The sequence below is a fragment of the Tamandua tetradactyla genome, chromosome X (genome assembly GCF_023851605.1).
Source record: "Tamandua tetradactyla isolate mTamTet1 chromosome X, mTamTet1.pri, whole genome shotgun sequence".
In the NCBI taxonomy this organism is placed as follows: Eukaryota; Metazoa; Chordata; class Mammalia; order Pilosa; family Myrmecophagidae; genus Tamandua; species Tamandua tetradactyla.
In genome coordinates this window covers 1,892,640-2,023,981 of record NC_135353.1, presented here as the reverse complement: position 1 = coordinate 2,023,981, position 131,342 = coordinate 1,892,640, and the positions used below count along the sequence as shown (strand labels likewise).

The 131,342-nt window shown below is 41.8% G+C and overlaps 2 protein-coding genes across 5 annotated transcripts; one reads left to right on the top strand and one right to left on the bottom strand.

The window, feature by feature from the left end:
• Positions 1 to 28,117: 28,117 nt before the first annotated feature.
• Positions 28,118 to 31,084, bottom strand: LOC143671649 (melanoma-associated antigen 10-like). The gene is given in 5 exon segments (XM_077146883.1): positions 28,118 to 29,834; positions 29,836 to 30,008; positions 30,085 to 30,162; positions 30,852 to 30,926; positions 31,067 to 31,084. Coding segments are annotated over 2 exon segments (1,128 nt in total). The 5' UTR covers positions 29,938 to 30,008; positions 30,085 to 30,162; positions 30,852 to 30,926; positions 31,067 to 31,084; the 3' UTR covers positions 28,118 to 28,808.
• A 13,821-nt stretch (positions 31,085 to 44,905) lies between these two features.
• TMEM185A (transmembrane protein 185A) lies at positions 44,906 to 129,010 on the top strand. Of its 4 annotated transcripts, XR_013169544.1 has the most exons (9): positions 44,906 to 45,057; positions 87,001 to 87,177; positions 89,368 to 89,575; positions 94,215 to 94,298; positions 121,669 to 121,845; positions 122,314 to 122,437; positions 123,541 to 124,121; positions 126,728 to 126,887; positions 127,302 to 127,412. XR_013169544.1 is itself a non-coding variant. In XM_077146454.1 (7 exons), the coding sequence occupies exons 1-7, from the start codon at positions 45,020 to 45,022 to the stop codon at positions 123,783 to 123,785; spliced, it is 1,053 nt and encodes a 350-aa protein (XP_077002569.1). In that variant the 5' UTR covers positions 44,906 to 45,019; the 3' UTR covers positions 123,786 to 125,178. The 4 variants fall into 4 exon arrangements, 2 of the variants coding, with proteins under 2 accessions (XP_077002569.1, XP_077002568.1); XR_013169543.1 differs by lacking the exons at positions 126,728 to 126,887; positions 127,302 to 127,412 and adding an exon at positions 128,234 to 128,343; XM_077146454.1 differs by lacking the exons at positions 126,728 to 126,887; positions 127,302 to 127,412 and having other exon boundaries at positions 123,541 to 125,178.
• The last annotated feature ends 2,332 nt before the right edge of the window (positions 129,011 to 131,342 follow it).

Sequence of the window (131,342 nt, the reverse complement as noted above, 5' to 3'; positions counted from 1 at the left end):
GGGCTGGAGAGTGAATATATGCCTGAGATAGAACATTGAAGGTGTTTTTCTGGCCTTTCCAGCAGAAAGCATCCTGTTTCTGGTGGTCTTTAGTAACAAGTATCAAGAAAAAGATTTGCTAGATCAATAGATGCATGCCAGGTACCAAATGATGTGTTGGTTTTCTCAAGCAATGATGCCACATCTGGAATAGCAGGTGCAGTTGGAGTCACCACCTGATTAAGTTTACAATAACTCACTATCATCCTCCAAGACCCATCTGTTTTCCACACAGGCCAAATAGATTTGAATGGGGATGAGGTGGGATCACCACCCCTGTATCTTTCAAATCCTTAAGAGTGGAACTAATCTCTGCAGCCCCTCCAGGGATATGTTATTGCACTTGGTTTACTATTTTGCTAAATAGAAGCAGTTCTGGTGGCTTCCACTTGGCCTTTTCTATCATAATAGCCATTACTCCACAAGCCAAGGAACCAAGTGATGATTCTGCCAGTTTTTGAATATGTCTATTCCAATTGTGCATTCTGCAACTGGGGAAATAGCTACAGAATGGGCCTGAGGAACCATTGGACCCACTGTGCGATGGACTTGAATTAAAATTCCATTGATTAGCTGACCTCCATATGTAGACCCAGGGCCTGGGCTCCCGATCCATACAGAAAGTAAGTTGCTGCACATAGCTGCCCACATGACCAAGACAAAGATCAACCAATTTCCTCAGGGAGGAAAGAATATACAAATGGTATTGTAAACCACCTATCTTATAAATCATTAAAACTCCTCACTCCTGATGTACATGTTTAGGAGAAATCTCCAGAACCCTTTGTCATGAGACCCTACTGAAACTCTGTTCTCATACCCTATGGAATGTCTTTGTCCTAAACCCTCATAAGCACCCCCTTGCTCTCCCAAGTGTGTGGCATGCGACTTCCATTGTCTGGATGGCTGCCACTGAAAACTCTCCTGTTTGTAAGTCTAATAAAACTCATATCTGATTCTGTGCTAGCATGTCCTTTGGTCTGGCAGTTGCCCCAACTCAAGCCAGTCAAGATCTGGGTTGTAACATTCCATAACTCTTTGTTTCAGTTTGTAAAAGCTGCTGGAATCTGATATACCAGAAACAGAATGGCTTTTTAAAAGGGAATTTATTAAGTTGCAAGTTTACAGTTCTAAGGGCATGAAAATTTCCAAATTAAGACAAGGCTATAAAAAATGTCCAAACTAAGATATGCTGGTTTGAAAGCATTATGCACTCCAGAAAAGCCATGTTTTAATCCTGATCCAATCTTGTGGGAGCAGCCCATTTCTTTTAATCCTGATTCAGTACTGTAGGTTGGAAACTTTCAATTAGATTATCTCCGTGGAGATGTAACACACCCAATTGTGGGTGTGATCTTTTGATTAGATGGAGATGTGACTCCACCCATCCAGGTGGGTCTTAATTAGTTTACTGGAATCCTTTAAAATAGGAAACATTGGAGAGAGTCAAAAATGACAGAGCTGACAGACTTCAGAGCAGAGCTGATACAGATGCCAACACTTGGAGAACAGAGACACAGATGTTTGGAGATGCTTGGAGCCCAGCAGACATCATCATGAGATGTTAGGCGAGCCAGAACCTAGAGAGAACCAGGGGAAGCCGAAAGACTAAAGCTAGCCCTGGAGAGGCAAAGTGAGGAAGCCTAACAGGAAGAGAGGCTGGAAGTAACAGAGCCCAGGAGCAAGGGACCAACAGATGCCAACCACATGACTACTGAGATGACAGAGGTGTTGCTAACCCATCAGCCTTCCTTGAATTAAGTATCTTTTCCTGGATACCTTAGTTTGGACAATTTTATAGGCTTAGAACTGTAAACTTGTAACTTATTAAATTCCCCCTTTTTAAAAGCCATTCCAGTTCTGGTATATCACACTCCAGCAGCTTACTAGCTAACACACATAAGGCATAAAGAGATAGGTACCTTGGCTCAAGAAGGATGATGATGTCCGGGGTTTCTCTGTCAGCTGGAAAGACACATGACGATGACTCTAGCTTTCTCTTCAGGCTTCTTCAGTGGCTTCCCCAAGGGCATTTTCTTTTTCCATCTCCAGTGGTCTCTGGCTATGTAGGCTCTGTTGACTCTTATGGCTCTAAAGCTTTTTCCAAAATGGTTCCCTCTGAAATGTTCCAATAAGCAATCCCACCTTGAATTGGTGGAGACACATCTTCTTGGAAACCATTTAATCAAGTTACCACCCACAATTGGGTGGGACACATCTCCATGGAATAATAAAAAAGATCCCACCCAGCAATGTTGAATGAGGATTAAAGGACATGGCTTTTCTGGGGTACTAATAGCTTCAAAGCAGCACACCCCTATTCTGACTGGTGGATGACAGTGTTGTTTCAGGTCTCCTGGAATTATGTCACTTCAGAGCTAGTGTCTAATAGTCTCCAAAATGTCTGATCATTTCCTTTTCCCCAATGCCCAGTCACCCTGGTAAAAGTTCCCTTTGGGGAAGGCTGGAAGGAAGATTAATAGTGTACATTTTTGGCAGTGTTAACAGGGTCCTTCCCAAAGGGATCCGGCCTTCCACTCGTTCAAGGGACTCTGACTCTGTAAACTGTCTCAACTCTAAGAATCGATTGAGGGACCATGATTCTCTGTGTTTGTGATTCAAGTTAGACTTTGTTCACTTGACCTAGAACTCTTCTGCTTATACAGATCAAGTAAGAATGTAGTAGACTACTTATCTATGTTCTACTAGCCAATGCCATAGGTCTCTGCAAATCACAGTATTCTGATTACTGCTTTGAATCTGCTGTCCATTATGGTAGCCACGCCCAGCTTGTCCTTGGCTATGAAGTGCTGACACTTGACTTCTGCCAACCCAGAACTGGATCATCCTCATTGTGTTTAAGGATCCAAGTTTGGTCATAGCAGTTCCCATAGCAAAATCTGACCTGTAGAGAAGGGCAACTACAGAGCTCTTCATGGATAGTGGAGCTAGTCTCACAAATTTATTCCTCAAAGTTCTAATAAAAGGTGTGTCCTCCGGACATTCCTTGGGTGTGTGAGCAGGCCTTCCATAATAAATCCACTCTAACATTCCAACCTCTCTAAGCCTTTGGATCATTCATCTACATTATACCAGGGCAGTTCTGGCATTTTTACTTCAGGCAATATAGGTAACCTCTTGGTTCATGCTTCAGCCAACCACCCAAACTGTTAGAGCCTTTTCTAACCCTTGAGCTACAACATTGAACCAAGACTCTCTCCTTAGTGTGCCCATATCAATTAATTCAGCCTGATTCAACTTTATGTTCCTTCCACCATTTTCCCACATCCTTAATATCAATTTCCACACATATTCCCCTGATTTCTGTCTATAAAAATTGGAAGACTCATGCAGTTCTTTAGAGAGTTGTGTACCTCCACATAGGTCACACTTTGTACCTTACCTTTTTGTGCCTGTTGGGACTCCAGTTTAGTTATAGGTTTGGAATAAAAGAAGGGTGGTGAGGGTGGGTCATGACAGGAATTAGCAGTGTCTTGCAAGCCAGCTACATCAAGGTTGGCTGTTACAAGTTTATCAGGCACGGCAGTTAATTTCTTCAGGTGGAGGCTGGATGATTGATTCCTCAGGGCAGATTGGAGGTTGGGTGGCTTTTTCCCCAGGGCAGACCATTTCAGGTTTATCTGGCAAAGAAGACTAAGCAGAATCTAGGGTTTCAGTGATCCCACCATCATCATTATTGGTCCATATGTCCCCATTCCAATTTTCAGCATTCTGTTCCTTCCCAATCAATGCCCTTACTTTAACAGCAGATACCCTGCAGCATTGAGTTTTTGATTTACATTGTAAAGTGCACAATGATACTCTGGGTCTCATTTTCAGAAATCTGAAGTCTTTGGCTACAAGAAATTAATTTTAGTGTGTACATAGAAACTTTCATGTCTTCATGCTGCACTTGAGCTGGATATTTGAAGCCCTGAGCTCATTCTTTTCTTTGACGAGCATATGTAAAAACAACCAGCCAAAATCCTTATTTTTTTTAGTTCCACAAAACTCTGTTAAGGTGTCAAAAACACTGTCACCCTGAGCTTTACCTCTTTATAAACATTTGAGTAGCAGTATTTGTGCTGGTTTGAATCTGTTATTACCCCAGAAAAGACTATATTCTTATAGTCTATTCTTGTGGGGGCAGACCTTTTGTGAGTGGGAACTTTGGTTAGGCTATTTCAATTGAGATTTGACCCATCCCATTCAAGGTGGGTCTTAATCCTCTACCAGAGTCCTTTGTGAAAAGGGTAAAAGACAATAAAATCCCAGAAAGCTTAGAGAGAAATGCCCTGGGAGAAACAAGCAAGGACCCACAGGAGCTGAGAGAGAAAGCCAGTGAAACCAGAACCCAGGGTCGAAAGACCAGTGGACATCACCATGTGTCTTCCCATGTGTTTCAGTTTTCTAAAGCTGCCAGAATGCAATATACCAGAAACGGATTGGCTTTTTAAAAGGGTATTTATTAGGTTACAAATTTACAGTGCTAAGGCCATGATAATGTCAAATTAAGGCATCCACAGAAAGCTACCTTGACTCTGAAGAAAGGCCAATGGCATCCCATGGTTCTTCTGTCACATCATATAACTTGCATCTGCTCATCCTCTCCTCCCAGGTTGCATTGGCTTTCTCTCTGAGCTTCTCTGGGTCCTTCCTTGCTCCTCTGGGGACACATCTGGACACCGTATCATGCAGGTCCACTTAGCATATCTGGGACATTTCTCCTCTCTCTCTGGGCTCTGTGTCAGCTCTATACAAGATGTCTCTTGGCATTTCTTTTTTCTAAAAATCACTGGGCTCTCTTGGCTTTTAACTGTCTTTCTGTCCTCTCACAAAGAACACCGGTAGAGTATTAAGACCCACCTTGAATGGGCTGGATCACATCTCCATAGAAACAACCTAGTCAAAAGGTCCCATCCACAATAGGTCTACACCCACAAGATTGGATTGTAAGAACATAGCTTATCTGAGGTACTTGGAACAATTTCAAACCAGCACACCATGTGACAGAGGAACACCAGATGCTGGCAGCCTTTCCTCAGAGAAGGTATCATCCTGTTGATGCCTTAATTTGGTTATTTCATGGCCTTAGAACTGTAAATTTGTAAACCAATAAGTCCCCATTGACAAAGCCAACTCATTTATGGTATATTAGATTCTGACATGTTTGGCAAACTGAAACAGTATCCAATGGTGATATTTTGTGTATCTCTATTGATGATTCACACCATTGACTATCAGTGCCCTCTTGAACATTGGAAAAAGAGTCGTTAGTGCCTTTTTTTTTGGAGTAAGCAGGCAGAAAATTTAAGAACGCATGTGAGAAGACATGCAGACACTCTCACAAAGAAAAGAGGCAAGACGTCCCAACACTGGGGCAATCTGCTTTTATAGATTTTTTATTCTTTTTGTAATTTTTATTGACTATTATATTCCCATCCCCTTTTCCCTTATCTATGGATGCTTGATTATAGATGACTCATTCAGGTGGTGTGAGTTGACTCCACCCTTCTTCCCCCTATGAGATGCTTGGGTGTAGATGACTCATTCAGGTGGGGGTCATTTGGCCCCAGGTGCTGTTTATTGCTGTTCTTAGAGATATCTTTCTCCTCGAGGCCTGACTGTTCCTTGGAGTTTGCCCCTTTATTCATCAGCCAGCCACTGCCCTAATTCTAACCTTCTTCATTTCCCCCTCAGAGACTTCTAGCTCCCTTAATCTTAAGGGAATTTGGGCCGATGGTCTGTCTTGCTTCAAGCCATCAGTGGGTCACAGGTCCTACTTGTGGGAGCATAAAAGTCTCTGGCCATGCTGTTGAGGGTGGCTGGTTGAATGTGGAGAGCAGAAGCATAGCCTCTGGAGAGGAGAGGTTTGTTGCGAAAAGCTTCTAATCTGGAAGAAACAAACTGGGTGAGAAATTGTATACATGGTTTGAACAGAAGCAGGAGCAAGATGGAGCCCATGCTGTTATTTTAGTTTTTAGGAACACAGTTAGTTGGAGCTTGGCATACTTACGGCAGTTTGCAATATTTAGCTGAGATTTGCATAAGAGTACTTTTAGACTGACTTTTTTACTCTATTTGAAATTTTTTAACCACTGGAATTTTATTTCCCTTTTTGGTTAACTAATTCTACAATGCAAGCTCCAGGCTTATCTTTGGGAATCATGTCTTATGTTCCTAGGAAGACTTACACCCCTGGAAGTCATGTCCTACATAGAGGGAGAGGGCAATCAGTTTATTTGTAGAGTTTGGCTTAGAGAGAGGCCACATTTGAACAAAAACCTGGCTCTCTTAGGTATTAATTACAAATGTACTTAGCTTTGCTATTACATAGATAAGCTTTGTAATGGCAAGCCACAAGATCAAGGACTGGCTTATTAAATTGGGAGCCTCTATTGCTTAAGAGAATACCATGAATTCCCTAGGTGGGAAAGTTTAATCGTTTTACATTTTTATCTAGTCTTAATTAAGGAACTTCTTAAGTACTTTTCCTGATTAAGATTTTTTTTTAGGTTCCATGTCAAATAAAGCTGAATTAGGTTGTTTAAAGAAACTGAGTATAACTGACAAGTAAATTTGGTTGTTTTAATTATCTACTATTTTTCTAAGAATAGCTAAAACCATGACTAACAACATCTAACATCATACAGATCAATATTAGGATATAACATGGACAGTGAGAATACTAAGTTTTTAGGAATTTTATGCAATTTCTAAATATATGACAAATTTAGCTTAACAGAAGGATGGAAAGTCTCTTTGAATTGTTGTAATATTTAACGTGTTAAACTATTTTAGCACCTCACTTTTACAAGGTGAAAGAACAAATTCTTTGTAACAGTTTTCCTTTAAGAGTGAGAATGTCAATATCGCAGGGTGTTGAAAATAGATGGTCATTCATATTTTAAAACTTCAACTTCTGTGTGAGACTAAAGCAAGGAATGTTTATTTGCTACACAATTTCTCCCGCGCTCCCGCGCTCCTGCCACAGTCCTCCATGTAGAGTTGTAAACCTCCCTGACAACGTGGGACAGAAGAGCTAGGACTCAGCATCAAGGGATTAAGAAAACCTTCTTGACCAAAAGGGGGAAGAGTGAAATGAGACAAAGTGTCAATGGCTGAGAGATTTCAAACAGAGTTGAGAGGTTATCCTGGAGGTTATTCTTACACATTAAAAAGATATCACCTTTTTAGTTAAGTTGTAATGGAGACGCTGGAGGGAACTGCCTGAAAATGTAGAACTGTGTTCCAGTAGCCATGTCTCTTGAAGATGATTGTATAATGATATAGCTTTCACAATGTGGCTGTGTGATTGTGAAAACCTTGTGTCTGATGCTTCTTTTATCTATGGTATGGACAGATGAGTAAAAAACATGGTTAAGAAATAAATAATGGGGGAACAAAGGTTAAAATCTAAAAATTTTAAGAAACAGAGAAGACTTGTTTTTTGAAATAAAAGATGATAAGGTCAATGTAAACATCAAGGATATTATTTTGATATTATATAAAATCTTCATCTTTTATTCAGAGTACTCAGATGGTTAAGAAATACTTTCTGTAAGCTTTCATTAAGAGAAGTTTAACAGAGGGCAGCACTGACTATGACAGAATTTTTTTCTTTTTTGCATGGGCAGGCATCGGGAATTGAACCAGGTCGGGCATGGCAGATGGGAATTCTGCCTGCTGAGCAAGCCACCTTGGCCTGCCCCAGAACTCATTTTTATAAACTCTCTATAACTTCTTGTAGTCAGCAGTGACTCACTCCAAACAGAACTTTACTTTCTTAAATTTTCCACAACTTTCTTTTTCCATTTAGGGGTTTGTTTTGGGTTGTCAAAGCTGCCAGAATGCAATATACTAGAAATTGATTGGCCTTTACAAAGGGGATTTATTAAGGTACAAGTTACAATTCTAAGGCCATGAAAATGTCCAAATTAAGGCACCAACGAGAGGATACCTTCTCAGAAGAAAGACAGCATCCAAATTCCTCTGTCACATGGGAAGGCAGTTGGCACTGTCTGATGTCCTTCCCTTCCAGCTTCTGTTTTCAAATGGCTCTCAGCTTCTGGTATCCCCTGGGGCATTTTCCTTCTGCATCTCCAAACATCTATTTGTGAGCTTTCTCGAAAATATTTCCCTCTTAAAGGACTCCAGTAAGCTAATTAAGACCCACCTTGAATGGGTGGAGTCATATCTCCATAGAAACAATCTAATCAACAGGTTCTACCCAACAATAGGTCTGCCTCCACAAGATTAGATTAGAAGAACGTGGCTTTTCTGGGATACATAACAGTTTCAAACCAGCACAGCCTTGTAGTCAGCAATGACTACAAATAGAATTCACTTTCTTAAATCCTCTATAATTTTCCATATCCATCCAGGGCTTTTAGTCAGCAATGACTACAAACAAAATTTACTATTATATTAGGGATATGTTATTTGTTACACTTCTTTTCCCCTTTTGGTCAGGATGGCACTGTTGATCCCATGGTGCCAGGGCCAGGCTCATTCCTAGGAGTCATCTCCCATGCCACTGGGGAGACTTTCATCCCTGGATGTCATGCCCATCTAACAGGGAGGGCAATGGTTTCACTTGCAGAGTTGGGCTGAGAGAGAGAGAGAGAGGCCACATTTGAGCAATAAAAGAGGTCCTCTGGAAGTAATTCTTGGCATACTTATAGGTAGGCTAAGCTTCGTCAGTACATAATAAACTTAGTAGGAGCAAGCCTCAAGATGAAGGGTTTGGCCTGTTGATTTAAGTGTCCCTAATGTTTGGCACAGTATCTGGGGTTTCCCCGGGGGTAAAGTTTAATAGTTCCATAATTTTTCTCCCATCCCTCAAGGGATTTTGCCAATATTTTTTGATTATCTGCTTAATATACTCTGGGATGTATCCAGGCATTAAGCTGTATAGGATTAAAGGCTCTCATTCTTATTCTGGGCTCCCTGTGTTTGGATTGTTTAAATGACCTATCCAGACAAGTTGAGTTAGATTATGTGCTATAGAAAGCCTAGGTTCTGGACATAATACGACTTTCTTCCTTTGGTCTCAAAGAGTAGGTGAAATACAAGCAATGTCTTCCTTACTCCTGTATTCTGAATTACCTTAATCCTGACCCAATTGGCTTCATTATTATCTCTAATACCAGGTTATATATATATAAAACAGCACTTACGAGTAATTTTTAAGGGTAATTAAAAGGATAAAAAGAGAGAAAAAAATCTGACAATAAAAACCAGAAGATAATGTAACTGAAGTTGGAAATACCTTTACAATAATAACTTTTAATGTTAATGGATTAAATTCACCAATAAAAAGACACAGAATGGCAGAATGGATTTAAAAATATGACCTATCTATATATTGTTTACTAGTGATTCATTTTATACCCAGAAATACAAATAGTTTAAAAGTGAAAGGGTGGGAAAAAAGACATTCTACACTCATAGTAGCAAAAAAAAAAAAAAAAAAAAGCTGAGGTAGCTATACTATCATACAACATAGAATTTAAATGTAAAAATTTTAGAAGAGATGAACAAGGGCACTATATATTATAAAAGGGGCAATTCACCAAGAAAAAATAGCAGTCATAAATATCTTTGCTTGTAATCAAAGTGTCCCAAAGTATATGAGGAAAACACTGGCAAAACTGAAGGGAGTAATAGAGAACTCTAACATAGTGGGAGGTTTCAACACACCACTCTCTCCAATAGATAGAACATCTAACCAGAGTATCAGTAAAGAAACAGAGAACCTAAATAATATGATAAATGAAGTAAAACTAACAGACATATACAGAATTTTTCACCCCAAAACATCAGTATATATATATATATATATATATATTCTTCTCAAGTGATCATGGAACATTCTCCTGGATAGACCATATGGTGGGACACAAAAGAGGTCTTAATAAATTTGAAAAGATTGAAATTATATGAAGCACTATCTCTGATCATAACAGAATGAAACTGGAAATCAATAACAAATGGAGAACTAGAAAGTACACAAATATATGGAGGCTAAACAACATGCTCTTAAACAATCAGTGGGTCAAAGAAGAAATTATAAGATAAATCAGGAAATACCTTGAGACAAATGGAAATGAGAAAGAACACAATGTATCAAACCTTATAGGGTGCACAATTTAATAAGCCCTGGATCTTGAGGCTTGCCCTTATGAAATTTATTTCTGTAATGGCAAAGCTAAGCCTACTTAGCTTTCTACGTGACTTTCTAAGAGTCACCACCAGAGAACCTCTTTTGTTTCTAAGATGTATCCTCCTTCTCTAAGCCAAACTCTGAAAATAAATTCAGTACCCTCCCCCTACCTTGGAAATTAGTCCCAGGGATGTTAGGGTCCCTAGCAATGTGGGACATGACTCCCAGGGACATGACTCCCATGATGACATTGTGGAATTGACAATGCCTTCTTAACCAAAAGGGGAAGAAAAATAAAATAAAGTTTAAGTGGCTAAGAGATTCCAAATAAGTCAAGAGATCATTCTGGAGGTTACTCTTATGCAAGTGTCAGCTAGATACTGCAAACTGCCACAGTATGCCAAGGCCCAACCAACAGTATTCCTGAAACCCCTAAAGAATACCTTGGGCTCAATCTACGACTTTAAACGTTTTACCTATAAAGTTTATTTTTTTCAGAAATTTAAAGCCTCCTGATGGCTCTTATGCGAGATAAGCCTGAAACCCAGAGGTACCAGTCTCTCCAAGAATATCAACCAATTTCATTTATTTACCCCATAATGTTGACACCTCTTTTCAGCATGAAGAATTCAGAATAGTCATTGCCTCATTGCCCAGATATCCCTGAAGATTGAGAGAATGATCAAATGATAGGGAAGTGTTGTAACTAAGAAGTTAGGATCTAACAAATGATTATGACTACTGACTCACTATATAGATATTTAGTTTAGTTTTAGAATAGCCAGAAAGAAATACCTGAAATTGTTGAACTGTATTCCAGTAGCGTTTGTCTTTGATAATGATTGTATAGCTATACAGCTTTCATCTTGTGACCATGTGATCGTAAAAAACCTTGTGGCCAACACCCCCTTAATCCAGTGTATGAGTAGATGAGTAATACAATAAAGACATGCATGGAAATAATAATAATAATAATAAACAGGTTTGGAACATGGGGGAAAAATACCCCTATATAAACTATGGGCAACAGTTAATAGCACTACTTTAATACTCTCTCATGAACAGTAACAATTGCACCAACTACTAAAAAAGTAGAATAACAAAAAAAAATGCTGTCATCAATTGTAACACATTTCCCTCATCAATATAAGTGTTGGTAGTGTGAAGGTTTAGGGGTATCTTGTATTTATGCATGATTGTTCTGTAAACCCACAACTTCTCTAATAAATTTTTTTTTTCACAATCACATAGTCACATTGTGAAAGCCATATCATTATACATTCATCTTCAAGAAACATGGCTACTGGAAAATAGCTCAACAGTTTCAGGCACTTCTCTCTAGTCTCTCTAATAAACCTTAAACTAAAAAGGGGATATCTATAAAATGCATAAGAATAATCTCTCCATTCTGCTTGATATCTCTCAGCCACTGACGCTTTATTTTGTCTCATTTCTCTCTTCCCCCTTTCTGTCGAGAAGATTTTCTCAATCCTTTGATGCTAGGTCTCAGCTCATTCTAGGATTTCTGTCCCACGTTGCCAGGAACCACAGCCCTGGGAGTCATGTCCCATGTAGAGAGGGGGAGGGCAGTGGGTTTGTTTGTTGTGTTGGCTGAGAGAGAAAGGCCACATCTGAGCAACAAAAGAGGTTCTCTAGCGAGTGACTCTTAGGCCTAATTTTAAGTAGACTTGCTCTATCCTTTGTGGGAATAAGTTTCATGTGAACAAGCCCCAAGATTTAGGGCTTGGCCTATTGATTTGGTTGTCCCCACTACTTGCAAGAATATCAGGAATCCTCCAAATGGGGAAGTTGAATTTTCCCCCTTTCTCACCATTCCCCCAAGGAACTTTGCAAATACTTTTTTATTCACTGTTCAAATCACTCTGGGATTTATCGGGCCATCACTCTGGACAAACCTACAAAATCTTATGCCCTATTCAAGTTTCCATGTACTAATTAAACTGTCCATAAAAGTTATATCTAATAATTTTTTTAAATAAATAAAAACTTATGGGTTGCAGCTAAGGCAGTGCTGAGAGAGAAATTAACAGCATCAAATACCTACATTAAAAAGCAAAAAATAGCTAAAACCAACTACCTAACCAAACAACTGGAGAAACTGGAGAAAGAACAGAAAACTAATCCCAAAGCAAGCAGAAGGAAATAAATGACAAAGATTAGAGTGGAAATAAGTGAAATGGAGAGGTAAAAAAAAAAAACAATAGAATCGGTAAACCAAAGGTTGGTTCTTTGAGAAGAACAATAAAATCAACAAACCCTTAGCTAGACTGACAGTCAAAATGAGAAGATGTAAATACATAAAATTGGAAATGAGAGAGGGGTCATTACCATGGACCCCAAAGAAATAAAAAATATCATAAGAGGATACTATGAACAATTGTATGCTAACAAACTAAATAACATAGATGAAAAAGACAGTTTTCTAGAAACACACAGCCTACACTGACCTGAGAAGAAACAGAAGATCTCAAAAAACAATCACAAGATATTGAATCAGTCAACAAAAACCTCCCAAAAAAGAAAAGCCCAGGACCAGATGGCTTAAAAGGTAAATTTTACCAATCATTCCAAGAAGAATTAATGCCAATTCTGCTCAACCTCTTCCCAAAAATTGAAATAGAAGAAAGCCTGATAAATATACAAAAAGAAAACTACTGACCAATCTCCCTAATGTATATAGACATAAAAATCCTAAACAAAATACGTCCAAATTGAATGCAATGGACCATTAAAAAATTATACACCCTGACCTAGTGGGTTTTATCCCTGGTATGTAAATGTAGTTCAAAACAAGCAAATCAATTAATGTATTACACCACATTAACAAATAAAAAGGGGGAACCACATGATCATCTCGATTGCTACAGAAAATGTGTTTGACAAAATCCAGCATTCTTTCTTGATAAAAACACTTCCAAAGGTAAGAATCAAAGGAAACTTCCTCAATTATAAAGGGCATATATAAAAAAACCACAGCTAACATCATACTCAACAGTGAGAGACTAAAAGCTTTCCCTCTAAGACTGGGAACAAGACAAGGATGCCCACTGTCACCATTGTTATTCAACATTGTTCTATAAATTCTAGCTAAAGCAAGTAAGCAAGAAAAGGAAATTAAAATATCCAAATTGAAAAAGAAGTAAAACTTTCATTATTGGCAGATGGCACGATCTATATTTTAGAAAATCCTGAAAAACTTTTGACAATGCTACTTGAACTAATAAAGTAGTTCAGCAGAGTGGTAGGATACAAGATTAACATGCAAAAATCAGTATGCTTCTGTGCGCTAGTAATGAGTTATCTGAGGATTTAGTCAAGAAAAATAATTCCAGTCACAATAGCAACTAAAAGAATCAAATATCTAGGAATAAATTTAACCAAGGATGTAAAGGACCTGTACACAGGAAACTGCAAAACATTGCTAAAAGAAATCAATGGCCAAAAGGCACATGAAGAGATGCTCAATGTCCCTGGCCATTAGAGAAATGCAAATCAAAACCACAATGAGATATCATCTCACACCCACCAGAATGGTCATTATCAACAAAACAGAAAATGACAAGTGCTGGAGAGGATGCGGAGAAAGAGGCACACTTATCCACTGTTGGTGGGAATGTCAAAGGGTGCAACCACTGTGGAAGGCAGTTTGGCGGTTCCTCAAAAAGCTGAATATAGAATTGCCATACGACCCAGCAATACCATTGCTGGGTATCTACTCAAAGGACTTAAGGGCAAAGACACAAACGGACACTTGCACACCAATGTTTATAGCAGCATTATTTACAATTGCAAAGCGATGGAAACAGCCAAATGTCCATCAACAGACGAGTGGCTAAACAAACTGTGGTATATACATACGATGGAATATTATGCAGCTTTAAGACAGAATAAACTTATGAAGCATGTAATAACATGGATGGATCTAGAGAACATTATGCTGAGTGAGTCTAGCCAAAAACTAAAGGACAAATACTGTATGGTCCCACTGATGTGAACCGACATTCGAGAATAAACTTGGAATATGTCATTGGTAACAGAGTCCAGCAGGAGTTAGAAACAGGGTAAGATAATGGGTAATTGGAGCTGAAGGGATACAGACTGTGCAACAGGACTAGATACAAAAACTCAAAAATGGACAGCATAATAATACCTCATTGTAAAGTAATCATGTTAAAACACTGAATGAAGCTGCATCTGAGCTATAGGTTTTTTTTTTTTTTTGTCTGTCTGTTTGTTTGTCTTTTTTTTTTGTACTATTATTATTATTTTTATTTTTTTCTCTATATTAACATTCTATATATTTTTCTGTTGTTTTGCTAGTTCTTCTTCTAAATCGATGCAAATGTACTAAGAAATGATGATCATGCATCTATGTGACAATGTTAAGAATTACTTATTGCATATGTAGAATGGAATGATTTCTAAATGTTGGGTTAATTTTTTTTTCTTTAATTAATAAAAAAATAAAATAAAATAAAAGCAATCAAAGAAGACCTAAATAAATAGAAACATTCCATGTTCATGGGTTAGAAGGCTAATGTCATTAAGATGTCAATTCTGGACCACATAAATCCTGAAACCCAGAGGGGCCAGCCTCTCCAGAACTAATCAGCTAGTTCCACCTCCCTACCCCATATTATTGACAGCCCCTTCCAACATGAAAGTTGGAAGTTAGAATGGCCATAACCCAAACGGCCATAAAGAGTAGGAGAAAGACCAACGGTGATGGTGGAGTTATACAGAGAAGTTAGGATTTAACAAATTAGTATGATTGATGAATCATTAAATTGATATTTCTTTTAATCTCCAGTATCTTAGAGCAGCTAGAAGTAAAAATCTAGAATTGTAACCCATACAAACTCTGAAATCTGTTCTACAACTATCTGTTGTGCTGTGCTTTGAAATTTACTGCTTTTTTGTATATATGTTATTCTTTCACAAAAAAGAAAAAAAAGTCAATTGTGATGATACTCCTTGTAGCCTCCAATGTTCTGGAGCAGCTAGAAGGAAAAATCTGAGATGATGGTATGGTAGCATATGACAAACTCTGGAATCTATCCTGTAACTACTTGTTGAAGAGTGTGTTGAAAACTATTGCTTTTTTCTTTCTTTGCTTTGTATATATGTTATATTACATAATAAAAAAAGGTTTTTTTTAAAGAAAAGTCAATTCTCCCAAAATTGATCTACATTTCAATGTAATACCAATCAAAATTCCAACAACCTACTTTTCAGAAATAGAAAAGCTAGGTATCAAACTTACTTAGAAGAGAAAGGAGCCTCAAACAGCCAAAAAAAAAAATCTCGAAAAAAAAGATAGAAGTGGGAGGACTCATGCTTTCTTACTTTAAAGCATATTATAACGTGCCACTGGTCAAAACAGCATGGTACAGACATAAAGATAGACATATTAATCAATGAAATTGAACTGAGAGTTCAGAGATAGACTTCAGATCTATGGTGAATTGATTTTTTACAAGGTTCCCAAATCCGATCACCTGGGACAGAACAGTCTCTTCAATAAATGGTGTTGAGAGAACTCAACCCTTCATGTCTGCAGGGAGAAATCTACCATGGACCACACACCATCTGACACCAGAAGCTTGCAGCACAAAGCTCTCAACTGAAGTAGGCATGGGACATGAGTTCACAGTCTTAGGCTGAACTACTCTTGCAGCAGTTCTTGTCCATGATGCAATATTGCCTCTTGAGCTGAAGTTACCAATTCAGTTCTTTCAGTCATTTCTTCTCTCTCCCTTCTCTTACAACTTTTCTGACCCTTTGCTGTCTTGGTGATCATTTTGCAATTCTTTGAACATGACTGCAACTTGGCCTTCTATGGTGTGTCAAGAATATCTTGTTTTTACTCAGCATAAGCATGTTGCTGGAGCCTCAGATAAACCTCTATTTTGAGGCCATTGGTACTCAAAATGTTAGCACCACTTCTGCAGAGTGTCCCGCTGTGCCTTATTAATTGGAGACAAAATGGTTGGCAAGGAAAGCACTAGTACTTTAGGTTTTGAGCACATTTTGAATTGCTCATTCGGTTGAGGAAGAACTTTATCCCTTTTCCTAGACTTTCATTTAACTTCTGCAGTAGAAGTGCTTGGTTTCATTTAATGCTTCTCTCCAGGTTCCTCTTTTATTGGAACTAAAGTAATTATGACATGTTCCTCCTCTAATTCCTCCTCAAAGACAATTCTTTTCACTGCTATCATAATTTGAGCATGCCATTTCCAGGAACGCACAGGTGAAGGTAGTGTCAAGGATATCTACAATCTATTCCTTTTAACCTATGGGTGAACTTTGAAGACATCACGTTGAATGACACAACCAGATACAAAAAGACAAATATTGTATGCTTTCACTGATATGAAACAATTAGAGTAAACAATTCATGGAGTCATAATCTGCCATATAGGTCGCCAAGGGCCAAGTTGGGATTAGAGAATGAGGAGTTAATACTTAAGTTGTGCAGTTCCTATTTGGGTTCGTGGTAAAGTTTTGGTAATGGATGGTGGTGATGGTAGCATAACATCGTTAATGTAATTAGCAGGACTGAATTATATATGGGAATGTGGTTAAAAGGATAAATTATATAAATATATGTATATGTTACAAGAATAAACATTTTTTAAAACAGGGTTATACAACACAGTGAACCCGATTGTACATGATGGAGCATGATTAATGGTACAATTACAAAAATGTTCTTTCATGAATTGGAACAAATATACCACACTAATACAAGATATTAATAATAGGATGGTATATAGGAGCTCTATATTTTGTGTATTTTATGCAAGGCTCTTCTATAAACCTATACCTTCTCTTTTAAAAAAAGGGGGGGACAAGACAATATTGTATTAGAGCATAGATTAATAAAACAGTGGAACAGAATAGTGAGCCTAGTATAGACCAACTCAAATATAGTCAACTGATCTCTGACAAAGGAGCAAAACAATTTAATGGAGAAAAGATAATCTTTCAACAAATAGTTCTAGAACAACTGGACATCCACATGCAAAAATCTAGACACAGACCTTACACTTTTCACAAAATTAACTCAAAATGAATCAAAGACATAAATGGATAATTATAAAAATCTAGACACAGACCATACATCTTTCACAAAATTAATTCAAAATGAATCATAGACATAAATGGAAAATTATAAAAGTTCTAGAAAATAACATATTAGTAAATTTGGCTATGACCTTGGATTTGGCAATGACTTTTTAGAAACACCACCAAAAAATGGGTAAGTTGGACCTCATGAAAATAAAAGTGTTTGCTCTGTGAAAGACATTGTTAAGAAAATGAAAAGACAAAACCACATTCTGGCAGAAAATGTTTACATGTCCAATAAAGGACTTGTACCCAAAGTACACAAAGAACTGTTAATACTCAATAATAAGAAAATAAACAACCCAATTAAATGTTCAAAATCTGAACAGACAGCTCACCAAAGCAGATATGCATGTGGCAAATATTTTTCAGATGCTGAGTATATTTTAAAATATGTTCCTAGAGAACTGCACACCTATTAGAATGGCTAAAATCCAAAAAGTTGATAGTATCAAGTGCTGCAAAAGATGTGGAGCAACAGGAGCTCTTGTTCACTGCTGATGGGAATGCACAATGGTTCAGCCACTTTGGAAGACAGCCAGTGAGTTTCTTACAAAGCTAAACATAACCTTACTATGTGATCTTTCAATCACACTCCCTGGTGTTTACACAAATGAGTTGTAAACTTATGTCCACATAAATATCTGCACACAATGTTTATAGCAGCTTTATTCATAACTTCCAAAACTTGGAAGCAACCAAGATGTCCTTCAATAAGTGAATGGACAAATAAACTGTGACATCCATACAATGGAATGTTATTCAGCAATAAAAAAGAAAGCTGGGAGTTCCTGAAAGGTGGCAGAATGGGATAGGTTGGGTTCACCACTGCTCCAAGGAACAGTTAGAGAAGGGACCGGAGAGTGACTGATATGTTGATTCCAGGGTGCAAGTGACCTGGGAGAGTCTTCTGCATCACATAGGGAGGCCCTGGTTGCAAAAGCTGAGGAACTGAGAAGCAGAGAACCAGAGACCATCTGGCAAGTGCAAACAGCCTAACGCAGAAGCCCGGAGCCCTAAGGAGAGCATGGATGGGGAGACGGGGACCAGCAAGTAAGCCAAGCCATGTTCCTTGAATGTGCTACCCTCACCAGTGCAGAACCACGACCCACAGCCCATCCCACACCGTACACCCCATGCACCTGAACCCAGTCACCCGCCCCCACTCCCCGTGCTCCAAGCGCCCCCGCCCCACCAACCTCCCCGTGTGGGTACCAGCCACACACATCCACTCCAAGCTTGCGCACGCCTGCCCCATCCAACCCACCTCTCTTGCAAAAGTGCAGCCTCGCCCCCCCCTTCCTGAGCCCTACCACCCCCTCCCTGCCTCCTACAAATGGTTGCCAGCTCATAAAAACTGCCAGCGCTTACCTCCATACCCAGGCGGCACCCGTCCCCAACCCTACCCCGACCCAGGTGTCATCAGTTTACGATCCTCACAGATCTGTGCATGCACATGGCCACCAATCATGCCCCCAACACTGGGCAAGCACTAACCTACGCAGGTGGGATACAGCCGCCCCCAGACCACACAGACACAATGCCAACACGCTGCCCTGAGCTCTGCGCATGCGCACAAAGGGCCCCATGCCCTAGACGCATGCACACCAGGGCCCCACCCCCCAGAACCGTGCACCAGCACAGCCACATCCTCCCCCGCTGCTGAGCGCCCACATTCACAGGCACCAGCACAGCATCCCCAACCTGAGCCTATACCTGCGCTGCAAGACATCACCACACAGTTGTGCCCTGTCCCCAGCTCCACACCCTGCTCCACATTCATCCCGCAAATACAAGATTTAAGACTACTGAAGGGAATCAACTTCCAAAGTAAACCAATAAAGATATTTACCTGCCGTGAAGACAACAGAAAGTCAATAAACATCATGATGCAGACAGATATAGCCCAGCCTAACGACCAAATTAAAATACTAGAGGAGACACTGATGTTGTAACAACTAATCAAAGATGTTCATATAACTCTACTAAATAAAATAAATGGGATGGCTAATGACATAAAGGAGATCAAGAAGACACTAGAAGAGCATAAAGACAAATTTGAAAGAATAATTAGAAAAATAGCAGATATCACAGAGATTAAAGACGCTGTAGACCAAATAAAAAACATACCAGAGACACACACCAGCAGATCTGAAGAGGCAGAAGAAAGAATGAGTGAATAAGAATAAGGTGGTATCTCACTGTAGTCTTGATCTGCATTTCCCTTATAAATAATGAAAATGAGCATCTCTTCATGCGCTTTTGAGCCGTCTGTATTTGCTCTTCAGAAAAATGCCTATTCATATCTTAGCCCATTTTATAATTGGGTTGCTTGTTCTTTTGTTGTTGAGTTGTATGATTTCTTTATATATACAGGAAATCAAACCTTTGTCTGATATGTGATTTCCAAATATTTTCTCCCATTGAGTTGGCTGCCTCTTCACCTTTTTGACAAAGTCTTTTGAAAAAAGTGCAGAAGCATTTGATTTTGAGGAGTTCCCATTTACCTATTTTTTTCTTTTGTTGCTTGTGGTTTGGTGTAAAATTTAGGAAGCTACCTCCTATTATTAGGTCTTGAAGATGTTTCCCTACATTTTCTTCTAGAAGCTTTATGGTGCTAGTTCTTATGTTTACGTGTTTGAACCACTTTGAATTAATTTTTGTATAGGGTGTAAGGTAAGGGTCCTCTTTCATTCTTTTGGCTATTGATACCCAGTTCACCCATGCCCATTTATTGAAAAGACTATTTTGTCCAACTTCAGTGGATTGGGGGGGGGGGCTTGTGAAAAATCAGCTGACCATAGATTTGGTGGTCTATTTCTGCACTCTCGATTCAATTCCATTGGTCAATACTTCTATCTTTGTGCCGGTACCATGCTTTTTTGACCATTGTGTCTTCATAATAAGTTTTAAAGACAGGAGGTGTTAATACCCCACTTTGTTCTTTTTTATGCTGCTTTTAGCTATTCAGGGTCTCTTTCCCTTCCAGATGAATTTGGTAACTAGCTTTTCTAAGACTTCAAAGTAGGTTGTTGGAATTTTGATTGATACTGCATTGAATCTATAGATCAATTTGGATAGAATTGACATCTTAATTATATTTAACCTTCCGATTCATGAGCAGGGAATGTTTTTCTATCTATTTAGATCTTCTTTGACTTCTTTTAGCAATGTTATGTAGTTCTCTGTGTACAAGTCCTTTACATCCCTACTTAAGTTCATTCCTAAGTATTTCATTCTTTTAGTTGCTATTTTGAATGGATTTTTTTCCATAACTGACTCCTCAGTTAGGTCATTCCTTGTGTATAGAAATGTTACCAATTTTTGCCCATTAATTTTCTATCCTGCTACCTTGCTGAATTTGTTTATTAGCTCAAGTAATTTTGTTGTAGATTTCTCAGGATTTTCCAAGTGTAGTATGATGTCATCTACAAATAATGAAAGTTTTCTTTCTTCCTTTCCAATTTGGATGCCTTTTATTTCTTTTTCATGCCTGATTGCTCTAGCTAGGAATTCTAGTACAGTGTTGAATTATAGTGGTGACAGAGAGCATCCTTGTCTCCTTCCTGATCTTAGGGAGAAAGCTTTCCATCTCTTTCCATTGACTATGATGCTGGCTATCAGTTTTTCATATATGCTGTTTATCTTATTGAGGAAGTGACTTTTGACTCCTGTCATTTGAAGGGTTTTTATCAGAAAAGGATGTTGAATTCTGTTGAATGATTTTTCAGCATCAATTGAGATGATCATGTGATTTTTCCCTTTCGATCTGTTAATCTGCTGTATTACAATTCATTGATTTTCTTAAACTGAACCATCCTTCCACTCCTGGTATAACCCCAACTTGGTTGTGGTGTATATTTCTTTTAATGTGTTGTTGGATTCGATTTGCTAGTATTTTGTTCAGAATTTTTAAATTTGTGTTCATTAGGGAGATTGGCCTGTAGTTTTCTTTTCTTATAGAATCTTTACCCAGTTTTGGTATTAAAATGATATTAGCCTCACCCCAACCAGGACCATTCCAGACAATCCTAAAGAACACTTAGGGCAATATATAAGAGTCCACCAGGGTTCCATGGTGGAATCTACAGCCTAGATTCCTACAACCTCCAGATGGGTCCCTGGAGCAGATAAATCCTGGAACCTAGAGGGCCCAACCTCCCCAGAATATCAGATAGTTCCATCTTCCTACCCCATATTAGTGATAGACCTTTCCAACATTAAAAAATTAGAATGGAAAAAAAAAAAGTTAGAATGGCCATAGCCCAAACACCCCTCAAGAGAGGGATAGAAAGACCAAAGGTGATGGTGGAGTTATACAGAGAAGACAGGATTTAACAAATGAATATGATTGCTGAATCATTAAATTGATATCTCTGTTAATCTACAGTATTTTAGAGCAGCTAGAAGTAAAAACCTAAAATTCTGGAAGTGTAACCCATGCCAAACTCTGAAATATGTTCTCCAACTAATTGTGGTGCTGTGCTTTGAAATTTATTGCTTTTCTTATATATGTTATTTTTCACAAAAAAGAAAAGTCGATTGTAATGATAAAAAATATTTATGCCTTCTAATCTCCTATATTCTGGAGCAGCTAGAAGGAAATACCTGAGAGGATCATGTGGTAGCCCATGACAAACTCTGGGATATCTCCTGTAACTAGTTGTTGAAGAGTGCTTTGAATACTATTGCTTTTTTCTTTTTTTGTTTTGTATATATATATATTATAAAATTAAAAATTAATGATATTAGCCTCATAAAGTGAGTTAAGTAGTGTTCCTTTTTCCTCAGTTTTTTGGGAAAGTTTAAGCAGGATTGGTGTTAGTTCTTTTTAGAATGTTTGATAAAATTCCCCTGTGAATCTAGAATGAGCTGAGACCCAGCATCAAGGGATTGAGAAAACCTTCTCGACCAAAAACGGGAAGAGTGAAATGAGACAAAGTGTCAATGGCTGTGAGATTCCAAACAGAGTTGAGAGGTTATCCTGGAGGTTATTCTTATGCATTAAGTAGATATCACCTTGTTATCTAAGATGTAATGGAGAGGCTGGAGGGAAGTGCCTGAAAATGTAGAGCTGTGTTCCAGGAGCCATGTTTCTTGATGATGATTGTATAATGATATAGCTTTCAAAATGTGACTGTGTGATTGTGAAAACCTTGTGTCTGATGCTCCTTTTATCTACCTTTTCAACAGACGAGTAGAACATATGGAATAAAAATAAATAATAGGGGGAAAAATGTTAAAATAAATTCAGTTTGAAATGCTAGTGATCAATGAAAGGGAGGAGTAAGGGGTATGGTATGAAAATTTTTTTTTCTTTTTCTGTTTTTGTTTTATTTTTCTATTGTCTTTTTCTTTTTCTGAATTGATGCAAATGTTCTAAGAAATTATCGTGATGATGAATATGCAATTATGTGATGATATTGTGAATTACTGATTATATATGTAGAACAGAATGTGCATATATTAAGGATATTTGCATTTGTTTCTTGTAATTTCTTTTTAATTATAAAAAATTATAAATAAAAAAAGGAAAATGGAAAAAAAAAATTCCCCTGTGAAGCCATCTGGCCCTGGGCTTTTCTCTGTGGGAAGATTTTTGATGACTGACTGAATTTCTTTACTTGTGATTGGTTTGCAGAGATCTTCTATTTCTTCTTGAATCAGTGTAGCTTGTTCGTGTGTTTCCGGGAATTTGTCTATTTCATCTAAGTTGTCTAGTTTGCTTGCATATAGTTGTTCATAGTATCTTCTTATGATTTCTTTTATTTCTTCAGAATCTGTGGTAATGCATCTCTTCTTATTTCTGATTTTGTTTATTTATAGCCTCTCTCTATTTTTCTTTGTCAGTCTTGCTACTGGCCCATCGATTTTATTGATTTTCTCAAAGAACCAACTTTTGGTTTTATTGATTCTTTCTTTTGAACATTCATTTAACTCTGCTTGAATCTCTGTTATTTCTCTTCTATTTGCTTTGGCATTAATTTGCTGTTTTTTCTCAGGTTCCTCCAGGTGAGCAGTCAAATCCTTGATTTTTGCTCTTTCTTGTTTTTTAATATAGGCATTTAGGGCCATAAGTTTCCTCACAGCACAGCCTTTGTAACATCCCATAAATTATATATTGTATTCTTGTTTTCATTCATCTCCAGATAGCTACTGATTTCTCTAGCGATTTCTTTTTTGACCCACTTTTTGCTTAAGAGTGTGTTATTTAAAAAAAAAATAATAAAATAAAAAATAAAAAAAAAATAAAAAAAAAAAGAGTGTGTTATTTAATCTCCATATATTTGTGAAAATTCTCATTCTTTGCTGATTATTGATATCCGGCTTCATTCCATTGTGATCAGAGAACAACTTTGAATAATTTCAATGTTTTTAAATTTATAAAGACCCATTTCGTGCCCAGCATCTGATCTATCCTGGAGAATCTCCCATGAGCACTAGAGAAGAATATATACCCTGGTGTTTTGGGGTATAACAACCTTTATATGTCTGCTATATCTAATTTATTTATCAAGTTGTTTAACTTCTGTATTTCTTTGTTGATCTTCTGTCTGGTTGTCTGATCTATAGAGGAGAGTGTTATATTGAAATCTCCTACTATTATTCTTGAAACATCTCCTTCTCCCTTCAGTTTTGCCAATGTCTGTCTCATGTACTTTGGAGCTCCTTGATTGGGAGCATATACATTTATGATTGTTATTTCTTCGTGGTTGTTCTAGTTTGCTAGCTGCTGGAATGGAAATACCAGAAACGGAATGGCTTTTAACAAGGGGAATTTAATGAGTTGCTAGTTTACACTTCTAAGGCCGAGAAAATGTCCCAATTAAAACAAGTCTAAAGAAATTCCAATCAAAGGCATCTAGGGAAAGATACCTTGATTCAAGGAGGCCGATGAAGTTCAGGGTTTCTCTCTCAAGTGAGAAGGCACATGGCGAACACAGTCAGGGCTTCTCTCTAGCTGGAAGGGCACATGGTGAACACAGCATCATCTGCTAGATTCCTCTCATGGCTTCCTATTTCATGAAGCTCCCTGGGAGGCATCTTCCTTCTTCATCTTCAAAGGCCACTGACTGGTGGACTCTCTGCTTTGTAGTGTTGCTCTCTCTGAATCTCTCTGAATCTCTCATTCTCCAAAATGTTTCCTCTTTAATAGGACTTCAGAAACTAATCAAGACCCATTCAAATGGGTGGAGACATGTTGTCCCCTAATCCAGTTTAACAACCATTCTTAACTAAATCACATCAACCAGGGAGATGATCTCATTACAGTTTCAAATATACAGTATTGAATAGAGATTATTCTACCTTTAAGAAATGAGATTTATATTAAAACATGGCTTTTCTTAGGGGGCATACTTCCTTTCAAACCAGCACAGTGGTGAATGGTCTCTTTTATTAACATAGAGTGTCCTTCTTTGTCTCTTATGATGTCTTACATTTAATGTCTGTTTTGTCTGATATTAGTATAGCTACTCCTGCTATCTTTTGGTTACAACTTGCATGGAACATCTTTTTCCATCCTTTCACTTTCAATCTATTTGTATCCTTGTGTCTAAGATGAGTCTCTTGTAATCAGCATATGGCTGGTTTATGTTTCTTAATCCATTCTGCCAATCTGTATCTTTTAATTAGTAAGTTTAGTCCGTTAACATTCAAAGTTATTACTGAAAAGGCATTTCTTGAATCCATCATCTTAGCTTTTGAATTTTATTTGTCAGATCTATATATTCTTTTCCCTCTTTCTCTTTTAATCCTTTAAGTTAACCTTACTGGTACTCTTTAATTCTGTTCCCCCTCCAGATCTCCCTCTCCTTTTTTTTTTTTCCAACTGGCAGAACTCCCTTTAGTATTTCTTGTAGGGCCAGTCTGTTGTTCACAAATTCTTTCAGGATTTGTTTGTCTGTGAGAATTTTAATGTCTCCCTTAGTTTTGAAGGACAATTTGGCTGGGTACAGAATTCCTGACTGGAAGTCTTTCTCTTTCAGGATCTCAAATACATCATCCCACTGCCTTCTTGCCTCCATGGTGCCAGTTGAGTAGTCTGAATTCAGTCTTATCTGGTTACCCTTGTATGTAGTAGATTGGTTTTCTCCTGCTGCTTTCAGGATTTTCTGCTTCTCCTCAATATTTGACAAGTCGACTGATTAGTATGTGTCTTCGGGAAGGCCTATTTGGATTTATGCTATTTGTAGTTCATCGAGCTTCTTTGACTTGCATATTGATGTCTTTTATAAGGGTTGGGAACTTTCCCCCCATTATATCCTCAACTAATCTTCCTAGCCCTTTACTCTTCTCTTCTCCTTCTGGGACACAAATGATTCTTATATTTGCATGCTTTGTTTTGTCCATTATTACCCTGAGAACCAGTTCAAATTTTCTATCTTTTTTGCCATTTGCTGTTTTGATTGTTCAGAATCAGTTATCCTGTGCTCTAGTTCACTTATTCTTTCTTCTGCCTCTCCAAATCTGCTGTTGTGTGTCTCTACTGTCTCTAGTATGTTTTTTATTTGGTCTACACCATCTTTAATCTCTGTGATATCTGCTATTTTTCTATTTATTATTTCAAATTCCTCTTTATGCTCTTTCTAGTGTCTTCTTGATCTCCTTTATGTCCTTATCAATCCCATTTATTTTATTTAGTAGAGAGTTATGAACTTCTTTGATTAGTTGTTCTAATGTCTGTGTCTGCTTTGGTGTTCTCATTCAGTCATTAGGCTGGGCTATATCTGTCTGCATCATGATTAGTGATCATCTTCTGCTGTCTTCGGCATGTAAATATCTTGATTGGTTTACTTTGGAAGTTGATTTCCTTCAGTAGTCTAAAGCCTTGTATTTGCGGGATGGATGTGGAGCAGGGCGTGGTGCGCAGGGCAGGACACAACAGTGTGGTGATGCATTGCAGCACAGGTATAGGTGCAGGTTGGGGATGCTATGCTGGTGCCTACATAGGTGGGTACCCAGCAGTGTGGAGGATGTGGCTGTGTGGGTGCACGGGTCTGGGGGGCGGGGCCCTGGTGTGCAGTGCTCTAGGGCGCGGACTTTGTGCACATGTGCAGAGCTAGGGCGGCGGGCAGGGCCCTGGTGTGCAATGGTCTAGGGCACTGGGCCCTTTGTGCACATGAGCAGAGCTAGGGCAGTGGGTCGGCATTGTGCCTGCCTGGGCTGGAGGTGGATGTGGCCCGGCTGCAAACGCCAGTGCTTCCAGGAAGCTCAAGGGCGTGACTGGGAGCTGTGCGCATGCGTAGATGTGAAAGTACCCTGAACTGATGTACCCCTGAGCAGAGAGCTCCAGGGGCTACGTGGGTGGGCTGTGCCACTATATGGGCTGGGGGCAGGTGTAGCCTGGGTATGGCGGTAAGCGCCAGTAGCCTTTACATGCTGTTGATAGCCTGCAAGGAGGGGGTGGTAGGGCTCGGGAGCGGTGGGGCAAGACTGTGCTTGCGCATGAGAGGTGGGTTGGCTGGGGCAGGCATGCGCATGCTTGGGGTGGGGAGTGGGGCAGGTGCATGCGCTGTGGGAGGGTAGGCCAGGCAGGGGCACTTGGAGCGCGCCAGGTGGGTGGCAGGTGACGGGGTTCAGGTGGGTGGTAGGTGATGGGGTTCAAGTGCGTGGGGTGTGGAGGGGGTCGCAGGGCCACAAGGCTGCACTGCTGAGGATACCGTGTTCTAGGATCCTGGCTTCCCTTCCTTCCTAGTCCCGTCTCCCCGTCCGTACACTCCCGAGGGCTCCGCGCCTCCGCGTTAGGCTGTTTGCACCAGCCAGATGGTCTCCGGTTCTCTGCTTCTCAGTTCCTCAGCTTTTGCAACCAGGGCTGCCCTATAGACTGCAGAACTCTCCCAGGTCACTGATACCTGGGAATCAATAGCTCAGTTGCCCTACAGTCCCTTCTCTAGCTGTACCTTGGAGCAGGGGTGAACTCTATGTATCCTATTCTGCCACCTTCCTGAACCAAGCCTGGTCTCTATTTTAAATATTATTTTAACCATACACCTTACCAACCTCTCTGGGAACTGTTTTGTTTTCCAGGACATTTCAAAGCATATGCAACCCAACAGGACACCGAAGAGCAAACAGCCAAGAATGCTGCTTCCTATATAAAATTCAGTAACTTCTCCCTCTTAGAGGATCTATGATTTAATCTGTGGGTCAGGGCATCTTCCCCAACCAGATGTAACTCTGACCTCCTAGAGTGGAATCAAATACAACAGCCTTCCCTCTGTCACAGCTGCTTTTCCACCCAAACCACTATTTGCTTTAATCACACCCCACCAAAAACCCAGCACCTGCTATCTTGAGGAAAGGTGACCATATGCCACTCAATCTCATCCCACGTCCCTTTCATGTGGTGCGCCCACCCCCACCCCCACGCCCCTGGAAGAGAGAAGCCCAGTGGCTTCCAGGCATCATATCACAGCAGCCTCACGTGATCCCCGCAGATGATGCGCACAAACTCCTCGTTCCTGCATCCGGTGCAACTGCACTGGAGCCCAAGCACAAAACACCTTCCACCCCTGCCCCAGGTGGAGCACTCCCTTGGGTCAGCCCCGATCCAAAACCAAGAACCCAGAGCAGTTTTCCAGGTCAGGCTTTCTACGCCCTCTGGGACGCAGCATGTGAGGGTCTGGTCCTGCCACCACCCTCCCCAACTGCTCCCACAGGAGGCACTGCAATTCCCAATGCCCCAGAGAGCTTCCGCTCAGGGGGGTCCACTGGACTGCTTCCCTTTTACTTGCTCTGCGGGCCGTAGAGAACATGTCATCGTGGGACTCTGACGCTGCCGGAGCTACCCGTTCGCATCCATGGGGCGGGGTGGCTGCTGCCCCAGCAGCCCCACCAGGGTCCCCCACTACCGGCACACTGCCTCCCGGAGAGAAGACGGCCACAGGTGCTTGGGAACAAATAAGCCACTGAGCAGGACGAGCTTCGTTAGAAAGATTTAATGTCTACTGCATTCTAGAATAAGCCAAGCAAACCCAGGTGTGTCTTTTAATTCTACAGCTCAGAGGAAAAGGAGAAGGGAAGCCAAGAATGGACCATCTTTACATTTATTCCTCTATTTCCCTCTGTCCTCTAGCTGACTGCTGGCTGCCTTCACCTCTGCCAGGAAAGTCCTATTCCAGTGCCTGCCAGCTTGCTGCAGATCACAGAAGGTGGAAGGATTCCAGAGGTGTTTGCCAAACTATTGAAACTCTTACACTGGAGAAGCAGTGATAACATGGGATCAATGTCCTTTGTAAACTGAGGTTCTGAAGCTAATTGAACCTTCTGTTAAATGGAACATGTAAAGAAAGTGAAGCACAGAGCTCCAAGTAGCCCCTGAGACCTGGAACAGGGACCAGGAACAGGGAGACGTTACAACCTGATCCGCAGCCCCGGGTGGCCCTCCACGACTTCGATCGTCGCCTGCCTCTTCAACCCTGGAGTGACGACTTGTCCTCAGGCTTCACTAGACTCACAGAAAGCTCCTGGCTGAGGCCCTGGACCTCACCCTGGCCCTGGCAGCAGTGCCATCTCTGGCGGTGCCAATTACGGCCTGGGTCCTCTCCTCCTCCTCCACCTCCTCTCTCAAAGCCTCTTCATAGTGGGACGGGAAAGACTTGGGGTCACTCCCATTGACCTTGGCCCAGAACTCCAGGATCTTCATCTTGCTGGTTTCGGCATGGGCCCTGGGACCCCAGAGGAACTCATACTGCACAGGATCACTGCTGGGCACCCTGCGGTACTCCAGGTACTTTGCCCGCACCCAGTCTCTGGTGAGGAGCTTCCTGGGCTCCCCATAGATGAAGTGCTTCCTCCCCGCATACACCCCCATCATGTTCAGGGCTTCCCAGATGTGCTTTTCCGGGGCGCGGTTGCCCTCCATGAAGATCACACCTAAGATCGTGACCAGGAGCCCTGTCCTTGGCATGCTCTGACTGTCCCTGCGCATCCCGTCACAGGTGAGGCCCAGTGCAGTGACGAGTACATAGCACTGGACGCTGGGGTCCACTTCCTCCACATCAATGCCGAACACCAGCTGCAGGCACTTGGAGGCCTCCCTGAAAATGATGGGGAAGTGGTCCTTGTCCTTTCTGGGGACCACCTGCAGCATTTCAGCCCTGGTGACGGGCTCTTTGCTTCGGTACTTGCAAAGCAGGAAATCCACCAAAACTACCACCTTCTCATCTAGCAAGGCTTGGCACAAGGACTCGGTGTGTGGCAGGGTCTGTGAGCTGCATGGGCCCCCCTCTTCTGGGCAGCTGGAGCCCTCATCGGGTTGGCTCTGTGGAGGGGCCTCCAGGACAGCAGGGGAGGAGCAGGCCCTCTGAGAACCGCTAGAAGTCTTCGGTGTCACAGCAGCAGAAAGCACCTGAGGGGTATTTGGGGTCAGAGAACAGTAGGAGGAGGAGTGGAAAGGGGAGGAGGAGGAGGTAGCTGAGGAGAAGGATGGAGAGGAGGCGGCCAAGGGGGAGGATGGAGAGGAGGTGGCCGAGGAGCGTCACAGCTGAGGGAACCCGCATACCCACCGGGCCTGCTATCCTGCTTTGGGCCTGGAGCTCTTCCTCAGGCTTGCGGCACAGACACTTCTGTCTCCGAGGCATGGTGACTCTTGTCGGGAGTGGGCACAGCAGGCAGGGGCGTGACAGGAGGGTGGACGATGGGGTCCTAGAGGCTGGAGGGGGGAGAGAGAGGTGAGCGGCCACAGCTGAGAAACTCAACCTGGGAAGCTCTGACCAAGGCCGACTTACAGGTCTTCTCCTTAAGGTATGCCTGCCTGAAGCACTCGCAGGTCTCCTGTCCTCCTAGCTGGCTTGTCCCTGCAGAACCTAAGGGAGGAAGTGAAATGGCTGCTCAGTGTGCAGCTAGTCTGCACAGTCCGAGGCATCCAGGGATGGAGAAGGCAAGTGGGGTTGGGCACCATAGCGTTCCATCTGTTCTGCGTGAGGGGGCCCTTGTACAGGTGCAGGGTGTGATGCTCACCCTGAGCCCTGGCCCTGCCGGGGCTCCTCTGCTCGGCTGACCTGAGGACGCCCACCTGAGCCCAAGGCCCCCCTCTCCTGGGTCCCGCGCCCCCTAGATTGGGTACTGAGCGGGCCCCGCAGGGTCCCATCTGCCAGCACGTGCCTGGCCCCTACTGCAGCCCCTGTGCGGTGCCCGCTGCTCCTGCACCGATGGTGCCCTGGGGCTCACTCAGGGTCCCCCTTCCCTGGCAGGGCTGGGGTCAGCCACAGGCGTTCACAGCCCCGACACTGCGAGCAAGTGAGGCGGCCCCACGCCCAGCCACCCCTGCCTGGGCCTCCCGTGGGGGCTGTGCTCGCTGCGGGTGCCCCAGGCGGTCCTCTCCTCGAGGACCACCTGTAAGAGCAAACCTCCTGCCCTCAGGCTGCCACCACGACGGCAGGACGCACCACCGGCGTCCCTGCTGCCGGGGCTTCAGGGCTGATGCCGGCGCAGGGCGGAGCCGAGCCCGTGTCCTCTGGGTGAGGGGACGGCTCGGGGCCCCTCAGGATCCTACCCGGACACCGGCACGGCCTGGGACCCCGCCCCGGACTGACCCGTCCGACTCCTTCCAGACGCAGCTGTCCGCTGTCTGAGAGAAACCCCAGGCGGAAGTCAGGGCGACCCCTTCCGGTCCGCCTGCCCGGGCACCCAGGGCTGACCGCAGGGGACCTGGGTTCTGGAGTCCTCTGCACTGGGTGGGGACCACCAGACCTCCCTCAGGGTGCTCACCTTGACCCCTGGCCTGACGCTTCCTCTGGGTCCTGACTCTCCCCTCAGGTCAAGCCCGCATCCGGGAATTCCTGAGACTGGAGTGGGGGCGGGGCAGCCCTCAGCCTGGCGCCTCGCCCGGGGTCTCCCAGGGCTGACGGCAGGGCCAACCTCGATTCGGGGTCCTTCTCTTTTGTGAGGGGACACTCAGTCCTCCCTCTTTCCTCATGTTGACCCCTGTCCTGACCCTCCCTCTAAGACCTGAGTCTCCCTCAGGTCAAGCCCTTACCCCTGAGTTTCTGAGTCTGGACTAGGGGTGGGTCGGTCCTCAGCCTGACTCCCTGACCTAAGACTTCCAGAGCTGACAGGAGGGGGTATCCAGAATTGAGGTTCATCTTTTCGGGGGGGGGGGTTCTCTCTTAGTCCTCCCTCAGGGTCCTCTCCTTGACGCCAGACCTGACACTCTCTCTGAGTCCTGAGTCTCCCTCAGGTCAGGCCCTCATCAGTGAGGGGACGGCTCGGGGCCCCTCAGGATCCTACTCGGACACCGGCACGGCCTGAGACCCCGCCCCGGACTGACCCGTCCGACTCCTTCCAGACGCAGCTGTCCGCTGTCTGAGAGAAGCCCCAGGCGGAAGTCAGGGCGACCCCTTCCGGTCCGCCTGCCCGGGCACCCAGGGCTGACCGCAGGGGACCTGGGTTCTGGAGTCCTCTGCACTGGGTGGGGACCACCAGACCTCCCTCAGGGTGCTCACCTTGACCCCTGGCCTGACGCTTCCTCTGGGTCCTGACTCTCCCCTCAGGTCAAGCCCGCATCCGGGAATTCCTGAGACTGGAGTGGGGGCGGGGCAGCCCTCAGCCTGGCGCCTCGCCCGGGGTCTCCCAGGGCTGACGGCAGGGCCAACCTCGATTCGGGGTCCTTCTCTTTTGTGAGGGGACACTCAGTCCTCCCTCTTTCCTCATGTTGACCCCTGTCCTGACCCTCCCTCTAAGACCTGAGTCTCCCTCAGGTCAAGCCCTTACCCCTGATCCCTGAGACTGGAGTGGGGGCGGGGCAACCCTCAGCCTGACGCCCTGCCCTAAGACTTCCAGAGCTGACAGGAGGGGGTATCCAGAATTTGAGGTTCATCTTTTCGGGGGGGGGGTGTCTCTTAGTCCTCCCTCAGGGTCCTCTCCTTGACGCCAGACCTGACACTCTCTCTGAGTCCTGAGTCTCCCTCAGGTCAGGCCCTCATCAGTGAGGGGACCGCTCGGGGCACCTCAGGATCCTACCCGGACACCGGCACGGCCTTGGACTCTGCCCCGGACTGACCCGTCCGACTCCTTCCGGACGCAGCTGTCCGCTGTCTGAGAGAAGCCCCAGGCGGAAGTCAGGGCGACCCCTTCCGGTCCGCCTGCCCGGGCCCCCAGGGCTGGCCGCAGGGGACCTGGGTTTTGGAGTCCTCTGCACTGGGTGGGGACCACCAGACCTCCCTCAGGGTTCTCACCTTGACCCCTGGCCTGACGCTTCCTCTGGGTCCTGACTCTCCCCTCAGGTCAAGCCCGCATCCAGGAATTCCTGAGTCTGGACTGGAGGCAGGGCAGCCACTTCCGGTTCCCCTGTTCGGGGCCCCCAGGGCTGACCGCAGGGGACCTGGGTTCTGGAGTCCTCTGCACTGGGTGGGGACCACCAGACCTCCCTCAGGGTCCTCACCTTGACCCCTGGCCTGACGCTTCCTCTGGGTCCTGACTCTCCCCTCAGGTCAAGCCCGCATCCGGGAATTCCTGAGACTGGAGTGGGGGCGGGGCAGCCCTCAGCCTGACGCCCTGCCCGGGGTCTCCCAGGGCTGACAGCAGGGCCAACCTCGATTCGGGATCCCTCTCTTTTGTGAGGGGACAGTCAGTCCTCCCTCTTTCCTCATGTTGACCACTGTCCTGACCCTCCCTCTAAGACCTGAGTCTCCCTCAGGTCAAGCTGTCACCCCTGATCCCTGAGACTGGAGTGGGGGCGGGGCAGCCCTCAGCCTGACGCCCTGCCCTAAGACTTCCAGAGCTGACAGGAGGCGGTATCCAGAATTTGAGGTTCATCTTTTCGGGGGGGGTTGTCTCTTAGTCCTCCCTCAGGGTCCTCTCCTTGACGCCAGACCTGACCCTCTCTCTGAGACCTGAGTCTCCCTCAGGTCAGGCCCTCATCAGTGAGGGGACGGCTCGGGGCCCCTCAGGATCCTACCCGGACACCGGCACGGCCTGGGACCCCGCCTCGGACTGACCCGTCCGACTCCTTCCAGACGTAGCTGTCAGCTGTCTGAGAGAAGCCCCAGGCGGAAGTCAGGGTGGCCACTTCCGGTTTGCCTGCCCGGGCCCCCAGGACTGACCGCAGGGGACCTGGGTTCTGGAGTCCTCTGCACTGGGTGGGGACCACCAGACCTCCCTCAGGGTCCTCACCTTGACCCCTGGCCTGACGCTTCCTCTGGGTCCTGACTCTCCCCTCAGGTCAAGCCCGCATCCAGGAATTCCTGAGACTGGAGTGGGGGCGGGGCAGCCCTCAGCCTGGCGCCTCGCCCGGGGTCTCCCAGGGCTGACAGCAGGGCCAACCTCGATTCGGGGTCCCTCTCTTTTGTGAGGGGACACTCAGTCCTCCCTCTTTCCTCATGTTGGTCCCTGTCCTGACCCTCCCTCTGAAACCTGAGTCTCCATCAGGTCAAGCTCTCACCCCTGATCCCTGAGACTGGAGTGGGGGCGGGGCAGCCCTCAGCCTGACGCCCTGCCCGGGGTCTCCCAGGGCTGACAGCAGGTGATTTGGATTCTCGGGTCCCTGTGTTCTGGGTGTGGATCTTAAGTCCTCCTTCAGGGTCCTCACCATGTCCCCTGGCCTTACCCTCCCTCTGACACCTGAATCTACCCCTCATATCAAGCCCTCACCCCTGACCCCTGAGACTGGAGTGAGGGTGGGTCAGCTACTTCCGGTCTGCCTGCAGGGGTCTCCCAGGGCTGACAGCAGAGGATCTGGATTCTGGGGTTCCTCTGTTCTGAGTGGGGACCTTCAAATCCTCCCTCATGCAGGTCTTCGGCTTGGTTCTTGGCTCCTTTTTTCAGTGTTTCCTGGCAGGCTCCTCCTGCCCTGCCTGCTCTGAGCATTTGCCCCAGTGGAAACCTTGCAGAGAACATCTGTGGGTCCCCGCCTTGATGCTAGAAGGGAACCTCAACGCCTATAATAAGTGGGAGACCTACCCGTGGGGTGTCTGCACTAGGCCAATCTAGACTTTGTAAACCTTTTAATATGAAAGATGTATTTTCTATCTAGTCCCATGATTTCATTTTTAACTCTAATTCATCTAATAAATTTATTTTACATATCTACCGAATTATATGTACCATATTGAGAGAAAGTGTCATGAAGGAATCCTACCCTTGCTGGGTTTCATGCACTCTGATACCCCCTCTTCTATTTCTAGTTCATTGTTTATGTTCTATTAAAACCATTTTTAAATGGCCGTCCTGATCCACGAAAGTGTTTTCAGTTTGTTGTTTTGGTCATTTGGAAACTCTGCACTCAGATGTCTTGCTATAACCCCATGGGTACTGGCCTCTGTGGTCTGAGGAGCTGCCTCAGATTTCTGCAAGAAAGCACGGTCAGAAGTGTAAACACTTCTCTCCTCCCTGTCCTGTCATCTGTCTATTGCAGGCTGCTGACCCTCCCCTGCTTTGCTGCCATCACTCCTCCCCCTTCTCAAGTACAAGCACCAGTTTAACACAGTCTTCTGTTTACCCTGAAGCTCTCATAGTTTATGTTTTAGATTTTGTTGGGTTCGATATTGGTTTTATTCCACCTTCTCCCTTCTTTTTTTGGGGTTGATTTTGGTAATAAAAGCTGGCAGACCGAGAATGATTGTCATCTTGGAAGCTGCAGGTAAGGGACTAAAGCTGTCAATAATTTAAGAACAATTGACATCTTTATAATATTCTGTTCCCTCTCAGTGAATATGGCACATTGCTCTCTTTTTGGGACTTCTTTTACCTGAGTCTATCAGGAAGTATTTATGAATCCCTTTGTAAGCGTCTTGCATATTTTTGTTAGGCATCTTCTTAGGTAAATGTTGGATTTTGGTGGTTTGGGATGAGGTATTTTCTATTTCGTGTCCTAATTAGTTAGTGCCTTTGTGTGCCGATGTTCTTGATTTTGCTCTAGTTATTTTCAGTACAGTATATTCTGATGCCACATATTCATTTGAATACTCCATCTGCCTATTTCTTTGACTCCTTTACATGCATAATCATATCGTCATCAAATACTATCTCTTCCTTTTCAATATCTATAGCTCTTGTTTGTTTTGATATCCATAGCTCTGACTTTGGGCCACTGCAGTTTGGAATGATAGAGGTTATAGTATACATGTATGCCTTGTCCCCGACTTTAATAAGAGGAATGCTTTTAACATTTCATATATCAGTATGTTTGCTATAGGTTTTAGGAAATTAATTTCCCTTATGTGTTAATTTACCAGGGCTGCTAAAACAAACACCACAGTCTATTTGGCTTGAACAAAAGGAATTTATTTTCTCAGAATTTTGGAGGGTAGAAGTCCAAAGTCATGGTATCGGTAGCATCATGCTTTGTTTGAAGCCTGTAGGCTTGGGATGGTGGCTTGCCAGAAATCCATAACTAATTTTCTGCCTCTATAATATGGTCTTCTCTATCTGTTTCCAGCTCCTGGCTGTGCCTGAATTTTCTCAAATAAAGGACAGCAGTCAGATTAAGACATACCCTGATTGAATTTGGTGTCACTTTAGTTAATAAGGTCTTTGAAGATCCTATTTACAAATGAGTTCACATCCACAGGATCAGGAGTTACTTACATATGTTTGTAGGGGATATGATTCATCCATAATATCTTCTAACCTTAGTTTGCTAAAAAAAAATTGTTGAACTTGTAGAATTCTTTCAAAGACCTTTTCTGTACCCCATTTGTATGATTTAATTTTTTTCTCCTCTGATCTGTTAATGTAAGAATTACAATTGAAAGTATTTTTAATGTAAAATCCCATTTTCACATCTTAGGCATTGCCTGTTTTGTTCATTTAGTTCATTGCTGTGTTGTATATGCTACTAATTTATTTAGGGTAATTACTGTTATGTGAGGGGGCTTGGCTGAAGTGTTCTTCTCATGGGGAGTCCTCTTCTGTTTTTTTTTGTTTTAAATATTTTTATTGAGATATCTTCATGGACATACAGTCCATCCAAAGCATACAATCAGTGGCTCACAATATCATCACATAATTGTGTATTCATCACCATGATCATTTTTACAACACTTGCATCACTCTAGAAAAGAAATAAAAAGAAAAAAAATCCGTACATCCCATACCTCTTACCCCTCCCTCTCATTAACCACTAGTATTTTACTCTATTCAATTTTTTTTTTTACCCCTTATCCCCCACCATTATTTATTTTTTGTCATTTTTTACTCATCTGCCCATACCCTGGATAAAGGGAGAGCCAGCCATAAGGTTTTCAGGATCACATAGTCACACTGTAAAAGCTATATAGTTATACAATCATCTTCAAGAATCAAGGCTACTGGAATACAGTTCAATAGTTTCAGATACTTCCTTCTAGCCACTCCAATACACCATAAACTAAAAAGGGATATCTATATATTGCATAAGAATAATCTCCAGAATGACCTCGTTACTCTGTCTGAAATCTTTCAGCCACTGAAACTTTATTTTTTCTTCATTTCTCTTTCCCCTTTTGGTCAAGAGGGCTTTCTCATTCCCACAATGCCAGGGTCAGGCTCATCCCTGGAAGTCAGGTTCCACATTGCCAGGGAGATTTATATCCTTGGGAGTCATGTCCCATACTGGGGGGATACCTGTGGTGTTGGCTTAGAGAGAGAGGCCATATCTGAGCACAAAAGAGGTTCTCTGGGGGTGACTCTGAGGCATAATCATAAGTAGGTTTAGCTTCTCTTTGCAGAAATAGGTTTCATAAGTGCAAGCCTCAAGATTGATGGCCTGACCCATCAAATTGACAGTCACCAATGCTTAAGAAAATATCAGGTCTTCCCCAGGTGGGAACGTTTAATATTTCCACCTTTTTCCCTAGTCCCTCAAGGGGACTTTGCAAATACATTTTAACCTTCTGCCCAGATTATTCTGGATGTATCAGGGCATCACACCAACCTGTACAAACCAACAAGATCTCACTCTCTATTCCGGGTTCTATGAAGTTATGGTGTTTGAATAAGCTGACCATACAATTTAAATTAGATAGCATACTACTGAAAATATAAATTTTGCACAAAATAAACATCTCTTCCTTTGGTCTCACACAGAAGTTGAAGTTTTAAAATATGGACCATATCATTTTTTACGCAGTATTCTGATTTATCTTAGTCCTATCCAGATCAGCTTCATTCATGCCTCTAGTTGAAATCTGATCACTTTTTCAACTTTTAAACAGTTCCTGTATAGGGTAATGCTGATTTTCAAAGCTTCAGGGCTCTAACTCTGAGTCTCAGGTGTCACACAAATACCCGAAGCCCCAAGGAATGACCAGTTTATACACAAATAGCTCAGTATCTCAGAATTTAGTAATAACAGTTACAACTGCGAAATCAATGTGACTGCTGTAGGACCTTACAGTCTAGGACCCTTTACAGTTGACCCCAATCTGATAACCTATGCTCTCAACTTCAATTCTCCGAGTTTGTATATTATAGTTAATTCATATGAGTGAGACATGATAATATTTGTCTATTTGTATCTGACACTTCATCTGGTTTTTACATCAAGGAGAGCTAGCCTGGCAAAATGAGTTGAATAGTTCCACATCTTTTATATGCTTGTGCAAGCATCTACATAAGATGGTGATTAGTTTTTCCTATTTGGTAGAAGCAGCCTCCCAAACTGCCTTGTCGTGGAACATTGGAGGATGACTTGAACTTTGAATACAGTTTCAGTTTTTGGATGTACCACGGTTTATTTCCTCATTCGTGTCTGGTAGGAAGTCTTGCTTGGTGATTGTAAATTAAGCTGATATAAACATTCACATACAGTTTTCCTTATGTGTGTCTGGACATATGTTTTCAATTGTCTTAGTTTAAACCTAGGAGTATGATTACTGGGTCTCATGGTAAGGCTATGTTTAAGTTTATAAAAACTGCCAACTGTCTTTTAAAGTGGCTGTACCAAATTTTCCCTTCCCACCAGCAATGAATGAGAATTCCACATCCAATTTTTTAAGCCAACCCAGTTCTTTAAGCCAACCCAGTCTGTGGTATTTGTCACAGCAGCCCTGGCAAACTAAGGCTGTCTAACATACTTTTGGTGTTGTATCCAAAAACTGATCACCAAAACCAAGATCATGTAAATTTTCTATGTTTTTTCTAGAAGTTTGATAGTTTTGTATTTTTCATTTGTGTCTATTATCTATTTTGAATTAATTTTTGTCAAAGTTTTAAGGTTTAGTCTAGGTTCATTTCTTTGCATATAGACATCCAGTTATTCCGGCAGCATTTGTTAAAAGTACTATACTTTTTCCATCAAATTGTCCTTGTGCTATGGGCAGAAATCAATTGACTATATCTGTGTAGGTCTATTTCTAACCCCCATTATGTTCCATTGATCTATGTGTTTATTGTTCACTAATACCACACTTCTTTGATTACTGTAGTTTTATTGAAAACTTAGAAAGCCAGTAATGTGAGCCCTTCAACTTTGTTCATTTTCTTAAATATTTGTGTTGACTATTCTAAATATTTTGTTTTTCCATGTAAACTTAAGAACCAATTTGTTATATCTATAAAATAGCTGGCTAGGGTCTTAATTGGAATTGCAATGAATCTTTAGATCAAGTTGAGAAAAAGTGACAAGCGAACAGTATTGTATTTTTAAATCCATGAAAATGGAATAACTCTCCATGCCCCCACCCAGGCACGGAAGTCATGCATGTTTGACAGATCTTCTGCCTTTAAGGCCCTGGGCAGGGGCAGAGATCTTTACAAGAGGTGCCACGCCACTCGATGTTGATTGAAGGAATTCCTGGGATGTTATCTGCATCTTTTGGGCCCCTGAGCTGCACCCATCAATCCCCTAAAAGCTATGGTATGCTTGCAAGGCAGAGCCAATGGCCCCAGTGGACCTGTGGAATTGGAGGTTTCCTTCTCCTGGGGCCCAGTCCAGAGCCCCCAGAGCCCTTATTGCTGTGCACCCACTTGCCCACACACTCTCTCTCTCCTGGGAGACAACCTGGATATCAGCCTGCCCAGCTTGGGGCTTTGCCCATCTTGTCTCCCCACTGACAATCACTCAGCCTGAGACAGTACCTGGTGCTGATGTTCAAGTGCAGATATCTTTATTTGAAATTCCCTGTTAAGAATCCCCTCCTCATGCGTGTGTTTTGGGGAGGGATAGCAGCAGTGATTTTATTTTATCTTACAGAGATAAACACCCAGAGGAGGGGAGCATACCCTTTTGCCCTGAGCATGTATGAGTGTGTGTGTGTTTGGGGGTGCAGTCTGAGGGCATGGTCAGGTGTGGGCAGGGCAGGAGCAGGCACAGAGAGGGAAGTGGGTCTGCTGCCTCAGTGGGGGCCACTGTATCAGAGATGAAGGCTGGGCAGAGGCTGTGGAGTCTGAGACACAGCGATTGTCCCCAGTGCTTTCTTCTCTTCAGAGCAGAAAAGGAAATTCCTGATGGTGGATCAGCTAGAGAAATCTTGTAGCCATTCCTGAGTCAGATCCAGGAGCCGTGCCCTGCCTGGACCCTGCCATGGCTCTGGCCTCGCAGCCATTCCCAGCACAGCCGCAGAAGTGCTCTCTGCACTGGCTTAGGCCCTCCAGCCGGGCCCACAGCCCTAGGCAGCCCACCAGCCTAGCCTACAGGGCCACCACCATCCCCACCTGGCTTAGGAACCTTGTGGATTCAGGTCAGATTAAAGGGCCCTTTCAAGAGTCTCTCACCAGCCTTACTTTACACCTGGGGAAACTGAGGCTCAGTGAGGTACAGTAATTCCCCAAGCCACATTTCCAGGGCTCCAGGAGACAGTGGAGCCAGGACTTAGGCCTGCGGGTCTAGAACCAGGCCCAGAGAAAAGGATGAGAAGTTGGGGCCTCTGGAGGACAGAGTGGGCGGCAGGGGGTGGGGGGGTGGTATGGTGAGGGAATGAAACAGTTGCAGGTGACAGGTTCATCGAGGCAGAGCTTCTCCAAGGGGCTGATCCAAGTATCTGGGTGAGGTAGAAGAGGGGGCCGTGTGGTTTGACTTCCCAGCTAGAAGATTCTACTCTGCCCTCCTGAAGGAGACAGGCACTGACCCCTGTTGAGAACTGGAATAGAGGCCAATGCCCTTCTAGTCGGATGGGGAAAAGAGTATGCAGAAATACTGAAGCAGTTCAGGGACACATGGGGAGTCAAGGTCAGGGTTGACCTCAGGTTTCGGGCCCCAGGACCTCAGCTCCTCTCCCATCCCACTCCACGGCCTCCCTGGCCACACTCCACTGACCATCTGCCTGCCCTCCACCCCCACCGCAGACTTGGCCATTCCTGTACTGGGGCCTGGACACTTCTCAGGGTGGGGACTTGCTTCTCCCCTCGGCCCAGCTTAGGGCCTACTGGCACCAGGAACAGCCCCAGGCCGAGCCCCGCCGGCCCTTCTCCATCTGTTCCCAGTGGCTCTGGTGGGAACACGCATCCGGTCTTAATAATTACACCTGGGGGCTCTTTCTTTTTTCACCCATGATACAGCCTTTGGTGAGTTTCCTAGGAGCTGTAAACAGTAATCATCGCTATGTGAGTAAGTGACAGATCACTCTAATTATGAGTGAATTATTGAAACAATTCCCTACATAATGCCCAACCTTTGACTGAACTGAGCACCTTGGCAGGGTGGGTAGGAGGGTTTCCTTTCTAAGGCTCACCCAGAGAGGTGGGCTAGGAATGTCACGTCAGCACGGCAGAGTGGGGCTGCAGTCTCCCAGGATAGGAAGTATGAGCAGCCAAAAACTGTGGCAGCTTTGGCGGGGGGGAGTGGGGTGCAGCCATCAGGTGCTTCCTTCAGGCCCCAGAACAACCCACCTGCCGTGCCGCCTTTCCTGGAGGTGTTTCCAGCCTGTGGCATCCTTAGCTGAAGCCTCCTCTGTGGGCACACACCATCCATACCCTAAGCCCACCCTGACCAGGGCAGGGCAGAGGGAACAGGAGGTGCTACATCCCCAGCAGTAGGCTGGGCCTGACATTCTCCAATGCCCTGAGCCTGACCCCTGAGAGGCAGGTGTGAGGCCTCTCAGCCACGGTCCTGCTCCCTGAGAAGCACCCCTGTCCCCCCAGCCAGGGATAAAGCCTTTTTCTGGACTCCAGTCTCCTGGGTAAGGGGCTGCCCTCCTGCCCGGCTCCGTCAGCCCTGTCTGTGGCTGACACTGCTGACTCCTTGTGACCAAGCGAGAGATCCCTGACTATCCTGGCCTCGCATCCCAGAGCTGGGATGCGACAAGAGGGGAGGGCTGGGCTGACAGCCGCATGCAGGGCCTGAAGCCAAGGGAGACCCCCAAAACGACCCCAGGGCAAGGCCAAGGGGTTCAGTCCAAAGGCGCCCCTTTGGCCACTGACACCGCGTCCATGTGGCAAGAATCCACCTGCTCCTCAGGCACTATGCTTTGGATGGTGTGCCTGATGGCCAGCCTACCCAGCATGGTTAGCTTGTCCTAAGGGCCCTTGTGGCGGTGCCACTCCAGCATTCATTCACAGGCTTACCCTGACACCTCCTGTCTACCAGGCCCCAGGGATGCAGGGAGATAGAGGGCAGCTTCATGGGGCTCCTGAGCTGAGTCCTCAAAGCACAGAGGCCTAAGAGACCACACATGTGGCTGCAAGCAGGCCTAGGCAGGGCACACATGGTGGTTGCTGGGGATGGAGAGAAAAAATATTTAGGAGGTCAGGGGATCCCGCGATGGAATGGAGACTGAGTAAATAATCTGACTGTATTACAAATGTATGATACAACCATGCTGAATTGTTGCTTCACATTGTCTTGTTCTGTGTGCTCATGTTTGGTTTACTTTAAACTCTAGCATGGACTTGGATGTATCATGTCCTGTTTCACGGGTCAGTCTGGGGAAAGCCATTTTGTGATGTGCTCTCAGATCCCTGCCTGAAAGGGAGGTGCTGCACCATCTCCACAGAGTTTCTCCAGGCTGTCTGGGAGGTGAAGGCCAGGGCTCGGTCCACTGGCCCCGGTCAAGTGGCTGCGCTTAGGCCAGCGCTGTTCAGCCTAGAGGAGATGTTGGGCCATGCCCTTCCCACCCATGGGGAATGGGAAGGTGAGGATGGCTGCAGACATTTTTCCCCTGAAAGGTCCATGTGCCTCTCCTTGCTGAGTTCTGCACCTTTAGTAGTTTTGTTCCTTCTTCCCAGAATCCCCTTTCCTCCTTCCTGGCCAGGAAACTTCTTATTTGCCCTTTGCGATTCAGCTCTGTGGTTCCCATATTCAGGAAGCATATCACACACAATGCGGTACTATGATTGTTCCTCTTTTTGTGTTCCAGGGCCTCCCACATCTCCCGGTACAAAACAGACGCTTTGGGAAACATATGTTGGATGAATGCAGTGGAGGGAGTGAAAGTTCCAGGCTGCCCCACTGAAAGGGCACATTAGGAGAAGGCAGGGGAGGAAGAAGGCAACTGACTGGGTGAAGGCAGGCAAGGAATGTGACAGCAAGCCAATGTGGAAGCACAAAAGGGGAAACACAAGGAGCAAGTAGAGACCCAGGGAGGAGAGCAGGACAGGAAAGAAGTGAGAGAGGGACCCCACAGGCAGCTGGTTGGTGTCCTCCAGCATGCACATGCCTTCCTGTCCATCCCACAGGCCTGGCCATACGCACCTAGTCTGGGCCTTCTCTCAGTGTCTGGGTCCCTCTCTGATCTGTCCCCACAGGCTTCTGTCCAGGGTGGGACACTGAGCGAGGGGTCTGAGGTGAGCAGTTGGATTGGCAGCAGGGTCTTTTGTACTTGCTGGTGAGAGGATGAGAGGGATACCTGCAAGTTCTGACTTTTATTTCCATGAGACCACTGGTAGAGTACAGGCTTGGGTCTGCAGTGAAGTCAAGGTAGGTACAATTCCCTCAGATGTGAGGCTTGCAGTAGTCCAAGTCTTCCTGTGTCCTCATGGAGAGGTTCATATGCCCTGCTTGAAAGTTTGGCTCGTTAGAGCAAAAGAATACATTGACAACTGGTTCATGTGTCAGTGTCCTCACCCCCACAGCCTGGTCATGTCTGGAGGAACTGCTAAAATTGAATTTGGGGGCCTGCAAGGTGGTGGTTCAGATCCTGGACTCTGGGACCTCACCAAAGAAGCACCTGCCCTCAAGACTCTAAGCAGCCTGTCTGGCTCCTGTCTCTGAAAACTCTAATAAGAGCAATGATGCCTGTTAGTCAAGTATCTAAGTTGACAAGCCATCTCACTCTTGATGCCTGTTGGGGTGAGATCACTGGTAACTGAGGTGGGGCTAACAAGTACCTCTTTCTAGCAGAGCATGGGCTGCAGGCTCAGGCAGCCCTGATTGCATCCTTGCTCCTCCACCCTCAGCAGTTATGTGGCTCAGGGCATGTTCTATGAGCTTCTCTGGACCTCAGCTGTCTCTTCTGTATTTGAACGTTCATTGGGAACCTCCTCGGGTCGGGACGCCAGACCCTACCTGGAGTGTGGGCAGGTGAGCTGGACCAGAGTCTGGGACAGGGTCCTGGAGTCTTTTGCAGCTGACAAGCATGCTTCATGTTACTCATTCTAAAAACCGGCTTAGATAATAATATCCATTCCCCACTGGGTGTTGGGCAGCCTAATTACCACTTGTGAAATGTTTTCAAGTCTGACTATCACAATTGTGATGCTCTCAAGTGGCTCCCAGGCAGGGCAGCATAAAAGTGGTTGAAAGTCTGCTATGGTAACAAAGTACAACTATTATCCATAATGATGCTAGACTAATGTTGAAGGTATTGCTGTGCTCATGAAAAACTCTTAAATGGGCTGGAAGTGAAGACATGCTGTCCAGTTCCAGGTCAATTAAATCCTTGGACAGGTGGGTATCAGCGAGACCACAGACATTCCTTGCGCACCCAGCCTCCACCAGACAGCGTGTGATGCCCGCTACCTCACTCACTCTTACCAGCAACCCCGGGAAGTAGGTTTCATCATTTCCACTTTACAGGGGCGAAAACCTGAGGCTCAAAACTATCGACCTCACCAAGGACGCTGAGCACCTAGTAGTTACTAGTGGAATGGTCTGAAGTGGGAGAGGAAGGTCAGCTGTTAGGTGACCACAAAAACTATCGGTACTAGGCTAGCAAAGGAAGGCAGCCTCGTGGCTTTCCCGTCTGGGCTCGTTCCGCGAAAAGGCCTGCAGCCCGCAGCGACCGAACACCAAGAGGGGAAAGCGGTTTGCAGGGACGACGACTTTGGTTCCGGGCAACCCGAGTTCGGGACGACCAAAGCCGGCCTGGGGCTAGGGAGAGAGGCTGAGCTACAGACTTCGGAGTCCCTGGCAGAACTGAGCTGCGAAGCCCGCGGTGCGATCGCCAGGTCTCCCCCGCGCGAGCCCACCGCGCCAGGCCGCATCCTCGCTGGAGGAAAGCTGCAGAAGGCAGCGCTGGCCGGTTGGCAGGTGCTGGCGAAGACCTCGCTCGGCCCTCGGGGGCGGCGCGCTCCCCACCCGGGGCCGCTCCCCGGAGCCGCTTCCCAGCGCCACGGCCGCTGAGCACAGGACTCTCCCGGCGCGGCGGGACCGAGGCGCCGCGGGGGCGGGGCTGGGCGCATGCGCGGCCGCCGTACGGAAGCCCAGAAGGAGGGGCGCGGAGAGGCGGCGGCTAAGGTTTCTCCGGGCGGCGGCGGCGGCGGCGGCGGGGACGCGGTTCCGCTGGCACCATGACCTCGCTGTAACGCGCAGGGTGCGCGGCGCGCGGGGAGAGGGAGGGCGCGGAGGACCGAGCGGTGAAGTTCTCCGCCATGAACCTGAGGGGCCTCTTCCAGGACTTCAACCCGAGGTGAGGCGCCGGCGGCGGTCCCGGGCTCCGGGGAGGTGCGGCAGGCGTGATGCTGCAGCCCGAGGCGGGCGCCGGCTCGGCCGACCCGGCGCTGGGGCAGCTGCGGCCCCGGATCCAGAGGCTTCGTGGTGGGACGAGCGGTTTTCCTGAAAACAAGTCGGCCTTCGCGCGGGCCTCTTCCTCTTCCAGCGCTGGATGACTTCAGCCCACCGCCCTGCCCCGCCCCGCCCAGCACAAGCCCCAGGCCGGCCGCTGCCCGAGGCGCCCAAGCCCTGAGCCCTCCCCTGAGGGAGGGAGCCGCGTTCCTCTTTGCTTCCCTCCCTCGCGGTTTTCACAACTTCCACCTCTTGGTCCAGCTTCTCCCCCTCCCGCTCTCCATTCTCTGCGCCAGGCCCAACTCGCTGGCCCCGACACCCCCGTCGCACCTCCCACCCCAGCTGTTTCCTCCAGTTCCTCTCGGCCCTTGAGGTTTTCCTTGGATTTACGCCCATTCCTCCTTGTTTGCTTCTTTGTTGAGCTGATACCCGAAACATTGCTGAATCTTTGGAGTTGGTGTCAGAATACGGTGATGGTGATGCCTTACATAATGTCTTTAGATATGAAGCTGATTGTTTTTCATCAGGCTTCTCTATAAGTTTATTTGCAGGAAGTACATATCGCTGTCCTTAGTTCCCAGATGGAGAATCCCGGCGGGCAGTGTGGAAAGAACACTGAATGAGGAATCAAGCCTCTGTCCTTGCACTTACCACGCTGTCCTGTAATTCTATTCCCTTTCCCTGGACTGTGAGCTCCTGAGATCATCTGCTGCTCATCTCACTAGCCCCATGCCCACCACCTTGTCTGGCACGTAGTAGGCACTTATAAAATGTTTGTTGAACTGAAGTTAGGTAAAAGACCTGGATTGGAGATCTGGCCATATGTAACTGGGTGATGCTCCTCCCATCTTTGGTCCTTCTGAAAAATAAGGGGATGAGCTTACTGATCTTTTAAGTCCGCTACTCTTTGAAGGAAGTATCTGTTTCCCTCATTTGCTACTGGGAAGCCATGCACTCAACATTTACTGAGCACCTTTTGTCTGTTAGATGCTTCACATGCTGGAAGGCCCCAGTACAGGGTGGCCAAAGTCACATTAATAGATAATACTGTGTAGTTCCTGTGCTGTGGGAGCCTGATGGAGACCACTAATTTGGCACATTGAAGTCACTGAAAGGAAGTCTTGAAGGAGTGTGTCTGTCTGTCTGTCTGTATTTGGGGATGCAGTTTCCTTAGGGATGGTGACATTTTAAGTTGTGGGCCATTATGACAACCTAGGTGCTTTTATTCCTCATGCACTAACTAGAGTTCATATTCTAGTCTGAGATGCAATGCCCTAGCATAGCGCAGTGATTATCAGTGTTGGCCTTGAAGGCAGACTGCATACAGGAGCCTATACAGAGTAGGTAACAGAGAACTAACAGTCATGACTTCCTCTGCTGCTCCTAGGGGTTAGGATGGGTCTGCAGGGTAGCAGGATCAAGATGCTGGAGTTAGACATGCCTTACATGCCTTCATTGTTTCGTAAGGTGATAAGAAAGATAAGTAATTGTTTTGTGTCCTTGGGCAACTCACTTATCTGTCTGTTCTATCTGTAGAATGAGTCTAATCTCTCACAGGATATTAAGACTGAATTAATGATTGATTGCAGTGTTTTACAAATAGAATTGTTTGCAAAGTGACAGATATTCAAAAGCAACAAGGTACTGCCTCAAGTGATCTAACAGGCTGACAGTTGTCAAAGCATATTAGTTCTGCACTGATAACACCTTTAACCATTTAGCTTCTTTATCCCAAATAAATTAGTGTATGAAAATTAGAAATAGTAGGTATTTAAACAGATTTATCGTAAACATCAACACCTTAATTCTACTTGGATTAAAACACATCTCTACCTGAAAAATGTAAAGGTCTTATTATACTGTGCCATTTTACTGATTCAGTGTTAAATCAGTTGAAGTGAGCAGTGCTACCTTACAGATATTTCAAGACAGTGGCCAGGTAATATTGGTGAGTCAGATTTTTAGCTGGTGGTGTGTCACGTCTTATGGGCACACCTAGTTTTTGCCATTGTTCCTTAGTCTTTTTCCATGCTGTGGAAAGCCTTCCATATAGCTTGAGAGCAAACTGACGGGTGTAGACAGGAGGATGCCTTGTGCTGGTGTCTCAAACTTTGGTGTTGCTTTCCTCCTTGCTTCTAATACTGAGCCAATTCAACATCTCCCTCCTACCCGCACCTGCTGTCCTCTTTTCCAGGGATGTTTCCCTCTCTTCTCCTTACCTCCTGGCCTAGTTAACTCCTGCTTATCTTTGACATCTTAGCTCACTTGTTACTTGCAGAGGGAAGCTTTCCAGACTTTCCCGACCAGGTCCACTGCCCCCTGTCTGTACAATCTGTGTTTATACTATAGTCCTCCTTTTTAGCACTTATTTGTACTCATTCACTCTTTGTTTCTATGCTTATTTGATTAATGCCTGTCTCCTCTCTTAAACTTTAAACTCCGTGAGGCCAGGGCCATGACTCTTGGCTCATTATTGTATCCTCCACACCTGGAATAGAACCTGGCTCAATAAATACTTGTTGAATGAATGAAGAAATGTATGACTCTCCAGAGCCTATAAGAAATCTAGAGCTACTTTGTTCAGTCACTGCTTTCCTAGTGGGCTACAGCCTGGTTATCTTTCCTCTCACCCACTTCCCCCCATAATCCAGCCATTCCATTGAAGAGATGGGAAAGACCATCATGGTAAGGCAGAATGTGGCTACCTTTACTTTGTGATTATGAATGTGTCATAGAAATAATCACTGTCATGATTTGGTGGTCCTAATGCATGGGCAGTGGCTCCAGATCTCCTTTCCAATCTTTTGGATCTTGGTGAGTCTGGACCTGCTGCTGTATAGGTAAGGCTCTGGAAACTGCAACGACAGGGAATGATTTACAAGTGTCAGCACTCCTAGGCACAGGGCTGCCAGCTGGTCCTCTGCCTATTTCCATCTGGCACAGAACTGGTTGATCATGAACTTTTCTTCATAATTGCTTTTTAGTTACACAGGTTAAGACTTGCTGAAACAGACCCATTGGATCCATCAACAGGTGATTTTCAGAATGCCTCAGGCTTCCTAACAACTAAAGGACCCTTATTCCCAGATTAGGCTTACCATTAGAACTATATAGAATTGGCAAACTCTAATTCTGAGCTGTTGCTGGGAGGTAGGGATCTGGGGGTGGGAGGCATTAACCCAGCACCCTTCCCACATCAGCAAAGCCTTGGGATTTTCTGCCAGTTGGAGTTGCTGGCTCAGAGAAGACCTTCCAGAAAGGCCTAGTATCCAGGCAGTGCTGGAAGGCTTTGAGTGCCCTGGCTTCAGTGAGCTCTTCCCTTTAGTGTGGTACATCCCTCAGGAGTCCTGACCAAAGGTGGAGAAACACTGCTCCAAGGGTTCCCATCCTGAGGGCATGGAGTTTTGAGGTAGTCAGTAGTTTTTATAAATTCCTATATGTTGTCTCTTCTGAAGCCACTTTGGAGTCTATGTAGGTAGTCTTGTTTCTGATTTGAAGTTAGAAACTTGAGTGTGATTGCTGGTAGTGGTTAGCTAAAGGCTGACATTTAACAATCATTATCAAAATACTTACATTTAAAGCATTCATTCATTGAACATTTCCTAAGTCACTACTGTGTGGCAAGAGATGTGCAAGTTGCTCCAAATGAAAAAATGAATGGGCTAAGAAACCAAAGGACAAATACTATATGGTCTCACTGACATGAACTAACATTAATGAATGAACTTGGAGAATTTCAGTTAAGAACAGAGGTCATCAAAAGATAGAAATAGGGTAGATATTGGGTAATTGGAACTGAAGGGATACAGATTGTGCAACGGAACTGATTGTAAAAATTCAGAAATGGATAGCACCATACTACCTAACTGTAATAAAATTATGTTAGAACACTGAAGCTGAATGTGAGAATGATAGAGGAAGGAAGGCTGGGGGCACAAATGAAATCAGAAGGAAAGATAGACGATAAAGACTGAGATGGTATAATCTAGGAATGCCTAGAGTGTATAATCATAGTGACTAAATGTACAAACTTAAAAATGTTTTGCATGAGGAAGAACAAAGGAATGTCAATAGCGCAGGGTGTTGAAAATAGATGAAAATTAATATTTTAAAACTAATTTATAGTGTGAGACTAAAGCAAAATATGTTTATTTGGTACAAAGTTTGTATTTGGACTAGTGCATTTCCTATTATAACTTATGTGGACAGCTTAATTGAACACCATCAGTACTTGAAACCTTGAGTAGGGCATGAGATTTTGTAGGTTTGTCCAGAGTGATGCCTCGATAAATCCCAGAAGGATTTGAACAGTGAATAAAAAAGTATTTGGAAAGTCCCCTCGGGGAAATGGTGAGAAAGGGGGAACATTCAACTTCTCCAAGTGAAGAATTCTTGATATTTTCACAAGCAGGGGGATAACCAAAGCAATAGCCTGAGCCCCCATCTTGGGGTTTGTTCATATGAACTTAATCCTACAAAGAATAGGCTAAGCCTACTTAAAATTAGGCCTAAGAGTCACCCCAGAGTACCTCTTTTGTTGCTCAGATGTGTCCTCTCTATCTCAGCCAACACGACAAGCAAACTCGCTGCCCTCCCTCTCTCTACGTGGGACATGACTCCCAGGAATGTGAACCTTCCAGGTAATGTAGGACAGAAATCATAGAATGAGCTGGGACTCAGCGCCAAGAGATTGAGAAAACCTTCTTGACCCAAAGGGGGAAGAGAGAAATAAGACAAAATAACGTGTCAATGGCTGAGACATTCCAAACAGAGTCGAGAGGTTATCCTGGAGGTTATGCTTAAGCACTAAATACATATCACTTTTTTACTTAAGGCGTAACAGAGAGGCTGGAGGGAACTGCCTGAAACTGTAGAGCTGTGTTCCAGCAGCCATGTTTCTTAAAGATGACTGTATAATGATATAGCTTTCACATTGTGACTGTGTGATTGTGAAAACCTTGTGTCTGATGCTTCTTTTATCTACCTTATGGACAGATAAGTAAAACATATGAATTAAAAATAAATGAGTAATAGGGGGAACAAATGTTAAAATAATTTAGGAGATTGAAGTGTTAGTGATCAGTGAAAGGAAGGGGAAAGGGGTATGGTATGTATGAATTTTTTTCTGTTTTCTTTTTATTTCTTTTTCTGAATTGATGCAAATGTTCTAAGAAATCATGATGAATATACTACTATGAAAAAAAAGAATGTTCATATTGTATGTTGATTGGTTTTATTAATAGAAATTTTTAAAAAATGAATGGGCTGGACAGTCCCATTTCCATTGCTTAATCCTAGTCATGGAAGAAGCAGAAATGTAAAGAGAAATTGCAGTTCAACACAGTAGGAGGGATTACAGAGACAGGAACCAAATGCTGAGGGCATACGGAGCAGGTCTGCTGTCTAGAGCAGTCAGGGAGGGCTCCACAGTGGAAGTGACTTTTGAGCTAAGTCTTGAAGGACAACTGTGGAATTCTGTCAGACCAGAAGGCAAGAAAGGTGTCTTAAAAGGGACAAAGTATGTAAAGGCACAGGGCCATGGAAACACCTGATAGGTTTAGACAGTGGTCAAAATGGACAAAATGTCAGTGTGGCAGGAGCACTGCAGACGACATATCATGTGAGTTTGGAATACTATACTTAGTGTAAGCAGCTCTTGTACATAATATTTGCAGATTATTGTTTATAAAAAAAGGTAGGTTTCTAATCCATCACTAGTGAGTGTATTGTTAATGCCCCCAATGAACTAGTCACGATCCCAGTGTCTTTTTATCCGTCATTCTGTCACCTCAAACTGCCTGTAATTGTTTTGATTATAATATGGTTGTTATTAATAATGGCTGTAACTTATGAGTGCCTACCATGTGCCAGGCACAATGTAAGTGTTTTGTATCTGTTATCTCTAATCTTTAAAGCAACCCTGTAAGTTAGATATTATCCTTTAATTTTAGAGGTGAGACACCTGAGTCTTAGAGATATTGTGACTTTCCTAAAGTCATACTGTTAGTAAGTGGCCAAGTGAGGATCCAAACCCAGGTGGTCTTCTTCCAAAGCTTGTGCTCTTTCCTGCATGCTATATCTACTCTAGTGATACCCCTCCTCCCCCATAAATGTCACAGTAGGTCCAATATCCTAAGGGACCTTCTGTTTATGAGTTGTAAGTGATTAAACAAAACAAACCTTATATCAGAGCTTACACATCTAAATGAGGATTATCATTCAGAGAAGTTACCGGGGGAAAAAGAGAATATAAACGTATTCTTTTTCTCAAACACCATGTTACTCATCCGGAATTCCCTTTGGAATTGGTTTACAAATCATATAAGGAAATCAGTCTCATTGTTTTATAATCATATATCATTTTTTGCACCAAAGTAATGCCATCTAGTTTAATCCCACAACTTATTCACTGAGCTTGTCTCTGACTGCCTTTTGGCCCTTTCCAAAAATCAGATCCACTCTCTGTGAAGGCTTGGCACCATTTAGGATGCTCAAAAGAACAGACTGCAGGCTCCCAAGGCAATTCCAAGAGAAAAGCTCCAAAGATGATTTGAGCAATGAAGCAATGAAGTGTATTGCCTTGCAAGGGGACTGTTTTAAGCGAGACATGCCTCATTTGAATGTGTAATTTCTGGTTTAAAAAAATCATTCCCATTACTTGATGATTACACATGTATTTTTTCTTGGCTGTGAGTTCTTTGTGGGCTACGATATTGACGTGTTCAATGACTATTTCCATTGAATGAGTGGCTGTTGAGTACAAAAAGACATTTACCCTTGGAATGTCTTTGTTTTAGAGGATAAACGGTGGATTGGAGGAGGAATTTTAGATAGTTTCCTAGGACCCTAGATGTTTAGCTTTCTGGTATTGAGCCTTGGAGATTCTAATTGCCATGCCTGATAACAGGATGGTGACTAGCACTTCAGGTAAAAACCTTGAATTGAACCCTGGAGATAATGTTCTTTATGACTGGTATTTTGTACTTTGTCAGCTATGACTCAATAGTGACGGAAAAAAAGATTGCTAAGTAAGATTGTTATAATCATGGACAGAATTTTTCTCTGTTATAATACCATTAGCAGCTAAAATGGGTGAACTTGATAATTTACAAAATCCTTTCACATATCCTTATCTTAGTTGAGAAATGAGAAATCAGATGCAGAAACAGACTTAGAGGAGGGTAGCTCACCCAAAATCACACAGCCAGTAAACAGAAGATGAGGAACTTGGAGGCACAGCTTTCCCCTGTACCGTGCTCTTTCTAGTCTTTGACAAGAGGGATTTGTTGTTTGGGGTGTTTTGTTTTGTTTTTAGTTTTTGTGCTTTCTTAGATCTACTGGTTAAATATGCATAGGCATTTCTCATCTTAATAAAACCAGTTTTATCTCCCCTAAAAGAGTTTGAATTTTGTTAATAAGGTTCTGGTCAGTGTTAGAGGTTCAGCCTCTTTAAAGTTTGTCATTGTCAGTTAGCAGGTTGTAAAGTAGAGATTGGCTCTGAAGTTGTAGACAGGAAGTCACTCACAGGGACATGCTGCCCATGGAAGGAGAGAACGTGTGTGCATTTTTCATGTGTATGTGTGTGTGCACATATGCCACTTAAGCCAGCAGTTTCCACTGGAGAAAACTGATCTAAAAAAAATCAAGTTGAGTTCTTTTGATTTGGGAAACAAATGGTACTAGAACTTTTATACTCAAAGTCATCCCTTTACTTTGTAGATCTCCCTCCCTCCCTCTCTGCCCCCTCTCACCCCCCTTCTATCTCTCTGTCTCTCCCTCTTCCCCTCAAGTGGAGACAGTATATTTAGGCTTGAGCAGAAAGCTCCATATAAATTTCAAAGAAGATGCTAGTTTTCTAGTTTGGCCCATGTGACTCTACTTAGTGGTAATACACTTAAATTACATATTCAGATGAGAGTGGAATCAGTCCATTTTTAAAAATTTATTTATTTATTTATTTTTTTACATGGGCAGCCAATGGGAATTGAACCCAGGTCCTCTAGCATGGCAGGCAAGCATTCTTGCCTGCTGAGCCACCGTGGCCCACCCAGAATCAGTCCATTTTGAAGGTATAATTGGAAAACTGAAATTTAGGAATTAGTGATTAATGCCAGAATATCCAGTGGAACCTCCATTGGCTGGTTTGTGCAGAATTAAACAGTCTGTATCTATGTCTACACATGGGCCCAAGTCTGAGGGTTTCAGGAGAAATAACTCAAAGTAGTTTAGGTACCCAGGGCTTTGACTGAATTTTTAAAAAAAATTTCCTCTCACTATGTTATTGCTGCCTTGTATTAGTTAGGGTTCTCTAAAGAAAAGGAATCAACAGGAAACACTCACAAATATAAAATTTATAAAAGTGTCTCATGGGACCACGGAAATGTAGAGTCCAAAATCCACAGGGCAGGCTGTCAAGCTGATGATTCCAGTGGAGGGTCTGGATGAACTCCACAGGAGAGGCTTGCCGGCCAAAGCAGGAAGAGAGCCTTTCTCTTCTGAATCCTCCTTAAAAGGCTTCCAGTGATTATATTAAGCATCGCTCATTGCAGAAGGCATTCCCCTTGGCTGATTACAGATGGAATCAGCTGTGGGTGCAGCTGACGTGATCATGATCTAATTCTATGAAATGTCCTCATTGCAACAGACAGGCCAGCACTTGCCCAACCAGACAAACAGGTACCACCACTTGGCCAAGTTGACACATGAAGCTGATCATGACAGTCCACCCCTTGTCAACTTGGCAGCTATATATAGCACCTTAAACTAATCTAATTTGTAAATAAAAAACATTAAAGCACACATTTTTTTCCTTTCACCTAACAATACTCAACTGTCCTGCATATAACAGGAAACATAGTAACTCTCTTCAGAATAGGGTACAAGGCCTTCGGTAATATTCATTCTTAAACTTGATATCTTACAACTTAAATAGTATAACAGGAATGAAACAGCATCACAGCCCTCGTTTCTGTAACTGATCATGTGGTCATAGTTCATATTTATCACCACCTTCTTCCACTACCCATTCCATGTTCCCTTTACCCTCAGCAAGCACTTCAGCTGGCCATGGTTCTTTGCCTGGTGGGGTGACCCAAACCTTCATTCCTGAAGTTTCAGACCCATTGGTAGATCTGCCTGGATTGGCTTGTGGTAGTTTCCCATTGATTTTGATCACAGGGCATGGTAGTACTAATAGACGCCCCAGGGGATCTCCTATATTCCAAGAAAACTCTTCTTTACCTCCATTATGTAGTTGCAGTCCTATTTCCTTCTGATAGTCAGGGTCAATTACCCCAGACAATAATGTAATCCCCTTCTTGGCTTGTTGATCCAGAGGCATGAGTAGCCCAAAGTGACCAGGTGGCAGTCTTAGATTCTAGTTCAATGGAATCGTTGTTGTTTCTCCTGGTGGAAGCACTCCCCCTTTTGGAACTAAGACCTCTAGTCCAGTAGAGCTTAGGGTTTCAGGGACAGGAAGCAAAAATTTTCCTAGTAGATTACTAGGGGTAGTAGTAAGTGGTGCCACTCCCGTTTCCACCCCTTGGTTCCTGGACCCATGGATTCTGGCTATGGGAGAAACAGTACCATACAGCGGACACTGATTCAGAGCATATACAGCTTCCTGGAGAACATTACCCCAGACTTTCAAGGTATTGCCACCTAGTTGGCACTGCAATTGAGTCTTCAAAAGGCCATTCCACCATTCTGTCAATCCAGCTGCTTCTGGATGATGGGGACCGTGGTAAGACCAGAGAATTCCATGAGCATGTGCCCATTCCCGCACTTCATTTGCTGTGAAGTGTGTTCCTTGATCAGAAGCAATACTATGTGGAATACCATGACGATGGATAAGGCATTCTGTAAGTCCACGGATGGTAGTTTTGGCAGAAGCATTGCATACAGGGAAAGCAAACACATATCCAGAGTATGTGTCTATTCCACTTAGAACAAATCGCTGCCCCATCCATGAAGGGAGTGGTCCAATGTAATCAACCTGCCACCATGTAGCTGGCTGGTCACCTCTGGGAATGGTGCCATATCTCGGGCTGAGTGTAGGTCTCTGCTGCTGGCAGATTGAGCACTCAGCAGTGTCTGTAGCCAAGACAGCCCTGGTGAGTGGAAATCCATGTTGCTGAACCCATGCATAACCTCCATCCCTATCACCATGACCACTTTGTTCATGAGCCCATTGGGCAATGACAGGAGTTGCTGGGGAAAAAGTCTAACTGTTATCCACAGAACGGGTCATCTTATCCACTTGATTATTAAAATCTTCCTCTGCTGAAGTAACTCTCTGGTACACATTCACATGGGACACAAATATCTTTATGTTTTTAGCCCACTCAGAAAGGTCTATCCACAGACTTCTTCCTCAGACCTCTTTGTCACCAGTTTTCCAATTATGGTCTTTCCAAGTCCCTGACCATCCAGCCAAACCTTTAGCAACAGCCCATGAGTCAGTATACAAATGCACCTCTAGCCAGTTTTCCTTCCAAGCAAAAGGAACAACCATGTGCACTGCTCGAAGTTCTGCCCACTAGAGGATTTCCTCTCACCACGGTCCTTCAAGGACACCCCAGAAAGGGGTTGTAGTGCTGCAGCTGTCCACTTTCGGTTGCTACCTGCATATCGTTCTGAGCCATCTGTAAACTGGGCCCGAGTTTTCTCTTCTTCGGTCAGTTCACTATAAGGAACTCCCCAAGAGGCAAGAGCTCTGGTCTTGGAAAGAGAAGGTAATGTGGCAGGAGTAGAGACCATGGGCATTTGGGCCACTTCTTCATGTGACTTACTTGTGCCTTCAGGACCTGCTCTGGTTCTGTCTAATATATACCACTTCCATTTTACAGTGGAGTGCTGCTGCGCACGCCCAACTTTATGGCTTGGTGGGTCAGACAACACCCAGCTCATGATAGACAACTCAGGTCTCATGGTAACTTGGTGGCCCATGGTTAAGCATTTAGTCTCTACTAAGGCCTAGAAGCAGGCCAAAAGCTATTTCTCAAGAGGAGAGTAGTTATCTGCGCAGATGGTAAGGCTTTGCTCCAAAATCCTAAGGGTCTGCATTGTGATTCTCTTATAGGGGCCTGCCAAAGGCTCCAAACAGCATCTCTATTTGCCACTGACACTTCCAGCACCATTGGATCTGCTGGATCATACGACCCAAGTAGCAGAACAGCTTGTACAGCAGCCTGGATCTGTTGCAGAGCCTCCTCTTGCTCGGGTCTCCACTCAAAATTAGCAGCTTTTCTGGTCACTCGATAAATGGGCCGGAGTAGCACCCAAATGAAGAATATTTGTCACCAAAATCCAAAGAGACCAACTAGGCGTTGTGCCTCTTTTTTGGTTGTTGGAGGGGCCAGATGCAGCAACTTATTCTTCACCTTGGAAGGGATATCTTGACATACCCCACACCACTGAACATCTAGAAATTTCACTGAGGTGGAAGGCACCTGTATTTTTGTTGGATTTGTCTCCCATCCTCTGACACGCAAATGTCTTAACAGTAAGTCAGAGTAGTTGCTACTTCTTGCTCACTAGGTTCCAGTCAACATGATATCATCAATATAATGGACCAGTGTGAGGTCTTGAGGGAGGGAGAAACAATCAAGGTCCCTGTGGACAAGATTATGATATAGGGCTGGAGAGTTGATATACCCCTGAGGTAGGACAGTGAAAGTATATTGCTGACCTTGCCAGCTGAAAGCAAACTGTTTCTGGTGGTCCTTACTAATAGCTATTGAGAAAAAAGCATTTGCCAGATCCATAGCTGCATACCAGGTACCAGGGGATGTACTGATTTGCTCAAGCAATGATACCACATCTGGAATAGCATCTGCAATTGGAGTTACCACCTGGTTCAGCTTACGATGATCCACTGACATCCCCCAAGACCCATCTGTTTTCTGCACAGGCCAGATAGGAGAGTTGAATGGGCATGTGGTGGGAATCACCACCCCTGCATCCTTCAAGTCCTTAAAAGTGGCAGTAATCTCTGCAATCCCTCCAGGAATCCGGTATTGCTTCTGATTTACTATTTTGCTAGGTAGGGGCAGTTCTAGTGGCTTCCACTTGGCCTTTCCCACCATAATAGCCCTCACTGCATGAGTTATTCTGCCAGTTGCTTAGTATGTCTATTCCAATTATACATTCTGAAACTGGGGAAATAACTACAGAATGGGTCTGGGGACCCATTGGACCCACTGTGAGATGGACCTGAGCCAAAACTCCATTAAGCCCCCACTGACTGGTGGACCAGAGTGACATTTTGGGTCTCCTGGAATTAAAGTCACTTCTGAACCAGTGTTTAATAATCCCCCAAATATCTGATCATTTCCTTTTCCGCAATGCACAGTTACCCTGGTAAAAGCCGTCGGTCTTGGGGTTGGCTTGGAGGAAGATTAACAGTATAAATTTGTGGCTGTGTAACAGGGTTCTCCCCCAAAGGGACCTGACCTCCCCTTTATTCAAGGGGCTCTGTGTATGTAAACTGTCTCCAGTCTGGAAATTGATTAAGGGCCCGGGACTCTGTGTTTTTGTAATTCAGATTAGACTTCTGTTCACTTGACCTAGAACTCTTTATACAGCTCAAACATGAATTTAGTAGACTGCCCATCTATTGTATTTCTAGGTACCCCATAATTTACTAGGTAATGCTATAAATCTCTGCGAGTCATATAATTTTGACTCCTGCTTTGAGTTTGCTGTCTATTATAATAGCCTCGTCTACCCTGTTTTTGGCAATTTTAAGTGCTGCCACCTGGCTTCTGCCAACTTAGGATCCCATCATCCCCATTGTGTTTAAGGATTCCAGCTCAGTGACAGCAGTTCCTATGGTAATATCTGACCTACAGGGAAGTAGAACTACACAGCTCTTTAGGGATGATGGTACTAGCCTCACAAATTTATTTCTCACTGTTCTGGTAAAAGGTGTATCCTCTGGACATTCCTGGGGTGTAAGAGCAGGCTTTGCATGTTAAATCCACTCTAACATTCTGTGTTAGTTAGATTCAGTTGTCACATTGGCCAGGCGAGCATACCTAGTCTTGTTGCTGCGGACATAAGCCAATGGTACGTGAACCTCATCTGTTGCTAATTACATCTGCAGTTGGCTAGGAGGTGTGTCTGCTGCAATGAGTAATGTTTGACTTAATTGGCTGGTGCTTAAATGAGAGATCGCAACATAGCACAGCTAAGCAGCTCGGCATTCCTCATCTCAGCACTCGCAGCTCAGCCCAGGCCTTTGGAGATGCAGAAAGAAGTCACCCCGGGGAAAGTTGTTGGAACCCAGGGGCCTGGAAAGAAGACCAGCAGAGACCATCCTGTGCCTTCCACGTAAGAAAGAACCTCAGTGGAAAGTTAGCTGCCTTTCATCTGACGAACCAACAAAATAAATCCCCTTTTATTAAAAGCCAATCTGTCTCTGGTGTGTTGCATTCCGGCAGCTAGCAAACTAGAACACATTCCAATCTCTCTACACCTCTGGATCCCCTCATCTACATTATACCAAGGCAGTTCTGGCATTTCAACCTCAGGTAATGTCGGCCACCTTTTGATCCATGTTTCAACCAACCATCCAAACAAACTGTTAATACCTTTTCTAACCCCTCGAGCTATAACATTGAATGCAGAATCTCTCCTTAGTGGGCCCATATCAATAAATTCAGCCTGATCCAGCCTTATATTCCTCCCACCATTATCCCACACCTTTAAAATCCATTGCCACACACATTCCCCTGATTTCTGTCTATATAAATTGGAAAATTCACACAGTTCTTTTGGAGTATAACATACCTCCTCATGTGTGATACTTTGTACCTCCCCTTTAGGGGCCTGTGGGACTTTAGTTATAGGTCTGGAAGAAATGAGGGGTGATGGGGGTGGGCCATGAAAAGAATTAGAAATATCTTCCAAGCTATTTGTTTCAGGGCATTCACTTGCAGTTTCATCTGGTGAAACAGGATTAATCACTCTAGGGCTAATACCTTCAGGAGGAGGTTGGGTGGCCAATTCCTCAAGGCAGGCTGGAGGTGGGGCGGCTATGTCCTCAGGGCAGACTATTACAGGGTTTTCTAGAAAAGACTCAGCATGGCCTAGGGTTTCAACCTCACCCCCAACATCATTATCAATCCATATGTCACCATCCCATTTTTCAGGGTCCCACTCCTTTCCAATCAGGGCCCTCACTTTAACGGCAGACACCACGCAACATTGAGATTTCAGTTTACGTTGTAAAGTTGCTACTCTAACAATAAGATTCTGAGTCTGATTTTCAGAGATCTCAAGTCTACGGCTACAGGAAATACGATTTTCCTTAAGGATACTTATAGAAACTTCTACATCGGTCAGATGGCGCTTAAGCGTCTCGTTTGAAGCCTTAAGCCCATCCCTTTCACTCCTTAATGTGTCCAGTGTATCTAACAACAACCAACCAACATCTCTATAATTCTTATTTCCACAAAACTCTGTAAAGGTGTCAAAAACATTATCCCCCGGAGTCTGGTTTCGTACAATTGAAGCATCAGGAGAATCGAATGGTGATATTTTGACTATCTCTTTTGCCAACTCACTCCATGGATTGAGAGTGTCATTCTGATTACGGGAATCAGAGTCCTTAGTGTCTCTGAGTCCAGTCAGAGTAGAAAACCATTTATAAAAACCCATTTTTTAGATTCCGTTTCCTAAGAACCACTCCTGGTACCAAGTTGTACCAGTTAGGGTTCTCTAGAGAAACAGAATCAACAGGAAACACTCGCAAATATAAAATTTATAAAAGTTTCCACATAATTGTGGGAACGCAGAGTCCAAAACCTGCAGGACAGGCTGTGAAGCCAGTGATTCCGATGGAGGGTCTGAATGAACTCCACAGGAGAGGTTCGCCGGCCGAAGCAGGAAGAGAGCCTGTCTCCTCTGAATCCTCCTTAAAAGGCTTCCAGTGATTAGATTAAGCATCACTCATTAAAGAAGACATGCCCCTTGGCTGATTACAAATGGAATCAGCTATGGATGCAGCTGATGTGATCATGATCTAATCCTATGAAATGTCCTCACCACAACAGACAGGCCAGCACTTACCCAACCAGACAAATAGGTACCACCACTTGGCCAAGTTGACACATGAACCTGACCATGACACTGCCTCCTATTTTCGTCTTGCTAATCATGTTTGGCACTTCCTAATTTGATATGCAGTTGTATCAGTATAGTTGAGATATTATTCCTTCTTCTCCTACTTAAAAAATATATAAACTATATCTTTTTAAATTTCTTATTGTGTTCATTTGTTGTTTTCCTTGATCAGGTTTTTAGCTTGTTAGTTTTTCAAAGAACCGGATTTTGGTATTATTTATCGGTTCCATTTTTGTGTCTATATTTCCGCTTTTGTTTTTATTACTTCCATATTTTGACTTCTTACTCTGTTTCTTTTCTTAATTTCTTACCTAGAAACTCTGCTCACTAGTTTTCCCTCTGCCTCTTTTTCTTTCTTTTAAACTTTTGGAGTGTATGCACCTTCCCTGAGCTTTGCTTTGGCAGCAGCCTAGGAATTTTAATGTTTCAATTGTATTCTAGTGTTTTAGTAGCATTGTAAGTATTCTGTAGTAGTGTTCTGTTTCACTTGATTTGGTCAGTATTTAAAGAAGAACACCAAAGTTGATTATTACCTGCTTAGTGCTAAGCCCTGCATAAGTGCTTTACAAAAGGTTATTTAATCCTCACCTCAGCATTATTCATTTTACCCAGGAGGAACCTGAGGCTTGTATAAAGGCACATAGACTGTCTCTTTGCTATACTGCTTAACAAATGAGTACTGAAAAAGATCCATGTGTCTAGGCAGTTTTTAGTCTTTTGTCAATTTATTATGATTGTGTAGACTTTCTGCCTCTAGTCTCTACCTATTGCATTCTACCTTATACCTGCTTATATACTCTCTTGTTCAGGAAACCCTCAGTGCCTCCCTAGTGCCTATTAATAAATTCCAAGGGCTTTACCTTGATATTCACATCCCCCTACCATCTTATCAGCCTACCTCACTTTTATTTCCTCCAATGCTCTTCCTCCTGCCTCCCCAGTATCCTATTCCCAAAATTTACACAAGATTTACTCCATGTGTTCCAGTCTCCTGGGATAAAACAGCCTGTCTTGCACTTTCAGAAATTTTATCCCCTTTGTTTGGAATTCCCTACCCCCAACCTGCTGCCCAGATCTTACCTGCCTTCTCAGTTCTCCCAAGAAAATTAATCTTCTAAGTCCCTAATTTGCCAAGACATACAGTTACTTGTTGATAGACTATCTGTTCTAGTTTGCTAGCTGCTGAAATGCAATATACCAGAAATGGGATGGCTTTTAAAAAGGGGAATTTAATAAGTTGCTAGTTTACAGTTCTCAGGCCGAGAAAATGTCCCAATTAAACAAGTCTATAGAAATGTCCAATGAATGGCATCCAGGGAAAGATACCTTGGTTCAAGAAGGCTGATGAAGTTCACGGTTTCTTTCTCAATAGGAAGGGCACATGGTGAACACAGAGTTTCTTTCTCATCTGGAAAGGCTCATGGTGAACCCGGTCAGGGTTCCTCTTTCATCTGGAAGGACACACGGTGAACACAACATCATCTGTTAGCTTCCTCTCCTGGCTTCCTGTTTCATGAAGCTCCCCGGGAGGTGTTTTCCTTCTTCATCTCCAAATGTTGCTGGCTGGTGGACTCTGCTTCGTGGTGCTGCAGCATTCTCTGCTCTCTCCAAATCTCTTTCATTCTCCAAAATGTTTCTTCTTTTATAGGACTCCAAAAACTTATCAAGACCCACCCAAATGGGTGGAGACATGTCCTCACCTAATCCAGTTTAACAACCCCTCTTGATTAAATCACATCTCCAGGGAGATGATCTGATTACAGTTTCAAACATACAGTATTGAATAGGGATTATTCTGCCTTTATGAAACGGATTTAAATTAAAACATGGCTTTTCTAGGGGATATACATCCTTCCAAACCAGCACACTATACCTTCCTATTAGTCTTTGAGCACCTTGAGGGCAGAGACTGTTTCTATATATCCCACATATTGTGATACTCAAACATTTTTACAGATTTTGAATTAGATTTGTATTTATTGTGTTATCAGTGCCCCATGATCTAGCACCACTCCCTCTCCAGGGAAAACTCACATTTCTATAAAGAAAGCCTATTTTTCTTGTCTTGCTATTTCATTCTCTCCATATATCTGTGGTATTTTAATCTACTTTAGTGTTCATTTCCATAGCAGTCCTCAGAAACTTTGTGTACTTAATATTTCATGATTTAATAGTAGTATGTAAAAGCCTACAATGAAAATATTTCTGTATATTCTTAACAGAAAAAGTGTCAGATTGTTTTCATATTCTGTTGCCATGGTGTTAGGTTTTCATTATTTAGATTTTCTTGTTAGTCATTTTAGCATTTTGATGCTTTTTTGCTTTGCAGTCTAATTTATTAACTGTCTCTGTCCTTGCCTGGGCATGATAAATATTTGTCATCTCCTTTCTTGTGGTTTGTTTGACTTTTGACAGTGGTTTCATGTGTTAGTCTTGAATGCAACAGATTTAGATTTTATTTTTTAATCCAGTCTGTGACCTTTCTTTTTATAGGGCAGTGGTAGGCAGAATAGTGATCCACCAAAAATGTCCATGTTGTAATCCTTGGAACCTGAGACTGTGTTTTGTTACATGGCAAAGGGGAATTAAAGTAGCACATGGAATTAAGATTTCTAATCCACTGACCTTAAAATAGAGCATCCAGGATTATCCAGGTGGCCCAGTGTCATCACCAGAGTCCTTATGTGTGTAAGAGGGCAACAGAGGGGGTTGATCACAGTGAAGCATTGTGTAGATAAACTTATTTTTTAAGCTACTAGGTTGTTGTAGTTTTATATGACAGGAGACTAATACAAGTGCATTTCAGCCCATTTTTGTTTTGCCAAAGCCAGTATTTGAATTGTGAATTATGACATTGTTATACTGTTATTTGTCCTCCTATAAGTTCCTTTCTGGTTTTTCATTCGTATTTCCTTTCTGATTTTCTTTTTTTTTGTATGATAGACACAAAACTCTTACTTTCCCTTTAAATTATGTCAAAAGATAACTATAAAATAATGATTTTTCCAAGATTTTAAACATTTTGAGACTATTTTCATTAATTCCTCTCTTCTTTTATTACATAAGAAAACTGTCTTTTACGGAGGTTAATGAAGTTAGCTTCCCCCAGTTTCATCCTTTTTTTAAGAGCCTGAAATGTTTTTAGAAAAATTTTTACCTCTACCTATTATCTGATTCACCTATGAAACCTCTTTGTCTTTACCCTTACATTTGTTAATGCTCTAATTCCACTTTTATCTTTTAAATATTCTGTTTTCAAACCCATTGTTTCTGGTAATGAAACTTGTAGCTGCAGGTTGTGGTTGACAAATTGGTTCTGGTTCTCCAGATTTTGCAATGTCCTTTCTTCTTTCAGAGAGAGCATCCTCTAGGCTGGGCCCTTACTTGTGATGGTAACTCCATTTCTGTTAGCTTGGGAAAGCCCCCTTTTCTTGTGAAGCCCTTTTCTGAAACAAAGTCTGAGAAATGAAGTCATCCTTAATTTGCTGTCATTCAAGGGTAGTTCTCTTTTTCTTTGTGTCAGCTTTTCTTTGTGTCTGTCTTTTCTTTCCATAATAATAACTAACATGTACTGAGGTCAGTATTGATCAAACTGTTGTTCTCAGACCCTTTCACAGGGTCTTCAAGGTCAAAACTCTTTCCATAATAATATTGAGGCACTGCTTGCCTTTTTCTCATTTGTACTAACGGAATAAAAGCAACGGTGGGTAATACTGCTGGCACCTGAGCACAAATCAGGGCAGTGACACCAAACTATTAGTAGTCATTGGATTCTTCATTGCATGCACTGAAGTTTAAACACAGTACCAGTGTCACAAATGTCCTTGGTGAAACAGAAAAAAATCATAAATGTTATTGAATCTTGATCCTTGAGTACAAATCTTTTAAAATATTTTGTGTCAAAATGAGAAGAATGCTTAAAGGCCTTCTGCTATACATTGAAATACAGTGGTTAATTCAAGGAAAAAACCTTGTGTAAGCTGATCTAGCTGTTTTTTTTCTTGGAACACCATTTTTACTTGGAAGGACAACTAATAGACAAGCAATGTTATTCGTATTAGGGTATTTGGCAGACATGAAAGACACGAACATCGAGGACAAAAACTGATGGTATTTTTTTGCAACTGATAAAATTTGGACTTTCAAGGGAAAATCAGAATTTTTGAAAACTTGTTATCTACCACCATAAGCCTGACAGCCTCTCAGTTCTTAAAGTATTACTGATGAGATGGATGGTGATATTAATTAATGTGATTTTGGAAGGATATTGCAGTGAAATATGTGAATATTTGAAAGATCTTCATATCTCAGTGAACCAGTATTTTCCAGTTGACCTATATGATATTACACAATCATGCAAGGATAAAATATTCATTCACAGTGTAAGAGAGACCAATGGATTTTATTGTAGCAGTGTACAAAAAGTTCATTGATAGATATTTAGATTCCACATTTCCATTAACCTTTAAGAAACTGCCACTTACTGAGTTTTGGTGTCCTGCAGAAGAAGAATATCCACAATTATCTGAAACAGCTATTAAAATACTTAGTTCTTTTCTAACTACATATCTCTGTGAGGGCGATTCTCTTCATATACTTGAACCGAAACAACGTATCACAACAAACTGAATGCAGAGCTAGGTATTAGAATGTGTCTTCTATGAAGCCAGACATTTTTAAGAATTTGTAAAACTGAAACAATGCCACTCTTCTCCCTAAATTTTGTTGGCTTTGGAAAATAGTTCTTTTTTTCTCATAAAATGATTTTCTGTTAACATATCATAAGAATAAAAATACATAAATATGGGGGGCTAAGGGGTAAAAAAAATTAGGTAGACTGAAATACTAGTGGTCAATAAGAGGGAGGGGTAAGGGCTATGGGATGTATGAATTTTTTCTTTTTCTTTTTCTGGAGTGATGCAGATGTTCTAAAAATTATCATGGTGATGAACACACAACTATGTGATAATATTGTGAGCCACTGATTGTACACTATGGATGGACCATATGTGTGTGAAAATTTCTCAGTAAAAATATTTAAAATATATAAATTAGTTTTTTAAAATAAATTGGTAAGTATTTTTAAATATCAGTTGTTTTATCTGATACAGTAAATATCAGTAGGTATACCCATAAAAATAAAAGCTTTTTGCAGTCCTCTGTAATTTTTAGGAGTATAAAGGAGTCCTGATTCTAAAAATTTTGAGAACCACTGATGTAGTGCTTTACACAAGACCCTTTCCATATTCATTAGCTTATATTCACGGCTGCTGTAAGAGGTAGATATTGTTACCATAATTCTGCAGATGAGAATAATGCCATGACACAAAGAGTGTTATGCATGTTCTAATTAGTACCTCTTCCAAAACTGATGATCATCCCACTATAGTTTGCTACCTCCTGTTGTGCCTTCTAGAAAGGTCTCTTGGTGTTACTTTCTGTGAAACGGAGCTCGAAGGATATTAAGGAATGATGAGAAAGAAAGAAAGAAAGAAAGACACAGACGGGCTCAGGGGGTCTGAAGTCTGTCTGATGTGAACTTAAGCTTCAGACCCCCTTAGCCTGTCTGTGTCTTCCTTCCTTCCTTCCTTCCTTCCTTCCTTCCTTCCTTCCTTCCTTCCTTCCTTCCTTCCTTCCTTCCTTCCTTCCTTCCTCCCTCCCTCCCTCCCTCCCTCCCTCCCTCCCTCCCTCCCTCCCTCCCTCCCTCCCTTCCTGTCATTCCTTCCTGTCATTCCTTAATATCCTTCAAGCTCCTTTTCATAGGAAGCAACATCTTGGAGGTTTGTCTTGAGTCGAATGTTATAGATACCATCTCCTTACAGTATTCCCCCTGCCCCCATTTTCCCAGTTGAAGTTTCTTGTATTGTTTTTCATAGTACAAAAGCAGTACATGCACTTTACAGAAAATTCAGAAATGTTAATGCAACTTTGCAGTCCTAGCTGAACCATACTTGGTCATAATGTAGTATCCTTTTTTATATCTTGCAGGAGAGGATGTGTGCGTCTACATTCATGAGGCATATTGGTTTGTTATTTTCTAATGTCTTGGTCAGGTGTTGGAATCAGGATAATCTTGGTCTCATAAGATAAATTGGGAAATGTTCCCTCCTTATCTTTTTCTGCCAGAGTTTGCAAACAATTGGTATTGTTTCTTCCTTAAATGATCAGTAGTATTTGCCAGGGCATGGCACTTTCTTTGCGAGAAAGATTTTAAATTTTAGTTTCTTTGATAGCTATGGTGATATATACGCTATCTATTTCTTCTTGTGTGAACTTTGATGTCTTTCAAGAAATTTATTGGCATAGGCTATTCGCAATATTTCTTTATTATCCTTTTAATGTTTGTAGGATCTGTAGTGATGTCTCTGCTTTCATCCCTGATATTGGTAATTTGTGTCTTCTCTTACTTCCTGGATCTCTCTGGCTATAGGTTTACCAATTTTCTTGATCTTTTCAAAGAACCAGCTTGTACTTTCATTGTTTTTTTTTTTATTATTGTCTTTCTACTTTCTATTTCATGAATTTTTCACTTTTTTTTTTATTTGCATGGGTAGGCACCAGGAATCGAACCCAGATCTCTGGCATGGCAGGCAAGAACTCTGCCACTGCACCACCATTGCCCACCCCATTTCATCAATTTTTGCACTTAACTTTACTATTTCCTTCCTTCCATTTACTTTTTAAATTTCCTTCTTTTTCTAGTTTCTTAATGTGGATCCTTAGATCATTGATTTGAGTTTTCTTTTTTTTAATTTTAAATTTTTTATTGTGAAAAATAACACAATTTTAGGTTTTTCCTTCTGGCTGCTCCAAGACACTGGAGACTAAAAGAAATATCAATATAGTGATTCAGCAGTCTTACTCATTTATTATATCCTATCTTCTCTGTTATAAACAAACGCTACCTTCTCCTTTGATCTTTCTCCCAATCTTTACGGTATTTGTGCTATGCCCATTTTAACTTTTTCATGTTGGAAAGAGCTATTGATAATATGGGATAAGGGATGGAACTAGTAAATGTTCTGGAAAGACTGGTCCATCTGCATTTCAGGACTTATCTGCTCCAGGGACCCATCTGGAGATTGTAGATTTCTGGCAAGTTACCCTAGTGCATGGAACCTTTGTAGAATCTTATATAATGCCCTAGGTTTTCTTTAGGATTGGCAGGAATGGTAAAGCATAATAAATAGCAATATCTACTTGAAGCTGACATAAGAATAGCCTCTTATGTATGTATCTCACAGCCACTGATAACCTTATTTGTTACAATTCTTTCCCCCCCTTTTGGTCAGAAAGGCATTATTGATCCCATGTTGCCAGGGAGACTTTCACTCCTGAATGTCATGTCCCATGTAGTAGTAGGGGAAGAGTAATGACTTTACTTGCAGTGTTGTGTTTAGAAAGAGAGAGGCTAAATATGAGGAACAAAAGAGGTCCTGTGGAACTAACTCTTAGTCATAGCTGTGGGTAGGCTTAGCTTTGCCACGTCATAAATAAGCTTCATAAGAGCAAACCTCAAGAATAAGGTCTTGGCCTATTGACTTGGGAGTCCCTAATGTTTGAGATGGTATTGGGATTTCTGGGGTAGTAAAGTTTAATAGTTCCATATTTTCCCTCCCATCCCTCAAGGGACTTTGCCACTACTTTTAATTATTTGCTCAACATACTCTGGGATGTATCTGGGCATTACATTAAGCTATACAGAATTACAAGCTCTTGTTCCCATTTGGGGCTCCCTGTGCTTGGGTTGCTTAAATGATCTATCCAGACAGTTGTGTTAGATTATGTACTGGAGAAAAATTAGGTTTTGGACAAACTAAACTTCTCATCTTTTGGTCTCATGCAGTAGGTAAAGTTCTGAAATATAGACAATGTCCTCCTTACCCCTGTATCGTGATTTACCTTAGTTCTAACCCAATTGGCTTTGTTCTTATCTCTAATTGAAGCCTAATCTCTTTTTCAGTTTCTTTAACAGTTGTTGGATGTGACAGTGCTGACATTCAGAAGTGCAGAAATCCTACACTGAACCTTAGGTGACCCACAGGTACCCAAAGTTCCAGATATATACCAGGTTATATATATATAGCATAGCCTTTCAAAATCTAGAAATAACAATGACAGCTCTGGACTAAATGTGACTGCTATAAGAGTTTACAATCTAGGACCTAGTTTTCTTTAAGTATTTTCCAAGTGAGACCATACATACTTGCTCTTTTATTTCTGGCTTATTTTGCATCATATAATGTCCCTGTTCTAGTTTGCTAGCTGCCAGAATGTAATATACCAGAAACAGAATGGTTTTTAAAAAGGGGGATTTAATAAGTTGCTAGTTTCCAGTTCTAATGCCGAGAAAATGTCCCAATTAAAACAAGTCTATAGAAATGTCCAATTTAAAGCATCCAGGCAAAAATACCTTGGTTCAAGAAGACCGATGAAGTTCAACATTTCTCTCTCAGCTGCAAGGGCACATGGCGAACATTTTTATACAGGCCCCGCAACACTTGTTGACTTTCTATACAGTAGCCCTGGATCATGCCCATCAGACATAAGGAATTTCTACAAATCCTTCTTGGATAATTCCATGTCCAATCCTGGCTTTCTGTGAAATGGCTGACTGGTTCCATATTTAGTCAAGTCCTCATGTGGGGCACTGTTCTCTGGGGTCTCCATTCCAGGGAGCCCAGAATTGTCCAGAACATCACCTTCTGGTTTCTTTGTACCCAAGAATTCAGTTCTCAGCTTATCTCTTTCCTGTCGTATTTCACTATTAGCTGTGAGGAGAAACTAGGCTGCACTTCCAACATTTAACTTGGAGATCTCTTCTGCTAAATATCCAAGTTCATGGCTTTTAAAATCTGTTTTCCAGCCAAAGCCACTAGTCAAATTTGCCAGATTATCTGCAATTTTAAAACAAGGCTCGCTTTCCTTCCAGTCTACAATAACACATGCCTCATCTCTGTCTAAAGCCTGATCAGAGGTATCTTTAGAGTCCACATTTCTACCAACAGTCTCTTCCAAGCATTTTAGGCCTTCTCTATCAAGTTCCTCACAACTCCTCCAAAATCTTCCCCTTATCCATTTAAAAAGCCATTCCAACATGTTTGGTATTTGTAAACTGCAGCAACACCCCACTCTCGTACCAAAATCTGTTCTAGTTTGCTAGCTGCTGGAATGCAATATACCAGAAACTGAATGGTTTTTAAAAAGGGGAATTTAATAAGTTGCTAGTTTACAGTTCTAAGGCTGAGAAAATGTCCCAATTATAACAAGTCTATAGAAATGTCCAATTTAAGGCATCCGGACAAAAATACCTTGGTTCAAGAAGACTGATAAAGTTCAACGTTTCTCTCTTAGCTGCAAGGGCACATGGTGAACATGGCGGCATCTCCTGGCTTTCTCATGGCTCTAGCAAAAGGGACTCTCCAAAATGTTTCCTCTTTTAAAGGATTCCAGTAAGCAACTCCACCTTCAGTGGGTGGAAGCACACCTCCATGGAAATCATCTAATCAAAAGTTACCACCCACAATTGGATGGGCTACATCTTTATGAAAACGATCAAAATGCTCCCACCCAGCAATATTGAATGAGGATTAAAAGGCATGGCTTTTCTGGGGTCCACCACAGATTCAAACCATCACAGTCCCATAGGTTCATTCACAAGGTTTCATGCTTCAGGACTTTGTTTCTTTCTGTAGCGGTATAACATTCGATCATATCTATATACCACAGTTTGCCATTCTACTTTTCAGTCAGGGTATCCTTAAACTACCTCCATCCATTGGGCATCATGTATAATGTCCATAGTCTACAGTCCATGTCTCACATTAGCCTCAGTGGTATAATCATCAACACTCTCAATTTTAGACAATTCTCAGTGCTCCCAAGAGAAAAATAACCAATATGGACACCCTCACCAAGTAGAAAATCCAAACCTCCCCTTAACTCTTTTCCTCCCCACCCCCGATTATGAACCTCTGGTATTGCTGTGGTACTGTTGATGTCTTCCTGTTAAACACACCCCATAGCATGCAATAATAGTTTTCTCCCATACCTGACATTATAAGCTCTTTATACAAGATTCATACATCTGAAGCAATTCATACAAGAACTTATTTATATATGTAGTGTTAGTCAGTAGGATGTGTGGGTCTATACAGCCCCTTTCAATCATTTTCATCTTCAGTATGGCAGTATTACTTATAACCCCACTAATGCACTGCCTTCACTTAGTCCATTCCCTTACATTTAAATTCAATCCCATTAGCTAAGCATTCCCCCACCTCTAGCTCCCGGGTATCTCTAGGTCCCCTGTATTCTGTATTATAAGCCTCTGATTTTACCTTTACCAATGTCATAATGGTGAAATCATACAATATCTATCCTTTGGTGTCTGGCTTATTTCACTCAGCATTATGTCCTCAAGGTTAACCCATCTTATCATATGCTTCAGGACATCATTTTGTCTTACTGCAGCATAATATTCCATCATTTTGTTAAGCTACTTGTCCGTTGATGGGCACTTGGATTGTTTCCATCTTTTGGTGATAGTGAATAATGGTGCTATGACCATCCATGTGCAGATGTCTGTTTGTGTCACTGCTTTCAGCTCTTCTGGGTATATACTGAGTAGTGCTATTGCTGAGTCATAGGGCAATTCAATATTTAATTTTCTAAGGAACCATAAAACTGTCCTCCAAGGTGGCTATACCATTATACATTCCCGCTAGCAGAACATAAGTGGCCCAGTTTCTCCACATCCTTACCAACATTTATGGTTTCATGTTTGTTTAATAGCAGCCATTCTTATAGGTGTGAAGTGGTATCTCATTGTAATCTTGATCTGCATTTCCCTTATAGCTGATGAAAATGAGCGTCTCTTCATGTGCTTTTTAGCCATCCATATTTGCTCTTTGCAAAAATGTCTATACATATTTTTAGTCCATTTTATAATTGGGTGGTTTGTTCTTTTGTGTTGAGTTGTATGAATTCTTTATGTATACAAGATAGCAAACCTTTATCTGACTGGTGATTTCCAGATATTTTTTCTCATTGAGTTGGCTGCCTCTTCACCTTTTTTAGCAGTCTTTTTTTTTGGCACAGTTATAGTGTTCAATTTTTTTCTTTATTTTTTAATTTTTTTTCACATACCTGTGCATTTATCATAAAAATCGACTTTTCTTTTTTGTGTGAAAAATAACATATATACATATATATAACATATAAACAAAAAAGCAATAAATTTAAAACCGCATTGCAGTTAGTTGTAGAACAGATATCAGAGTTTGGTATGGGTTACAATTCCACAATTTTAGGTTTTTACTTCTAGCTGCTCTAAGATGCTGGAGACTAAAATATCAATATAATGATTCAGCAATCATACTCATTTGTTAAATCCTTTCTTCTCTGTTACAACTCCAGCTTCTCTTTTGATATTTCTCCCACTCTTTAGGGATATTAGGGTTATGGCCATTCTAGCTTGTTCATGTTGGAAGGGGCTGTCGATAATATGGGATAGGGGGATGGAACTAATTGATGTACTGGAGAGGCTGGCCCCTCTGCATTTCAGGACTTATCTGGTCCATCTGGAGGTTGTAGATTTCTGGAAAGTTATCCTAGTGCACGACAGCTTTTTTAGAATCTTACATAATGCCTGTGGTAGTTAGATTCAGTTGTCAACTTGGCCAGGTGAAGGTACCTAGTTCTTTTGCTGTGGACATGAGCCAATGGTACATGAACCTTATCTGTTGCTCATTACATCTGCAGTCAGCTAAGAGGCGTGCCTGCTGTAATGAAGGATGTTTGACTTAAATGACTGGTGCTTAAATGAGAGAGGTCAATGTAGCACAGCCAAAGCAGCTCAGCATACCTCATCTCAGCATTCGCAGCTCAGCCCAGGCCCTTGGAGATGAAGAAAGAAATCAGCCCAGGGAAAGTTGTTGGAACCCAGAGGCCTGGAGAGAAGGCCAGCAGAGAGCACCCTGTGCCTTCCCACATAAGAAAGAACCTCTGTTGAAAGTTAGCTGCCTTTCCTCTGAAGAACTAATGAAATAAATCCCCTTTTATTAAAAGCCAGTCCATCTCTGGTGTGTTGCATTCTGGCAGCTAGCAAACTAGAACAATGCCCAACGTATTCTTTAGACTTGGCGGGAATGGTTTTGGTTGGAGTTTGGCAAGTTATAAGTAGCAGTATCTAACTAAAGCTTATGTAAGTGTGGCCTCCAGAGTAGCCTCTCGACTGTATTTGAAATCTCTCAGCCACTAATACTTTATTTGTAACACTTCTTTTTTCCCTTTTTGGTCAGGATAGCATTGTTGATCCCACGGTGTGAGGGCCAGGCTCCCACACCACCAGGGAGAATTTCATCCCTGGATGTCATATGACACATTGCAGGGAGGGCAATGGCTTCACTTGCAGAATTGGGCTCAGAGAGAGAGAGTCCACATCTGAGCCACAAAAGAGGTCCTCCAGAAGTAGCTCATAGGCATACCTATAGGTAGGCTAAACTTCTCTTCTACATGCATACGCTTCATAAGATCAAGCCTCAAGATCAAGGGCTTGGCCTATTGATTTGGGTGTCACTAATGATTGATGCAGTATCAGGAGTTTCCCCGGTGGTAAAGTTTAATAGTTCCATATTTTGTCTCCTATCCCTCAAGGGACTTTGTCAATACTTTTTGATTATCAGCTTAATATACTCTGGGATGTATCCAGGCATTACATTAAGCTATACAGGATTAAAAACTCTCATTCTTCTTCTGGGATCCCTGTGTTTGGACTGTTTAAATGATCTTTCCAGACAGATTGAATTAGATTATGTACTACAGAAAAGTTATGTTCTGGACAAGATAAACCTTTCTTCCTTTGGTCTCAAAGAATAGATCTAAAATACAGACAATGTATTTTAACCTTTATCCTTACCCTTGAATACTGAATTCCCTTAATCCCAACCTGATCAGCTTCATTCTTATCTCTAAATACCAGGTTATACATATATAAAGCAGCCTCTCAAAATCCAGAATTAAAAATTAGCACTCTGGTCTAAATGTGACTGCTATAAGAGCTTACAATCTAGGCCCCTGTTTTCTTCTAAGTATTTCCTAAATGAGATCATACAATATTTGATCTTTTGTTTCTGGCTTATTTTGCCTCACCAAATGTACCACAGGTTCATTCACAATGTTGCATGCCTCACAACATCCTTCCTTCTTGTAGCAGCACAGTATTTGATCATATGTATACAATATTGTTCCCCAATCTACTTCTCAGACAGTGCATCCTTCAGCCACCTGCATTCATTGGGCATCGCGTATAATGTCCCAAGTCAACAGTCCATCAACACTCTCAATTTTAGATAATTTATTGTTCCCAAGAGAAAAATAACCGATAAACATACCCTCGCCAAGTAGAAATTCTAAACCTCCCTTAAGTCTTGTTCCTGCCCCCATTATTTACCCCTGGTGTTGCTGTGGCACTGTTAATGTTTTCCTGTTAAACATTGTCCATAGCATGCAATAGCAGTTTTTCCCCATATCCTGAACTTATACATTCTTTATACAAGATTTATACCTTTGCAGTAATTCATGTGGGAATTTATTTATATTTGTAGTGTTAATCTGTGGAACACATGGGTCTATATAACCCTTTACAATCACTTTCACCTTCAATATGGTAATATTACTTATAGACCCACTAATGAACTACCTTCGCTTTTATCTGTTCTCTTATATTTAAGTTCAACTTCATTGGCTAACTGTTAACCCTTCTCTCGCTTCAGTGTATCTCTACGCCCCTATATTCTGTACTATGAGCCTCTAATTTTACCTTTACCATGGTCATAAAAGTGGAATCGTACAGTATCCTTTTATCTGGCTTATTTCCCTCAGTATTATGTCCTCAGGGCTCATCAACCTTGTCATATGCTTTAGGATGTCATTTCATCTTACTGCTGCATAATATTCCATCGTAAGTTTATAAGCACATTTTGTTAATCCACTCACCTGCTGATGGATTGTTTCCATTTTTTGGTGATTGTGAATGATGCTCCTGTGAAAATCAACGTGCAAATGTGTCACTGCTTTCAGCTCTTCTGGGTGCATATAGAGTAATAGTATTGCCCGGTCATAGGTAAATTACAATATTTAGTTTCTTATGGAAACAGGAAACTGTCTTCCATAGCAGCTGTACCATTATACATTCCCACCAACAGTACATTAGTATCCCAATTTCTCCACATCCTCTCCAACATTTATAGTTTCCCCTTTGTTTAATAGCAGCCATTATTATAGGTGTAAGGTGGTATTCTCATTGTAGTCTTGATCTGTATTTCCCTTATACCTGATGAAAATGAGCATCTGTTCATGTGCTTTTGAGCCACCCATCCTTGCTGTTTGCAAAATGTCTATTCATATCTTTAGCCCATATTATAATTGAGTTGTTTGTTCCTTTGTTGTTGAGTTGTATGATTTCTTTATGTATATAGTATAGCAAACCCTTATTCAATAGGTGATTTCCAAATATTTTCTCCCATTGAGTTGGCTGCCTCTTCAACTTTTTGACAGTCTTTTGAGGCACAAAAGCATTTGATTTTCAAGAGTGCCCATTCATCTTTTTTTTCCTTTTGTTGTTCAGCTTTGGGTGTCAAGTTTAGGAAGTTACCTCCTATTATTAGGAGTTTCTATATTTTCTTCTAGGAATTTTATGGTAATGGTTCTTATATTTAGATCTTTGATCCACTTTGAGTTAATATTTGTATAGGGTATAAGACAAGGGTCCATTTTCATTCTTTTGGCTACTGATATCAGTTCTCCCTTTCCTATTTATTGAAGAGACTGTTTTGTCCCAGTTCAGTAGGTTTGGAAGTCTTGTTGAAGATCAGTTCACCATAGATTTAGTGGTCTGTCTCCACACTCTCAATTCAATTCCATTGGTCAATACTTCTGTCTTTGTGCTAGTATCATGCTGTTTTGACCACTCTGGCTATATAATGAGCTTTAAAATCAGGAAGTGTTAACCTACTACTTCGTTCTTTTTTAGGATTTTTCTTTCTATTCTAGGTCTCTTTCCCTTCCAAATGAATTTGATAAGTAGCTTTTCCAAGTTTTCAAAGTAGGTTGTTGGAATGGTGATTGGCATTGCGTTGAATCTGTAGATAAATTTGGGTAGAATTGACATCTTACTTACATTTAACCTTCCTATCCATGAGCAGGGAATGTCTTTCCACCTGTTTAGATCTTCATTGATTTCTTTTAGCAATATTATGTGGTTTTCTGTGTACAAGTCCTTTACATCCCTAGTTAAGTTTAATCAAATACTTGATTCTTTTAGTTGCTGTTTTGAATGGAATTTTTCCTGTATTGTCTCCTCTGTTAGTTCATTGCTTGTATATAGAAACATTACTAATTTTTGCACATTAATCTTGTATCCTGCCAGTTGGCTGAATTTGTTTAGCTCAAGACGCTTTATCATAGATTTCTCAGGATTTTCCCAGTACAGTTTTTTGTCATCTGCACATAATGAAAGTTTTACTTCTTCTTCTCTGATTTGGATGCATTTTTTTTCCTACCTGATTTCTCTAGCTAAAGTTTCTAGTACAGTGCCAAATAATAGTAGTAAGAGAGGGCATCCTTGTTTCCTTCCCATTCTTAAGTGGAAGGCTTTCAGGCTCTCATCATTGAGTATGATCCTGGCTATGGGTTTTTTCCTATATGCCTTCTATCATATTCAGGAAGTTACCTTTAATTCCTACCTTTTGAAGTCTTTTTATCGGACAAGGATGTTGAATTTTATCAAATGCTTTTTCAGAATCAGTTGAGATGATCATATGATTTTTCCCTTTCAGTTTTTTAATGTGCTATATTATATTGATTGTTTTTTTTTGTTTGTAGAACCATACTTGCATTCCTGGTATCAACTCCACTTGGTTGTGGTGTATAATTCTTTTAATGTGTTGTTGTATTTGATTTGCTGGTATTTTGAGAATTTTTGCATCTATATTCATTAGGAGATTGGCCTGCAGTTTTCCTTTCTTATAGCATTTTTACCCAGTTTTGATATTAGAGTGATGTTAGCTTCATTGTGAATTTCCTCAGTTTTTTGAAAAAGTTTGAGCAGGATTGCTTTTAGTCCTTCTTGAATGTCTGATAAAATTCCCCCTTGAAGCCATCTGGCCCTGGGCTTTTCTTTGTAGGAAGATTTTTGATGATTGAGTGAATATCTTTACTTGTGATTGGTTTGTTGAGATCTTCTGTTTCTGCCTGAGTCATTGTAGCTTGTTTGTGTGTCTCCAGGAATTTGTCCATTCATCTAACTTACCTAGTTAGTTGGTGTATAATTGTTCATAGTATCCTCTTATAATTTCTTTTATTTCTTCAGGGTCTGTGGTAATGCACCCCTTCTCATTTCTGATTTTGTTTATTTGCATCCTCTCTCTTTTTTTCTTTGTCAGTCTAGCTAATGGCCCATCAATTTCATTGATTTTCTCAAAGAACCAACTTTTGGTTTTATTGATTCTTTCTGTTATTCTTTTATTCTCCCATTTGTTTATCTCTGTTTTAATCTTTATTATTTCTCTTCTTCTGTGTGCTTTGGGTTATTTTGCTGTTTTTTCTCAAATTCCTCCAGGTGTGCTGTTAAGTCCTCAATTTTTGCTCTTTCTTGTTTTTTAATATAGGCATTTAGAGCAATAAATTTCCCTCTCAGCACAACCTTGGCCACATCCCATAAGTTCTGATAAGTTGTATGCTTATTTTCATTCATCTCCAGGTAGCTACTGATTTCTCTAGCAATTTCTTCTTTGACCCACTGGTTATGTAAGAATGTGTTATTTAATCACCATATATTTGTGAATGTTCTCATTTTTTGGTGGTTATTGAGATCCAGCTTCATCCCATTGTGATCAGAGAAAGTGCTTTGAATAATTTCAATATTTTTAAATTTAGAAAGACCTGTTTTGTGCCCTAGCATATGTTCTGTCTTGGAAAATGTTCCATGAGCACTAGAGAAGAATGTATATCCTTGCGCTTTGGGGTGGAATGACCTATATATGTCTGTTAGATCTAATTTGCTTATCAAGTTATTTAACTTCTCTATTTCCTTGTTGATCTTCTGTCTGGTTGTTCTTTCTATAGAGGAGAGTGGTGTATTGAAGTCTCCTACTATTATTGTTGAAACATCTATAGCTCCCATTGGTTTTGCCAATGTCTCATGTACTTTGGAGCTTCTTGATTGAGAATATAAACATTTATGATTGTTATATCTTCTTGGTGAATTGACCCTTTAATTAGTTTATAGTGTCCTTCTTTGTCTCTTATGAGGTCTTTACATTTAAAGTCTTTTTTGTCCGATATCAGTATAGCTATTTCTGCTTTCTTTTTGTTACAACTTGTGTGGGAAATCTTTTTCCATCCTTTTACTTTCAATCTATTTGTATCCTTGTGTCTAAAATGAGTCTCTTGTAAGCAGAATATAGCAGGATTATGTTTCTTAATCCATTCTGCCAATCTGAGTCTTTTTTTTTTTTACGTGGGCAGGCACTGGAAATTGAACCCAGATCTTCAGCATCACAGGCGGGAACTCTGTCTTTTTTTTTTTTTTTTTTTCCAGCTGGGAGAACTCCTTTTAGTATATCTTGTAGGACTGGTCTCTTGTTGACAGATTCTTTCAGGACTTGTTTGCCTGTGAAAATTTTAATCTCCCCCTCAATTTTGAAGGACATTTTGGCTGACTACAGAATTCTTGGCTGGAGGTCTTTCTCTTTCAGGATCTTGAATATATCATACCACTGCCTTCTTGCCTCCAGGGTGCTAGTTGAGTAGTCTCAACTCAGGCTTATCTGGTTTCCCCTGTATATAGTAGGTTGTAGGTTGTTTTTCTCTTGCCGCTTTCAGGATTTTCTGTTTCTCTTCAACATTTGACAGATTGATTGGTATGTACCTTGGGAAAGGCCTATTTGGATTTATTCTGCTTGGAGTTCCTTGACTTGTATATTTATGTCCTTTATGAGGGTTGGGAAGTTTCCCCCCATTATATTCTCAACTACTCTTCCTAACCCTTTACTCCTCTCTTCTCCTTCTGGGACATCCATGATTCTTACATTTGAGCACTTTGTTTTGTCTATCATTTTTCTGAGTTCCCATTCAGTTTTTTCCATCTTTTTTTGCCATTTGCTGTTTTGAATCTTCAAAGTTAATTATCCTGTTCTCCATATCCCTTATTCTTTCTTCTGTCTCTTCAAATCTGGTGTTGCTGCCTCTAGTATGTTTTTTATTTGGTTACCAGAGTCTTTAATCTCTGTGATTTCTGATATTTTTCTTTTTATCCTTTCAAATTCCTCTTTGTGCCCTTCTACTGTCTTCTTGATCTCTTTTATGTCATTTTGCTGTCCCACTTATTTTATTAAGTAGAGTTGTATGAACAACTTTGATTAGTTGTTCCAACGTCTGTGTCTCCTCTGGTGTTTTAATTTGGTCATTAAGCAGGGCTATATCTGTCTGCATTGTGATATGCTTAGTGAGCTTCTGCTGTCTTTGCAGCATGTAAATAACTTGATTTACTTTGGAAGGCCTTGTGTATGCAGGATGGTTGTACAGTAGGGAGCAGGGCACAGGGTGGGGCACTCAGTACAGTGATTTGTTTCAGGGCAGGATGTTATGCTGATGCTTGTGAACGTGGGCACCCGGCAGCCAGGGAGGATGTAGCTGTGTGGGTGCACCGGTCTGGGGGGCGTAACCCTGGTGTATGCTGGTCTAAGGCATGGGGCCCTTTGTGCATAGGCATAGAGCTGTGGCAGCGGTCAGCATTATGCCTTCATGGATTTGGGGCAGATGTGACCTGGCTGTGCAGTTTGGCACTTTCTCAGAGCTAGGAAGTGAGGCTGAGGGCTGTATGCATGTGTGTTTCTAGGACTGCTATAAAGTGTGGTTCCCAGAACTGAATGACATGATTGGGGGCTCGTGCACATGTGTGGGCGTGGAGTGCTGTAAACGGATGTTCAGAGCTCAGATGGGGCAGAGTGAGGCTGTGCAACACTCTGGGCAGGGGGCAGGGGTAGCCTAGGTATGGAGGTTAGTGCCCACAGCCTTTATGCGCTGGCAATAGCCTGCAGGGAAGAGGGATTGGGAGATAGTGCTTGGGAGGGGTCAGGAGAGGTGGATTGGGATGCACTTGGGGTGGGGGTGGGGGGCAGGTACTGCACTGGGGGCTGGTGGGGTGGGGGTACCTGGAGCATGGGGAATGGGAGCGGGTGAGGGGGTTAGGGTGAGCGGGGTGTGGGTGAGTCACCAGTCATTGGCCTGCACTGGTGAGGGTAGCACATCCAAGGAATGCGGCCTGGCTTACATCCTAGTTCCCAGCTCCCGTCTGTGCACTCCTGTGGACTCCACATCTCCACACCAGGCTACAGCCTTCTACCTCTCAGTTCCTTGGGCTGTGCAACCAGGGCTGCCACATATGGTGCAGAAGGCTCTCCCAGGTCAGCTGCACTCCTGAATCGCTGCCTGTTGCCCTCCTGTCCCTTCTCTAACTTTTCTGCAGAGCAGGGCCAAGCTCAAGCTACTCCATACACCCATCTTCCCGGAAGTCCCTCTCCCTCACTTTTGAAGTATAATTTGTCTGGCTACAGAATTCTAGCCTGGAAGTCTTTCTCTTTCAGAATCTTAAATATATCATACCCCTGCCTTGCCTCCATGGTGCCTGTGGAGTAGTCTGAACTCAGTCTTATGTGGCTTCTCTTGTACGATAGCTTTTTATGTGCTGCTTTCAGGATTTTCTGCTTTTCTTCAACATTTTCAGACAGATTAATATGTGTCTTGGAGTAGACCTATTTGAGTTTATTCCATTTGGGTTTCATTGTGCTTCTTTGATTTTCATATTTATGGTTTTTTTTAATAAGGGTTAGGAAGTTTTCCCCCTTTATCTCTTCAGTTAATCTTCCTACCCCCCCTTTACTCCTCTCTTCTCCCTCTGGGACACCGATGATTCTTATATTCGTGCACTTTGTTTTGTCCATCATTTCCCTAAGGTCCAATTCCCATTTTCCATCTGTCATTTGTTCTTTTGTGTGTTCAAAATCAGTTGTTCTGTTCTCTATTTTGCTTATTGTATTAGTTAGGGTTCTCTAGAGAAACAGAATCAACAGGAAATATTCGTAAATATAAAATTTATAAAAGTGTCTCATATAACCTTGGGAATGCAGAGTCCAAAATCTGTTGGGCAGACTGTGAATCTGACAATTCCAATGGACGGTCTGGATGAACTCTACAGGAGAGGCTCGCTGTCTGAAGCAGGAAGAGAGCCTGTCTCTTCTGAATCCTCCTTAAAAGGCTTCTAGTGATTAGATTAAGCATCATTCATTACAGAAGACACTCCCATTGGCTGATTACAAATGGAATCAGCTGTGAATGCAGTTGACATGATATGATTTAATTTAATGAAATGTCCTCATAGCAAAAGACAGTCCAGCACTTGCCCAACCAGACAAACAGGTACCACCACCTGGCCAAGCTGACACATGAACCTGACCATGACACTTATTCTTTCTTCTGCCTCTTCACATCTGCTGTTGTATATCTCTAGTCTATTTTATTTGGTCTACAGTATCTTTTATCTCTGTGATGTCTGCTATTTTTTATTTATTTTTTTCATACTCTGCTTTATGCTCTTCTGGTCTCTTCTTGATCACTGCCAGCCTATTGATTTTATTTAATAGAGTTGTATAAATGTCTTTGATTAGTTATTCCAAAGACTGTGTCTCCTTCAGAGTAATTTGGTCTTTAGGTTGGGCTGTATCTGTCTGCATCTTCACATGCTTTGTGATTTTATGTTGCCTTTGAGGTGTGTAATTATCTTGATAGGGTTACTTTGGAGGTTGATTTACCTCAATAGTGTAAGGATTTTTTTTGTGTGGGATGGGTGTGGGGCAGGATGCAGCGGTATGAAGCAGGACTAGGTGTGGGGCAAGTGCACCAGGCTGGTGCCCAGTAGCATGGGGTGCAGTGCATGCAGTTGTGGGGTGGCAGCATGGGGTCTGTGGAGGCGGGGTGCGACTTGGGCAGGCCTCAAACCACAGAAGCAGGGCTTGGTGTGGGATCATGGAGGCAGGGCATTGCAGGAGGTAGATTGGGGGGAGGTGACTGGTATACAGGGCATGGGGGTTGGTGTGCGTGGGAGTACGGGTCACAGGGAGCAGGAGGGCATGGCATGGGTGCATGGAGGGGATATGTGGGCATGGTGCAGGTGTGCATGTGGAGAACTGGGTTCGTGGTGGTCAGGGCACAGAGGCTGTGGCACAGGGGGCAGCATGGGGGTGTGGCACTGATGTGCATGTGAGTGCCTGCAAGTAGGGGTGGGAGATGTGGTGGGCTGGGATAGTGAGGGTGTGGGGGGGCAGGGTGGGCATGGTGCAGGGTTCTAGAGGGCGGGGCATGGGTATGTAGAGTTGGGGCATGGCAGGATGGGGGGTTGTGCACATGCATGGGGTGGGAGGAACAGGGTGAGGATATGTGGGTCCTTGGGGAAGTGGTATGGGGGTGCTTGGGGTGCCAAGGGGCTGGACTTGGGTGCATGGGGGTATGGGATTTGGGTATGGAGGGCAGAGGTTGGATGCCATGCACATTGGTGTGGCACATTCAAGAAATGGGGCTTGGTTTACTTCCTAATCCACACCTCCATGTCTGTGCACCCCTGAGGACTCTGGGCTTCCATTTGGAAAGGATCAAGTTAGGCTGCTTGCACTAGGTGGATAGTTTCTGGTTCTTTGCATCTCATTTCTTTAGCCTTTTCAACCAGGGCCTCCTTATGTGTGTTGAAGAACCTGTCAGGTCACTTACACCCTGGAATTTTTCTGACACCCCTCTAGCTGTTCCTTGGAGCAGGGGTAAACTCAGTCAATTCTGTTCCAGCATCTTCCCAGAAGTCCCCCTGGGTTCTTCTTTTCTAATGTAAACATTTGATACTATAAATTCCCCTAAGCACTGCTTTAGCTGCATTTCAGAAATTTTTATATATTTTGTTTTCATTTTAATTTATTTTAATATAGTTTATTACTTTTCTTCGTGTGGTTTTTTTTGCTTTCCTGTGTATTATTTATAAGTGTGTGGTTTAATTTTCAAGTATTTTGATAATTTTCCATTGTCTTTCTGTTATCGATTTTTGGCTTAATTCCATTATACTTATAAGTTTACTTTTATCATTGCAATCCTTTTAAATTATTGAGGCTTGTTTTTTGGCCAGAATACAGTCTATCTTGTATTTGTATTATACAGTCTAATTTGTATTCTGCTGTTACTGAGAGAAATGCTTTATTAAAATCAGTTCGCTCTAGTCGGTTGACAGTATAGTTACAGTCTTGTATATCTTTAATAATTTTGTGTGTTCCATCAATACTGAGAGTGGAATATTAATTTTCAACTGTAATTGTGGATCTAATTTTCCTTTTGGTTGATTAATATTTTCTTCATGTAGAAAATTAAGTAGTGCCCCTATTTGTCCCTGATAATATTCCATGTTCTGAAATATGCTTTTTCTTATTATGTGATAGGTAGAATGTTTCCCCAAAGATATCCACACCCTAAACCCTGGAACCTGTGAATATATTATGTCACATGGCAAAAGGGATTTTGCAGATGTAATTAAGGTTACAGTATCAGTTTTCCATTGCCACCATGACAGATTACCAGAAACTTAAATGTGGCTTAAAACTACACAGATTTACTACCTCATGGTTCCACAGATCAGAAATCCAGGTGCAGCATGGTTCAGTTGGGTCTTCTGCTTAGAATCTCACAAGGTCACAATAAAAGTGTTGGAAGGGCTGTATTCCTTTGTGGAATAGATCCCTTTCCAAGTTCATTCAGGTTGTTGTAAGAATTCAGTTCCTTGCAGTTGTGCGTAGGCCTGCAGTCCCCGTTTCTTCGTTGCCTGCATACCTTGGCTTATGGGTCCCTTCCTCTGTCTTTAGAGTCAACTGTTCAACACAGCACAACTCTTAGTCCAAAGAACATGCCAGATAGAAGATTAGACGTGGGTTTTGATTTGGGACTTAGGGACAGGAGAACAATTCTTCCCATTGGTGGCTGGTTGGGAAATGGAAGTCTGCACTCCTTCCAAAACCAAGAGAGTGAGGAGAGCTGGTAGGGGCCTTATAAGGTTCAGAGTCCTGCAAGAGTTCATTATCAACAGTGATTAGGGGAGGGGAGTTTTAATGTTTTGATGCTGTGGTCTGATCACCTAGGCTGCTATGTGCTCAAGGCTCCAACCTTTTCCTTTAGGGAGGGGGTCCCAACCCTTGGGTTGCCACACCAGCAATGATAGATTGATTCCTTCTCATGTTTGGAATCCCTCTCACTTCCCCTTCTGCTTCATCTCTTCTCTGCCTTCTTCTGCTGCTTTTAAGGCTCATGTGGTTGCATCAAGTTGTCTTACTGTGTTATCCAATCTGGTTACATTGGCTCCATCTGCATATTATATTTTAGGGTTCACTGATAAATAACCTTAATTCCACCTGCCAATTCCCTTAACAGCAATATCTACATTAGTGTTTGATTGAAAAACAAGGAGACAGCAATCTTGCAGGATATCTTTAGAATTCTGCCTACCACAGTTATGGACCTTAAGATATGGATGGTATCCTGGATTATCCAGTTGTGTTCAGTCTATTCATGTGAGCCCTTGAAAGTAAAGAACTTTCTCTGGCTGGAAGCAGGCAATATGGTAGAAAGAGAAGTCAGAGAGATTTGAAGTGTGAAAAGGATTCAGTATGTTGTTTCTGGCTTTGAGGTGTCGGGTTCTGTGTGAAAGTACTGGAGAGAGTCCACTACTGTCTAAGGGACTCCAGCTAACAGCTGACAGCCAGCTAGTAAACAAGAACCTTAGTCCTACAACCACAAAAAAACTGGATTCTACCAACAGCTTGAATCAGCTTGGCAGCAGATTCTTCTCTGAACCTCCTGATAAGAGCCCATACAGCTGACAGCTTGATTTTGATTTTGTGAGACTCTAAACTGACAATTCACCTAAGCCCACCTAGATTTCTAACCTACAGAATTGAGTTAATAAATATGTATTGGTTTAAGTTGCTAAATTTGTAATAATCTGTTACAATAGAAGACAAAAACAGATATTAAATAGTTATTCTACCTTTCTTTAGATTGTGTTTGCTTAGTATATCTTTTTTCTATCATTTATAAATCTATCTGTGACTTTTTAGATAAAGAGGGTGTTCTAGTTTGCTAGCTGCCGGAATGCAATATACCAGAAACGGAATGGCTTTTAAAAAGGGGAATTTAATAAGTTGCTAGTTTACAGTTCTAAGGCCAAGAAAATGTCCCAGTTAAAACAAGTCTATTCAAATGTCCAATCTAAGGCATCCAGGGAAAGATATCTTGGTTCATGAAGTCTGATGATGTTCAGTGTTTCTTTTTTTTTTGTGTGGGCAGGCACTGGGAATCGAACCTGGGTGTCCAGCATGGCAGGCAAGAACTCTGCCTGCTGAGCCACTGTGGCCCACCCTCAGTATTTCTTTCTCAGCTGGAAGGGCACATGATGAATGTGGCAGCATCTGCTGGCTTTCTCTCCAGGCCTCTTGTTTCATGAAGATCCCCAGGAGGCATTTTCCTTCATCTCCAAAAGTTGCTGGCTGGTAAACTCTCTGCTTTGTGGTTCTGCAGTGTTCTCTGCTCTCTCAGAATCTCCTTGTTTTCCTGTCATTCTCAAAAGAAACTATACTTCATGGTTCTACAGAGTTCTGAAGCTTTCTCCAAAATACTTTTATAGGATTCCAGTAAACTAAATAAGACCCCCCTGGAATGGGTGGAAACATGTCCCACCTACCAAGTTTAATACCTGTACTTGATTGAGTCACATCTCCATGGGGATAATCTAATCAAAGTTTACACCATACAGTATTAAATAGGGATTAGAAGAAACGGCTGTCTTTACAAAATGGGATTAGGATTAAAGTGTGGCTTTTCTAGGGTACGTACAGCCTTTGAAACCAGCACAGAGGGTTTCTCATAGACACCATATACTTGTCTTACTTTTTTATCCAATCCAACAGTGTCTTTTAATGGTGTTTAGACCAGTTGCATTTAATGTAACTCAGTAAGTTTGGACTTCAGTTAACTTCTCATTATTTGTTTTCTCTTTGTCCTGTCTGTTTTTTGTTGCGTTTTCCCTATTATCTTGCTTTTTTTTCTTCATTTTTTTTTGTATGATGTTATTCTGACTCCGCCTCACTATTGGTTTAGTCATTTCTAGGTCTCTTTGTATTTGTTGTTTTTTTTCTCCTGGTGATATGTCATAGTTTCCTGTTTTGTTGCATGCTTTGTGATTTTTTATTGGATGTTGGACATTTTGAATATTACATTGTCAGGTACTGGATTTTGTTGTGTTCATTTGTGTTAGACTTTGTTTCAGCACATAGCTAAGTTACTTGGAATTCATTGGATCCTTTTGAGGCTTGCTTTTTAATTTTTGTTAGGGCAGAATTCAGAATAGTCTTCCATGTAGGGCTTTTGCCCTACTATTAAGGCAATACCACTGAGGACTCTTCCTGATTGTGTATTATGAGGTCTTTCTCCTTTGTCTGGTGGGAATGTGAACTATTATCAGTCTTGTATGTGCTCCAGAAGTTTTTCAGCTTACTGCTTTTCAATGGTTCCTTTCTCTGCCTTCGGGTGGTTTCTTCTCACATGCACACACATGAGTATTTAGCCAGAGAGTGCAGGGCACCCGTCTACAGATTTTCTGAGTGCTGTTTTTGTGTTTCCATCTGACACAGCTTCTGGCTGCTTTGGGCTTTCTGACCTCTGATCTCTGTAGGCCGGAAGATCTGAACAAGACTGCCCTGGTCTGTTTGGACTTCCCTTCCTGTGCTGCGACCTGGAAACTGCCTCCAGGCAGTAAGCTGGGGTGATTGTAGGGCTTACCTCACTTGTTGTCCTTGTTTTTGGCACCACAGTCCATCACTGCCTGTTATCCAGTGTCTGGGAATTCTTGTTTTATATATTGTGCTCAGTTTCTTGTTTAAGGCGGGAATATAAATCCAGTTCCTGTTACTAAACTAAGGGTGTAATAAGAAAGAAGTTTTTGACAATGGAGTTTCTAATTAATGTTTTAAGGGCAGCACTTCAGGAATTACCTTTTATGTGAGAAATGAGAATGTGAGTGTGTTTGCATGTGCAAATGTGTGTATATTTCATCCAGTCATGGAAGTACTAAAGTGTTGCTGTATATGAACATGACAGATGGTTGCCTTTTAAAATATTAAGTCAAATAATTAATCCATGGCAGATCTTAACCATATCCTCAACCTTTTCCAGTCTCTCTGTGTTAGTATGATTAGCGCCTTCTGCCTGGAATGCTTCTTCATCTCACTTTCCTTCTGGCAGCTTTCTATGTATCCTCCCCAAACCAGCTCCAGGGTCATCACTGTTGGGCTTCCCAGGGCCCTCCTGCAGAATCCCAATTTCCTCTTGTGGCTTCCTTGTAGCACCACTATAGCACATGGCATATGTCATTCTGTTATGTGTCCACCTCCCAAGAAGCCCTGAAAAGCAGGAAACTTAGTTTAGCCTGCTTATGTTTGTCTTATCCTCCAGTACAGTATATGCATTACATAGCGCTTCTCTTTTTGTGTGCTGAAAAATATTGCTATTATTACTACCCATATCAGTCTCCGGTGTTTGTAAAAAGAAATTCTCTTTAATTATTTTGCTTTTTTCCTAGTAAATTCCTCATCTATGCCTGTCTGCTGCTGTTTTCTGTGCTGTTGGCCCTTCGTCTGGATGGCATCATTCAATGGAGTTACTGGGCTGTCTTTGCTCCGATATGGCTGTGGAAGTTAATGGTCATTGTTGGTGCCTCAGTTGGAACTGGAGTCTGGGCCCGAAATCCCCAGTATCGGTAATACTGCTTTATAAAAATCTTCTGGCTCCTATCCTGAGGGAACCATAACTTATTTTTGTTTTTTCACTTTTACTGATAAAGTAAGGACCATTTTCTTTTCTATATTTTTTGGAGTTTTATAAAAATTATAGTATAGGCAAGCTGAATTCTAGGTTTTTAAAAATTAGGTGTCAAATGAATTTTCCCGCAGAGGTGGTGTTATTTTGGGTGGTCAGTCTCCTAGCCAGCTCACAAAAGCCTATATAATCCAAAATGTACCCAAAACATAAAATTATTTTACCATGGTAGGCTTAGAAGTATAAAACCATTATGTTTTTAGGAGAATGTATTCATAGCTCTTCCCTTGCTCATGAGGGCTATATCCTTCCCCAGTTCAGTCCTGGAACTGGGCCTTGCTTTGTCCCAGTCACCTAGTTCTGGGGTTTCAGGACTGTTAGTCTAGTGAAGGAGGTAGCTTGGCCAGGACACAGTGAGTCCCTGAAACAGGGACTGGGAAATGAGGACAGACGAGGGCTGAGAAGGAGAGTAGAGCCTTCGGGGGCAGGAGAGAGGCATAACATTTACCCTCTCCACCTGCCTACCCTTTTCTTCTTGAATGTCTCAGCAGATCCGAATTCCTTGGAAGGGAAAACCAAAGTGTGAAAGTTTTTCATTCCTCTATTTCTTTCCTTTCTCCTTTATAGAGACTGGAACTACAGAAAGAAAAAAGGGGGAGCTTGAGCCAGGGTGCAGGTGGGAGTTATTCTAACCTTTCCCTGGGAAGATGGGGGTGTGAAGGGACTCCCGGTGGACTGGTGGGGAGAGAAGAGGGGGTTATAAGTGGCTGTTCCTATGGGAGAATTGTAGAAGGCGGGGCCCTCTCAACTTGTTTAAATTCTTAGTTTTTAACTTTAGAAACAAGTTACACTTAGGTCACATAAAATTGGTATCACATATAAATTAAGAACTTCCTTAGATGTCCTCTGCTTAGCTGCTCCTTCTGATTTACTTTTCATGCCAAGAGAGTAAAGTACAAAGATCCTGGGCTGGGTGGGGCCAGGCACTTTCCATGTTGGTTTTTACTCATGTCTGCCTTATAAAGCAGAGCTATTTTAAAGCTCTTAGATGTTTTCTTAAGATTGTAGATACAAATCTTTACTTTTTCATGAGATATTTTCAGATGACTGTGATACAAGTTAAATAACTAAATATTTTCAGTTCTCCTAAGTGGTATTTAGAAGTTATTTGAACTTTGCTCTGTTGGTTTGATTTAAGATTTTTAGAGCAAGGAAAAGAATTAGATATGTGTGGCTGAATGTGCTGACTATGTAGCTGAGGTAGCTCTAGTGTTAAAGCTAACCAGTGGGAATGCTGCTGGGCACCTCAGCAGTAGCCACCCACCTCATTTGCTATGTCTCCTAAACTCAGGTGTATTGATCACCACCAAGACGTATCAGAATCTTAGTCTGTATTTTGAATGAACCTTTAAATGCCTAATTAAGCATTTTCCTGATTAGTGGCCTTATTTTTCAATTGCTAATCTATTATGTTCATATATGATACTTAGCTAATGAAGCTGGTTTTGTTTGAGAATATCTTTAACTGTTTTGCTCTTTGTCTTTCATCTACAGGTGTTAACTCATCCTAATGGAATAGAAAGGAAAATAAAAAAGACATTTAATCTTTTCAGTTATGTTTTAACATATCACCTAACAATAGCTACTAAATATTCTTGAAATTAACCCTCACTTGTTCATAAAGCTAGTGTTATTTTTAATAGTATTGCATGAAATGTAATTTATATGCTTTTTAATTCGTTGAAACATGAGGATCCTGAGATTTAAGGGACATTTGTCAATTTTAAGCAGTATAAACTATTGGCTTGAATAATCTTGGAAAAAGTGCTTATGTACAGCCAAGAAAATAATAGCTGGTTATTACTTGTGAAAATCCTTATACAGTTATGAAATTAAATCCTAGTTTGGTTATAATATTCATTTTTTGTCATGTGGTGGTTCTTTGATGTCTTAAAGATTCCCTATTAAGGGTTAGGTTTAAGTGAGATTTCTACTTGATTTTCCTTCACTTTTTGCCAAATGCACAAATAAAATTCAGTGTCAACATAAGTTGGTCTTTGCCATGGACTGCTTACTTGTAATAGAGATTCTGAACTGAGGGTGTTTTTTCCTTCTTTATGTCCCTTTTTAGAGCAGAAGGAGAAACATGTGTGGAGTTTAAAGCCATGCTAATTGCAGTGGGCATCCACTTGCTACTGTTGATGTTTGAAGTTCTGGTCTGTGACAGGATTGAGAGAGGAAGCCATTTCTGGCTTCTGGTCTTCATGCCACTGTTCTTTGTTTCCCCGGTATCTGTTGCAGCCTGCGTTTGGGGGTTTCGACATGACAGGTCACTAGAGGTGAGAGTTCATATACTTAAGAATGTTTTTTAAAAAGTAAAGTATTTTGATCAATTATTTTGATGTAAATTTTTTCTCTTTTGTTAGGAACAGATTGACCATTAAGTTTAGATCATGGTATATAAGGAAACGTAGATGATGGAAATAAGCATGTTTTTCTTTCTTTATTTAGAACGTACTGTTTTCACCCAGGCCATCAGATTTCTAACAGCTTCACATATTTCCACCACAGACACATGGTTAAACTGCCCTCTGGTTAGCTTATCCTGATGTTCCCATCTGTTTATTTCTTCATTCGATAACTGGTTCTGGAGGAGCAGCCACGGGTGGGGTGTGGCTAGTAGGTAGGGAAGGAGCATGGAGGGAGAGTACCTCTGACAGCCAAGTTACCCCCTTCCCAGGATGCTCAAAGCCTTTAGCAATCCAACCACTCATCTTCTGCTCCCCTCTGGCTACTGAAGAAAGTCATGTGACCCATGGACTAGGCCACCACAGATTTATGGTCTCCATCTTCAGCCCGTCCAGGCATTCTGAAGGGAGACATAATTCCCACCTCCAAGCAGTAAAAATTGATTGGGTGGCGGTCTATGGACTTACTCTGATTATGAGTAAAGCACAGTATACATTTGGTACATAAACATACAAAATTTCTCTGGAATTAAAATGTATTAGCGGAGGGATGATTAGGAGAAAATGTCTAAAAAGAATCCAGGACGGGGGGTTGACAATGAGAAGGGCCCCTCCTTGCTCCTCTGCAGCATGTTGCCTGTCTGTCCCTTCATGGTTCCCCTTCCATTAGCCAGCAGTCATACAAAAACTTTGCTATTCTTAAAGATAGACCCCTGTTGTGCTGCATTCTCACTGCATCCTCCTTCCTGATGAAGGCCAGCCACACACCTGGGTTTCAGATCCTATCCCCTTCCAGCTCCTTGAACCATTTACTCCTGAACTTATCCATGCTCTCCTTAGTGATTTTGGTCTTTCACATCGTAAAGAGAAATGAAAACAGCAACAAGACCCTCTCAACCTTTGGGTTAGCTGTTGTGCTTTTTGCCCCTTTTCAAAAAATATTTTTTGAAACAATACTCTGTTTCCTGTCTCCACTTCCTTACCTTTCCTTCCCTTCTCAGCCCACTGCAGTCTGGCTTCTGCTTCCTTCATTCTACAGAAATGGGCAGTTCCCTCCCTGTTGTTAAATCCAGTGGACCATTTTCATTCCCCATCTTTTCTGACCTCTATAGCCTCTGGTACTGTTGAGCATTTCTTGAAACATTTCTTTCCTTGGCTCCTGAGACACCCCTCATTCCTGGTCCTTTGACCTCTCTGGCAATCTGTCTTAGGTTCCTTTTCTGAGTTTTTTCCTTCACCTACTCCATACAAGTTGCTTTTTCTTAGGGTTCTAGTCTTAGACATTTTCAGTTCTCACTGTACATCTTTTCTCTGAATGGTCATGCTCACATATCCTGTTTCTACTACCACCTGTATGCTATCGGCTTCTAAGTTCATGTTTGTAAATTGAGATTTCTCCACTAGTCCCAGACTTCTTATCCAGCTTCACCTGAGTCTGCATTCCCTGTGTTGCTTAAAGGCACCATTTCTACCCAGTCAGGCAAACTTTTCCACTTTATGTCTCTGTAGCTTATTTTTTCCTATTACCTGAACAAATGAAGTAAAACCAAGCATTAGCATAATTTTCAAAAGTTTACATTTAAAAAAATCACTGAAACAAAACATTCTATTCATACCTGTTTGGTTCAGTGTTTCTCAGTAGAGGAGGGGAATGTGTTATTGGCATTTTGGGTAGACAAATTTTTTGTTGAGTATGACTTCCTAGGCATTGCAGGACAGTTATCCTTGAACCCTACCCACCAAATATATTAGCGGTGCCCCCACTCCCGCAAATATCTGTGACATGCAAAAATGTCCCTGCACATTTTCAGCCCACCCCCACCCCCACCCAGCAAGGAAAGCAGCACTGCCCTGATTTCGAAGCACTGAAAGCTGCCTCAGTACTGTTGGGTTGGTGCTAAGAAGGAAGTTTAAGAAATCTGTAAAAATGTGGAACTGTTTCTTAGTAAGCAAAGCATTTATAAGGGCTAGGACTGTGTTAGGCATGAAACCTGTATTTTCCTGAAACAAAGCTTTAGAAAGTAATTCTTTCACATCTCCTTTAAAAAGAAACAACATACTGGGAGTTGAGCTCCCTCTTGGTTCTTGTATTATAGAAGGAGGTGTATCTATATTTGTAGGGGGTAATTGGGGGTAGGCTCACACAGAGATGTGAGGGAGTACGGGTCTGGCAGCACTGTGTAGATGGGCAAGGAGTTGATATTTCTCAGGCTGAGGGAATAACAAAGGCATAGAGGCATGAGAAAATCTGTCATGCTGAACACCCTGCAGGTATTTCAAATATGACTGGAGCATAAAATGGAAAGGAGGAAATTGTGGGAGTTGGGAGAAAGAGAGACTGTTAAAGAGGTTGGGCTGAATAAGGGCCAGATCCACAGTTCTCCATGCATGCGCTTAGGAGAACCAGTGCACCGTCGTGAATTCACAGGAGCAACCTGGGATGTTTTATAGTTTTGAGGGGAAACAGTGATACCTGACATCTTTTGGGATACCATGCAGACTACCTTGAAGTAATTTACAGTTTCATTATTATGTCATGCTATATTCCTTTTGTTAATTTTACATCTTTGTAAAACTTGATTTTTGGCAGTTGCTGTGCTAAAACACTAGTTGTGTGTAAAACTAGTGTGGAAAACAGGTAATGAAGGTGGAAGTGTCCTATCTTGTTCCAAGTTTTGAGAAATTATGAAGTGCTAAATAGGCACATACATCTTGTGAAGAATTAGTTGTGGCTAGTTAAGAATAACACAGAATATTTTTCTTTTGTTCTGTGTGAATTATTTTTTCAAATGGCTATTTAGGATCTAAATACTTATTAAGTTTAGACCTAATCACTTAACTCAGTTGAACTGTTAGGTATTTCTTTTGTCCTTGGGGCTTATGAAAGAATTACTGAGTCACTAAGCCCCCGTGAGAACTTTTGAGAACCTCTGGGCCAGATCATAGGGCCATAACTAAAAGTTTAGATTTTCATTTTGTACATAATGGAGAGCCATCAAAGATCAGCAAGTAATGGGACCAGAAGATTGAGCAGCTTAGAGAGGCTTTGGGAGCAGAGGGTCATCAAGACTGGAGACAGGGAGGCCAGTAAGGAGGCTCCTGAAGTGTTGGTGGAAGTACTGGGGTGATGAGAAGGGCCTGAACTAGGCAACAGTAATTTGGATAGAGTGGCCTGAGGGATTCAAGAGACGTTTGGAAGGTGAAATGGACAGGGTTTGGTGACTAGATATGAAAGTTCAGTAAGAGGAGTATAGGACGCTTTCCAGGTTCATCGTTTGGGTAACTAGGTAGTTGTGCTACCTTACACTGAGATGGGTGGATATAAAAAGGGGAGGGAAGGGTACAAGGTTCAAGTGCATAATTAACTCAATTTGAGACTAGATTCATTTGGCGTGCCTATAGGTTAGCCAAAGAAGTGGCATATAGACAGATTTGAGAACCAACCAATAGGAAGTAATGGAAGTCATGAGTGTGGATAAAATGTATTTTCCCCCAGGCCTAGGGCAGAGCGAGTCAGTGAAAGTTTGTGTGTTTCTGTATATGTCCCTCAAGTGGGGAGAAAAGAAGACTGAGTTTAAAACTCTAGAGAAATCACCCTTTAAGGAAAGGAAAAAGAGCCAGCAACAGAGACTGGAAGGGAACTATTTGAGTAGTAGGAGGACACCAAGACTGCATGGTGTACCCTAGAAGCTGGAGGAGAGGTATAAGAAAGGAGTGGTCAGCATTATCAGATGCTACAAACACGCCCAGTAGGATGTAGACTGCAAAGTGTTCTGATGTCATGGTGGCCTTGATGAAAGCAGCTTCCATGTGGTCACGGAGGAGGAGGCAAGCTCCCAGTGGGTGGATTTGGAGTGGGAGGTGAGGCAATAGGGGCTTAAATATCTATGACCATCTCACAAAGCTGGGCTATAACAGAGGGAGAGAGCTAGGGCTAAGAGGGTTTACAGGATCAAGATGGGTAGTTTTGTTTCATTTAGGGGTTATATTTTTTGGTTTTAATGGGAAAGTTGACCTTGTTTCTGTGCTACAAGGATCAGTAGAATAGACAGGGTGAAAGATGTAGTAAAGAATCTGTAATTGATGTCTTGATTTGACAAAACTTTTGAGGAGTCAGAAAAGGAGTACTGGGATACAGAGTTAAGCCTGGGAGGAGAAGTATGAGGGTGGTTACAGATAGAGATTTTTGTTGGTAGAGGCAGTGAGGAGGCTTGGAGAGTCCCCTGCAGATTGGCAGTTTTAGGTGAACAAGGTCATAATCTGTACTGGCAGTGGATGGACTTTGAGTGTCATAAAGGGTGGGGCAGACACTGAGCAAAGTGAAAGAGGCAGGAGAAAGGAGCAATTTCCTCTTTGGCACAGTACTACTTTGCTTCTCTGGTGCAAAAAATCTGGAGTTTCCACTGTGAATGAAAGTCTTGCTTCATTGTTATTTGCAAGGCCTTTTAGTGAGTAAACCAAATAATTTCAACTTTTTCTTTGTTTAATTAATTATTCTCTTTATTTTCAGTTAGAAATCCTGTGCTCTGTCAACATTCTCCAGTTTATCTTCATTGCCTTAAGACTGGACAAGATCATCCACTGGCCATGGCTTGTATGTAATTTTTTTTGAACTTTTTAGTTGTATAATATAACATATATACAAAGCAAAGAAAGAAAAAAGCAACAGTCTTCAAAGCACTCTCTAACAAGTCGTTACAGGACAGATCCTGGTTTGTCATAGACCACCATATGGTCCTCTCAGATTTTTCCTTCTAGCTGCTCCAGAATATAGGATGCTAGAAGAAATAAATATTTTATCATCACAATCAACTTTTTAAAAAATTTTTCATAAAAAATGAAATATATACAGGGCAAGCCACAGTGGCTCAGCAGGCAGAGTTCTCACCTCCCATGCCAGAGACCCGAGTTCAATTCCTGGTGCCTGCCCATGTGAAAAAAAATAAAATAAATACATATATATATGAAAAAAAAACAAAAGCAATAAGTTTCAATACACAGCACCACAATTAGTTGTAGAACATATTTCAGAATTTCACATGTGCCACAATTCCATAATTTTAGGTTTTTACTTCTAGCTGCTCTAAGACACTGGAGACTAAAAGAGACATCAGTTTAATTATTCAGCAATCATATTCATTTGCCAAATCCTATCCTTCCTGTACAACTCCACCATCACCCTCAGTCCTTCTATCCCTCTCCCCTGGGGTGTCTGGGCTATGGCAATTCTAACTTTTTCATGTTGGAAGGGGCTGTCACTGATATAGGGTAGGGAGATGGAACTATCTGATGTTCTGGAGAGGCTGGGCCCTCTAGGTTTCAGGACTTATCTGGTCCAGGGACCCAACTGGAGGTTGTAGGTTTCTGAAAAGTTACTCTAGTGCATGGAACCCTTGTGGAATCTTATATATTGCCCTAGGTGTTCTTTAGGATTGGCTGGAATGGTCCTGGATGGGGTTTGGCAGGTTATGATGGGTAGCAAGGTCTAACTGAAGCTTGCACAAGAGTGACTTCCAGAGTAGCCTCTCAACTCTATTTTCACTCTCTCTGCCACTGATACTTATTAATTAGATTTCTTTTCCCTGATTTGGTCAGGATGTAATTATTGATCCCATGGTTCCAGCTCTGGATTCATCCCTGGGAATCCTCTCCCACGTCGTCAGGGAGATTTTCACCCCTGGATGTCATGTCCCACATAGGGGGCAGGGCAATGATTTCACTTGCAGAGTTGGGCTTAGAGTGAGGCCACATCTAAGCAACAAAAGTGGTTCTCTAGCAGTAACTCTTAGGTATACCTATAGGTAGACTAAGCTTCTCTGCTACCTACATAAGTTTCACAAGAGTAAGCCTCAAGATCAAGGGCTTGGCCTACTGATTTGGGTGTCCCTAAAGTTTGAAACAGTATCAGGGGATCCCCTGATGGTAAAGTTTAATAGTTCCATGTTTTTTCTCCCATCCCTCAAGGGACTTTGCCAATACTTTCTGATCATCTGCTTAATATACTCTGGGATATATCCAGGCATTACATTAAGCTATACAGGATTAAAGGACCTCTTTCTTATTCTGGGCTCCCTGTGTTTCAGTTGTTAAAATGAACTATACAGATAGGTTGACTTAGATTATGTGCTACAGAAAATCTAGGTTTCAGACCAAACAAACCTTTCTTCCTTTGGTCTCAAAGAGTGTGTGTGGTTCTAAAATATAGACAATGTCTTCATTACCCCTGTGTCCTGAATTACTTTAACCCCAACCTGATCGGCTTTATTCTTATCTCTAAATATCAGGTTATATATATATAATACAGCCTCTCAAAATTCAGCAATAATAAATACCACTCTGGACTAAAACTGTCTGTTTTAGCTTACAATCTAGGCACCTGTCTTCCCACAGGCATTTTCTAAAGGACCATACCATAACTGATCTTTCATTTCTGGCTTATTTTGCCTCACCAAATGTCCCACAAGTTCATTCCCATCATTGCATGTCTCATAACTTCGTTTCTTTTTGTAGCAGCACAACAGTCAATCATTTGTATACACCATTGTTCCCCAATTTACTTCTCAGTCAGTGCATCCTTCAGCTACCTGCATTCATCAGGCATCATGTATAGTGCTCAAAGTCCACAATCCCATCAACACTCTCAATTTTAGATAATCTCATTGTTCCCAAGTATATGTAAATTTATTGGGTTTCTACCTCTTAAACTCTTCAAGGAAATTTTTATTATTTTTTTGCTATAACTGTAATCCAAGGTCATTTTAGAAAACTTGAAAAAGGCATGAATAGAATAAGAATCGCCTGTAATCTCTCTGCCAGGAAATATGATGGGTCATGGTTTCTGGTTCCTTGTTTGGGGTTTATTGTTTTATACACATAGTTGAGATCAGATTACATGTATAATCTGTTTTTTTGTTCTAACATATGATAAGTATTTTTTTTCAATGTATCACAAGTATTTTCCATGTCAATAAAAGATTTTTATAAACATGAATTTTAAAGCTATAATTGATGTAAAACATTATTCAAATGCATTTACCAAACCAATCCATTGTTTCTGAATATTTAGATGTTGCTAATGTTTTACAATTATAAATCATGCTGCAATGTATATTTTTGTGCATTAATTTTTTTCCACTCCAGAAACAGAATTACTGGGTCAGAAGGTGGGAACTTTTGTGGTTCTTCAGTACAGCATTGCCAGATTGCTTTGCAAAACAATTGTGCCAATTTACATTCCTGCCAATGCTGGGGTTTAAATTGTCCTTTTAACCATGGCTTCAGTTAATGAAAGTTAAAAGTAGTTAAATTTCAGTTAAAATTGACCTGGAATGGTGACCAAGATGGCAGCATAAGAGGCTCCAGGATGCCATCCCCCTAGAATCTTTGAACAACTAGCCAATCCTGGCAGAACTATCTTCCTCAAAACCCTGGAAAACTCACTCACTCAAGTGGGTGGGTACCAAATCAAGAAAACACAGCTTTAAAAACTGCATTACACCACTTAAATAGAACAGAGGGAAATAAAACATGATCATCTCAGTTGATGCAGAAAAGGCATTTGACAAAATCCAGCACCCATTCTTGATAACAACACTTAGAAAACTAGGAATAGTAGGAAACATCCTTAACATGATAACAGGCTTATATGAAAAAGCAACAGCTAATAACAGCACACTCAATGGTAAAAACTTGAAAGATTCCACCCTAAGATCAGGAATGAGACAGGGATGCCCACTATCACTTCTATTACTCAACACTGTTTCAGAAGTTTTAGCCAGAGCAATTAGGCAACAAAAAGAAATAAAATCATCCATATTGGAAAGGAAGAAATAAAGCTTTCCCTGTTTGCAGGTGACATGACCCTACACAAAGAAAATCTTGAAAAATCCATAACAAAGCTACTAGAGCTAATAAGTGAATTCAGCATGGTGGCAGGATATGAGATCAACATACAAAATCAGTAGTGTTGGATAGGAATAGAAGGGAACTTCCTCAAAATGATAAACGGAATATAGGAAAAACCCACAGCTAACATCATCCTCAATGGGGAAAAACTGAAAACTTTCCCCCTAAGATCAGGAACAAGACAAGGATGTCCACTATCACCACTGTTATTCAACATTGTGTTGGAAGTTCTAGCCAGAGCAATTAGACAAGAAAAAGAAATACACGGCATCAAAATTGGAAAGGAAGAAGTAAAACTCTAACTGTTTGGAGATGACATGATACTATATGTAGAAAGCCCCGAAAAATTCACAGCAAAACTACCAGAGCTAATAAATGAATATAGCAAAATGGCAGGTTACAAGATCCACACTCAAAAATCTGTAGTGTTGACTTCCAGAGAAGATGGCGGCTTAGTGAGACGCGCGGGTCTTAGTTCCTCCTCCAGAACAGCTACTAAAGAAACAGAAACGGTACAGAACAGCTCCCAGAGCCACGACAGAGACCAAAAAGACAGCGTACCCCATTCTGGAATGGCTGAACCGGCTGGGAGAATCCGCTGCGGTGAGATCCCCGAGGGGCGCGTGCTTCCCTGGGCCGTGGCGGCTGGCACCCGTAGCCCCTCCCTCCCTCTTTCCCGGGCCAGCTGGGATATTTGGACAGGCGGTCCCCTCAAGCCGCGGCGGCGGGCGCCCCCCCCACCACGCGCAGCCTCCCGGGCCGGCTGGGAGATTTGGATTGGAGGTTCCCCAAGCCGCGGAGGCCGGCGACGGGGGACCCTTCCACACACGTGGCTTCCTGGTCCGGCTGGTAACTTTGGATCAGCACTCCCCCAAGCCACGGCGGCCGGCACCCCCTGCCACACTTGGCTTCCCGGGCCGGCTGGGAGATTTGGATCGGCACTCCCCCAAGCTGCGGTGGCCAAGCTCCTCCCTCCCTCTTTCCCGGGCCAGCTGGGAGATTTGGATCGGCACCCCCCCAAGCCACGGCGGCTGGCGCCCCCCCCCCACCACGTGCAGACTCCCGGGCCAGCTGGGAGATTCGGATCGGCACTCCCCCAAGCCGCTTCAGCTGGCGACCCTCCCCCACAGCGAGAGTCTTCCAAAGTTAAAGGAGCCACAGCATCTTTTACTGGTGGGACCCGCAGACAGAGGAGCGCCACATACTGGGCAGGATAAGAAAAACAGAGCCCAGAGATTTCACAGAAAAATCTTTCAACCTGCTGAGTCCCACACCCAGGGAAATCTGATTAAATGCCCAGACGCCAGCAAAAAATAACGGATCACACCAGGAAAACTGAAGATATGGCCCAGTCAAAGGAACAAACCAATAGTTCAACTGAGATACAGGAGCTGAGACAACTAATTCTGAATATACGAACAGAAATGGAAAACCTCTTCAAAAACCAAATCAATAAATTGAGGGAGGACATGAAGAAGACATGGGCTGAACAAAAAGGAGAAATAGAAAGTCTGAAAAAACAAATCACAGAATTTATGGAACTGAAGGACAAAGTAGAAAAGATGGAAAAAACAATGGATACCTACAATGGTAGATTTAAAGAGACAGAGGCTAGAATTAGTGAACTGGAGGATGGAACATCTGAATTCCAAAAAGAAACAGAAACTATAGGGAAAAGAATGGAAAAATTTGAGCAGGGGATCAGGGAACTGAATGATAATATGAAGCGCACAAATATACGTGTTGTGGGTGTCCCAGAAGGAGAAGAGAAGGGAAACGGAGGAGAAAAACTAATGGAAGAAATTATCACTCAAAATTTCCCAACTCTTATGAAAGACCTAAAATTACAGATCCAAGAAGTACAGCGCACCCCAAAGAGAACAGACCCAAATAGGCATTCTCCGAGACACTTACTAGTTAGAATGTCAGAGGTCAAAGAGAAAGAGAGGATCTTGAAAGCAGCAAGAGAAAAACAATCCATCACATACAAGGGAAACCCAATAAGACTATGTGTAGATTTCTCAGCAGAAACCATGGAAGCTAGAAGACAGTGGGATGATATATTTAAATTACTAAAAGAGAAAAACTGCCAACCAAGACCTCTATATCCAGCAAAATTGTCCTTCAAAAATGAGGGAGAAATTAAAACATTTTCAGACAAAAAGTCACTGAGAGAACTTGTGACCAAGAGACCAGCACTGCAAGAAATACTAAAGGGAGCACTAGAGTCAGATACGAAAAGACAGAAGAGAGAGGTATGGAGTAAAGTGTAGAAAGAAGGAAAATCAGATATGATATATATAATACAAAAGGCAAAATGGTAGAGGAAAATATTATCCAAACAGTAATAACTCTAAATGTTAATGGACTGAATTCCCCAATCAAAAGACATAGACTGGCAGAATGGATTAAAAAACAGGATCCTTCTATATGCTGTCTACAGGAAACACATCTTAGACCCAAAGATAAACATAGGTTGAAAGTGAAAGGTTGGGAAAAGATATTTCATGCAAATAACAACCAGAAAAGAGCAGGAGTAGCTATACTAATATCCAACAAATTAGACTTCAAATGTAAAACAGTTAAAAGAGACAAAGAAGGACACTATCTACTAATAAAAGGAACAATTAAACAGGAAGACATAACAATCATAAATATTTATGCACCGAACCAGAATGCCCCAAAATACGTGAGGAATACACTGCAATCACTGAAAAGGGAAATAGACACATATACCATAATAGTTGGAAACTTCAATTCACCACTCTCATCAATGGACAGAACATCTAGACAGAGGATCAATGAAGAAATAGAGAATCTGAATATTACTATAAATGAGCTAGACTTAACAGACATTTATAGGACATTACATCCCACAACAGCAGGATACACCTTTTTCTCAAGTGCTCATGGATCATTCTCAAAGATAGACCATATGCTGAGTCACAAAGCAAGTCTTAACAAATTTAAAAAGATTGAAATCATACACAACACTTTCTCGGATCATAAAGGAATGAAGTTGGAAATCAATAATAGGCGGAGTGCCAGAAAATTCACAAATACGTGGAGGCTCAACAACACACTCTTAAACAACGAGTGGGTCAAGGAAGAAATTGCAACAGAAATTAGTAAATATTTCGAGGCGAATGAAAACGAAAACACAACATATCAAAACCTATGGGACGCAGCAAAGGCAGTGCTAAGAGGGAAATTTATTGCCCTAAATGCCTATATCAGAAAAGAAGAAAAGGCAAAAATTCAGGAATTAACTGTCCACTTGGAAGAACTGGAAAAAGAACAGCAAACTAACCCCAAAGCAAGCAAAAGGAAAGAAATAACAAAGATTAGAGCAGAAATAAATGAAATTGAGAACATGAAAACAATAGAGAAAATCAATAAGACCAGAAGTTGGTTCTATGAGAAAATCAATAAGATTGATGGGCCCTTAGCAAGATTGACAAAAAGAAGAAGAGAGAGGACGCAAATAAATAAGATCAGAAATGGAAGAGGAGACATAACTACTGACCTCACAGAAATAAAGGAGGTAATAACAGGATACTATGAATAACTTTATGCTAATAAATACAATTTAGATGAAATGGACGGGTTCCTGGAAAGACATGAACAACCAACTTTGACTCAAGAAGAAACAGATGACCTCAACAAACCAATCACAAGTAAAGAAATTGAATGAGTCATTCAAAAGCTTCCCAAAAAGAAAAGTCCAGGACCAGACGGCTTCACATGTGAATTCTACCAAACATTCCAGAAAGAATTAGTACCAACTCTGCTCAAACTCTACAAAAAAAACGAAGTGGAGGGAAAGCTACCTAATTCATTCTGTGAAGCCAACATCACCCTCATACCAAAACCAGGCAAAGATATTACAAAAAAAGAAAACTACAGACCAATCTCTCTAATGAATATAGATGCAAAAATCCTCAATAAAATTCTAGCAAATCGAATCCAACAACACATTAAAAGAATTATACATCATGACCAAGTAGGATTCATCCCAGGTATGCAAGGATGGTTCAACATAAGAAAATCAATTAATGTAGTACACCATATCAACAAATCAAAGCAGAAAAATCACATGATCATCTCCATTGATGCAGAGAAGGCATTTGACAAGATTCAACATCCTTTCCTGTTGAAAACACTTCAAAAGATAGGAATACAAGGGAACTTCCTTAAAATGATAGAGGGAATATATGAAAAACCCACAGCTAATATCATCCTCAATGGGGAAAAATTGAAAACTTTCCCCCGAAGATCAGGAACAAGACAAGGATGTCCACTATCACCACTATTATTCAACATTGTGTTGGAAGTTCTAGCCAGAGCAATTAGGCAAGAAAATGAAATACAAGGCATCAGAATTGGAAAGGAAGAAGTAAAACTATCACTGTTTGCAGACGATATGATACTATACGTAGAAAACCCAGAAAAATCCACAACAAAATTACTAGAGCTAATAAATGAGTACAGCAAAGTAGCAGGCTACAAGATCAACATTCAAAAATCGGTAGCTTTTCTATACACTAGTAATGAACAAGCTGAGGCGGAAATCAAGAAACGAATCCCATTTACAATCGCAACTAAAAAAATAAAATACCTAGGAATAAATTTAACTAAAGAGACAAAAAAACCTATATAAAGAAAACTACAAAAAACTGCTAAAAGAAATCACAGAAGACCTAAATAGATGGAAGGGCATACCGTGTTCATGGATTGGAAGACTAAATATAATTAAGATGTCAATCCTACCTAAACTCATCTACAGATTCAATGCAATACCAATCAGAATCCCAACAACTTATTTTTCAGAATTAGAAAAACCAATAAGCAAATTTATCTGGAAGGGCAGGTTGCCCCGAATTGCTAAAAACATCTTGAGGAAAAAAAACGAAGCTGGAGGTCTAGCGATGCCGGACTTTAAGGCATATTATGAAACCACAGTGGTCAAAACAGCATGGTATTGGCATAAAGATAGATATATCGACCAATGGAATCGAATAGAGTGCTCAGATATAGACCCTCTCATCTATGGACATTTGATCTTTGATAAGGCAGTCAAGCCAACTCACCTGGGACAGAACAGTCTCTTCAATAAATGGTGCCTAGAGAACTGGATATCCATAAGTAAAAGAATGAAAGAAGACCCGTATCTCACACCTTATACAAAAATTAACTCAAAATGGATCAAAGATCTAAACATTAGGTCTAAGACCATAAAACAGTTAGAGGAAAATGTAGGGAGATATCTTACGAATCTTACAACTGGAGGCGGTTTTATGGACCTTAAACCTAAAGCAAGAGCACTGAAGAAAGAAATAAATAAATGGGAGCTCCTCAAAATTAAACACTTTTGTGCATCAAAGAACTTCATCAAGAAAGTAGAAAGACAGCCTACACAATGGGAGACAATATTTGGAAACGACATATCAGATAAAGGTCTAGTATCCAGAATTTATAAAGAGATTGTTCAACTCAATAACAAAAAGACAGCCAACCCAATTACAAAATGGGAAAAAGACTTGGACAGACACCTCTCAGAAGAAGAAATACGGATGGCCAGGAGGCACATGAAGAGATGTCCATGGCCATTAGAGAAATGCAAATCAAAACCACAATGAGATATCATCTCACACCCACCAGAATGGCCATTATCAACAAAACAGAAAATGACAAGTGCTGGAGAGGATGCGGAGAAAGAGGCACACTTATCCACTGTTGGTGGGAATGTCAAAGGGTGCAACCACTGTGGAAGGCAGTTTGGCGGTTCCTCAAAAAGCTGAATATAGAATTGCCATACGACCCAACAATACCATTGCTAGGTATCTACTCAAAGGACTTAAGGGCAAAGACACAAACGGACATTTGCACACCAATGTTTATAGCAGCGTTATTTACAATTGCAAAGAGATGGAAACAGCCAAAATCTCCATCAACAGAAGAGTGGCTAAACAAACTGTGGTATATACATACGATGGAATATTATGCAGCTTTAAGACAAGATAAACTTATGAACCATGTAATAACATGGATGGACCTAGAGAATATTATGCTGAGTGAATCCAGCCAAAAACTAAAGGACAAATACTGTATGGTCCCACTGATGTGAACGGACATTCGAGAATAAACTTGAAATATGTCATTGGTAACAGAGTTCAGCAGGAGTTAGAAACAGGGTAAGACAATGGGTAATTGAAGCTGAAGGGATACAGACTGTGCAACAGGACTAGATACAAAAACTCAAAAATGGACAGCACAATAATACCTAATTGTAAAGTAATCATGTTAAAACACTGAATGAAGCTGCATCTGAGCTATAGGGTTTTTTTTTGTTTTTGTTTGCTTGTTTGTTTGTTTGTTGTTGTTTTTTATTATTATTACTACTTTTATCTCTTTTCTTTATATTAACATTTTATATCTTTTTCTGTTGTGTTGCTAGTTCCTCTAAACCGATGCAAATGTACTAAGAAACAATGATCATGCATCTATGTGATGATGTTAAGAATTACTGAGTGCATATGTAGAACGGTATGATTTCTAAATGTTGTGTTAATTTCTTTTTTTTTTCTTTCCGTTAATAAAAAAAATTAAAAAAATAAAAAAAAAGGAAAAAAAAATCTGTAGCATTTCTATACACTCGCAATGATCAAACTGAGGGGGAAATCAAGAAACGAATTCCATTTACAATTGCAACTAAAAGAATAAAATACCTAGGAATAAATTTAACTAAAGAGACAAAAACCTATACAAAGAAAACTGCAAAAAACTGTTAAAAGAAATCACAGAAGACCTAAATAGATGGAAGGGCATGCCGTGTTCATGGATTGGAAGACTAAATATAGTTAAGATGTCAATCCTACCTAAATTGATTTACAGATTCAATGCAATACCAATTAAAATCCCAACAACTTATTTTTCAGAAATAGAAAAACCAATAAGCAAATTTATCTGGAAGGGCAGGGTGCCCCGAATTGCTAAAAGTATCTTGAGGAAAAAAAAACGAAGCTGGAGGTCTCACGCTGTTGGACTTTAAGGCATATTATGAAGCCACAGTGGTCAAAACAGCATGGTATTGGCATAAAGATAGATATATCGACCAATGGAATCGAATAGAGTGCTCAGATATAGACCCTCTCATCTATGGACATTTGATCTTTGATAAGGCAGTCAAGCCAACTCACCTGGGACAGAACAGTCTCTTCAATAAATGGTGCCTAGAGAACTGGATATCCATATGCAAAAGAATGAAAGAGGACCCGTGTCTCACACCCTATACAAAAGTTAACTCAAAATGGATCAAAGATCTAAACATTAGGTCTAAGACCATAAAACAGAGGAAAATGTAGGGAGATATCTTATGAAGCTTACAATTGGAGGTGGTTTTATGGACCTTAAACCTAAAGCAAGAGCACTGAAGAAAGAAATAAATAAATGGGAGCTCCTCAAAATTAAACACTTTTGTGCATCAAAGAACTTCATCAAGAAAGTAGAAAGACAGCCTACACAATGGGGGACAATATTTGGAAACGACATATCAGATAAAGGTCTAGTATCCAGAATTTATAAAGAGATTGTTCAACTCAACAACAAAAAGACAGCCAACCCAATTACAAAATGGGAAAAAGACTTGGACAGACACCTCTCAGAAGAGGAAATTCAAATGGCCAAAAGGCACATGAAGAGATGCTCAATATCCCTGGCCATTAGAGAAATGCAAATCAAAACCACAATGAGGTATCATCTCACACCCACCAGAATGGCCATTATCAACAAAACAGAAAATGACAAGTGCTGGAGAGGATGCAGAGAAAGAGGCACACTTATCCACTGTTGGTGGGAATTTCAAATGGTGCAACCACTGTGGAAGGCAGTTTGGCGGTTCCTGAAAAAAATTAATATAGAATTGCCATACGACCCAGCAATACCATTGCTAGGTATCTACTCAAAGGACTTAAGGGCAAAGACACAAACGGACATTTGCACACCAATGTTTATAGCAGCATTATTTACAATTGCAAAGAGATGGAAACAGCCAAAATGTCCATCAGCAGACGAGTGGCTAAACAAACTGTGGTATATACATACGATGGAATATTATGCAGCTTTAAGACAGGATAAACTTATGAAGCATGTAATAACATGGATGGACCTAGAGAACATTATGCTGAGTGAGTCTAGCCAAAAACTAAAGGACAAATACTGTATGGTCCCACTGATGTGAACTGACAATTGAGAATTAACTTGGAATATGTCATTGGTAACAGAGACCAGCAGGAGTTAGAAACAGGGTTAGATAATGGGTAATTGGAGCTGAAGGGATACAGACTGTGCAACAGGACGAGATACAAAAACTCAAAAATGGACAGCACAATACTACCTAATTGTAATTTAATTATGTTAAAACACTGAATGAAGCTGCATCTGAGGTATAGTTTTTTTTTGTTTGTTTGTGTTTTTTGTTTTTTTCTTTTTCCTTTTTTTATATTTTTTATTTTTTATTTTTATTATTATTTTTATTTTTTTCTCTATATTATCATTCTATATCTTTTTCTGTTGTTTTGCTAGTTCTTTTCCTAAATCGATGCAAATGTACTAAGAAATGATGATCATACATCTATGTGATGATATTAAGAATTACTGATTGCATATGTATAATGGAATGATTTCTAAATGTTGTGTTAGTTAATTTTTTTAATTAATAAAAATAAAAAAATAAAAAAAGTCTGTAGTGTTTCTATACACTAGTAATGAACAATCTGAGGGGGAAATCAAGAAAAAAATTCCATTTACAATTGCAACCAAAAGAATAAAATATTTAGGAATAAATTTAACTAGAGACATAAGACCTATACAAAGTAAACTACAAGAAATTGTTAAAAGAAATCACAGAAGACCTAAATAGATGGAAGGGGCATACTGTGTTCATGGATTGGAAGACTAAATATAGTTAAGATGTCATTTCTACCTAAATTGATTAACAGATTCAATGCAATACCAATTGAAATCCCAAAAACTTACTTTTCAGAAAGAGAAAAACCGATAACCAAATTTATCTGGAGGGGCAGGATGCCCCGAATAGCTTAAAGTATCCTGAAAAAAAAAAATGAGGTCAGAGGTCTCACGCTGTATTGTGAAGCTACAGTGATCAAAACAGCATGGTACTGGTATAAAGATAGATATATTGACCAATGGAATCAAATAGCGTGTTCAGATATAGACCCTCTGATCTTTGGACAACTGATCTTTGATAAGGCAGTCAAGCCAACTCACCTGGGACAGAACAGTCTCATCAATGAATGGTGTCTAGAGAACTGGATATCCATATGCAAAAGAATGAAAGAGGACCCATATCTCACACCCTATACAAAAGTTAACTCAAAATGGATCAAAAACCTAAACATTAGATCTAAGACCATAAAACTGTTAGAAGAAAGTGTAGGGAAATATCTTATAAATCTTATACTTGGAGGCAGTTTTCTAGACCTTACACCCAAAGCAAGAGCATTGAAGAAAGAAATAAATAAATGGGAACTCCTCAAAATTAAACACTTTTGCGCATCAAAGAACTTCATCAAGAAAGTAAAAAGATAGCCTACACAATGGGAGACAATATTTGGAAATGACATATCAGATAAAGGTCTAGTATCCAGAATTTATAAAGAGATTGTTCAACTCAACAACAAAAAGACAGCCAATCGAATTACAAAATAGGGAAAAGACTTGAACAGACACTTCTCAGAAGAGGAAATACAAATGGCCAAAAGGCACATGAGGAGATGCTCAACTTCCCTGGCTATTAGAGAAATGCATATCAAAACCACAATGAGATGTCATCTCACACCCACCAGAATGGCCGTTATCATTAAAACAGAAAATGACATGTGCTGGAGAGGATGTGGTGAAAGAGGCACACTTATCCACTGTTGGTGGGAATGTCAAATGGTACAACCACTGTGGAAGGCAGTTTGGTTGTTCCTCAAAAAGCTAAATATAGAATGGCCATATGATCTGGCAACACCATTGCTAGGTATCTACTCAGAGGACATGATGGCAAGGACACAAACGGACATTTGCACACCAATGTTTATAGCAGCATTATTTACAATTGCAAAGAGATGGAAACAGCCCAAATGTCCATCAACAGACGAGTGGCTAAATAAACTGTGGTATATACATGCGATGGAATATTATGCAGCTGTAAGATAGAATAAGGTTATGAAGTAATGTAACAACATGGATGGACCTTGAGGACATTATGCTGAGTGAGATTAGCCAGAAACAAAAGGACAAATACTGTATGGTCTCACTGATATGAACTGACATTAGTGAATAAACTTGGAGAATTTCATTGGTAACAGAGACCATCAGGAGGTAGAAATAGGGTAAGATATTGGGTAATTGGAGCTGAAGGGATACAGATTGTGCAACAGAACTGAATGTAAAAACTCAGAAATGGACAGCACAATACTGCCTAACTGTAATACAATCATGTTAAAACGCTGAATGAAGCTGAATGTGAGAATGATAGAGGGAGGGGGGCTGGGGGCACAAATTAAATCAGAAAGAAAGATGGACGATAAAAAAAACAGTAGTGTTTCTATAGTGAACAATCTGAAGAGGAAATCTAGGGAAAAAATTCCATTTACGATAGCAACTAAAAGAATCAAATATCTAGGAATAAATCTAACCAAGAATGAAAAGGATTTGTACATGGAAAACTATAAAACTTTGCTAAAAGAAATCAAAGAACACCTAAATCAATGGAAGGACATTCTGTGTTCATGGTTTGAAAGACTAAAAATGTCAAGATGCCAATTCTACACAAGGTGATTTACAGATTCAATCAATCCCAGTAAAAATTCCAACACCCTTCTTTAGAGAAATGGAAAAATCAATCATCAAGTTTATATGGAAAGGTAAGGGGCCCCCCAAAAGCCAAAACCATCTTGAAAAAGAAGAATGAAGTTGGAAGACTCACAGTTCCCAATCTTAAAACAAATTACAGAGTCACAGTAATCAAAACAGCATAAGGACAGAGCTATATACCAATGGAATAAAATTGAGAGCTCAGAAATCAACCTTCACATCTATTGCCAATTGATTTTCTTTTCTTATTTTTAAAATGTATTTGTTGAGATATGTTCACACGCATACAGTCCATCCAAAGTATACAATCAGTGGCTCACCGTATCATCACATACTTGTGTATTCAACACCATAATCATTTTTAGAACATTTGCATCACTCCAGAAAAAGAAATAAAAAGGAAAAACAAAAAATTTATACATTTCATACTCCTTACCCCTCCCTCTCATTGACCACTAGTATTTCAATCTACTCAATTTTTTTTACCCCTTATCTCCTCTATTATTTATTTATTTATTTTATCCTTATTTTTTCTCATCTGTCCATACCCCAGATCAAAGGAGTATTAATTAGACAGAAGGTTTTCACAATCATACGGTCACTTTGTAAAAGCTATGTAGTTATATAATCATCTTCAAGAATCAAGGCTACTGGAATAGAGTTCAGTAGTTTCAGGTACTTCCCTCTAGCCAGTCCAATATACCATAAATTAAAAAGGGATATCTATATAATGCGTAAGAATAACCTCCAGGATAACCTTTTGACTCTCTTTGAACTCTCTCAGCCACTGAAACTTTTATCTCATTTTTCTCCTCCCCTTTTTGATCAAGAAGGCTTTCTCAATCTCATGATACCGGGCCCTGGGTCACCTCGGGATTTCTGTCCCATGTTGCCAGGGAGATTTATGCCCCTGGAAGTCAGGCAATGAGTTCACCTGCCAAATTGGCTTAGAGAGAGAGGCCACATCTGAGCAACAAAAGAGGCTCTCTGAAGGTGACACTTGGCATAATTATAAGTAGGCTTAACTTCTCCTTTGCACAAATAAGCTTCACAGGTTGAGCCCCAAGATTGAAGGCTCAGCCTATTGAATTGGTTGTCCCCATTGCTTATGAAAATATCAGGGATTTTAATATTTCCTCCTTTCTCCCCAGTTCTCCAATGGGACTTTGCAAGTACTTTTTTATTCTCTGCCTGAATTATCCTGGGATATGCTGGGGCCTCACACTAACCTGTACAAACCAACAAGATCTAACACCCTATTCAAGATTCCATGTGATTATGATGTTCAAGTAAACTGACCATACAAGTTAAAGTAGATAATGCATTACTCAAAATATAAATTTTGCACCAAATGAGCATCTGTCCCTTTGGTCTTGCACAGAGGTTGAAGTTTTAAAATATAGGCCATATCATCCTTTTATCCAGTATTCTGATTTACCTTAGTCCTATCCAGATCAGCTTCATTCTCTGTTGAAGTCAATCACTTTTTCAGTTTTTTTAAACAGTTACTGAATGGAGTAATGCTGACTTTCGTAGCTTCAGAGCCCTAATTCTGAGTTGCGGGTATAACATAAATACCCAAAGTTTCTGGGAATGACCAGGTTATATAAAAACAGCTCAGTATCTCGGAATTTAGTACTAATAGTTACAACTGCAAAATAGATGTGGCTGCTGTAAGAGCTTACAATCTAGGACCCTTTACAGTAGGCCCCAACCTGATAACCCATGCTCTTGACTTGAGTTCTTTGAGTTTGTATGCTCTAGTTAGTCCATATGAGTGATGCATGATAATATTTGTCTTTTTTTTCTGAACATTTCATTCAACACACTGTCTTTAAGGTTCATTCACTTAGTTGCATGCCTCACAGCTTCATTATGCATGATAATATTTGTCTTTTTGTTTCTGAACATTTCATTCAACATGCTGTCTTTAAGGTTCATTCACCTAGTTGCATGCCTCACAAGTTCATTCCTTCTTGCAACCACTTAGTACCCCCCTTCCATTCCACAGTCATTGTACCCTTAGGCCACCTCCATCTATGCGAATTGTGAACACTGCCACCATAAACACCAGTGTGCAGATGTCCATTTGTGTCACCACTCTCAGTTCCTCCAGGTATATACCTAGCAACGGGGTTGAAGGATTATATGGCAACCCCACCCCAAGCCTCCTGTGGAGCCACCACACTGCCCTCCAAAGGGCTGCACTTCTCAGCTTCCCGACCAACAGTGAATAGGTTCATCTCTCTCTCCACATCTTCTCTACCACTTGCTTCTCTTTGTTCTTTTTTATTTTTTGTCTTTTGGGTCTTTATTTAATCAAGGTGACATAAAAGTTTGAAAGCAAATAGAGGAGTTAACATGATTTTAAAAGGTCATAATTTTTTTAATTGAGGAGACATTGTCTAAAACAGTAAAGAAGGAGATGATCAACATATATACCAATAAGCATATTGCTCTGATAAGATATAGAATCTGTCATCTAGGCAGATTACTCAGAAGGTTAAAAATCTTTTATAGCTTCTCACTAAGAGCAAATAATCCAAGAAAACTATCATTTTAGCAGAGTGAAAACCAAATTCTTGTTTTGCACGAAGATGTATTTGATAAGAAAACTCTTAAAAATTTTAAACTATAAACTCTTAGCCAACCTTAACCACAACCAGTAAGATTCATTTCCAAAAAGATTTCTTCAACTTTCTATCTCCATCCGTTTTGTTCTACACATTGTTTTTTTCTCACTCTGCAACACTCAGTTATTTTACTTTAAGGGAAAAAGTACTCAATTTTTTCTTAACAATAACACACCCTGCATACTTTACATATTTAAATTACCAAAAAAGATCTTGAAATAAATCTTTGGGCCAATTCTTCTCTTTTTGTGAAAAATAACATATATCAAAAAAATGACAAATATCAAAGCACATCACAATAATTACTTGTAAAACAGATTTCAGAGTTTGGTATGGGTTACAATTCTACCATTTTAGGTTTCTAGTTCTAGCTGCTCTAAGATGTTGGAGACTAAAAGAAATATCAATATAATGATTGAGCACTCATACTCATTTGTTAAACCCTCCAGTCTCTGTATAATTCCAACATCACCGTTGATCTTTCTCCCACTCTTCAGAGGTATTTGGGCTATTCCCATTCTAAATTTTTCATGTTGGAAGGGGCTGTCAATAATATGGGTTAGGGGGATGGAACTATTTGATGTTATGGAAAGGCTGGCTCCTCTGCATTTCAGGACTTATCTGGTCCGGGGACCCATCTGGAGATTATAGGTCTCTGGAAAGTTACCCTAGTACATGGAACCTTTGTACAATCTCAAATAATGCCCTAGGTGTCCTTTAGGATTGTCAGGAATGGTTTTGTTGGGGGTTGGCAACTTATGGTAGGTAGCAATGTCTAACTGAAGCTTGCGTAAGAGTGACCTCCAGAGTAGCCTCTCAACACTATTTGAACTCTCTCAGCTACCAATACCTCATTTGTTCCACTTCTTTTCCCCCTTTTGGTCAGGATGGCATTGCCTGTCCCATGGTGTCAGGGCTAGGCTCATCCCTGGGAGTCATCTCCCATGCCACCTGGGAGACTTTCACCCCTTGATGTCCTGTCCCATGTAGGGGAGAGGGCAATGGTTTCACTTGAGCAGAGTTGGGCTTAGGAGAGAGAGGCCACATCTGACCAACAGTGTCTAGAAGTAACTTAGGCATACCTGTAGGTAGGCTAAGGTTCCTCAAGATCAAAGACTTCCCCTGTTGATTTGAGTCTCCCTAATGTTTGACACAGTATCAAGGGTTTCCCTGGTGGTAAAGTTTAAGAGTTCCATATTTTTTCTCCCATCCCTCAAGTAACTTTGCCAATACTTTTTGATTATCTGCTTAATATACTTTGGGATGTATCCAGGCATTACATTAAGCTACATAGGTTTAATGGCCCTCATTCTTATTCTGGGCTCCCTGTGTTTGGATTGTTTAAATGATCTATTCAGATAGTTGGTTGTTAGATTTTGTGCTACAGAATTTAGCTTCTGGAGAAAACAAACCTTTCTTCCTTTGCTCTCAAAGAATAGATGAGGTTCTAAAATATAGACAATATTTTCCTTACCCTGTGATCTGAATTACCTCAATCCTGACCTGATTGACTTTGTTCGTATCTTGAAATACCAGGTCATACATACATAAAACAGCCTCTCAAAATAAGTATTTTCTAAATGAGGTAATACTATATTTGGTCTTTTGTTTCTGGCTTATTTTGCCTCACCAAATGTTCCACAGGTTCTTTCATAATGCTGTGTGCCTCACAACTTCGTTCCTTTTTGTAGCAGCAGAATATTCGAGCATATATATACACCATTGTTCCCCAATCTACTTCTCAGTCAGTGCATCCTTCAGCTGCCTCCATTCATTGGGCATCATGTATAATGTCCCAAGTCAACAGTCCACCAACACTCTCAATTTTAGATAATTTCTTTGCTCCCAAGAGAAAGATAGCCAATAAACACACCCTGACCAAATAGAAAATCCAAACCTCTCCTTAACACTTGTCCCTCCCCCAATCATTTACCCCTGATATTGCAGGGGTACTGTTGATGTTTCTTGTTAAACAGAGCCCATAGCATGTATAGCAGTTTTCCCCCTAAACTCCCAAATTATACACTTTTTGTACAAGATTCATACTTTTGAAGTGGTTCATGTGAGAACTTACTTATATTTGTAGTGTTAATCAATGGAATACATGGGTCTATACAACCCCTTTCAATCATGTTCATCTTCAATATGGCAATGTTACATATAGACCCACTAGTGAACTGCCTTCACTTCTATTTCCTTACATTTAAATTCAACCTCATTAGCTAACCATTCACCCATGTCTAGCTTCTGTGTATCTCTAGGTCCCCTATTATAAGCCTCTGAGTTTACCGTTACCATGGTCATAAAAATGGAATCATACAGTATCTATCCTTTTGTGTCTGGCTTATTTCACTCAGCATTATGTCCTCAAGGCTCATCCATCTTGTCATGTGCTTCAGGACATCATTCTGTCTTAGTGCTTCATAATAATCCATTGTATGTATATACCACATTTTGTTAATCCACTCATTTGTTGATGGGCACTTGGATTGTTTCCATCTTTTAGCCATTGTAAATATGCTGCTATGAACATTAGTGTGCAAATGTCTGTTTGTGTCATTGCTTTCAGCTCTTCTGGGTACATATGCAAGTAGTGGTATAGCCGGATCATAAGGCAACTTGATACTTAATTTCCTACATAATTGCTAAACTGTAATCCATAGTGGCTGTACCATTATACATTCCTGCCAGCAATGTATAAGTGTCCTAATTTCTCCACATCTTCCCAAAATTTGTAGTTTCCTGTTGGTTTAATAGCAGCCATTCTTATAGGTGTGAGATGGTATCTCATTGTAGTCTTGATCTGCATTTCCCTTTTAGCTAGTGAAAATGAGCATCTCCCCATGTGCTTTTCAGCCATCTGTATATGCTCTTCAGAAAAATGCCTATTCATATCTTTAGTCCATTTTATAATTAGGTTGTTTGTTCTTTTGTTGTTGCGCTGCATGATTTCTTTATGTATACAGGATAGCAAACCTTTATCCGATGTGTGATTTCCAAATATTTTCTCTCATTGAGTTGGCTGCATATTCACCTTTTAGACAAAGTCTTTTGAGGCACAAGAGCAATTGATTTTGAGTAGTTCCCTATTTTTTCTTTTGCTACTTGTGCTTTGGGTGTACAATTTAGTAAGCTACCTCCTATTGCTAGGTCTTGAGGATGCTTCCCTACATTTCCTTCTAGGAGCTTTATGGTACTTTGTTCTTTTTTTTATTGTATAGTATAACATCTATACAAAGGAAAGAAATAAAAAAGCAATAGTTTTCAAAGCACTCTACAACAAATAGTTACAGAAGAGATCCCAGAGTTTGTTATGGGCTACCATTTGATTCTCTCAGATTTTTCCTTCTAGCTGCTCCAGAATATAGGATGCTAGAAGGCTTAAATATTTTTTTATCATCACAATCAACTTTTTTTCTTTCAAAATTTTTTTGTGAAAAATAACACATATACAAAAGAATAAATTTCAAAGCACAGTACCACAGTTAGTTGTAGAACAGCTTTCAGAGTTTGACATGGGTTACAATTCCACAATTTTAGGTTTTTACTTCTAGCTGCTCTAAGATTTTAGAGACTAAAAGAGGTATCAATTTAATAATTCAGTAATCATATTCATTTGTGAAATCCTGTCTTCTCTGTATAACTCCACCATCACCTTTGATCTTTCTATCTCTCTCTTTATGGGTATTTGGGCTATGCCCATTCTATTTCATGTTGGAATGGTCTGTCATTAATATGGGTAGGAAGATGGAACTATCTAATATTCTGGAGAGGCTGGGCCCTCTAGATTTCAGGACTTATCTGGTTCAGGGACCCATCTGGAGGTTGTAGGTTCCTGGAAAGTTACACTAAGGCATGGAACCTTTGTAGAATCTTATATATTGCCCTAGGTGTTCTTTAGGATTGGCTGCAATGGTCCTGGTTGGTGTTTGGCAGGTTATGATAGGTAGGAGTGTCTAACTGAAGCTTGCATAAGAGCCACCTCCAGAGTAGCCTCTTGACTCTATTTGAACTCTCTCTACCAGTGATACTTTATTAGTTATACTTTTTTCCCCCTTTTGGTCAAGATAGAATTGTTGATCCCATGGTGCCAGGGCCGGATTCATCCTGGGGAGTCATCTCCCATGTCGCCAGGGAGACTTTCACCCCTAGATGTCATATCCTGTGTAGGGGGGATGGCAGTGATTACACTTGCAGAGTTGGGCTTAGAGAAAGTGAGGCCACATCTAATCAACAAAAGAGGTCCTCCAGAAGTAATTCTTAGGCAAGGAGCTTTATGGTACTAGTTCTTATGTTTAGGTATTTGATCCTATTTGAATTAATTTTGTATAGGGTGTAGGGTTTATGTTGTGTTCTCAGTTTCATTTACCTTGAGAGATTTTGCCTGATTTCTCTTGTGATTTCTTCCTTGACCCACTGGTTGTTTAAGAGTCGTTTAGCCTCCATATGTTTGTGAATTTTCTGGCTGTCTGACTGTTACTGATTTCCAACTTTATTCCATTATGATCCGTGATAATGTTTTGTATAACTTCAGTGTTTTTAAATGTATTGAGACTTGTTTTGTGACCCGACATATGGTCTATCATTGAAAATGATCCATGAGCACTTGAGCAAAATGTGTACCCTGTTGTTGTGGGGTTGTAATGTTCATTAAGTGTTTGTTAAGTCTAGTTCATTTATCATTTCATTCAAAACCTCTATTTCATTATTGATCCTCTTTCTAGATATTCGATCCATTGATGAGAGTGGGGAAATGAAGTCTCAAAACTATTCTTGTAGAGGTGTCTGCTTCTCCTTTCAGTGTTGTCAGTGTTTGACTCATATTTTGGAGCAGTCTGGCTTGGTACATAAATATTTACGATTGTTATGTCTTCTTGGTGAATTGCTCCTTTTATTAATGCATAGGGTCCTTCCTTGTCTCTTTTGTTTTACATTTGAAGTCCTGTGTCATATTAACATAATTATGTCTGCTCTCTTTTGGTTGTTGTTTACATGAAATATCTTTTTCCAACCTTTCAGTTTCAACCTGTTTTTAATCCTTGGGTATAAAATGAATCTCCTGTAGATAGGATATAGATGGATCCTGTTTTTTAATCCATTCTGCCAGTCTGTGTCTTTTGGGGAGTTTAATCTATTAACATTTAATGTTATCACTGTAAAGGCAGTACTTTCTTCTATCATTTGGATTTTATATGTCATATCTAATTTTTTTTCTCTTTTTACCTTTACTGATAGTTGTCATTTTTACATTCTTCTCCAGACCTCTCTCTCCTGTCTTTTCCTTTCTGCCTGTAGTGCTCCCTTTAGTATTTCTTGTAAAGACAGTCTCGTAGTCACAAGTTCTCTCAGGATTGTTTGTCTGAAAATATTTTAATCTCTCTCTCATTTTTGAAGGACAGTTTTGCTGGGTATAGTATTATTGGTTCACAGTTTTCCTCTTTTACAATCTTGAATATATCATACCACCGCCTTCTTGCCTCCATGGTTTCTGCTGAGAACTCCAGAGATTGTTATTGAGCTTCTCTTGTGTGTGATGGATTGCTTTTCAATTGCTGCTTTCAGAATTGTCTTTGACATTTGACAATCTGATTAATAAGTGTCTTAGAGTAGGTCTATTTGCATCTGTTCTGTTTAGGGTACTTTACACTTCTTGGGTCTATAATATTATGTCTTTCATAAGAGATGAAAAATTTTTAGTGATTTTTTCTTCCATTAGTCTATCTCCTCCATTTCCCTTCTCTTCTCCTTCTGGGATACCCATAACCCATATATTCATGTGCTTCATGTGGTAATTCAATTCCCTGAGCCCATCTCATATTTTTTCCATTCTTTTCCCTATATTTTCTTTTGTGTGTTGGATTTCAGATGTCCAGTCCTCTGTTTCACTGATCCTTTCTTCTGCCTCTTCAAGTTTATTGTTGTAAGTCTCCATTGTTTTTTTCTATTCTGTTGTGCCTTTCGTTCCCATATGTTCTGCGATTTGTTTTTTCAACGTTTTGATTTCTTCCTTATGTTCACCCAGTGTTGTCTTTATATCCTCCTTCAATTCGTTGATTTGATTTTTGATGAAATTTTGCATGTTTGTTCACATATCAGAATTAATTGTTTCAACTTCTGTATCTCATTTGAAATAAATTCGTGTTTTCCTTTGACTGGGCCATATATTCAGTTTTTGTAGTATGACTTATTATTTTCTGCTGGTGTCTAGGCATTTGATTTCCTTAATTAGTTTATCCTGGAGGTTATTTTCCCTCTTTTACCTAGGATTTTCTTGCTGGATGGCTTTGTTCTCTATTTGTTCTTTTACACTCAATTCAGCTTATTCTAGATCTCTAGCATAGGTTCTGTTTAACTGATCAGCATTTTTTAGTTCTTGTTTTCTGTTTCGTGCCCTGCCTATATGGAGCCTTTTTATTTTTTGAGGAGGGTCTCAGATACTATTGTCCCCAGTCATGTTTTCCCAGACCAGACTGGCCCACCTCTGAGGAGGAGAGAGTAGCCAGTATCTGTTTTCCTGAGGGTGAGACCCATTAGGTTGTCAGACTTTCCTATGAAACCTGTAGACCCTGTACTTTTCCTATCTTGCCCAGCATGTGGCACTTATCTGCCTGCAGCTTTCCACCAGTGTAAAGTGATGTGGTGCCTTTAATTCCAGCAGACTCTCCCTACTCTGGTGTGGTTGAGACAGAGGGGAGGTTGTAGGATGACTTTGATGCTTCAATTTTCAGTCCCTGGGGCCTGAATTCCTTGAAGGAGGGCCTCCACTTGAGCTGGGCCTTGCCCGCCCCCTTTTCTTGGGGAAAATAAAGCCTTCAGGAAATTAACCCCTTTTTGCAGATGCCTTAGTTTCACCTTTGGCCTGGGCAGTGCTGGAGCCTAAGAGTGCTTCCAGTTCTATCTAATGATCTAATGAGCTGTTAAGAAGTTAGGGCAGGGGGAAAGCCTTTTCAGAGCCAGACCCAGCTCCTTGGGTTTCCCAGTCAAGAGCTGGATTTGGTAGGTGGCCCTATGTTCCCCCTTTACTTGAGGTATAGCTGTTTTCCAGTATTTTGTGCTGTCCAACTCAAAAAGCATCTAGTTTTTAAGTTTTTTCCCATCAGCCCTGCCCTTCTCTGCCAGGGCAAAAATTCCTGGTTCCTTTAGTGCTTATTCTAGGTTTATCTGTGCCAGGGGCCTGTTTTCAACACTCAGAATCTGTTAATTAATTCCACAATTAGAGCTTGGTTGAGCTGAATCCTTGCAGACAGTACAGTCTGTTTCCTTTCCCCACAGGAACCAGCCTGCCATGCCTGTGTGGGAGGGCCGCTGGCTTCCACAGCTTGGGGGACTTACAGTTCTGTGTGAGGTCTCAGCCGGTCCAAGCTTGGCCAGACTGGTGCACATTGTGTGTCCAGTAACTGATGTCCTCCAGCAGTTGTCTGTACTATTCTTGGCTATTTACTTGGTGCCCTCGAGGATAAACTAAATTCCACACCTTACTACACTGCCCTCTTGCCCTGCCTCCTCTCCAGTTGATTTTTGACAAGATTACCAAGGAAACTCAATGGGGTGAATAGTTTCTTCAACAAACGGTGCTGAGAGAACTGGTTCTCCACATGCAGAAGAACGAAGGAGATCCCTATCTCTCACCATCTACAAAAATTAACTGAAAAATTAAAGACTAAAATCTAAGAACCAACAGTATAAAACTAGAAGAAAACATACGAAGCATCTTCAGGACCTTGTGTTAGGCTATGGTTTCTTAGGTTTTATACCAACAACATAAGCAACAAAAGGAAAAATAGATAAGTGGAACTTTATCAAAATTAAAAACTTTTGTACATCAGAGGACTTCATCATGAAAGTAAAATAAAACCTATAGGATGGGAGAAAATGTTTGGAAACTACGTATACAATAAAGGTTTAATATCCAGAATATGTAAAGAAATCTTACAACTCAACAATGAAAAGACAACCCATTTTAAAAATGGGTAAAAGACCTGACTAGACATTTCTCCAAGCAAGATATACAAATAGCCAAAAAGCATATGAAAAGATGCTCAATATTACTATTAAGGAAATGTAAATCAAAAGCACAATGAGTTATTTCACAGCCACATGAATGGATATTATTAAAAAAAGAAGAGGTAATTAAAAGTATAAGAGAAAAGTAGAGAAAAAAGGTCACTCGTTGATTGCTGGTCGTGCAGCCCCTGTGGAAAACAATCTGGCAGGGCCTCAGAAAGTTAAGTATAGAATTATTATGGCCCAGCAATCCCATTTCTAGGTGTATACTGAAAAGAACTGAAAGCATGGACTTGATCAAATATTTGTACCCTGTGTTCATAGCAGCATTTATTCCAAACTGTATAAAGATGGAAGCAACCCAAGTATCCTTTAGCAGATGAGTGGATAAACAAAATGTAGAGTATACATACAATGGAATATTATTCAGCTGTAAAAACGAATGAAGTTCTGATATATATGACAACAAGGATGAATGTGGAAGACATGTTGAGTGAAATAAGCCAAACACAGAAGGACAAATATCATGTGATTTCAGTGATATGAAATAGAATAAACAAATTCATAGAGTTAGAAACTAGAATACAGGTTACCAGGGACTGGAGTGGGTTAGGGAATCAAGTGTTAATGCTTAACTGATACAGAGTTTCTATTTGGGGTGATGGGAAAGTTTTGGTTATGGATAGTGGTGATGGTGGCAAACAGGTTGAGTGTAATTAACAGCACTGAATTATACATTTTGATGTGGTTAAAAGGGGAAAATTTAGTTTGTACATATGTTACTAGAATAAAATTTCTTTTAAAAAAATAAGACTGTGCAACATGTTGAACCCTAAGGTAAAATTATAATATTGTTTCATCAATTAAAACAAAGGTACCACACTCATGGAAGGTGTTAATAATAGGGAAAACTGAGTGGCAGGGGTGGGGGTGGGGGGTGTCATGGAAAGAAGATTGAGAACAAAGGCAGAAGAGTTACATCGCCTCTGGGAGATAGGATCATGCAGTGGCTTTTTTTTTTTCTTTCTATTGCTTGATGCATACTTTTGCAGGGAAGAAATTTTCTGTAATGAACATGACTTGCCTTTTACAAAGCAAAATAAAAAGTAAAGTTTAAAAAAAAAGTCTTAATTTGAAGGCAGGGAAGAAAAGAGGTATACCTAAGTAGCCTCCCTAATTAGTAAAGATAGGGCTCATCAGTTCTGCCCAGAGTCTTTGATAGAACATTCATAATAAAAGTATTGTCTGAGCCCTCATACTGCAGCTTCTGGGTGCTGTATCAAGAGAATGATAATCAAGTTCAAGAATGTTTCTATGGTAACATAAAGATAACAAATGTAGGTAAGACCCAATTTTTAGTGTAAAGTACAGTCTGGCAAAAATGTAGGAGTTAGGAATGTTTCCTATAAGTGAAGAGAGGGATTTTTTGAGTCCTGATCTTGTGCGGGTCCCAGCAAATGAAGTGGACTGAGTCATCCTGTTTTCCACAATGATCAGGAGGAGCAAGTGAGGTCACTGACATTCCACTCAGGAATGGAACTCCAATGAGATCAGAGTCACAGTCTTCTCATAGACCTGCCAGTATCAAAAAGGTTGCATGCTATATCATTCCATTTATATAATTCTCTTGAAAAGCCAAAAGTATAGTGCTAGAGAACAGATGAGTGGTTGCCCAGGGGTCAGGGATGGGGGTGGGGGTGTAAAATATGAGCCTGGAGGATTTTCTGCCATGACAGAACGGTTTGTTTCCTGCCTGTGGCGGTGGTTACCCAAATCTACACATATTAAAAGTCACTGAAACCAAAAGCAAAGGTCCATTTTACCATAAGATCACTTGTAAAAAGGATAACTGCAAGAATAGTCTAAGGGGCAGTGTAGAAGGGAGAAAAGGTCACACACCAGAGCCTGGCCAGGTGCTGGTCCCTGGGCTCATCCTGAAGGCTTGTGTGGGGATGAAAGAAGGTCTTTACAGGGTGTCTCTGGAACTACAGCAGTGTACTCAGAATCTGCCTGGGCTTGGTGGCACGGACAGGGGCAGCGTTACACATCCAGCATCATTCCTGCCAAATTAGCAGGGGGTCTGTGGAAGCCTGGGCAGCTGAAGTTACCTGGGAACCTGTTACCAGATACTTCCAAGGTACCTCTAGCAGGCTACAAAAATGTTGCTAGTAGAGAGAGAGCATGTCAGGGTGAGATGATCTCTGTGTCCACAGGGTGGTAGCAGTGCCCTGTTTACCACAGGGAGCTGTGATTCCAGCAGCATGCTGAGGCCGAGGGGGTGCCTGGTAAAGCTGCAGGCATGAGGCCAGGTGCCAGGCGTGCACGCCTGAAGAGTGACTAGATGACTGAGCATTTCCCGGGTGGCAGGCCCTTGAGTAAACATACCGTGTAATTTTTTTCCCGTGTTGTATTCATAGCAGTCCTGTCCTTATTCGGTCTCATACTGTCCTAACTGGAGAGACCCAGCAAGGTTTCAACTGTGCTTCCATCAGATGCTGGGGTGGAAGCTATAAGAGACCTCTCTCCTCCTCCCCGCAGGTTGTGTGCGTCCCCCTGTGGATTCTCATGTCCTTCCTGTGCTTGGTCGTCCTTTATTACATTGTGTGGTCTGTCTTGTTCCTGCGCTCCATGGATGTGATTGCGGAGCAGCGAAGGACACACATAACAATGGCACTCAGCTGGATGACCATTGTTGTGCCTCTTCTTACTTTTGAGGTAAGTCTTCTGTGGGAGGAACCCCTAGCCCTGAAGCACATCCTTCCCTCTGCCAGCATCGTGAGTACTGAAGGCAGTGAGCCACCTCTTGGAGAGAACAGCTATAGAAAACGTCTGTGAAATTAGACAGAGAAAGTCGAATGTGCATTTCTGTAATTGAGGTCTCTGGGGACTCATAAAATGGGCACTGTTGGATCCTTACAGCAGACCCCAGGAGGAGTGTCCATGAGAAATACTGGCACTGGGAACTTTTCAAATGGATGGACTTTTGCTTAGTTCTATGGGGGGAGTGGAAGCTCATCTTCTTCTTTCCCTAACGGTGGATGCCTTTCTGTAGTTTTCTCTAGTGTTTATTTTCCCTCTTACCAGACCAGAAAAAGGAGGGGTTCTCTGATGAGGCTCATGCTTCAGATTTGTCTCTCCATTTTCAGATGTTGCACACACATGACCTTGACTTTTTCTCTTTAGATTCTGCTGGTTCACAAGCTGGATGGCCACAACGCCTTCTCCTGTATACCAATATTTGTCCCACTTTGGCTTTCATTGATCACTCTCATGGCAACCACATTTGGACAGAAGGGAGGAAACCACTGTATGTACACAGCATTTCAGGGGCCCATTAACTGTGTGTGTGTGATGTGTGCACACCTGTGTGCATGTCTGTTCTCTATGAAAGGATGAGCCTGAGGGCCCCAAATTCAGGAGTTTGCGTAGGAAAGTTAGGGTTGAGGACTGTCACAGATTTTCCAAAGGGAAAGACGTGCTTTCTGCCTTGCTTTCTACTGGCCCACACCATGGCTTTTCTAGCAGTGCCCCATTACTATTTGAGGTATGACTGATAAAGGCGCATTGCATCTCCGAGCCTCTGTTCCTTCCTCTACAAAATGGGGATCTAGATACTCCTTCCCAGGGGTTTGTGAGGAGAGATGAAAAATCCACGTCACCTAAGCTAAAACCCAGGAGTCATCCTCAGTTCCTGTTTTTCCTGCCCCATCCCCAGTACTGCTTCTCACGTTACCAAGTCTTGTCAGTGTTACTTTGCTTGCTTGCTTCCTCTCCACCTCTGTGATGTAGCACACGGTTTGGAAATGATCTCTAATGAGTGTTCCTTCCTCACTATGCTCGAGCTCCCTTGCATGTCACCCCAGAGCAATGCCCTTCTAGAAGACAGTGCAGAGCTGGGTGGCAGGGGGAAGGACCCAGGCTACCCTGCTGGTTGTGCCCCAGGAGAGCTGCGATTAGGCCAACTGATGAGCCTGTGGGTAAAAGGAAGCAGCTGTAGGGGGCCTATGCACTCAGGACTCCTGGCCTGGAGCAACACGACCTGTCCTCTTGCCTAATCCCAGGGCGGGGCAGAATTCGTGTTCTTGGGTGACATTCTTTATTATACATGAGTTTCTTTGGGCCAGGAAAGATCGGAGGATGGCAACACAGTTCAGGTGTCCACAGGTATTTGAGAGTTGCTAAAGCAGTGGTTTTCAAGTTTGAGTGCCCATCAGAACTCCCTGCTCCTACCCCACAGTTTCTGATTCAGGGGCTCTGGGCTGGGGTAGTCAGACCTTGCTCAGTTTTCATTTCAAAGACATTGGGATAAAGCATTACATTATACAAGTAAAACTTCTTGTTCAAAAAGAAAATTTACATGACATACAGTTTTGAATCTAGTTTTTGAGAAAGCAAATTCTTATTTTTCAGGGTGGTTTGGTATTCGCAAAGACTTCTGTCAGTTTCTGCTTGAGATTTTCCCGTTTTTAAGAGAATACGGAAACATTTCATATGATCTCCATCATGAAGATAACGAAGAAACTGAAGAAACTCCAGTTCCAGAACCTCCTAAAATTGCCCCTATGTTTCGAAAGAAGACCAGGGTAGTTATTACACAGAGCCCTGGAAAGTACGTCCTCCCACCTCCCAAATTAAATATCGAAATGCCAGATTAAACTCCATTTCCTAGGACAGAATGTGAATGGAATCGGACACTTTCTTCTCTACCCTCCTCTGCCTCTTTGTTCACCCCTCCACCCAAAACTGGAACTGGAGCTGGGTCTCCAGGGACTGTCATCTCATGCCTGGTTTGCATTCATTGCCTCACAGTGACTCATCACTATGTGACCCAGAGGCAGGAGGTGACTGGAGTACAGGGGTGTGGTGTCGGGTGTGTGTCAGAGTCGGCGTATGCCAGGGAGAGTGTGGGAGAGGGCGAAACTGATTTCCAGCTGGGCGCCTGAGGAGCTGGCCCAGGCCCATCGGGGAATGGCTGATTAGGCCCACAGAAGGTACATCTACATTGCTGTTTTTTAAAGTGCTAAAATTCCGATCAAAAGTATTGTTTAAAAAATGTATTTTTAAACCGTGCTGGCCTCAATGTGTAGCTCGGATTTCTCCTGTTGTGGCGTAGTCAGTAGGAACTGTAAATATGTCTATCGCACCACTTGTTTCTACACATGACAGTCTTTATTTTTAGAGTTCCTCCTGTGGAAGTAGCTTCTCTTTGGGCATGCTGACAGCAGTTTTAATAGCCTCATTGGTGAGCCCTTTCTAATGGAGTGACTCCATGCCTGTATAGTATTTATACAAATATTTTAGCGTTGTAATATACGGTGTTAAATCCTAGTTCTGTACAGTATATTCTGTTAAAGTATTTTTTTACAAGCTTGTACTGGAGATGTACTTGTTATGTTGCCGAAATAGAATCCGATGGCTCATGGGGTGCCACTTACCCCTTGAATTTCTCCACATATGTAGTAGGTCAGAGCAGCCACAATCAGCAAGAAACGGTTTGTGGTTTTCTAAGATTCTGGGAATTTTGGCTTGCCAAAAAAACTGTAAAGCACTGCTTGAAACTGGAATACTGGAGAACATTGCCAAGACCAGCAATGGCCAACAGAATTATGTTTATGTTAAAATCTGAAGCTTTTTGTCTGCCGGCAACAAGAAAGCTTTAGAATAGATTCCTTTCTTTTAAATATGAGTTTGGTTTCTCCAAGCACTTGTGGTATAGCCAAGGAACAGAGGGGAGAAACCAGATCCTACAAGTGTAATAGCATTCTGCCTGAACACAGATAAGTACTTTTTTAAAAGGAGGGTGAAAAGGAGTGTTGATATTCTCACCCGGGAGAAGAGTATAGGATTTACCAAGTAGGCAACTGCTAGTGTCTAAATCGTGTAAATAACTGCACCCCTCACACTGGTCTCCAGCAAACCTGTTCTGTGTGGGAGTAAAAAGAGGGAAGAGAGTGGAATAGCCTTTCCTGCTGATTGTGTAAAAAGGTAAGCTAAATTCACTATTTTTGCTCCCGTTAGCTAATCAATAAACTGGTTCCTCACTTTTTATGTGCACTGTGTGTAGCTCGTTTTATATATGGTCTGGGAGACTTGAATTAATCAGCCAGCATCAAGGGGAATCCAGCTACCATGGGCAGCTGAAGCTTGGGAAGCCTGGTTAAAACCCTTTATAGTCCTCTTCAAGGTATAATATGAATGGTATGGGGGGGGGGGGAATAGGGATGGCCTCAGAGTCTGCTGTTGGCTAGGTGATGCTGTGCCACGATTGTTACAGCTCATCCACCTTACCAGGGTGTGCAGTGTTCCAACCCACATGGAAAGTGATAGCTGCTGTTTATTGGTCCCAGTGTGTTGTCAGGTCATGGCCACAGCTGAAAATTGCTTGTATTTCAACAGGATACTCTGTTCGTGATTTCTGTCTTACTCACCCTAGCTGTCTCTCCCGTTTAATGGGAACCTCACTTAGATGGAGTTTCAGTTCATGGTTTGTAGCAATAAACAAGAAAATCCACCACCTGCTATTATTGATTGAATGATTTCCTGTAATAGCTAAGGGCCACAGATGGATCAATTTTAAAGCTCATTAGATTTCCTATAGGCTGTTAAACAGAACACCTTTTAAGGCAACAACAGTAGCTACATTGTGGTGCTACTACTGTTATTCCCCTGAGTAAACCGAACCTCAGAGAGGTTAATGTGCCCAAGATCATGCAGCTAGGAAATGGCAGAGCTGGTACCAACCTTAGCAGCCTGAGGGCAGAGCCCTCTCTCTTACCCACTGTGCCAGTGTCTGGGACTCTGTGAATAATACCTCAGGTGTAGAGGCATTTCTGGTTCACAGACATCTCTGTAAGATCATTTAGCACTGAGACCAGAATCAGGTCAGGGGAGTCCATGGAGAGCTGACCCTGTATATGAAGAGAATATGACACAGATGCTGCTTTGGATGGACACCGTTTGATTGCTCTCCTGGTACCACAGTGCTAAAGACCTCTAGGAGAGATCAAACACGAAGGCAGAACCAAGATGTGTCATTATGGTGACGTTGTCAAGAAAAGTAAGATGTGTGTGAAGGCCAGTGGCCAAAGGCCCTGTCATAGAGTGTCCACAAAGATGCAGGGTATGTATGGTGTCTCTTTTTGGTAGGGGCACATGCCATCTGGCTGCTAAGCAGTGGAAGGTCAGTTAGTGAGCCCATTGGTCCCAGTGGCAAGCTGTGATTTGCTTTCTCGTGACCAACGGCCTAGGCATAGTAGAGGGTCCCTGTGGAGGGCTATGATGGTGTGATAGGAATGGTGTGGTTCCAACCTTAACTGTGGACACTGGTCCTAGACTTTGCTCATTAGTTGTGTTCAGCACTATGAAGACCAATGGATTCAGGGAAGGACCTCTGAACTTCTTGAGTCAGTTACTTCAGTCTGATTCTGTCTGGCCCCAGGAGCTCTGGGAACCAGAAGGCAGTTAATGGTTCGCACCTGTGGTTTGCCATATTGTCTTAAACACATACTAATGTCAGGTTTTGCATTAAAATGGATATGTGTGGACAAGAATATATCACATGCTGACAGGTCACTTGTCTGACTTGTCCTTTTATTAGATCACTTGCTAGATGTATTGTGACATCACTCCCAGCAACCTGAACCCCTTTGTGATGCCCCGAAGCTGCATTATCAAAGGGTGCTGCTGGAGACGCTGCATTCTCATGTTTTCATGAACGAAGGACAAGCCATTGCTTAGTATGGCCAGAAATGTGGAAGGTAATCCAAAAGGCTGGGGAAACAGCTTTGGAATGGCCCCTTTCCTTTCTGAAATACGGGCTCGCCCAACAGGCTCGGAGAACTACACTTACTCAGTAGCTCCTTCATCTGCCTGCAACGACCCATCATCAGCTGAGGACCCCAACCTCAGTTTTCTGCTTGAAGAAACTACTTTTCAAGCTTTGACTGAAGGGCCTTTGTTCAAAAGGCCACGCCTTAGCTATGATGTACTATTAGTGAGAGACTGTCATCTTTTCTCCCTCCCCTTTCCAAAAAAACTCTGGAAAATTGTTAATAGCAATCGATTTGCATCAATCTGGTGGGACCGTGGTGGGACTTGCATAGGGATCAATGAGAAGCTGTTTGAAAAAGAGATTTTGGAAAGGGTTGGTTCTAACAAAATATTTGAAACAGATTGTATGAAGAGTTTCATCCGCCAGCTCAATCTCTATGGCTTCAGCAAAATGCGTCAGGACACACATAGATCTGTCTGCCTTACTAACTTTTTCACAGAAGAAAGACCAGTCTGCATCGTGAGCAAGGTAATGAGCAACAAACCTCACAGAGGGGCTAAGATGCTGGGCTGTGGGGTCAGGCTGAGTTGAAATCCCAGGACTGCCTCTTGGGAATCGGGTGTAAGTGCTCCTGTGCCTGCTTTCCCCTCTAGATGGTGGTGATAGAGACGATGCATTCATATGGGGCAGTGCCTAGACTGGTGCCAAGCCCTCTGTGAGTGCTTCCAGGATGATAGCTGATAAATCACTGTATTTTCATTTCATGCTGTTTGGGCTCAAATCTCAACTAGAGTTTGTGCACCCATGACCCCCATCACTCTTTAAATTATAACTTAGATGTGTCTGCAGCACCTTTGCTGTTAAAGTATCAGGGTGCCATTAGTGTGTAGCTGGGAAGTGCTATCCCCAAAGCACTTTACAAAGACTGTCTGAAGGAGAGTGACCATGCATGTGGACTGCACAGCGGCCCCCAGTGTTGGAGAACTGATGACTCCCAGCAAGGGGCTAGTTCTGTAGCCAGCTGGCATTTAGCTATGAAGCTATGAGTGTGTCTTCACTACCAACCCACAATTTCAAAGTTCCTTTCCAATTGACTCATATACTTGCTAAATTTGCTATTTTTAGTCATTTTCCAAGAGCAAAATGCTATTCATAAGTTGGTGAATCTTGAGGATTTAAAAACTAGTTAGCAGCTTCCATTTAGGACTATGACCTTTATCAGAAAGCCCAGGACCATTCAAGTTATATCACACAGGGCCGTAGGTTGCTGTTAGGTTGCTGTTAATTCTTTTGTGACTTCAAGTTTATTTCTTTTTAAATTCTAAATCTTAGGTAGAGTTCTACTGCAGTCCCTACTTTAAAAGAGACTCCCCTCACCTTCTTACGAGGATGAAAAGAAGAGTGGGTGTTAAAACTGCATTAAAACAAGCTTTGGACAAGGGTTCCTACCAGATGGAGAGCAAGCCAGAATCCCTGAAATCTCCTGCACCTATAGCCATAGAGCAACTAGAAGATCCCACATCTCTGAATGAGAATCAACAAGAGATACTGGAGAACCGAGAACTTGATGAGAGGATGACTCAGATCAGAAGTGATGGCTCTGCTCCCCCAGCAACTCCAAGGGAAGAACTGGAGCCCACCGTGGTGCGCCATGAGGCTACAGCAAACCTGTCAACTGAGTATAGCCAGGCTCCAGTTATTCCACATGATGCTGATGCTGCTGCACCTGCCGAGGCCCCCTTTGTCTATTGTGCCATGCCTTCCGCACAGATGAATTCTTATAGGCCTGTGGTGGGCCTTCCTGCCCTTTCTCCCAGGTACCCTGACATGCAAACCATGCCACTTCCTTTGGCCAGCCTGCTGCCGTTCTGCAGTCCCTGGATGCCCGTGCCTGTCATGACTTGTGGGCCTGCTGCCTCCATGTCTATGTTTCCTCCTCCCCCAGCTCCATACCACTGCTGGGCTAACTGCCACTGCTTCTCTGAGTACATGCCAGCTGTTGCTGGGCCCCCAGTGTGCCCAGAGTGCAGAGACTATCACATATAAAGGTAGTCGTGTTTGCTGCAAATGTGCAGGTCGATAAACAGTACCAGAAAATGAGTAATTATCTGTCTGAATAAATGTGTTCATCTCTATCATTTTTCTTTCTTTGCAGTTGTATAGATCCTCAGATACATTTTGCTTGCACAGTAGAGAATTACACATAACGCTAATTCCTGGCATGATGCAGGTATCTAGGAGACACTCAAACAGGTTATGGGTTTAATGAAGCCCCTCAGACGTTCTGTGTCTAGTGATTAAAGAAATACCTCTAAAAATGCTTGATAAGTACAAAATCCTAGCATTGATCGCCTAATGATAACAATGACACTGTTTTCCTGGCCATCCATATTCCCTATCGTGTTGGTGCCGTTTGTAAAAGTATCATCATTTTACAGAGGAGAAAAGATCCATTCTCACCTCATAAGAGGACTAAAGCATGCCTTTAACATTCTCCTGGCGCAAAGATGTGGAGGTGACAGCCACTGCCAGTGAGTCCTATGGCCTGTGTAGAGGCTGCCCATTAGTATCTGAATTACTGAGTTTACATTGGCCTTTTTTCCCAGATACTGGATCTGGGGACTTCTTCTTCCTCCCTCCCTCCCTACTTTCCTCGAGGTAATGCTTCAAGTTAAGAAGCTTTCCAGAGACAACCTGATCATAGCTTTTCTCTTTAAATCATTGCCGGTTACTTGGGTGTGTCTAATTTAGAACAGTGGTTCTCATTTGGGGGCAACCCTCTGCCCGCTAGACACTTTTTAATGTCATAACAGGTGGGAAGGTGCTGCTGGGTCGAGGCCAGGGCTGCTGCCCAACTTCCTGCACAGCCCCGCACAGCCCCTGAAAACAGAGAATAAGCTGGGCCCAAATCTGCACAATGACGCAGTCGAAACACCTGCCCTAGAATAGAACCTGCATCCACTCACCTCTCAACTTCTCTCCGCCTCCTTCCACATAGGTACCGTTCAATAAGAGGACTCAGTTTTCAAGACAGGATTGAGAGAAAACAACTCATTCACCCCCTACCACATGTAGAAACAATGGAGGAAAAAAATTTTAAAAAAAAGCAAAAACAATGGAGAAGTTCGGGTAAATATGATGAGGAAATTGGGGCCACGTGATGATAGGCCAGGTAAATGAGAGGATTAATTCAGGTGAGCATGGTGACAGGGAGGTGTTTGGGCTCACTGAAATACACAGTCCTAGGATTTGCAAGTTTGAAAGACTCGCTAGACCTCTAGTGAAATGGCTAAACTGCAGGCAGCACATTTCAGTGGTGCAGCTAAAACCTAAAAAAAATGAATTTACAGTAAAACAAAAGCAACTAGTTTTACCAAACTTGGCTTAGCTTGCTGACTAATACCACTTTGAAGCGAGTACTCAGGTGACAGATTCTTCTCAAGAGCACATGGAACTTTCTCCAGGATAGACATGTTAGGCCATAAAACAAGCCCTGATATATTTAAAAGGATTTTCAAGGATTTAGAAACCATACAGAGTATGTTCTCCGACTGAAATGGAATGAAATTAAAAATCAGTAACAGAAGGAAATTTGAAAATATATGAAAATTAAGCAATACACTCCTAAATAACCAATCAGCCAGAGAAGAAATCACAAGGGAAACTAAAAATTACTTTGAGATGAAGGAAAACAAAACACAACACCAAAATATATGGAATGTAGTGAAAGCAGTGCCTAGAGGGAAATTTAGAGCTGTAAATGTCAATATTTAAAAAGAAACATCTGAAATCAATAACATAACCTTCAGCTTTAAGAAAATAGAAAAAGAAGTGCAAACTAAACCCAAATCCAGCAGAAGGAAAGAAAGAATAAAAAATGGACAGAAATAAAGGAAACGAAGACTAGGAAAAAATAGTTCTTTGAAAAGATCAATAAAATTGGCAAACCTTTAGGTAGATGATGGGGGTAGGGCAAGGAAGAAGACTTAAACTACTAAAATCAGTCTGAAAGTCTACATGGTTCCAGTTATATGATATTCTGGGAAAGGTAGAACTAGAGAGATAATAAAAAGATCAGTGATTACAAGGGGTTGAGGGGAGAAGAGAGGAAGGCTTGAATAAGTGAAGAAAAGACTTTTTTAGAAGCGAAGGTTGAATAAGTGAAGCAAAGACACTATGCATGATGCTGTAACTGAATATATGATATGTATTTGTCAAAACCCAATGAATTTTACAGCACAAAGGGTAAAACTTAATATATGTAAATTTTAAAAATCATAGAGGAGGTTAGCAGAATCCCAGGATACAATAGACTTTGACAGAAGAATAAAATGTATGACAGACACACGGAAGGTCTTGGGGGAAAATGGCACAGACCTGATGTGATGGTTTGGAGCTGTGTACCCCAGAAAAACATGTTTTTAAACTTGAGCCCTTCCTG

Excerpts from the sequence above, each read along its gene's own strand:
- TMEM185A (XM_077146453.1), top strand. The coding sequence starts at position 126,869 with ATGGCCAGAAATGTGGAAGGTAATCCAAAAGGCTGGGGAAACAGCTTT. Across the intron at positions 127,430-128,233 it reads CAGTCTGCATCGTGAGCAAG|GTAGAGTTCTACTGCAGTCC; the intron begins GTAATGAGCAAC and ends TCTAAATCTTAG.